Below are 144,179 nucleotides of genomic sequence, written 5' to 3'. Positions count from 1 at the left end.
TAAGGGGTTTTGTTTTGTCACTTATTACCTTCATCTTCCATGGCTCTTTTAAACATTTTTTATACATAGAATACAATTATAATAACTGCTTTAATTCCCTGTCTGCTCATTCTAATATCTGTGTGCATCTTGATTGATTATTCATTATGTACCTTGTTTTCATGCTTCTTTGTATGTCTGGTACTCTTTGGATGCCAGACATTGTTAATTTTACCTTAGATGCTGGGCATTTTGTATTCTTATGAATATTCTTGAGTTTTGCTTTGGAATGTAATTAAATTACTTGAAAACATTCTGATCCTTTTAGGTAATTTATTATGATTTTTCAAAGTCAGATATGTAACAGCACTTAGCCTAGGGCTAATTATTTCCCACTGCTGAGGCACAACCTTCTTGATTATTCTACCTAGTGTCCCATAAATTATGAAACTTTCCTACCTAGTTGATGGGAACAGGCATTATTCTGGATATGTGTGAACCTTGGCACTGTTCCCTTTAAATCTGCTGGATGGTTCTTTTTCTGGCCTTGGGTGGATCCTTCATATGGAGGCTCTGGTATTGCTCTAGTATTTTCTGCAGGTCTCTGGGCATCTCTTTTTCCTGTAGATCTCTTTTCTCTGGCACTCTGCCTTGGGACATCTGCCTACCTTCATCTGCCCAGACCCTCAGATCTTTTCTCTTCAAGGAAAGACATGTCCTGAGCTCCCTTGTGTTTTCTCTCCTTGTACCACAACCTGAAATCTCTCTTAAAGCGGTTAACTGTGGCAGTAATAGAGCTTACCTAATTGATTCTCCATCTCTCAGGAGTCATTGTACTTTGTTGCTTGATTTCCATTGTCTTGAAAAACTTTTTTTTTTTTTTTTCATATTTTCTGTTTCTGATAATTTGGGTCTGGCAGGTAAACTGATCCCTGTTTTCTCATATTGACCAGAGGTAGACGTCATTTATTTGTTGTGTTTGTTTTTGTTTTGTTTTGTTTTCATCAGTGGAATAAAAGCAAAGTGATCAGCATAGAATGAGAAGGAGTGTAGGCATTTGAGTTTTAACGAGAACAGTAAAGGCATGAAATATTTCTCTTTTTTTAAAAAAAAAAGATTTTATTTATTTATTTTATTTATTTATTTGACAGACAGAGATCACAAGTAGGCAGAGAGGCAGGCAGAGAGAGAGGGAGAAGCAGGCTCCCCGCTGAGCAGAGAGCCTGATGCGGGGCTCCATCCCAGGACCCTGAGATCATGACCTGAGCAGAAGGCAGAGGCTTTAACCCACTGAGCTACCCAGGCGCCCCATGAAATAGTTCTCTTAAAGAATAGTAATGAGAATCTACTCTTGAAAATGTATTAAGATTACTAGGCACTATACGTAAAATTAGGTAGCTCTAAACTAAAGACGCTTCTGAAAAGAGTTGAGACATAAATGTGCATAAATTAAAACATCTTTAATTCCTCATGTTAAATCTGTATTTTTTTAACTGTCTTTATTTTTAATCTGAAGCCCAGTTACTAGGCCTTGCATGTCCGATTCTACTTATAGTTTAATAGCTTCAATTAACGGAAAAGGAAATGCTTTCTAATGCCAAGATTTAAAGAAAAAGTAGAGTGGGCTGACAGTTTTAACAAATATGTAATTACAAAAACATAATCTTAGCAATATAGGTTAGTAATGTAAAGAAAATATCAAACGTATAACTGGGTACCCTTAAATGACTGCCTGCTCAGTTGATTGAGGAAAACTGATGCATTGTTCTCTGTATGACTTATTTGCCTTTCTATAATATAGGCTGAATCCCATAAGAAACATATTAGCGCTACCTGTTGCATATAATGTTAATTTTTATCTTTCCCCTGCCCCCAAGATTTATCCCTCTTTTACATTTTTATATCTTTTCATAAATCTATTTTTCATTTCATCAAGAATGCTTACTTTTTTCCCCCCATTTTTCTACTTACTAAATATGTAACACATTGTTCAATGGTAGCTTTGATCTACATCTTCCTGGCTTTATGTCACTTGTAGTATTTGCAAACTATGTTTTCACTTTGAGTTATTTATTTTATGCCACTGGATCGAATGAAAACAAGGTGATGTTTTTGGATCATGGATGAACTTAATATAAAAACTTCAAGAATTGTTTGGATTTAGGAATTTAGCATTTGGGCTTTTCTTAATTTCACCGTGTATAATTCATAGTCACTAATTCTATATAGACGTTGATAGCTTCATATCTGCCCCAAATTTCCCAAATTGTTGAACAAATTAATTAATTTATTCAATAATTTAAAAAAATACTTGTGTGCACATAGCATTATAGCACACCCGTGGTAAAGAAAAAAAAAAAAAAGGCAAGTAATACATGATCCCTGTCTTCATAAGAACTCATTTTTATTATTAAAATGAGATTAACACAAATGAAATAAAAGGAGGAATACCAAAAATATCTAAACACCATCTAATAGCTGGATTAGTTCAACAGATGATAAAATTTTTAGATATTCAGAAGGGAAAGATACAGTTGTGGGATGGATAAGGAGATCACCATTGTGGACATACTACTGAAATAGACAGTGGAATACCAATTTTATTTAGAGCAGCACAGACAGTAGGAGGGCATTCTAGGCACTGAGGTAGAGAGACCTGTGGTTGCATGGGGGGTGGGGAGGGGAGTAGTGTTGGACGGTAAGTTTGTATTGGGAAAAGGTGAGAATAAAGGTGAATGTGGTACACTGTCAAAGGCCTTATATTCTGGGCTAATGTAAGTTCTGACTATTTCAGAGGCTCTTTAGCCTGCTAAGGGCTCTTCTAAGTATCAGTAGGTGGAAGAAAAAATCACTTCTCTTTCAAAATAATAGCAAGGCATTAATTTATGCCATTCACAGGTGGCTGAAAGTTCCAGTTTGGTCAGTCGTACCAATTAATTAATTAATTAATTAATACTTAATTATTTATTTTAGATGGGAAAGGGGTAGAGGGAGAGAGAATCTTAAGTGGATTTCCTGCTGAGCACAGAGCCTAGCCAGATGCGGGCTTGAACTCAAGACCCTGAGATCATGACCTGAGCCTAAATCAAGAGTCGGAAGCTTAACTGACTAAGTTAAGGCATGCCAGGCGCCTCAGTCATGCCAATTAAAAGTGTCAGTCCTTCCAAGTTCACCCTGCAAGATTTACTTTCCTGAATTCTACAAATTATCCAGTAACTATATTAACAGGCATCTTGATTTCATCTGGAACTAGATGGACCTCAGAAAGTAATTTTTATCTCTTCCTTCCCAAATGTTCACACTTATTTAAAAACTTTTTTGACCATTTTGCTTATTTTTTAAACATTCCTCTGTCCTAATTTTTTTTTCTTACATTGTGAAATGATCTGAGTCATAAATGACATTGAAGAAGAACAAAGCAACTCAGCAGTTGGGGAGAAAGCTCAGTATGTGTCATAATTTTCTGCTCTGAAGAGATAAACTGATCAATGATATGCTACAGTGATCTTACCAGAAAGCGTGTTTATTGTTTTGGCTTTAGCACATTAAAACTAGCAATGGTTCAATAAGAAGGGGTTGTGTTAAGAATTTTCTTGCCAGCTATAAAGTTCCTTGTTGGTTTCACAGAGAGTTTCCCCCCTAGGAAATATGTGCTCAAAAGGGAGAATTTTGAACTCTAGAGAACATGCTTTCATTTGAAAAACTATGAGGAAGCCCACAACACAGTGAATGAAACATCAAGAAAATGTAAACATCCTTATGGTGGTAGAATTCCCTCAATACGGTGCAAGGCTCTTCTGATACAAAACAGCTGTTTTTCATGTATATCTACAACCAGGCACAAGGAGAAATGCTGCTCAGACACCTTAAGTCATTTCAAATCAGCTTAAAGCATCTTTGGCACCCTTAAATATTAATGAAAGTCAACAAGCAGCAAAGTCTTTGCCCTACAGGGACTGTCACTGGTCAGCTCCTTGCTGTTTGTTTCTGAGTTAATCAAATTACTATATCATTGGTGCATTTGTACCCTCCACCATTAATGATGAGTGTCTTTGAAAACAAGAGGATGTTCTTGGCATAATGGGTCATTAATCCTGTGGGAGATGGGGGAGGGGTACTCTTTACCTAGACTGCCCTTGCATGTGAGGTAGAGGGATAGATGATGATCGTTGGCGGAAATCAACCTTTAATAAGTCAGTTTAAGAGCCACTTCACTTCACATTATCCCAGCCAGATAGGAAATACACATGCAAAAAAAGAAATATAAGCTATGAAAAGTAGCATTTAATGATGTTAATTTCTTAATTCGCTTCCTCTGATGTAGGATCTAGACATTTCCCCATTCTTAATACACGTGGAAGTCCCTTCAGAAAAATCATTCCTGCAGGAGAACTAATTGTTATCAAAATGAAAAATCTGTTCTGGATGATACTGATACTACTTATTTGTACTTTGCAAAACATACCTTTCCTTCCAGCATCGAAATGGTTAAAATGAAGAAGCTAGGTTATTACACATTTCAATTCCAGAGTCAAATATAAAAATTTCTATTATAGGGACAATTAATTACATCTGAAAATGGCAAATGTGCATCCTTGTCAGGTAGAGTGTACTCTGATGGCCTTTCCTCAAACACTGAATGTGGAGATTTGATCTCTTCTAATGGTGCTGAGAAAAGGGTAATTACGCTATGGTCAAAGCTAATTTGCTTTCTGCCAGATGAACTGTTGTATTTTATTGTACGCTGACATTTTAAAGTAATTACGGCACTGTTGACCTTAGACAATTCCAGTTGTATCGCTGTCTACAGCTGCAGCGCTCGGTCTACCTTTGGCGGGCAGACAGTGGCTGTAACGAGGTAATGACACGGACAAAGAGCACCATATGGGGCTCCTTTGAGATACACAAAGCCCAGTGAAAGGAAACAAGAAAATTTTAACATCATCATTACAGTCACACATCTTTACAGCTATAAAGGAGCCTGTCCACACATGCGTGCGCACATGCACATACACACACACGGACACGCAAATAATCTAAACACTTTGGCTGCTTGCAGCTTAGGTGTGTGCCTGGGTGTGTATGAGCATGTGTGAGTGCGTGCATGTGCGTGCGTGTGTGTGTGTGTGTGTGTGTGTGTGTGTGTGTTTCTTTTGTAAATGGCAGCATGCATCAAGAAGAAAAAGAGATCAGGTAGAACTGAATGTGACGGACTGGTCTTCCACTGACACGAGTTCAAAGGCTAAAGACTATTGATTGAGATAAAAGCCCAGGTTCTTATCTAATGTTAAAGACACTCCTTGTTGTCTGAAAACGGTGCACATAATTAGGCAGAAAGAAGAGCACTTCAGCCAGAAAATTACTATAAACTGAGCTTCATTAAACTTAGATATTAGTTAATTTAAAGGAAGAAGGTATTATTCATTGATATATTTTAATGAGCTATCTGGCTGTCTTTTCTATGGGAAGAAATAAAAACGTGTTCAGAGTCCGGCCTGGTTAATGTATCCTGCTAAGATAGCGAAATAGATTAATATCATTCAAAAAGAAGAAATGCTTCATCTTCTTCAGGCAAAAATACACAGGATACTGAGCTATGGAATTACTTCAAGAAGAAGTGAAAGAAAACTGAGCTTTACCATCATGTTAAATATTTTATTCTGTTTATTAGGGTCTGTGAAGCTGGACTATGGGAATATGAGCTCGCTTACAATAAGCCGTGGGTGTTGCCTAACATCAGAGCTTATGGCCTACTTATGTGACAGTTACGTGGAGCAAAGGAAAATCCGTTTATATTCTTTTGAATTACATTTATATCATTCAGGGGTTTTGTTATTGTATTTTTCCTAGCAATTGTTGGAAGGATGCATGTGTCATTATCTTACCAAGGGAAAAATACTAATTTACCAATTACACAGAAATGGTAAAGATGGCTTCAGTGTCTTCAATTTAGTTTTAACTGTGAGGTTTATTCTTTCCCTCAAGTATGTTTGCTTGTTTCTAATGTTTTTCACTTTCATTAGTATTTGGAGGTCTCTAAGCTAATAGAGGGTTTTTTATTTGTTTTTGTTTTAAGACAGACTTCATTTGACAGTTACTGAAGAATCCCCATTTCAAATTGGAATTATATGGAATTAGAATATTAAAATGGTCATTTTTGAGATGCTTACTTTTGGTGGCATGTGTTTGAAAATTTACATTGTTTGTAACCCCAGTAAAAAAGAAGTTCTAGAGTAGATGCAGTAATCCCTTTTTAAGTAGCATTTTTGTTTTACCTTTAAAACTTAGGCAAAACTGATTGACCTATATCATGTATTCATTGCAAAGGGCTGAGGGATGTATTAATGCTATTTTAAAAAATCTTGTAACTATTGAATTACATATGAAATTCCTGATACTGTTAGAATGACTTCAGTTTTTTGGCACTGTTATGTTGACATATTCACTTGAAATCATATATTAAAAAGAATACATGACCGACCCATTTCTGAACATGAAGGAATAGTAATATAAAAGCAACCTAAGCATATGAAATGACACACTAAAGAATGTAAAATCCCAGTACTTTGGTCTTTGCAGATTCAGATCGGAGTCCAACAATAAGGAACACAACTGGAAATATTCACGATCATCCATGTGTATCCTAATTGTTGTTTTTAGAGTTAATACCTCACACCTAAGAGTCAATTCTTTCATCTCCAAATATCCTTGATTTAAAACCTTCATTATATTTATTAATGAGAGCCTACCATTTTATACTTGTAAATTCTTTCAGAAAATATTTCTTTCTTCAGAAGCATACAGTGATGTGAACTTCATATTGTATTGTCTAATTTTGTTTACTCTCCAAATCCCATGGGGTAGAAAAGAAAAAAGAAGGAAAAAAAAGTTTCTGGAAGCTGCATTAAAAAAAAAAAAAAAAGAAGAGAGAAAGAATTTCGATCATAATTCTGGAAGAGGAATGGAGTAAGAGAGATAACAGGAGCCCAGAGTAGTCACAGAATCAGGAAATGAGTTCTGATAGATTGAGAGTGAGTGGTAGAAAGAAAGAGAGTGACAAGAAGTAAGAAATCACTTTCTTGAATTAAGAGTGAGCGATGCAGCCTGAGAAGCAGAGAGACAGAGAGACAGAGTCGGAAGCACGGAGAAGGAGAGAGCTACACCACAGAAGCAGGGACACTGCGAAAGACCATTGCATAGTAAAGGAGGTTCATTGCATGCAAACTGGAACATTGATGGTGATTTGCGTAACCAGACTCTAAAGAAATTCCACTCATTCTGGAGCTGACAGAATGCAAATAAAAATAACTGAATAAAAGAAACAAAGCACAGACAAAACAGGACAGAAGACACAATGGCTCTGAGTTCTAATCCTAACTGCTTGTTATTTTCTTTTGTTTTGTTTTGTTGTTTGTTGTTTACTGCTACTTACACTAATCTCTCAACATGGTATGCCAATATCAATTCTTCTGTTCTGTTCTCCGAAACGGGGTAGGTAAGGAAGATCTGAAAAGTTCCTAGACTAGGGCTTTCATGCAATATCTCAGTAATTCTGCTGATTATTTAAAAAATCCACATTTTTCAGGCCTTTACAATGTGACAGAAAAGTACTTCCTTCCCATGCAGTGAAGGTTGTAAAACAAAACCAAAATTAGCAAGGAGAAGGATGGTTTCCTGGGAGGTTAAAATTTTAAAGCAAGCACTTAAAAGTCCTCGGAAAAGTTTCAGAGATTCGTTGGAAACAAAATGATTCTCTCAACTCGACTTAAAATGAGCTAGTTTTCCATGCAAAGCTATTTTGAGCCATAAAAGGACAGTAACTCTAATCAAGTATATAGATTCATTAAGGACCATACTAGATCGAGGTCAAATATGTGACCTTCCAATCTGGGTGCACTTAACTGAGGCAATACTATCTCGTCATTACTATCTTGAATTTATTGTCCATGAAATAGGCTGTTGCCTGCTTTTCTATCAAAACAAATATAAAGACTAATCCAGCACGTAAAAGTGTAAGTCAGACTATTGAATCTTTTTAGCTGGTGTGGATACACTGCAGAGCAAGAGACGTCTGCATAACATTTAAAAAAAAAAAAATCTTCCATAAAGTAATGTATTTTCTCTCCTGAAGATCCACTGCATACAGTGACTTTCATTAATTTCAGGAAATGGAAACCAATCTTTTGAATCCGCCTCGCTTTAAATGCCTTCTGTGCAGGAAATTTTTAAGCAAGTGTCAATATTTTGCCTCTCCAGATCAAACCTAGCCTGGAAAACAGGGGCACAGGGTTCTGAGGAAAATATAAGAGATATAAACACCAATACGGTTGAGGGAACTGAGTGCAAAGGTAAATATTAAAGGTTTGTAGAAGATCTCAGCACACTTAAAAGGAAAAAAATACATATGTAGATATTAATTTTCACATATTTGCATATTTTTTATCCTTTTTTATAAAGCCTTAAGATGAACAATCCTGTTATTAAGAAGACTTCTTTCAACAAGTAAGAGCTGGAAATTAGTCTGGCACTGATTTAATTAAAATACTAGGTTTATGTATTATTTTAGCATTTTCATATTCAATGTCTTCAGTGGGCATTTATATAAGGATAAAAAAGAGAAGTAATTTAAGATTATTACAAAGTTAATTAAATTAAATCAAATCTTCAATTACTCTTAATTTCCTTTATTACATAGTTTGGCCTTTGGTAAAAACTTTTTCCCTTTTCTATCACAAGGTAAAATATTTCTTGCTATAATTCAGACCAGCTGCAATTTGCAATTGTGCCAGAAAACTGCTCTTGTGCTGGATGCTATTAGATAATGTATTTTACATAGATTAGCCTAAATTAAGAGTCAGGAGGAAAATCTTTCTTCCATTTCATTTTTTTTTCTCCCTTGTTCTGAATGATGAGGAACTGTCAGTGTGTGGCTGCCTCTTTTCAAAGCATGTGGGAAGCTGTCACCCCGTTACATCTGCAGGACAATCCAGATGTTACACAATATGAAATCCAGGTCTCAGCATTGTGATGATTGTCAAATGAGGACAACCTAACTGTAGGCCCGAGTCTCAGTAAAATGACAATTTGGGGAGGGTTGACGAAGGCCAATATCTTTCAATTATTTTAAGCCACTACCTTTTCTCTGTTAAGTTGGCACAATCTTCTCCTAGGACAGCATTACAGATACTTAAAAATCTATTTCGGAAGGTACCAAACGCTACCTCGTGGTCAGACTTCATTCGTATTTACAGAGATCAAAAAAAGGAAATAATCTCGTATGACAGAGGTTTTGTCTAATCATAGCTATCAAGGACGAGAAATTCTGATCTGAGGACAGTGTACGTGCCACGCTGGCATCAGAACCTGTTTATGCAGGTAATGGCTGGTTTAGGACACCTCTGAACTGTCACGTACCATGTGAATTAATGAGGCCATCCAGGTCTAAGGTCCCTAAAAAGGCCTCTCTAGATTAGGGTCTATTAAACCCGCCACAAGCTGCTTAGTGTTAGAAAAGTAACAACAGAGGCTTAGCATTCTGTTCTTTCCTTTTTTCCTTTTATTTTTAGATTATGGGGGAAAAAATAATTTCTCATTCTTCAGCTAACTTATATGGAAGAAAGTCCTATGGATTAATTAGACACTCAAAAAATTTAAAGAACACTAATCCTCAAAAAAATCAATAAATAAAACCAATATCAGAAATATAAATTAGGGGGAAAAGTAGGTTTAAGGAACTGCATGGTGAGTTAATAAATGAGGCAGTTCTATTTCCTTGTTTTGTTTTAAGATTATTAAATGCAGCTACGTTTCAGCAAAGTAAAAGAATAGGAATTAATTGCAAGAAAAAAAAGTGGTCAATATAATCAGGGATAGGTAGAAAACACTGCTTAGGCATAATCCAATATTTAGTTGAGGGAATAAAATACCATGATATGCTCATATAAAAAGCACAAACATCAACAAATAAAGAAACAATAATTAGCATTCTTTGAGGAACACATTTAATACCCTTCTCCCAACAACAATTTCATCCTTACAATATTGGCTTCACTTTTTGTTGTGTAGCCTTTGTTTGCTTCCTGTATTATTTCCAAACTCTGTCAAATGGCTACAGTTTTTCTGGACTGTGAATATTATCGCATTAATGGACTTTTGGTTTTGCTTAGAAAAATTTGAGTGCAAAATCCATTTACCGTCTTCAAATCTATTAGGTGCTTAGCCTTTAATTTTTTGCACATTAACATTAAACGGTGGAGCTATGAGGTTATTTTTGGAGTGATTATTATGATTGTAATAAGGCCTGACACTTGCGCCACTTCAAACACACAACCACCAACAGTTCCATTACAACAAAAGAGCTCCCAGGATAACACATTTTAATAGTCAGAAGAGTTGTGAATTCACAGCTTTGCACAGCAGGTGTGGCTGCACATCTTTGCACCCCTAAATACACTTGCTCATCTAATCTGACAGATTAGACAATGGCACAAAACCCTCATCACCCATGTCCAAACAAAGACTTCATTTCAGAAGAGACAAAGCTTCGAGCAGCCCGTGTTGCCACTAATAACTTTTCCGAGCGAAAAACAATGTATATTTTATTAATGAAAAACAAATTGCGGCCGGGAAGATGAATGTCTTGGCTTTTCTGACATTTTAAATAATTTGCTTTCCTTTCCCTTCTGTGCCTTTAATATTTACCTTCATATCAATCTTTATGCAATTTTGTTAATTAGCTATGGTGCTGGCAGCCAAACACGAAGGCATCGCAGTGCAGGACCTTAAAACCCATGTTGCAAGGGGAAAACCATTTTGCTCTTTTCTGGGAGTCAACTATATTGGAAAGTAACTCCTTAATTAGAGCCAGAGGTAAGCTGGGCTTTGGAGCACCCACATGTTCGTGGCAAGGCACTTGGCAAAGCGTTTCAAGCAGGAAAAGGCAACCTGATTTTCTATTCAACTTTGGCGCAGCTGAACGTTAGAAAGTGAGACCGGGGATGGGCGTATTTACCATAAGGGAATGGCCTGAGCATTAATGGGCTCGGGAGGCTTATTTGGAGGCAGCTGCACTTATCATGAATCAGGAAAGGGAAATAGCAGTCCTGGTGCGCTGTAGGTCAGTCACAAATGTCGACTGCAGAGAGCCATAAATCTCCAGCGTGACTTCAGCCGGTGACTCGCAGAACACCCTCCCAGCGTTTTCCTATAATTTAAAGATTATGTAAGGTATATCGTGAGTGTGTTCGATGAAAATATTAATTTAGAGATAAATCCTGTAAGCGCTCCCAGCCAGCGGCTTCTGCCGCAGCTACCCTCCAGACAGGACAGACTGCTAGTTTTGTCAACAGTAGGAGGTCATGGACAGCTGCCAAAGAAAACAAACCTTTTGCACGAAAATGCTTTCAGATCTAAGTAGTCACAGAATATCTCCTGTACTGTTTTATTACCCATATTTAAACTTTGATATACTGTCTTTTGCTTGAGTCAGAAATCTTCATCATAAAATGAAGGAGGACGAACACACCAGAAAGGTGATTAATCACACCCAACTCTTCCTGACGAGTTCAAATAATTTTCTGTTGTTTTTGTTGGGGGTGCGGTATGGGGGGAAGGGGCCGGGTGGCAGGAGGGGATGGTGGAAGTTGTAGTGTCAACTGTTTCACTTGTTTAATTTACTTGTTGTTTCCTGAAAGACATGGGACACATATTGGTAAGAAAAATCTTGAGCCTGGCAGAAAAATGACGGACGTTTCCCACCGAATGAAAAGTTTATTAATGATAATAATAAGGTACGATGTCATTTTCATTTATCAATAGGGTATAATTGATCCTAAAATAAAAGTATTCTACATCTCTTTGTGTAATTGGATCATGCTAAAATATGACATAAAATGCAGGTGGATATTCAGATTTGTCAGATACTTAGTAACCTAAATTAGAAATTTATGCAGTTGAAAATATCACCAAGGTAAGGAATGTGAAAGCTGACGTAATAGATTCCCTAAATTGCCTCTCACTTGTGAGGTAAGCATCGTGCTGGAGAACCGCGTGCTGCGACTTTCATTTGCATTTTGGAGGAGGCCTATTTAGAAGCTAGGAATCGTGAATGGCCTTCACTCCTGTGGTTGGAAAGGAAAACACTAGGTGACTCTAGTCGTAAGCACCAAATTCTATTAAATGGGTACAGGGTACTACCGAGTCCTAATTCCATCTCATCGCGGTGATTCTTAAGATTTTTCTGTTGGACTTTTTGAGTTTTTGCCTTTTGTAATTACTGAAGCCCTAAAGATGTACAGAATAAATGCAAACTGAAGGCAATATAAACGAAGATTTTGCATATTGTTAATGACCTCCTGGAGTTGCGGGACACAATTAACGTTACAATGTGCCTGGAGTACCCAGGCAGAAACAAAATGAGCTTATCAGTCTCAATGTTGGAAGTGTTGATGCAAAACTCACAGGGATCTCTCTGGCTCACTCCCCATTTTCTCAGAGTATGGTTCAAGCGTTTTAATACCTATCTTCGTATCCTGACTGGTTTTAAAAGTAACCTGTGCATGGAGAACTCTGACACCGTCGGCACAGGCATTACCAGCACAGTGCTATCTGTACGCTATGCATGGCCTCCTTTATTGTTTTACTGTTTTAAAAGCTATGTTCCACTTTGAAATCACATTAAGAATATAAATTTCAGCCTCAAAATTATGATTCTATACGACAGAGGCAGAATGTGTGCTTTGTAGCCCGAGATCCCTTTCATTTAATATTAAGCATTCATCCTCTCACATTTTTCTATTTTTGAAAACTATTTGAAATGAATAGACATACACCATAGGATTCTAGACCCTGTAGAATCCCAGGGCCTGTGGCAGACTGAAGCTAGCAGCCTCTTGTGCGGACACTGCCAGCAGAATATTTGAAGTCCATGCAGCTTAGGAAGAGGCTGATCTTCACAGAAAAGCCAGAATTTCTATAAAAAAAAAATTTTAAGCCATTTTACCCCTAATCATAGACAAGCATTAAAGGCCTTAAAACATGGCTATGATCAGGCAATTTTTTTGGCGTACTTTTTAAGTGAAGACCAGCGTCTGCACAATTTAGAATGAAGGACTGATATACATCCCAGATAGTCTCAATTTGAAAGCTATTAGCTATATGATCTTCTGTGTCCCGGCCTGTCCCCTTCTTTAGTATAGCTAAAATGAATTGAAAAGCACAGAGATTATTTTGAATTGATGTGAAATGTGCCTTGTCCCAGCTGTCCTATGACATGGCTGAGATTGGCCATCATGCATTCAAGTTGATTCCTTCCTGTGAGTCTATACAGAATACAAGCCCTGACTCCTCTTCTGTTCTATAATCATCATTGCTTACTTCTACTCAGACAGGGGGGAAAATATCATCATCAGGAGGCATTAAGGGAATAGAGACAATGAAAGACAGTATGTGTAATCATTCCATTAAACCAGTTGAGAGTTTTAATTCAAGTTTTAGTTGTGAATTAACTCTGTCTAGAGTTTTATGGGTCAGAGCAAATATGATGCTTTTCCATTTGGTTGGCATGAGATAGAGAGTTCTAATACTATTTATCATCTAGCACCAAAGATTGATTCTGTGAACTGAAACTGAATTTCTAATTGCCAATAATAAATAGTATATTGTTGTGATGAAAAATAGACTTTATAAAGGAGGATCAAGAAATAGGTTTATTATACAAGTAGGCTGTTCTCTTTCTTGGGTGATTTCCGAATTTAGCTAAGTTACCAAGAATCTCCACTGAAAAGGTTTTGCAGTTGCTCAATTTGATGGATGATTAGGAATCCATAATTATCATCACTTGACCAGGAAAAAAAGTTGGGCCACAAAGAGTTAGAAGGGAGAACTACTGCATGAGAGTTTGGGGCTATGACTGGCACAGTCCGATAACACAAAGCTTAGGTATCTGTTGATGTCCATGAATAAGAGTCAATAATTATTGTTGTCATTCTGTGACAAAGGTCAGCATTCTGCCATACAGGAAATAATTGTAGATAATTACAGGCATACTTGTTTGATTGTACTTTGCTTTACTGTACTTCACAGATATTGTATTGGGTTTTGGTTGTGTTTTTGTTCTTTAAGGTTTGTGGTAGTTCTGCATCAAGCAAGCCTATTGGCAGGTGCCTGGGTGGCTCAGTGGGTTAAGCCACTGCTTTCAGCTCAGGTCATGATCTCAGGGTCCTGGAATCAAGCCCCACATGGGGCTCTCTGCTCAGCAGGGAGCCTGCTTCCCCTCTCTCTTCCTACTTCTCTGTCTGTCAAATAAATAAATAAAATCTTTTAAATAAATAAATAAATAAATGCCTATTGGCAACATTTTTCCAACAGCATTTGTCCACTTCATATCTCTGAGACACATTTTGGTAATATTTGCAAGATTTCCAACTTTTTCATTATTGTTACGTTTTTCATTATTTTTCATTATTGTAATTGTTGTAGTGATCCATGATCAATGATTATGTCTTACTGAAAGCTCAGATGATGGTGAGCACTTTTTTAGCACTAAAATACCTTTTTTTTTAAAGATTTTATTTATTTATTTGTCAGGGGAGGAGACAGAGAGAGAGGGAAGGAGAGAGAGAGAGAGTAAGAGAGGAAGCTCGCACAAATAGGTGGAGCGGCAGGCAGAGGGAGAAGCAGTCTCCTTGCTGAGCTAGGAGCTGGATGTGGGACTAGGTCCCTGTACCCTGGGATTGTGCCCTGAGCTGAAGGTAGACACTTAACTGACTGAGCCACCCAAGGCATCCCTGAAGTACTTTTTAATTAAGTGGGTACACTGAGGTTTGGGTTTGTTTTTGTTTTTGTTTTTGTTTTTTTGTCATAATGCTGGTGTACACTTAATACATTACAGTGTAGGGCAAACATTACTTTTATATGCACTAGGAAGCCAAAAAATTCACTTTGCTCACTTTATTGTGCTATTTGCTTTATTGTGGTGGTCTGGAACCAACCAACCACGGTATCTTTGAGGTACATCTGTATGTAGAGTTCAGGAATTGTATTATCTGCTGAGGGTAGAAAGCTCAGATATGGTCCTTGTCTTCAGGAGTTTAACAGGACAATTCATAGCAGTTCCTGGATCTCCACTGAAATATTTGTGACTCTCTACAGTCATGGTCTGCAGCCCCAGTGAGGTCCATAGGGCTGCCCAGCTCAGTCAGCTCCCTCACCCATTCTTCAAAGCAACTATTTCAAACTCAGTCCCATCTTTCCAAAAAACATGTTCCATAAACCCAATCCACCCATACAGCAGGGCAAATAGAAATGATTGACAGTCAACTCTTTCAACTTGCTGACCTCCAACAGATATCTACCCTGAATTATTTCTCTTCTCTCTCCTGCTACCTGTGTCACTCCACCAAAATCATTGCCAAAAGTGTTGCACATGGGTAAGTTTCAGTCATTCTCTTATTTAACCTCAATATAAGTTGACACTAGAAAGAATTCATTGTTCTTAAAAAGTATTTCTCAACCCTGCCTTCTCCTTACCTTACCCCTTGACTTGTTTAAACACTACTCTTTTCTCAAACTTTGGTCATTCCTTCCTTGGAACTTTGGTTATTTTCTCTTGTTTATCCCTTAAATACAAATGTTTAATGTGGTTCTATCTTTAAAATATATGAAAACATTATTATAAAGTCTGGTATAGCAAGACTGATGAAGATTTTGTTTGTTATGGCTAAAGAGATAAAAAGGAAAATCTCATTATCTTGTCTCATCTTATTCTTCACTGTATTTCAATTTCTTTTGTAGTCAAGCACAATATTCAATTAATGTCCATTGTGTACAAAGTATCATACTATGTACTAAAGAAAGTTATGCAGGCTTTCTGCCATGTCTACAAGATTAACTCTCTTATGTTCATTATGTCAGGCTCACACAAGCCTTGGCAATCATCACTACCATGTGGGAGTCCCTACGTGCTTCATAGCACATCAACTTTTGATTTAGTATAGTTTTGGGGCAGAATTTGTTCTCTCTGTGTGAACTTTTTAATAAACTTTCCTGTGTCTTATGACATGGGTATACCTGTACCCATCAGTACTGAGGTTCCTAATTCAAGAATTTGTGTGGACTCTGAAAACTATTGAACCTCAAGGTTTTCTATAAAAAACTGAAATACATCTTCAGTGCTTCATGCTGGAGCCATACTACAGGACAGTTGGACCTGAGCTTGGACTCTTGTGGCACAGAAACTCTCATACAAGTTTTAATAAAAACGTTTCCATAATAGATTGTGAGGTGTCCTAGGATGTGTTTGTTCATTCGTTCTTTCTTTCTTTCTTTTTTTTTTTTTTAATTTCACTCATCAAGACAGGAATTTCTTTAATAAAACATATACACACATGGTCACCTGGCTAACTCAGTTGGTAGAACATGCAACTCTTAATCTCAGGGTGGTGAATTCAAACCCCATTTTGGACATGAAGCCCACTTAAAAACAAAACAAAACAAAATTAAAACACATACACACATAAACACACCTTATCTGTATTCAAATTTGAGGGCAAGAAAGTACAGAATCTGAGTAATTTACTAACTATATGCTCAAGACATGTGTGGCACCCACAAAGGTGTGCTAAATTAGCTAGGTTTTACTCTTGTACTCTGGAAGTTTTCCAATAGAATTGTCAACAGACTTATTTATGCTGCTCTGTGACAGCAAAATATTGAACCATCAGTATTAGTGGAAAGAACATATGTTGAAGAGACCATGGAAATGATGGCTAGCTCCTTTGTAGAACTGATGTTCCTTTGAATTATTTTCCCTAAGAAAAATAAAGGCAGGAGTTAGCTTTTGCTTTCCATGTTAAAGGATGAAACAATAAAAGAAAATTTAAAATAAATTTGGAATTTATCTTCCCCAAATCTTTAGAAATGGGATATTTACTTTCTTTTTCATGGTCTGCACTAATTAATGATAAAGGTCTTACAATCACATGTAATGATGATGAAGAGAAAAGAAGACTCAAAGATTGGGGCGCCTGGGTGGCTCAGTGGTTTAAGCCGCTGCCTTCGACTCAGGTCATGATCTCAGGGTCCTGGGATCGAGTCCCACATCGGGCTCTCTGCTTGGCAGGGAGCCTGCTTCCCTCTCTCACTCTCTCTGCCTGTCTCTCTGCCTGCTTGTGATCTCTCTCTCTCTGTCAAATAAAATAAATAAAATCTTAAAAAAAAAAAAAAAAAAAAAAGAAGACTCAAAGAAAATCCCTCTATTCAATACTCTACCTTTTCAGAGCCAGTACCTAAGTTTTATTCTCATCATTAACTAGGACCAAACAGCAAAAGATGGAGCTGGGAAGTGGGCTACAATGGATAAGTCAAGATACTTGACTCGAGGTATAGACAGTAGAGGATATGTTTTCTTGCCTGTAATGACACTGACAGAGAAACTACAGCAGACACCACCTTCATTTTTATCCTTCCTTTCAAATAATATTTTGTCAATCTACTTTCACAGGACAGAGGGACCAAATAAAGAAAATGTAGGATGGTAGTGATGGCAGTTGGACAGAGTTTTGCCAGGGGTCTAGATATAAGCTTCACAAATCTTGCTTCTTTGACCCCTTTTAGGATCTCTATTGTACAAGACTTGTCAGTATCCCCAATAACTACTAGGCTGACATTTAAAACATCTTATCATTTAAGAACTCTCTTCCTTCATCGCTGAATCATCACAGTGAGCAATAACAAAACATGGTATACACATAAGAAGGAAATACAGTAAATATGATGTTTAGAGGGAAGCTTTTACATAATAAGCAATTTTAATTGATCACCTGAATTAGAGATACAGACATGAAAAAAATGGGAATATGAGAACTCTTTTAGTAGCTACAGATTTATGTAGCTATTTATATATTAAAAATATATAGTAAGTATATATACATATATGAATATTTATAGATAGCCTTTCTAGAGTTAAAACATATAAGTGAAATGAAAAATTCACTAGAGAGGTTGAATAACAGATTCAAGCCAGCAGAAAAAGGAATCAGTGAACTTGAAGATAGGTCTGTTGAAATTATGCCATTTGAGGAACAACAAAGAATTTTTAAAAGTGAATTGAGTCGAAGAGACCCATGGGATATCATAAAGTGTAAAAATAAACACAATTCACATCCCAGAAAAGGAGGGACAAGGAAAATGGGTAAACAAAATATTTGGAAAAATAATGTCTGAAAACTTCCCAGATTTGATAGCATAGATAATAATTATATATCTGTCTTCTTGGACACAAAATATGCAAAGAGATAACATGTGACAATAAGAGCTTAAAAGTGGGGGGGAGAACAGAGACATAGAATAGCAAAGTATTTTTATACTACTGAAACTAAATTAGTATTAATCTGAACTAGATTATTGCAAATTAAAATATTTATCGAAATCACTAGTGCAACAAAAAGGAAATAACCAAAAATACATATTAAAAGATATTACAAAAGAATTAAAATGGTACAATAAAATAAGTTGAAAATAAAAGGATTTTTGGAAAAAGATATTCCATGAAAACTATAATCAAAAGAAAGCTGGAGTGTCTATATAAATAAAAGACAAAATAGATGTTAAGACCAAAATTTTTAATAGAGACAAGGAGGTAATTATATTTTGATATAAGGGTCAATCTATGAAGAAGATATAAGAATTATAAATATATATGCACCTAATACCAAAACTCCAAAATGCACAAAGCAAAAACTGACAGATTTGAAGGGAAAATAGGTTGATAACAGTGGGAGATGTCAACATCCTACTTTCAAAAAAAAAAAAAAATTAGAACTTGACAGAAGATCAATAAGCCAATAAAGGGCTTGAAGAGTGGTAAGACAAATAGATCTAACTGTATAGACAAGTAGACATCTATAGAACATTCTATCCAAAAAGATCAGAATTCACATTCTTCTCAATAGCACATGAGCATTCTCCAGAAATGACAATGTATTAGGTAAAAAAACAAATTTCAATAAATGTGATATGATTGAAATTATAAAAATATATTCTATAATCATGATGAAATGAAACTAAAAATCAGTAACAGAATGAAAAATGTAGAATTCACAAATATGTGGAAATTAAACAACATGCTCCTAAATAACAAATGAGTCAAAGAAATCACAAGTGAAATTAAAAATAGTTGAGAAAATACCAAAAATACCAAGACTTATGAGATGCAAAACTTATAAATGCAGTCTTTAAAGAAAAATAAGTAGCTATGCTTACTTTAATAACAGAGAAAGATTGCAAATCAATCTTCCATCTTAGGAAACTAGAAAAAGTGGAGAAAACTAAACCCAAAGCAAGGAGAAGGAAGGAATAATAAAGATTGGAAATAACTGAAATAAGAAATTAAAGAATAGAAAAACCAATGAAAACAAATAGACAGACTTATGAATATACTTATGAAGAACAAAGAAAGAAGACTATTAAAATCAGAAATGACAGTGGTGACATTACTTCTCACTTTACAGAAGTAAAAATGGTTATAAGAAACTACTATGAATAATTGTATTTCAACGAATCAGGTAACCTGGATAAAATGCAAAAATTCTTAGAAACATACAACCTATCAAAATTGATTTAAGGAGAAATCAAGAAGAAATAGAAAATCTGGATAGAACTATTATAAACAAAAAGATAAAGTTAGTAATCAAAAATCTACTAACCAAAAAATTAAAAACAAAAACAAAACAACCCAGAGCCAGATAACTTCACCAGTGTATTATACCCAAAATTTAAAAGAATTGACATCAACCCTTTTCAAACTCCTCCAAAAAGTTGAAGCGAAAAATATTTCTTAACTCACTCTATGGGGCCAGTGTTATCCTGATTCTAAAGTGAAAGATATCGCAAGAAAACTACAAATCAATATTTTTATGAATATAGATAAAATACTAACAAGTAGAATTCAGCAGTATGTAAAAAAGATGATATTAACATTACCAAGTGGGATGTATCCCAGGAATGCAAAATTTGTTAAAAACACTAAAATTAATAAATATTATATACCATACTAAAAGAATAAATACACATACACACACACACACATAATCATCTCCATAGACACAGAGAAAACATTTGACAAAACCCAGCACTCATTTAGAATAAGGAATGCAAAGAAACATCCTCAACCTGATAAAATGCATTTATGAAAAGCCCACAGCTAACATCATACTTAATGGTAAAGGACTGTAAACTTTCCCTCTAAGATGAGGACCCAGACAAGCATATCTATTTCTTCACTTCACTTTTTTCAAAACCATACAGGACTTCTGTCTAGGGCATTTAGGTAAGAGAAAGAAAGAAAATCACCCAGGTTAGAAAGAAATAATTAAAACTATCTACTTGCAGATGGCATAATCTCATATATAAAAAACACTAAGACGGATTAGTATCCAAAATAAATTAAAAATTTATACAACTCAACCCCAATGTATCCCACATAATCCAATTAAAAAGGAGCAGAAGACATGAAGAGACGTTTTCCAAAGAAGACATACAGATGACCAATAAACACATGAAAAGATGCTCAACATTATGTATCGTCAGGAAGTGAAAATCAAAACCACAGTGAGATATCACTTCATTTGTTGTAATGGCTAAAATAAAAAAAACATAAGAAATAAGTGTTGGCAGGGCCCCTGGGTGGCTTGCTGGTTAAGTGTCTGTCTTCAGCTCAGGTCATGATCCTGGGGTTCTGAGATTAAGCCCTATGTCAGGCTCCCTGCTCAGTGGGAGACCTGTTTCTCCCTCTCCCTCTGCCTGCCACTCCCCCTTATTGTGTTCTCTCTCTCACTCTCTCTCTGTGTCATATAAATAAATAAAATCTTAAAAAAAAAAAAAAAAGAGAGGAAGAAATAAATAAATAAATAAATAAATAAATAAATAAATGTTGGCAAGGCTATGGAGAAAAAGGAACCCTTGTGAACTATTGGTGGGAATGCAAACCGGTACAGCCACTGTGGAAGACAGCATTGAGAGTCCTCAAAAATTAAAAATAGGGGCACCTGGGTGGCTCAATGGGTTAAGCTTCTGCCCTCGGCTCAGGTCATGTTCTCAGGGTCCTGGGATCGAGCCCCACATCAGGCTCTCTGCTCAGTGGGGAGCCTGCTTCCTCCTTTCTCTCTCTGCCTACCTGTGACCTTTGTCTGTCAAATAAATAAATAAAATCTTTAAAAAAAAATTAAAAATAGAACTACCATATGGTCCAATAATTACACTACTGGGTATTAATCTAAAGAATACAAAGTGCTAATTTGAGAAGCTATATGCACCTCTATGTTCATTGCAGCATTAATTAAAATAGTCAAAATATGGAAGCAACCCAAGCGCACATCTATAGATAAATGGATAAAGAAGATGTGGATATATACACAATGGAATATTACTCAGCTCTTAAAAAAAAAGAATGAAATCTTGCCATGTACAACAACATGGATGGATCTAGAGAGTATAAAGCTAAAAGAAGTAATTCTGTCAGAGAAAGACAAATACCATATGATTTCACTCCTCTGTGGAATTTAAGAAACAAGATGAATGATCAAAGGAAAAAAGAGACAAGCAAAAAACCATACTCTTAAATATAGAAAACAAACTGATGGTTACCAGAGGGGAAATGAGTGGAAGGATGGGTAAATTGGGGGAAGGGAATTAATAGTACACTTATTGTGATGAGCACTGAGTCATAGAATTGTTGAATTACTATATTAAATACCTGAAACTAATATAACTCCATAAGTTAGTTACACTGGAATTAAAAAATAAAACATTTTTAAAAATTAAAAACACTGAAGAATACACACACACACACACACACACACACACACACATACACACAGAGCTGGCAAATAAGTTCAGCAAAGTTACAAGTTACAAAATGTGTACACAAAATTTAGACTGTATTTCTATATATTAGCCATCAACAATTTGAAAGTGAAATTAAGAAAATAATTCTATCTTTAATAGTATCAAAGGCAAAATATACTTAGAAGAAAAATTTGACCAAAGAAGGGTAAGACTTCTATGCTGAAAACTATGAAACATTTTTAAATGAGAAGATTTAAATAAATGGAAAGCTATCCCTTGTAAGTGGGTTAGAAAATTTAATATCATTAAGATGGCAATACTCCCCAAATTGATGTAGAGATTCAGTGTAATCCCTATCAAAATTCCAGGTTGACATTTTGTAGAACAGGACAAGCTGACTCTAAAATTTATAATGAAATGAGAGGGACTTCAGATAGCAAAAACAATCTTGAATAATAAATTCAGAGGATTCACATTCTTCTATTTTAAAACTTACTACAAAGCTGTAGCAATTAATACAATATGGTACTGGCACAAGGCTAAATATACAGATCAAGGGAATAATTTTGAGAGTTGAGAAATGAACCCATTCATCTATGGTCAATCAATTTTTTATGGTCAATTTTTGACAGAGGTACCAAGAGCATTCAGTGGATAAGTAGAATATTTTCAACAAATAGTTTCAGAAAAAGTGGATATTCACATATAAAAAAATGAATTTGAACTGCTCACACAATGTATACAAATGAACTCAGAAAGGATCACAAACATAAATGTAAGAGCCAATATGATAAAAACTTAGAAGGACTCATAGATATAAATCCATATGACCTTGATTTATCCAGTTCTTCTTAGATATAATCCCAAAAGCAAAAGCAACAAATAAAAAATAAGTTGAACTTTTATATGTAGACATATATGTAGGCATACAAAAATATTATACTTCAGAAGACACTATCAATAAAAAAAAAGGCAACCACAGAATTGATGAAAATACTTGCAAATCATATCTCTGATAAGGATCTGGTTATCTAGAATACAAAAAGAATTCTTATAACAAAAAGAGAAATACAAAACTGGAAAAAGACTTGAATAGACCATTACCCTACTGAAGGTATACAAATAGCCAAAAAACACATAAGATGCCCAACATTATTCATCACTTGGGACATGCACATCAAAACCACAGCGATATGCCACTTCATACCCATTGGATGTCTATTAAAAAAGAGAGAGAGAGAGAGAGCAAAATAACAAATATTGGTGTGGATGTGGAGAAACTGTAACCACACACATTGCTGGTAGAAATATAAAATGATGCAGCTGTGGAAAACAGCTTTGGCAATTCCTCAAAGACCTAAATATAGAGTGTTACCATATGTCACAGCTATTCTACTTGTACATCTGCACCTAAGATAATTGAAAACATGTTCACGCAAAAGCTTATAGACAAATGTTCATAGCAGGATTATTCATAATATCCAAAAAGTGGAAACAATCCAAAGGTCCACCAAATGACGAATGGATAAACAAATGGGTTATATCCTTACAGTGGAATATTATTTGGCAATAAAAAGGAAAGATACCCGCTTCATGCCACAAAATGGAAGAACCTTAAAAATATTATGCCAGCGAAAGGAGCCAGTCTCAAAAGACGAACGATGGTATGATTCTACTTAAATGAAATTTCCAGAATAAGCAAATCTATAAAGACAGAAAGTAGATTAATGTTTGCTCAGGGGTAAGAGAAACTATAGTTAGTTAGGAGTTGCTGTTAACAGATGTAGTACATGTGTTAGGGGTAGTTGTAATAAGATAGTGGTGATGGTTGTACAACACTGCACATATACTAAACTCCACTCATTTGCACACTTTACACAGTGAATTCCACATTGTGTGATTTTATCTCAAAAAGATTGAAAAAGAAAAAAATTTAAAAAAGGAAAATTCATGGCACCTCCTTGAACCTGGATTGTCAAGTGACCATGGAAAGCAAAACTTTCCTGCCAATCACATGAAACATAAGGGAGAAATGAGTTTTGTTGTTCTGAGCCACTGAAATTTGGGATTGGTTGTTACCACAGCATAAACTAGTCTATTTTACTGATACAGCCAATAAATAGGGAATCCCTGTATTCACCTACAAAATAAGTTAGAAAATCCATGCACTTTCAAAATGCCCAAAGTTCAATCATCCTACATTTATCAGATTACATTTTTCTGTAGCAAGACTATCTTGATTTAATATAAATCTCTATGTCACTGAACATTTATAACTATTTGAAAGTGCTGTGGAACGTAGTAATGACCTTAAAAGCTGAAAATACACAGCAATAGTCTAGAAAATAAATCTGATCTGCAAATATTTGTTAAATATTTTCAGATGTTTAGCTTTTTTCTGTGATTTTACTTTTATCATTATCTTAGCAGAAATGGAAATATTAGATGCTGGGTAATTATGTTCTCATATGTCAAAAAATTTCCTTTTGCTATTTTGAAAATTAAACCTTTCAAGGAATTCTAATATCCTTAATATTGATGTGTAAATATCACTGTATCACATTTAAAGTGAATAAAAATTGATCCAAATTGAAATTGCACAGGGGTGATGAAGACGTATTGTATATGCATCTGCCAGACTTCAGTTTTGGAAAGCACTTTAAGATTTCTAAATACAACCATTTTTTTTCTATTTTCAAAAATCTTTACTAATCAAAAAGAATTCTATCATCACAATAATTTTCATTCCAATTAATGGAATGAATTACATAATTATCATAGATGTAAGTGTGTTTATGTTAATTATATGAGGTTTAATGTAGATCATCCCATGTCTTAATTTTCCCCTTAAAACTCTAAGAAGATTTGGGGGGGTTTTGGGGGGCTCAGTCAGTTTGAGCATCTGATGCTTGGTTTCAGCTCAGGTCATGATCTCAGCCTTGTGAGGTCAAGTCCTATTTAGGTCTCAGTGCAGAATCTCCTTGGGATTCTTTCCCTCTCCATCTCCTTCCCCCACTGCTCCTTGCCCTGCTTGCACTCTCTCTCTCTCTAAAATACCTAAATAAATAAATAAATAAAATCTTAAAAAGAATTTTATATGTTGATAGACAAGGACTCTATGCCTAAAGAAATTATAACCCAGAAAATCAAAATTATGTCCCAGAATTTTAACATGTTGAAATGTTCCTGCCAGTGTCACAACTTTCATTCCCATCAAATAGTAGAATTTTTTATACTTTACTATCCTAAATAATTATCATTGTCATCATTTACTGGGTATATCAGTTGTAATGGTATAAATGTTTAAATAAAACAACTTGCTTCACTCTTTTGCTCAAAACACTCCACTGTGGTTAGAGTAATAGTCACAAAATTTACGATGGTCTATCCAAACCTGCATGATCTGGTATGTACGTGCAATCCCACCTCTTTCCAAAACCATCAGATTGTCCAAGCCTTAGGTCTCCTCTTGTCTAGTAAATTCTTACTTCTACTCCCAATTTCACATGGATGGCTCCTTCTTGCCGTTGTGGTCTCAGGTCAAATATCACGTCTAGACAGAGAGGACTTTCTCTAACTATCCTACTAAAAATATTTCCATCATTCTCAATAATATTATCCTGTTTTATCACCTTAGTTGGACTTACATAAATTTCTTGGTTTATTTATGTGTTTACTTGTTCATTGTCCGTATGACATCCCACCGAATGGGAACTCAATGAGAGCAGACAACGTCTATTCAGTGCTCCGAAGAGCGCTGACTTGTGGAATGAGTGAAGTAAGTGAATAATGCCTTGGATATACCTGGCATGCCACACCCCAAACAATGTTGGACGTTCCCTATCTCCCTACCCAATGAACATCCTCAACTTTAATTTTCCCAGGTCTTTCAATAACTCCTTTGTCAAACAGCTAATCTCAGACATTCTCAGAACAAAAGCACTTCTGCAATCAAAGTCACTTCTAAAATGTATTGATAACCATTCATTTGCACTATTCATTGTTGTGCAAATAGCAACAGAAGTCTGGTTTGTACCCCATAGGTTGTTGCATGAAGCGTGCTTGCTTTTCTCGACCCCAGTGAGCATTCTCCACATTCATCTAAGGGCAGAATTTGGCCACGTGTGGTTAGTTGATTACAATAAACATATGGGGAAAATGGCTGAGAATGCTCAAATATTGAAACCATATGTTACTGCATGGGAAACTATGCCTTATTAAAAAACAAAACAAAAACTGAGACTCTAGCTAGAAACATACAGCTCAGAGCTTTTGCTTTCTGAGTTTAACTACTACTCAATTTATTCAACTGAAGACTCTTTTACAATGAACTCAACCTTTCTATCTCAGATCAGCTTAGTATTTTAACTCAGTTGAAATATTTTTTGACTATAGAAGATTACAAAAATCACACAGCTTGCAAAATAGGAAAACTCCTCAGTAAGTAAAAGTATCCTCAATCCTATAAGATTTTTAAAATTCTATTTTAAATGCCATGAAGACTTCATAGCTGTTCTATATTCTGCTTATAAAAATGGAGCTTTAACTCCTTTTCCCAATTAACATCACACCATCTTCATAGAGCAATGAAGCAGACTAGAAACTTCAATGGCACACTTACGAGATATTATTCTTATTATTAAAGACTGAGAAAATTCAGAGAATAGAACTACCACCAGAAGTGATACTGAGTGTGACTAGAGGATAACAGAACAGACTCATACACATTTTCTTCTAAATTTCAGATGAACCCCACTTACTTCTCTCATCAAATCTAAGGTGCCATCACTTGTAAGATACACCACTACTAAGAAATAAAAATGCTGCCAATTTAACAATGATCTAATACCCTCTAATCAGATAAAATGTAATGTACACCTTGATTTCAAAGAGTTTAAAATGCAAAAACATATACATGTTCAAATCAGAGAAGTATGCTAATTATACCAACTTGAATTTTAATGTCATGTCCTACTATTAAGCACCAAATCCAAGGCACAGTAAGAAATGTGCGTTTGGTGGACTCACACTTCCTTTCCCATTTTGGTGCCGGTTCCCTTAGTTAATAGAAGCTCAATGCTCCTTCTTCCCCCTTCCCAAACACATATACACACATACACACATACACACACACACAGACACACACACACACAGCCCTGTTAGCAGTGAGTCCTTTCTGAGCCTTGCTTTCCAGAGAGAGCCAGTCCTCCATACTTTTCCTTCCAACTCCCTCCCTCCTTCTTGTCACTACTGGATATTGATCTCATAGATTATTTTGAGCTAGGAACTTTGATAGTCAAAGATAAGTACATGATACCATTTTAATAATATTTGCATTTTAATGATAGACTCCTAGATTTACAAATTTTAGCCCAAATAAGCCAGTTACTTATAGTGGATTGTGAAGTATAATGCAGATTATATTTTGAGATATAAAGACAATTAATCCATGTAAATTATATCCTCATTTTGATTCACATGTAGAGGAGGCAATATACTGTGATAGAGCATGATCTTTGGGATTCACTAAGACATTGTTTTAATACCTCTTACATAATCTGGAAGTTGCTTAATATTTCTTACTCCCATTTCCTCACTGATGAAGTAAAAATAATGATAAACATATTCATAAATTTCATGAAAATTAAAAATAAATTGTATAAGAAAATTTCTAGCATATAGTTGTACTCCAACAATATGATATAATATGGAGCTATATAATTATATGTTATATAATAGAAACAGATTATATATAATACCTTACTTTTGACACCTCAATCAAATTATCAAATCGAGTCTAAGCAACATTAAGTACTCAAGCTCTCCTAACTCTATGAAAAAGTATTAGCTATTCTTGATGATTTTCTTTCTAACTTTGTATGTGTTGTTTAGATATTCTTGTGTACATATTAAAATCACTTACCTAAAAGTCTAGGCAGTTAAGTAACTACTATTTCACACCATGGTGATTATTTGAAATTCTCTTATTTACACACGACTGAAATGAGTATTGTATGTCACCATTATAGTTTCAAAGATTTGGTCATGGTGTCTTTCTAAGAAATTAAAAGCTGTGTTGCTTTGGGAATAGTACACTCCTACAATGAAATTGACACACCTTTTGTGTTGATAGATTTATATATTTCTCTGACTATTCTTGTCTTTTCTAAATCATTATTTTCCCTTTCCTCGTTATTCTCTCTATCTTGTCTTTAGTTTTGCCTTTTTATCAAATTAGAACAGTCTTCTTACCTTTTCATTATCCATCTGCAAACTCCCAAGTTTTCCCTTGTCCTAATAAGACTATAAATTCAACAGATATTCATTTATATCTAACCTTATTTTATGTAAATGGCTAAGAAATAAAGTGTATGTATTGATTAAAAGATTATGTCCATATCCATGCTTACCTTTGTCACTGTTGATTCTTTATGAAGTTCTGTATATAAATTCCTTTTCGGTATATTTACATTCTCTCAAATTCAAAAATTTGTAAGCAAGTACAAACTCTAAACATTTGTAAAGGGACTGAGTGTCAATTCTAGCAAAATTCTGTTGCATGGCAATCCTGCTACCCATGGAGCAGGTTGTAAAGAGAGGGCTCACTAGAAATGAGGGAGAGTAGTTTTGCCCAGAGATCATAGCCAGAGTTCTCCCCACAGAGCTGGCTGCTTAATCACCTCTTTGGAGGTGGGCTGAATCAGAAGAAAGCATAGAACACAGGTTCAGAGCAGGACTTGATGGCTATATCTGGCATAAATGAAGATGATATGAAGTTGAGTATGATTAAAGGCACCAAAAAATGTGACCATGAACATAAATGTGTATGTATCCACAATTTTCCCATCCTGCTTTCCTAAATACTTTAAGCCCCAAACTGGTAAGAGTAAGCTGACTAATAAAAGAAAGAAAGAAAGAAAGAAAGAAAGAAAGAAAGAAAGAAAGAAAGAAAAGAAAAGAAAAGAAAAGACAAGACAAGACAAGACAAGACTTGGTATGTATTTATGTATGCTCCTGAAGCTTTTCAGTTTCCTTTTCATCTAAAATAGTATTTGTTCAATTATCAGATATATAAAGACAATTTTTGGAAAGAAATATATGTCAGAACTCATTCTGCTAAGTAAGATAAAAATTCTTTTGGGAGGACATGACATATCAATTGTTAAGTTACGCTGTAACATGTTAAGATGTATTTATCTTTAGTACATTAAAATGAATACACACAACCAACAAATTGTGATATAATACTGGACTTGGAAGAGTGAGAAACCAGGCAGGTTATGTAGACTAGGGAGGCATATACCTGTATTGCAGTTCAAAGACATAGGCTATAAATAGCTTCCATAGGCAAGAGACTATAAAAAGAGCAAAAGAGAGTTGATAACAGAATGTTGAGGATTATTTGCATTTGAGGACAAAAACAGAGAGAAAAAGATAAATGAATTATTCAGAGAAGAATCAAGGTTATAAAGGGGGAAGGGGGAAAAAAAGGCTTTGTTGAGTAGTACTGGAGAACCCAAAGTAAGGAAAAAATATATATAAATGTGTGTGTGTGTGTGTGTGTGTGTGTGTGTGTGTGCACATGTGCGTGCATGCATGTGTGTATGAATGTTTATTTGTTTATTTGTGGCCAGTGGTCTCAGATTGACCTGAGAAGTCCAGAAGAAAGAACTTCAGAAAAACAGAAAAGTATTCGGGATTGCTGACCTTGGAGAATTCAGTTTCAATTCAATGGTTGAAGTGAGATAATGAGGAAGTAGAGAAATGAAGGAAGTAGGTATAGGATGGAACAAGGCTGGAGAGTAAAGTGAGATCATTTTGAAAATAGAAAATCCTGGAGAACTGGATAGGCAGTGGCGAATGTGCCAACAGACAGGGAGGACTTCAACGTTTTAAAAGGAAGAAGGTAATTGATGGAAGAGAGAGGACAAAATTATGGACTTGACAGTCAGTTTAAATGTTAATGGAGAGTTCTCAAGTACGTGGGAAGAGCTGCTGACAGGAACTCAGGATACGTCAGTTTTAACTATCACCCCTAGGCAGATGAGTCCCAAATACTGTCTCTCGACTTAACCTTTCCCCTGAACTCCAGTTGGGTGGGTGGGCTTGTCACTCAGGGATACAAGTGCAGCAACCATGCTCCCATCCAACTTATCCTGCTATTATCAGTCTACAGACACATATCTATTTCTGTCTGTCAATTGGTCTCTGTTAGCTTCACCACACCCTTCCTTCTCTTTTTCCACTTGCCTACTAAAAATACATTACTTGATACATGGACAGGATCATTACATGTGATTTGAAACCTAGAACCTAGAAAAGGAAAAGGTTTGAATGAATGAATAGATCTATCAATGGAGGGACGGATGAATGGATGGTGATTGAATTTACTGATCACTTATTATCTGCCAAATATTATTCTAGTCCTCTTATGTACCAAAGTGACAAGAGGCAAATTTTCTGCCTCTGCTTCATTGTTAGAGATAGACAAAACAAATGTTTTACATGCCCACTTGTGAAAAATGCTAAGAAGATAGGGAAAGCTGCAGGAGAGAAATGAGAATGGCACACGGCAAGAGCAGTTGTTGACTGGTGGACCAGGAAACGCTACTATGCAAATCTGGCATTTGACCAGGAAGGTAAATGAAATGACAAAACAAACCAGGCAGGTATTTGGAGGAAAAGATTTCTGGATACGGGGAAGAGTAAAAACTCAAAGGCACTATGGCTAGAATAGTCTTAGTTGTTTCAAAGTGGTGAAAAGGCCTCAGTGGTTAGAGCAGAAAGAATGAGGAGGAAGGTTAGATAGAGAGTGAGAGCCCAGATCATAGAGCACTTTAGGATGGAGGGTTGCTAGATTTAGCAAATGAAGATACAGAATGTTCAGTTAAGCTTGAATTTTAGATAAACAACTAATGGTTCTAAAATATATATGTTCCAAATATTTTAGAGGACATATGTTATATATATATGTGTGTGTGTGTGTGTGTGTGTATATGTGTGTGTATATATACGTGTGTGTGTGTATATATATATATATATACACACACACACGTATATATACACACACATATACACACACACGTATATATACACATACACGTATATATATATACACACACACACATATATACACACACACATATATACACACACACATATATATAACATATATATATGTTTTATATATATATATATATATATATATATATATATATATATGTCATTCATTTGAAATTCTACATCCACAATGATGACTTCTCTGGATTTTACTCTGAGTGAGAAGGAAAGATACTGAAGTGTTTTCAACAAATACGTAGAATAATTTATTGTATGGAAACCAAATCATAGGGATAAACACATGGAGACTGGTGGGGGCTGTTGTAGTCAACGCAACAGAGGATGGTGTCGTGCTAGTGTGGGAATATGGAGGGAGATCAGTGGTGGTAGAGGTGACAGATTAGGTTTGCGATGGAAGAGAAAGGAGTCAAAAATGCCAAGGTTTCTTGCTCGAGGAACTGGTGAAACAGAGCTGATATGTCCTGAAATGAGAAAGAAAGAAGAAAATTTAAGGCTGAAGATCAAAATTAGGGTCATTTTTAACAACATTTTTGAGGTATAGGTCCCATACCATAAATTTCACCCATAAGTGTTTATAATTTAATGATTTTTAGTAAACTTAGAGTTGTGCAACCATCAATCTGAGTAGATGGGACCCAGGTTATAAATGTCCCCATCATCTGTCCTTTGGTGAGATAATTCTGAGTTTCAGAATAACAAAAAAAGCTGACTGGTGTTGAGTCAACAGAAAATCAAAGCAAAGCAAAGGGCAGAAATTGAGATGTATAGAAGATCTATTTCTAAGAGTGTTGCTGCGAGGCAGAGCAGAGAAGTGCGGTGGTGGTAAGTAGACAGAGATAAGCAGTGAGAGAGCTTATTCCTCCTCAAGGGAGGAATTTGTTTTAAAGATGGAGAGTATTACGTTGTGTTTGTCTAGTGGAAACACTGAAGATACAGGAGACAGAGGGAGAATTGCGGGAGTGACGTCTTTGAGGAAACGAGGAGGGATTTGATTAGGAACAGGTACAGGGTTTTCCCTTAGAAGCACAGACTTTGTAACAATTTAACAGGGGAATACAGAGATTCTGACAGGAGCACATTGGCACATTTAATAGTGTGGATATAGGATCGATCCCTGATTTGAAGAATAAATTCAGTCCTGAATATCTACAAAGCAGACAGTCCATCTTCTACTTGAACCCACCAACAACACTGAATATTTATATTTTAGAACAACCCATTCCATTTAAGACAGTCCTAGAGTATCATTTCTTCCCATGATACAGAACCAATGCGTATAGAGTGGAACCTGTGTATGGGTCCTGGGTATGGGTAGAAGAGACATACTTGCTGCAAAATAAGAAGCAGCCAAAAGTACGCATGCAATGAAAAGATTGTTTTGGCAGTCAAAAGTGTTAACAGACAAATTAAGTCACCAAAAAATAAAAAGGGGGAGAGGGGATGCCTGGGTGGTTCAGTGAGTTTAGCATCTGCCTTCTGCTCAGGTTCTGGGATCGAGCCCTGTATCAGGCTCTATCTCAGTAGGGAGCATACTTCTCCCTCTGCCTGCTGCTCCCCCTGCTTGTGCTCTGTCTGTCTCTCTCTATGACAAATAAATAAATAAAACCCTTTAAAAAATACAATATAATTTCTCTAGCATAGTTATATCAGTAGTATTTTATCCTATATCTGAAATTCTCACATTTTTTATTTGTTTGGAGTTGAGTGCTGAGATAAAGGTCTTAATACACAGTCTTATTAAAAAAGAATCTAAAGCAAAACCACAGAGAAGATAAAGCATTGCAATAAAGATTGGAGGACTGGTTGTTTTAGGTTTTGCTTTGTTTTCCCTACCAGTATCAGCCTGTACGTAAGTCCTGTCAACTCTAAAGACAATACTGATGTATGTTAACATTTAATGAGTACCTGCTGTGGTCAGACACTGGTAGATGCTAGAGATAAAAATGAGTTAGACCATCTCTATCCCCATAAAGTACACAAACAATTGCAGCAGAGTATTATTTAAAAACTGTAAGGAAAAGCAGGTGACACCAACTGAGTACATAATGACTTTATCTAGGAGAAGTCAGTTAGGTCATGATGGAACAGGAATCCTATAAAAAGGGCTTTTAAAAATGAAGACATAGACTAAGAAGAAGCATTTCAGACAAGAAGCCAAAGTCACTTCACTTCTTTTGGACTTAGTTATCTCTCTGAATAGTTGGGTTACAGAAAGCTTTTCAAACTCTGTTCAAGGAGTCTCTCATAAGGCACAGTAGCTAAAGAGAACTCAAAGAAACAGAAATCAGGAGGAGCAATGAAGGCTCTTGTCTTCTCCCTTCTACTTCAAACAGAGATATCTTTAGAAACGTAAAAGGAATGCCATTAATTTAAAAAATATATTCATGAAAAATCACTGGGTTCAGTGATCTATAAGGTTTTAGACCTAACATCCCATGGAAAAATCTGTGAATGCTTCTGTATTCATTGGTACTATTTTGTTCACCTCCAGAAAAGAAATCATGATCTGGGGACCACAACATTGCTGCTAATTTTGAGGGGGAACAGGAAGAAAAGGAAGTGTTGGACTTTGTGGGGGGGTGGTGTGCAAAAAGGACAAAGAAAGGTGCTGGATGTAGAAGAAATAATCCACTGAAAAGCAAAGGCAGAAAAGGAACTGAAAATATACTATAAACTTTGCTTAAGACTAGATTTTGTCTCTGGAATATCAATTTGAATGTTAAAATAAAAATGATAAGGTTATAATTATAAAATGTATACACATATATACAAACATATTCATATATTTATGTGCATATTTTATGCGGGCACTAATGATTTATAAAATGCTAATAGGAGAGAATGTGTAATATCTAAAACCGTGACCCATGCCCTCTAAAAGTAGTCCAGAAAACAAGATAAGAAAATAATTGCCTGATATAGTTTATAAAACACACAAAGAAGAAACATGAGGATGGGGTATTTCTAGAATTCATTTTATCTATCGCTGAATCCAATTTCAAAATGCAAACTGGTTAAATGAACACCTCACATCCCCTCACACAAAGAATTCGGCTCATTCGAAGCTGGTTTTGCAGTGATCATAAATTCTCATTTGGACAAGTTAGAATTTTATCTAAAGCAATTTTTGAAACTGCAGATAATATTTCCAACAAAGCAATGTTATGAAAACTTTGTAATTTCTTTAAAAATATATAGGTAAACTACTTTTTAGATAAGCTTGGGGGTACAATGTAGATTTTTACATTAAGTACATGTCTTTGTGCTCTCTGGTCTCCTCGCTCAGTTCCTCTCTCTCTCTCTTTTTTTTTTTTCATTCCAGAGACCGCACGATCTATTTGACACTGAAGATTCAAGAAAACACAGTTGAGAAACTTGACACTTAGGAACTCCAGTTTTCCTAAAGGTTTTGCTTAAGAAATGTCTTAATATTCACAGTATGTCAACATTCTTATGTCATTCTATCATGTAGAGTTAGTTATACGCCTTTCTTTTATATGGCTTGCCTTATAAGTTTACCAATTACTATGTTAACTTATTTGAAGATTTTGGTCTTCAGACCTTACTTTGTGTCATGAGATCATAAATTAAAAATGCCTTTTTTTAATAAAGAAACTGCACTGTATAAATTTATTTTGTGTACTTTATTTACACCATTTTTCATGACAACGTAATAAAATAACTATTGCTTACAAAAATATTCCAATAGATTTTTATAATAAATATTAACTAACCTTGTTTTCTCCCATATGTGTAAAATAAGTATATACCTTTGGAACTGGAATCAAAAGTAAAAATTTTTTATGTATTTTTAAAAGCCATTTACCCAATGTTGTCTACTGTGTCTAAATCCAACTGACACTACTGTATTTTGCAGCTAGACTAACTTTGTGACTTTGAAATGTGTTCTTCACATTGCTTTTTATATGACATCAATTTCACTGTGCACCAGAGGTGACTGAGAAACATATTTTGTTGGTTAAAAATATTGCAGTAAGCGACTGTCCTCCCTGCAATTTTCAAATAAGAATCAATCAAATCTTGTGTGGTGATGTGCAAATTTTCAGTCAATTTTAACTGGTTTGGCTCTTCCGAAGGTTAAGGTAGTTTAATGGTTGAAAGCACATTGCAGTGAAGCTGGCTGCGGAAGTCAAAGGGTAGAGGATTAGGATTTCATTTCCTTTTAGCTGCCGCCATGTCTGTTTTCTGTCCAGGCTGCCTCTTGCTGCCGTTTAACCCATGCTTTTAAAGACAAGAGGGGTTGAGAACTTGAGGGCCTCTGGCTTCATTTTAACAAGGCGTCACTAGCACTTTGGTACATAATTTGTCATAAATGTCAGAGGTCACTGAATGCTCGAAACCTACAGCCGGCAGATGGTCATTATGACAGCAGTTATGTTTCAAAGGCAAAGGATGTTTTGTGGTATTTACTTTAGTGTGTTAGTGTTACACCTCAGAGTATATCTGAGAAGATTCGAGGTTAAAACAAAACATCTTTGTGATTGACTGTTTCGGCAGCAGTAACAAAAGATGGACCAGTTTTCAAAAGATATTCTATTTGGTTATTCTGACCTAAAATTTACACTTAATTTTTTTGTCGCCTCAAGTTCAAACACTTACGGATTTCCCAGTTCTCACTTCTGAGAATTAGTAAAAACAAAATTAAGTAAAAAAGCAAATTATTCAAATGTGTTAACGTGAATTTCTATATCCAGCCGGATTATTGAAATTGTAGAAAATAAGATCTGTAGATAAATTTCTATACCACGGCTAAATATTATCTAAAAGCAGCATCAGATAAACAAATAGAAAATATTAGATTTCAACTATACTTCTAAATTGGTTATTTTTTAAACTTTTATTTAAAAAATTTTTTTTGAAACAGAGAGTATGAGGAGGGTCAAGGGAGGGGAAGAGGGAGAGAGAAAGAGAGAAACCCAAGCAGATCCACACTCAACACAGAGCCTGACTCAGGGCTTGATCTCATGACCTTGAGATCATGTCCTGAGCTGAAATCAAGAGTTAGAAGCGAAACACCCTGAGCACCCAGGCACCCCTAAATCTGTTAGTTTAAATGTTAATAATTTGCTTATCATTTTGCCCTGCTCTTTAACTAATGACATTTTATACCAAAAACTTTAATAGTTCCTAAGAGCCAAAATTGAAAGCAAGTCTCAAATCCTACTGTATTTTCATTAGACACTCCCAGCAGAAACGATGAAGTGTTTGTGTTAAACAGAGAGGTCCACCATTTCACAATACCTTATTGTTCTTTTTTTTAAAAAAATATTTTATTTATTTGTTTGAGAGAGAGACAGTGAGAGAGAGCATGAGCGAGGAGAAGGTCAGAGGGAGGCACAGACTCCCCGTGGAGCTGGGAGCCCGATGCAGGACTCGATCCCGGGATTCCAGGATCATGACCTGAGCTGAAGGCAGTCGCTTAACCAACTGAGCCACCCAGGCGCCCTACCTTGTTGTTCTTAAAATCATGAATTTAGCTACCAGAAGAAGTCTTGGACATAGACTAGTCAGATACATATTTCTACTAAACTTCACGACAATGAAAACAGAAGTCGGGTGAAAATTAAAAAAAAAAGAGAGAAAGTGTACTATTGAATGCCCAAGTATGTGGAGGATATGAACGGTGATCTCCTAATACAGGCAATAAATGATACAGACCTGGGAGAAGATGCTGACAGAGCTGTGTGGCCTACATCTATCCACATATCTGAGAACATCAATTCCATTAAAACCTGAACTTCCTGGGGGTGCCTGGGTGGCTCAGTGGGTTAAGGCCTCTGCCTTTGGCTCAGTACATGATCCCAGGGTCCTGGGATCAAGCCCCACATCGGGCTCTCTGCTCAGCAGGGAGCCTGCTTCCTCCTATCTCTCTGCTACTTGTGATCTCTGTCTGTCAAATAAATAAATAAAATCTTAAAAAAAAAAAAAGAGTTTAAAAAAAATTGAACTTCCTGTTTAAAATGTTTCACTAATATGGCTGATAATTTTACCTCACAGAAGATACAAGGGGAACAAGAATTGTTACTCTGTACTTTACTCTGATCTAGAAGAAAGAATTGGGTAATGATCTGAAAGTGGCAACGACCTTGGGAGAAATTAAGATAGGATACAGTTGGAATTAAGTTTAGCTGCATGCAAGAGAAAATCCAAATTAACTGACATAGTGTGTAAGATTTGAATCTTTGGGGGCGCCTGGGTGGCTCAGTGGGTTAAAGCCTCTGCCTTCGGCTCAGGTCATGATCCCAGGGTTCTGGGATTGAGCCCCGCGTCGGGCTCTCTGCTCACTGGAGAGCCTGCTTCCTCCTCTCTCTCTGCCTGCCTCTCTGCCTACTTGTAATCTCTGTCTGTCGAGTAAATAAATAAAATCTTAAAAAAAAAAAAAAAAAGATTTGAATCTTTGCCGAAAAAGTCCAAAGGTTATAAGTTCTCCAGGGCTAGGGTAGCAACCTCACATTAATGCAGATTCCAGGCTCTCTCATCCCTTCATTCAAAACGGAATTAAGAACAAGGACATAGAATCTAACTTCACCACTTTCTAGTTGTTCAGTCTTTGGCAAGTCACTTCACTTCTCTGTGCGTCCATATCTACATCTGTAAATAGATTTATAATGACTAATTATAAATTACTTTAATGGAAATTGTTAATTGGACCTGTGCTTAGTAATTTGTAATAAGTCCTCAAAAGTAACAGTAGCTAACATTTAATGAGTGTTTCTCATGCCTAGGTGCTGTTCTTTTTAACTCTTTACTTGCTAAGTCAGGTTCAGATGATGAGGCAACATCTATGTGGCTATGTGGCTCTGTGAACCTTGCTCGTGAGTACTGTGTAAAGAAATGGAGATCTCCATTTCATATGATTACTATTTGCATATGAGTTAACATACGCAAAGCATATAGAGTAATTCCTGGCACATGGCAAATGCTACATATTTGGCTGACCATGATTATTGCTGCTGCTTTTCTGATGGGGCCCTCTTAATCAGTCCGAGATGACAGCTAGAGTCCCAAAATTTCAACTTCATTAAAAGGAAAGTTTATATCACCTTCCCTGAAGGACACTTCCTTTATACACACAACATAATCTCTACTTACATCCAATTGGCCATAATTTAGGCCCATGAACGTGAGAAATGTGGTCTTTATTCTATACCTCAGCAAAACGTGTGAAATTTATCACTGAGGAAATAAAGAAAAATTAAACATTGGGAGGAACAACCAACAGTTAGCTGTTACATGTCATCTATGAGTTCCTAGAAGTGTGAAAATTGCACATTGGAGATTTTTTTTTTTTTAAGATTTTATTTATTTGACAGAGATCACAATTAGGCAGAGAGGCAGGCAGAGAGAGAGAGGAAGGGAAGCAGGCTCCCTGCTGAGCAGAGAGGCCGATGCGGGGCTCCATCCCAGGACTCTGAGATCATGACCTGAGCTGAAGGCAAAGGCTTTAACCCACTGAGCCACCCAGGTGCCCCACCCATTGGAGATTCTTAAACATGTACCTTAGGCTTTAAGAAAGCCATTGATAAAATAAAGCAACATTGTAGGCATGACTGGTGTCTAGAACTCCCTCTCTCAGCTCCCAAAGAAGATTCTTACATGCAGAACAATTGAGCAAAACAAAAATAAAAACAAAATCTATGAAGAAATAAAGAAGACTGGTCTCAGAAATCATAGAGGTTTTGTGAGCTGAGATTTATAAATAGAAAATGTCATGGACCTTTGTGACCATCACCAAGGAGAGAAAGTCAATCACAACAGAAAGTTTTAAGGGTAAGACTGGAAACAGGGAAGTCTACTTCAGCTATGCTTGGGATGCAAAAATGGACAAAAAGGGAAAACCACATGTTCTGAGAAGACGAAAGTAAAACACAGAATTGTGAATCTCTTAGTCTTCATCTTCAACCTTCAATAAAGACTCTTTATACTGAGAAAAGTGTAACAAATATCATTGAGACAATTAATTTAGTTGGCGGTGCCTTCCTTGTACTGTGCTTTGCATATACTGTTTCTACTATCTGGAATATCTTTCTTCTCATATTCACTCATGAAACTCTCCCTCCGACTACAAAAGCTAGTTCAAACAATAATCCTAGAAAGCCCAGAGAGAGCCGTAAAGTTTTAAGAAGACATACCTGGCAAAGAATATCCAAGTTCCTTTCCTCACAGTGAGGGCACAAGGCCAGCTAAGGGTAGCCAGGTGGATCAGACTCAGAATTTTTTCCAGGTGCTAGAGCTCCTCTTCAGCAAGAAGGTCAGGAACAGATAGATTCAGCCAGTGAGTAAATGCCAAAATGGTGACAAAATGGGAAAGAAAGTCCATTGAGATGAACGCAGCTTAACTAATGGTTTACATTAGGCAGAAATATTACAAAAAGATAGCAGTTTCATTTACTATGAGCTTTAATAATGAATTCAATATGAGCTTTAGCGATTTCCGCAAATGCCTTTGGATGTCTTAAAAAATGTCTCTGGTTATCTTAAGTTGTCTTTTCTAGTTGCCAGCTTCAATTTCCTCAACTGCAAATGGACTTCCAAGGCAAGTTAAGGCAATTAGGTAAGAGGATGTATATCAAACTCTGCTTTGTTGCTGGCACAAAGTGTTTGCTCAGTACTGTGTAGCTGTAAAACTTATGAATAGGTTTAATACCTTGCCTAAAATAAATGAGATGAATCCACAGGGTCCCAATTTTCAAAAAGAAAATGGTTCTATGTCCACTTGAATGAGTTGCATACCCAGAGCTGAAATCCCTGTGCTTCTTCTCATTCTACTCCCCACCGGGGCCCCTTTTCTGACCTCTCTGTCTCTGCCAATGTCTTCACCTTTTCCGGGTTACCCAGGCTCAAATATTTAAAGTCCCATTTGAATCTTTCTTCCTCATCCTTGCATCCTTTCACTTGTCAGGGTATAGAGATTCTAAATGCACCGTGTCACTCGCATCCATTCCTGTTAACAGAGTTCAAGTCCTCATTTCTTCTCTCCGGGACGGTTTAAAACCATCCTAACGGCTCTTTCACCTTTCGAGCCCCCCCCACCGCTAATGCATCCTCCAGAATTCTTCCTGGATCTCAGCTCATTCTCTTCAACCCATCATTTCAACCTGTCAGTATCAATCAAAATCCTAATTCTGTCCTCTACAACCTATTATCCTGGCATCCCCCACCCTTGCTTTCTATATCATCATCCATATCATATCATTAAAATAACAGGCAAAAAGACAAAGCGGCAAGCTCTACTAACACAACTGAAAACAATTTCCAAGGTCAATAGCAATTCGAACCAATTTATTTAAATAAATATTTCTTGGTGTCCTTCCATCTATAATGTGGTACAATGTAGAAAAGCATTTCAGTCTTGAAGGGCACACAGCCCTGGTTTGAAGCTCTGGTTTTCCATATAAGGGTAATGTAGGAAGGAATTTTTGGTCGACTGAAGAGGCAAAATGGAAATATTTTATCTACCTTACAAGCTTCAATGTTAATTAATAGCATTATCAGGAAAGTCAATCTAGTTCAATTTTCAGAATATGGGGTTTAATACTTTTTTTTCTAAAAATTAAGCATCATGCTAAATCTGCAGAGATACAAAGAGTGAGACTCAGCTCCTGTTCCTAGAAAACTTAGAGTTCAATTGAAGGGGATTACAGATGTGATAAGAACAGTACACAAATATGAATGAAAAGGCTAAGTGTGGCAAGTCCCAGTGCAATGCAATGGGACTCAAAGCCACGGTCACACCTGTCCTGAGGGTTGGGCCTCCTTGATTATTCCTGATCATGAATCAAGGGCCATGAGGGATCATTGAAAGTTTTTAAAGAGGAAGTTAAATGATTAGAGCCAATTTTAGGAAGGTTCCACCAAGAGCAACATGTAGGTTGTATTAAAAGATTAGGAAGAAAAAGCCAGATTAAAAGATAATAACATTTGGGGCACCTGGGTGGCTCAGTGGGTTAGGCCTCTGCCTTCGGCTCAGGTCATGATCTCAGGGTCCTGGGATCGAGCCCCACATCGGGCTCTCTGCTCAGCAGGGAGCCTGCTTCCCTTCCTCTCTCTCTGCCTGCCTCTCTGCCTATTTGTCATCTCTCTCTGTCAAATAAATAAATAAAATATTAAAAAAAAAGACATTAACATTATTTCTTTTATCTCACTTGGCTCCTATGCTGAGTCCACTGCTGCTGCTTTCCTGATTTCTCTCCTCCATTGTCCTCGAATTACCTCTCTCTCACGATCTTGTCCAAATCTTTCGTTATGTCTCAATCTCATTTCCGACTCCTTTTTCTCTACTTCTGTAGTAACTATTGATGTTTCCTAAATTCTGTTATAACTCCCATTTCATATCATTCCATTACACTTTCCTTAAATGATTTTATTTGGACTCAAGAGCTCAAACCCTGCCTGTATCTTGGTAACTCCCTAAACTTAAGTTTCTTGACAGAATTGCTCTTAAGCTGGAGATTTATATCCACTTGCCTCCTCAGTTTCCACAAGTGAATTCTCAATTACTCCTAACTCAAGTCAAATTAGGTGCCACCTTCACAATGAACTCTCATTCACTCCTTTGTTCATTTGTTCGGCTAAAAGTGTTTGAGCCTATGCTAAGGACCAGGTACTATTATAGGCATGGGGGCCTTGCCAGCGAACAAAGTTATCAGTCCTTGCAGAACTTACATCAAGTTCACCCTGGCAATGGATTTCCAGTATTGTGATTCTCATTTTGACAACCCCCTCCACCCTAACCAACTATTTCTAATCTTTAGGTTCCTCTCTGACGTCTTCAAGATAGAATTCAAGCTTCTTAGAACAACATTTAAAAAACAAAACAAAACAAAAGACAGATTTATGATCTAGCCCATGCTGACAGATTACGGTCACGTTTTTTTCCCCATAAGTTGCAATTTACATAATTTGTGATTCATCATTTGAGCAATGCTCTAGCTCACTCTCAGCCTTTGCCTTTGCTGTTTCCTATCTGGAGACTTTCCTCTTCTTCACCCATCCCCCATCCAACTAGTGCTTGCTCAGTCTTTGAAACTCACCCAAAACGTCAGCTCTTCCATGATCATTCTCCCATTTCCCAGGATGGATTAAGTCAACTTCTCTATATTCCTATGAATATTTTATATATCCCAATCATATAACATATCCAAATCTATTATAAGTACTTATTTCTGTATCATGGGCCAAGTAGTTTCTGAGTTAATAGAATATGGGGACTTCGGTGTTACTCTCTGATTCTCTATGCTTTTGGCATTTGCTAATTCTCTAGCCTTAGAGGTTTTTGGGTTTTTTTTAATTTTTTTTTGCTAATTAATTCTTTATACTGAATTTTCCTGATTCAAATTACTATGTGGTTTGTCTCCTCGCTGGACTCTGACTAATATACTCCCTAGCACAATGCTTGGCACATATTGAGAACAAAATAAATTGTGGTTGAATTGCTAAGATAATGGTCAAGGAAAGAGGCCAAAGGTCTGAACTACTATATTGATGAAGAAGGGCTAGGTGGAAAAATCACTGAGGATTCCAACTTTACTAAAGATGGCAACCACTTATGTATGAGGAACAAGACAGAGCTGATGATAAGACCACAATTTTGAGACTGAGAGTCTGGGAAAAAGATGGTACTATTAGGAGAAACAGACAACTAAAAAGGAGAAAAAGATGGTAATTTTAAGTAATTTTTTTTTTAAATTCACTTATATCTTGAGAGAATGGTATCTTCTGCAGTGTCTCAAGTAGTTAATCAAGTTACTCCAATAACTAAACATTAAATCCAAAGATCTCAATGACTGGCTTAATGGGCAAATTGTCTCTTTCTTTCTTGTACAGCAGCTCAACCCCACGGTTTGATTTGAGAGCTCTCACATGGTGATTTAGGGAACCAGGCTTCCTGAATCTATTGTTGTACCTCTCCCCCAGAATCCCCTGCAGGAGCTTCTGCAGATGGGGGATGACACATCTAGATGCAGATGGGAGAAGACATGAGAAAGAAAACTGGTTTAGGATTAATGGCTACATGCTTACACCTGTGACATGTTGGAGTCAGAGGGAAAGAGGAGAAAGTAGAGTCCAAACCTCCTTAGTCTTATTAGATTACATTAACTATCCAAGTTTGGGTGAAGTAATCCTAAATGGCCTCACTGTATTGTGAGGTATATGAGAAAAGAGCAAAATCTTCTTTTTTAAGCAATCAAACTTTTGTCTGGGCTTATTTATAAAATTAGTTAACTCACTTGCCCTCAAAACAATGGCTCTATTCTGTGACAGCTTGGTATATTGCCCATAAGTTATAACAGAAAAGCTAGCCACTCTAAATAAAGACTACTGACAAGAAATACTCAGCTTGTGAATGTTAACCTCACAAGTACACTTTACATCATTTAGGGGGAAAAGTGACCTCACCATAATTATACATCAACTGTAACAACAATAACTAACACTTACTAAAACACCACTGTGTGGCACATCATGTCATGAGCGAAATATATGGATTATTTTATGTAAACCTCACAACTGCCATGGGAAATGCCATTTGGGCCTTCACTATGACCATCGGGAATATGTATTTTTTTTTCAGTGTTGACAACAGATGGACCTCAATTCTCCCTTTCTCTGGAGCCCTTTTTCTTTCTCCACTTAACTCCTGTGCCATGGTAGCTTCCAGAGGCTGCCTAGGAGTTACCATGTGGGGACAAATTATAGGAAGAAATGGCATTATTCTTTCTCCTGGGAATGTGCTTTTGTTTAAGAATTCAAATTTCTACCAAAAAAGTCTTGAAAGTTCATGCTATATTAGTATTGTAAATATAACGTTTCATTAGGAAGAGAGCTGGCAAATATTTTGCAACATAAGTAGAAATAATAATATATAACACCTATAAGGAATTTACATGACCTCCCATTGAATTTGGGATTAAATCCAAGTTCTTCAAAAGGAGCTTTCCTCTATAAAATGGCTCTTGAGCTACATTTCTATGCTCTCTTATTTGCTTTTAATATTTCAGTTATAGTGGCTATTTCTTTTTCCTTCAGTTTCTAGAATATTTTGTTCTCTTTTCTATTTTATAGACTTGCCACATAGCTGTTCTTTCTTATTCAAAAGTTCATTTTTTAAATTTCCTCCCACTTACTCTTTCCCAACCTTCATCTCACTTCTGAAGAGTAATTTTCTCTGAGCACCCAATGTGGACTAGATTCTCCTTATAGTTATTCTTCAACACACCATCTTAAGTTACTTCAGAGCATTTATCACAATTTATTATATTTATTTTGTGGGTTTAGTTAGTGTGAAAGCCCTGATTCTTAATTCTATCTTTTCTTCATTCATTCAACAATTCTAATGAAGGAAAGAAAGAGATAAGAGTGTAGTTAGAGGGATCTGAAACTCAAATAATTTTGATATATGGAAGATAATTTTGAACATGTCTGTCTAGTCTGTCTAGTTTGTTACAGCCATGTAGAGTTGTTTAATGAAATTTTTCATAATTTAGTGGCTTTAAATAACAACCACTTTATTATATGTTATGAATTTGTGGGTCAGGAATTTGGATGGTGCCTGGTTGGAAGACTCTTCTTTTTTCCCATGTACCATGGATAGAGGTAACTTGGTAACATTCAACTTGTCATTAAAATCCAAGATGGCTCAACTCATAATTCTAGCACCCTAGTGGGGATGGATGGAGGGAAGGCAAGGTTCAGCTGGGAATTTTGACTGGATCATCTTTACTGTGATGTCCTCTAGTTAATCAGACTTCTTTTCTTTTTTTTTTTTTTCATTTATTTGTCATGTCTCTCACTTTATTAATTCTCCAAATATATGATTCTGAAACAGACCTTTTAAATGAAGCTCACAGCTCCAAGAGCAAGTGTTCTGTTCTAGCAAACAAGACAAGCACCATGGCCTTTAATGAATTAGTCTCAGCCATAGTGCCATTCCCAGCACCCTCTATTGTTCATAGCAATCTCATAGCCTCCCAAATTGAAAGGGAGGAAAAACTGACCCCACCTTTTCAATGAGAAGTGTTAAAGAATTTTCAACCTTGTATTAAAATCTCAACAATAATTAGACTCTCCAAAACTGTGTTAATTGAGTTCTAGACAAACAAGGATCAAAAATCATAATTCTACCATTAAGGGGCATAAAAGAATGAGAAATAGTTCTGTAACAGTATATATGTAATTACCCAAATCCACTAGTCAGGACAGATCTACCTTCAATTGTATTCCTAGAACACTATGAAAGTATTTTTACTATAGGACTTATCACAGTGCATTCAATAATTCCATGTTTCTTCTATGAGAATATAGGGGCCTAATAATCAGTGTGATGTTTTGTTGTAGCGCAGAGTATATACTCAATAAGTATACTCAATAAGTATACTTCATGAGACACAAAATGCAGCAAATTGATCTGTAAGTTTAGCACAGAAAAACCTAACAGGAGCTAAACAGATATTTGTAAATTGGGGGATATATTTGTAATAATATTTCTATGTGTAAATCCATTTCAATGTCTAAATTAATAAGTTAGAGAATACACAGTTTGAAATCTGTCATTGTCTAATTCATACTGAATATGCATTTCATCTGAAGAAGTTAAGAACTCTACATTTGCTTGCTCCCTCTTGGAGACCTATAGGGGACCTAAGAAATATTTTAGTCTCCAAAACTAGAGAAGAACATAGAGTCCAGATTCAGACTGCTTTCACTCAAACCCATTCTTCAATACTTACTAACTCTATGTTTTTTGATGATTTTAAAGTCTTAGTTTCTCCATCTGTAAAGTGGAAATAATAGTAACTATTTCATAGGGCTGTTGGGAAAAATAACTATTATTCAGGTAAAGCCTTTGGAGAAATAACATTGTAAGCATTTATCAAAGATACTCCATAATTCTTTGTATTTCAAGCAGAACTGGCACACTTACTTATGAATATGTCTAACTTTGTCCTTTCTCCATTTTGAGTTCTTGGAGGTAAACAAACTTGTCTTGTGCAACTCACTATCCCTTAGAAAATTTAACAATCCTTTGTAATTACAATTTGTATCTTGGTTTTCAGAGCTCTGTCATGTTTATTGTTTATGCCCTTTTTAAGGATGCCATAAAGGGGGAGGAATCAAGATGGCGGACGAGTAGCAGGCTGATATGACATCAAGTCACAGGAGTTCAGTTAGATAGTTATCAAAACATTCCAAACACCTACAAATCCAACTGGAGATTGAAGAGAAGAACAGCAATAATTCTAGAAACAGAAAATCGACCACTTTCTGAAAGGTAGGACCTGCAGAGAAGTGAATCCGAAGTGACAGGAAGATAGACCGCAGGGCAGGGGCCGGCTCCCGGCAAGCGGTGGAGCAATGGAGCACAAAATCCAAACATTTAAAAGTCTGCTCCACAGAGGGACATCACTCCAGAGGTTAAGTGGGGGTGGAGCCCTCATGGGGAGAGTGTGGTCTCAGGTCCTGTGGGGTCAGAAGGATTGGGGGTATCTGAATGTAGCAGAGCTTGCAGGTATTAGAGCAGGGAAGCCAGCTACAGAGACAGAGCTGAAGAGTGAGCTCTCAGCTCTGGATTACCTTAAACTGTAATCCATGGTACAATCAGGCCACTACTCTTTGAGTAGGGACCCCACAAGTGGCAGATCTGGGGAGACTCACCATCCTTCTCTGCAGGCAGAAATCTGCTGGGTTTGGAGACTCCAAATGGGACTGTGTGCCAGAGACAGAAACGCTCAGTCACAGGCTGGGTGAGCTCGAAGCGTGGCCAAAGAGTAGGCGACAGGAGTGAATGACCCTTTTTCTCTGAGGGTACACTGAAGAGTGGGGCCCTGAGCTCTTGGCTCCTCTGGGCCAGAGAGTAGGAGGCCACCATTTTCATTCCTATCCTCCAGACCTCTATGGAAAGAGTTCAGGGACAAAAGCTCCCGAAGGCGAACCTGAGCAGATTACTTAGCTCAGGCCCTGGCAAGGGCAGAGCAATTCTACCTCAGGCAAAGACACTTGAGAATCACTACAACAGGCCCCTCCTGCAGAAGATCAGCAAGAACATCCAGCCAAGACCAAGCTCACTGATCAAGGACAACAGCAGAATTCCAGAGGAGGGGAAAGCAAAGCATGGAATTCATGGCTTTTGCCCCATGATTCTTTAGTCTTGCAAAGTTAATTAAATTTTTTTATTTTATTTTTTATCTTATTTTACTTTTTTAACTTTTACTCTTTCCTCTTACACTGTTTTTTAACCAGTTTATCTTAATAATACCTTTCTTTAAAAAAAAAACTTTGTAAACCTTCATTATTATAGTAATATTTTATCTTTCATTGTATCTAACTTTATTTTTTGTATATACATAGGGATTTTTCTTCTAAAAAATTTTGGGATTAAACTTCTTCTAATGAATCAAAATATACCCTAAATCTAGCAAAGGGCTTTGTTCTAGTCTCCAGCCTGAGCAAATCTCTCCATATTCTTTTTCTTTCTTATCCAAACCAACCTATCTTATCAACTCCTTTTTTAGAATTTTTTAAAAATTTTCATCTTTACAGTCCTATTCCATCCCTTCATCATGTTTGCCCTTATTTTGGTTTGTGTATATGTATATATATTTTTCTTTCTTTAAAATTTTGGGAGGTAGTTTATTCTAAGAGACCGAAATACAAGATCAAGTGGGTGGCTGTGTTCCATTCACCAGTCTAATATATATATATATACACACACACACACACACACACACACATATATATATATATATATATATTTACTTATTGAACTTCTTTGTACTCCTTTTCTTCTCACCACAATTTCGGGTCTCTTCTGATTTGGTTAATGCACATTTTTCTGGGGTCTTTGCTACCTTTTTAGTATTTTATTCTCTCATTCATATATTCTTATCTGAAAAAAATGACAAGGCAGAAAAATTCACTACAAAAAAAGAAAAGAGACAGTACCTAAGGCTAGGGACCTAATCAATACAGACATTGGTAACATGTCAGATCTAGAGTTCAGAATGATGATTCTCAAGGTGCTGGTTGGGCTCAAAAAAGGTATGGAAGGTATTAGAGAAATGCTGTCTGGAGAAATGAAAGCCCTTTCTGAAGAAATAAAAGAATTAAAATCTAACCAAGATGAAATCAAAAAGCTATTAATGAGGTGCAATAAAAAATGGAGGCTTTTACTGCTAGGATAAATGAGGCAGAAGAGAGAATTAGTGATATAGAAGACCAAATGACAGAGAATAAAGAAGCTGAGCAAAAGAGAGATAAACAACTACTGGACCATGAGGGGAGAATTCGAGAGATAAGTGATACCATAAGACAAAACAATATTAGAATAATTGGGATTCCAGAAGAAGAAGAAAGAGAGGGGGGGCAGAAGGTATATTGGAGCAAATTATTATAGAGAATTTCCCTAATATGGCAAAGGGAACAAACATCAAAATCCAGGAGGCGCAAATACTAAAACTTACAAGTCTTAGTGACAAAGAGAAAATCCTGAAAGCAACCCAGCACAAAAAGTCTGTAATATACGATGGTAAAAATATTAGATTGGCAACAGACTTATCCACAGAGACCTGGCAGGCCAGAAAGAACTGACTGGCATGATATATTTAGAGCACTAAATGAGAAAAACATGCAGCCAAGAATACTATATCCAGGTAGGCTATCATTGAAAATAGAAGGAGAGATAAAAAGCTTCCAGGACAAACAAAAACTAAAAGAACTTGTAAACACCAAACCAGCTTTACAGGAAGTATTGAAAGGGGTCCTCTAAGCAAAGAGAGAGCCTAAAAGTAGTAGACCAGAAAGGAACAGAAACAATATAGAGTACAGTCACCTTACAGGCAACACAATGGCACGAAATTCATATCTTTCAAAAGTTACTCTGAATGTAAATAGGCTAAATGCCCCAATCAAAAGAAACAGGGTATCAGAATGGATAAAAAAACAAAACCCATCAATATGCTGTCTAGAAGAAACTCATTTTAGACCCAAAGACACCTCCAGATTTAAAGTGAGGGTGTGGAAAACAATTTACCATGCTAATGGACATCAGAAGAAAGCTGGGGTGGCAACACTTATATCAGATCAATTGGATTTTAAGCCAAAGACTATAATAAGAAGGACACTATATCATACTCAAAGGGTCTGTCCAACAAGAAAATCTAACAATTTTAAATATCTATGTCCCTAACATGGGAGAAGCAAACTATATAAAATAATTAATAACAAAATCAAAGAAACACATAGACAATAATACAATAATAGTAGTAGACTTTAACACCCTCCTCACTGAAATGGACAGATCATCCAAGCAAAAGATCAAGGAAATAAAGGTTTTTTTTTTTTTTTTAAAGACTTTATTTATTCACCTGACAGACAGATCACAAGTAGGCAGAGAGGCAGGCAGAGAGAGAAGGGAGGAAGCAGGGTCTCCGCAGAGCGAGAGCCCGATACGGGGCTCGATCCCAGGACGCTGGGATCATGACCTGAGCCGAAGGCAGCAGCTTTAACCCACTGAGCCACCCAGGCGCCCCGGAAATAAAGGTTTTAAATGACACAATGGACCAGATGGACATCACAGATATATTAAGAACATTCCATCCCAAAGCAACAGAATACACATTCTTCTCTAGTGCACATGGAACATTCACCAGAATAGATCACATCCTGGCTGACAAATCAGGTGTCAACTGTTACCAAAAGACTGGGATCATTCCCTAAATATTTTCAGGCCACAATGCTCTGAAGCTAGAAGGAACCCAAATACATGGAGGCTAAAGAGCATCCTACTAAAGAATGAATGGGTCAACCAGGAAATTAAAGAAGAATTGAAAAAAGTCATGGAAACAAATGATAATGAAAACACAATGGTTCAAAATCTGTGGAACACAACAAAGGCAGTCCTGAGAGGAAAATACATAGTGATACAAGCCTTTCTTAAGAAACAAGAAAGGTCTCAAGTATACAACCTAACCCTACACCTAAAGGAGCTGGACAAAGAACAGCAAAGAAAGCCTAAACCTTGCAGAAGAAGAGAAATCATAAAGATCAGAGCAGAAATCAATGAAATAGAAACCAAAAGAACAGTAGAACAAATCAACGAAGCCAGGAGCTTGTTCTTTGAAAGAATTAATAAGATTGATAAACCTCTGGCCAGACTTATCAAAAAGGAAAGAGAAAGGATCCAAATTAATAAAATCATGAATGAAAGAGGAGAGATCACAACCAACACCAAAGAAATACAATTACAAGAACATATTATGAGCAACTATATGCCAGCAAATTTGACAATCTGAAAGAAATGGATGCATTCCTAAAGACATATAAACTACCACAACTGAACAGGAAGAAATAGAAAACCTGAACAGACCCATAACCAGTAAGGAGATGGAAGCAGGCATCAAAAATTTCCCAATAAAGAAGAGCCCAGGGCCAGATGGCTTCCCAGGGGAATTCTACCAAACTTTTAAAGAAGAATTAATTCCTATTCTCCTGAAACTGTTCCAAAAAGTAGACATGTAAGGAAAACTTCCAAATTCATTTTATGAGGCCAGCATGACCTCAATCCCAAAACCAGAAAAAGACCCCATCCAAAAAGAGAATTACAGATGAATATCCTTGATGAACACAGATGTGAAAATTCTCACCAAAATACTAGTCCATAGGATCCAACAGTACATTAAAAGGATTATTCACCACGACAAAGTGGGATTTATTCCAGGGCTGCAAGGTTGGTTCAACATCCACAAATCAATCAATGTGATACAATACATTAATAAAAGAAAGAACAAGAACCATATGATACTCTCAATAGATGCAAAAAAGCATTTGAAAAAGTACAGCATTCTTTCTTGATCAAAACTCTTCAAAGTGTAGGGATAGAGGGTACATACCTCAATATCATCAAAGCCATCTATGAAAAACCCATAGCGAATATCATTCTCAATGAAGAAAAACTAAGAGCTTTTCCGCTAAGATCAGGAACATGGCAGGGATGTCCATTATCACCACTGCTATTCAACATAGAACGAGAAGTCCTAGCCTCAGCAATCAGACAACAAAAAGAAATTAAAGGCATCCAAATATGCAAAGAAGTCAAACTCCCACTCAGATGATATGATACTTTATGTGAAAAACCCAAAAGACTCCACTCTAAATCTGCTAGGACTTGTACAGGAATTCAGTAAAGTGTCAGGATATAAAATCAATGCACAGAAATCAGTTGCATTTCTATACACCAACAGCAAGACAGAACAAAGAGAAATTAAGGAGTCGATCCCATTTACAATTGCACCCAAAACCATAAGATACCTAGGAATAAACCTAACCACAGAGGCAAAGAATCTGTACTCAGAAAACTATAAAGTACTCATGAAAGAAATTGAGGAAGACAAAAAGAAATGGAAAAGAGTCCCATGCTCATGGATTGGAAGATAAAAATATTGTGAAAATGTCTATTCTACCTAAAGCAATGTACTCATTTAATGAAATCCCTATCAAAATACCATCAATTTTTTTCAAAGAAATGGAACAAAGAATCCTAAAATTTATAGGGAACCAAAAAAGATCTTGAATAGCCAGAGGAATATTGAAAAAGAAAGCCAAAGTTGGTGACATCAGAATTCCAGACTTCAAGCTCTATTACAAAGCTGTAATCATCAAGACAGTATGGTACTGGCACAAAAACAGAGACATAGATCAGTGGAACAGAATAGAGAGCCCAGAAATAGACCCTCAACTGTATGCAACTAATCTTTGACAAAGCAGGAAAGAATGTCCAATGGAAAAAAGAGAGTCTCTTCAACAAATCGTGTTGGGAAAATTGGACAGCCACTTGCAGAAGAACGAAACTGGACCATTTCCTTACACCACACACAAAAACAGATTCAACATGGATGAAGGACCTCAATGTGAGAAAGGAATCCATCAAAATCCTTGAGGAGAACACAGGCGGCAACCTCTTCGACCTCCGTCACAGCATCTTCTTCCTAGAAACATTGTCAAAGGCAAGGGAAGCAAGGGCAAAAATGAACTATTGGGATGTCATCAAGATCATCAGCTTTTGCACAGCAAAGGAAACAGTCAACAAAACCGAAAGACAACTGACAGAATGGGAGAAGATATTTGCAAACGACATATCAGATAAAGGGCTAGTATCCAAAATCTCTAAAGAACTTATCAAACTCAACACCCAAAGAACAAATAATCCAATCGAGAAATGGGCAGAGGACATGAATAGACATTTCTGCAAAGAAGACATCCAGATGTTCAACAGACACATGAAAAAGTGCACAATATCACTCGGCATCAGGGAAATACAAATCAAAACCACAATGAGATACCAACTCACGCCAGTCAGAAAGGCTAAAATTAATCACTCAGGAAATGACAGATGTTGGCAAGGATGCGGAGAAAGGGGAACCCTCCTACACTGTTGGTAGGAATGCAAGCTGGTGCAGCCACTCTGGAAAACAGCGTGGAGGCTCCTTGAAATGTTGAAAATAGAGCTACCCTATGACCCAGCAATCACACTACTGGGTATTTACCCTAAAGATACAAATGTAGTGATCCAAAGAGGCACGTTCACCTGTATCTTTATAGCAGCGATGTCCACAATAGCCAAACTATGGAAAGAACCTAGATGTCCATCAAGAGATGAATGGATCAAGAAGATGTGGTATATACATACAATGGAATACTATGCAGCCATCAAAAGAAATGAAATCTTGCCACTTGCAATGACATGGATAGAACTAGAGGGTATTATGCTGAGTAAAATAAGTCAATCAGAGAAAGATGATTGTCATATGATCTCCTTGATATGAGGAATTTGAGAGTTAGAGTGGGGGGCTTGGGGGGTAGGGAAGGATAAAATGAAGCAAGATGGGGTTGGGAGGGAGACAAACCATAAGAGACTCTTAATCTCACAAAACAAACTGAGGGTTGCTGGGGGGAGGAGGGTAGGGAGAGGGTGGTTTGGTTATGGACATTGGGTAGGGTATATGCTATGGTGAGCGCTGTGAAGTGTGTAAACCTGGCAATTCACAGACCTGTACCCCTGGGGCTAATAATACATTATATGTTAATAAAAAATAAAAAATTAATTAAAAAAAAAAAAGACACCATAAGTGGGTTGTCCAGGGCTTCCACATTGCCAAAACAGTCTGGGTATAAAACTGTCCATTCAAAAAGGAAAGACCTGTGGACAAATTGTCTATATTAGATAATTTGCAAGGCAACTCCTGAAGTTCTATGATTCTGGAAATTATTTAAAATTTTAAATAGTGTATATTTGGAAATAAAACATACATGCTGAGAAGAAACAAATAATAAACACCAGCTTAATTAATTTTCACAATTTGAACACAGCTGTGTAACCAGAACCCATATTTAAGTACTGACAAAGTTATAATTATTTATAATTAAAATATTTGTTTATATTATCACATCTTCTCAAATATAACATTATCTTTGTTTTGGCATTTATATTTCAAAGTCAAAGACAAATGTTCTCCAAAGATAAAAGGAATTATGTTACCAAAATGCAAAGTATGACGACACTTTCAAATTTTTTGCATTATACGGAAATGGTGAAGGTATTTTGAATTTTTGCTTCAAAGGTCAGTGATTAAAACCCCTTCTAGTTTTATCACATGTTACCTCAGAATAAAAATGTACCCTTTACATAAGGCCTTATCAAATAAGCTATCAGCTATACAATACATATATGTACATATGTAAATAACAGTAAAGTACACATAGCTCCTATACTTGGGTTTTCAGTAATTAATTTAAGTCATTTTATTAATGGTGTTTCCCTAGGAGGCTAATCACCAGTCACAATACTGAAAAAGTTAATAATGGTATTTAAATGACACTTGGAAATTATGGTTGAGTCCCTCATGGACCTTCAAGTTTTATTTCCTATCAAGACACCTACCTAGAGAATCTTCAGAATTATAAGACACAAATACCTTGATATTTCGTGAAAGGAAAAAAATGTTCCCTTTTTATTTTCTTTTTACAGCCTATACTCAGTCAGCTCTGTGGTGTGTAGATTCTGAAAGATAACTCTTCAGACATGGGTTTTTTTTTCCTACCTAAGAGCACATAAATGAAAATTGTGCTCAAATAGTCTTTCTGTCCAGAAATTAAAACTTGAAAATAGAAATAAACTGTGTTTGAGTTTGCATCTCATTTGACGTGCCGTCTCTCTAAATAGCATATAAATGTTACAAAAATTAAACAATTTTTCTTCAGACTTAATTTAATAGCGCCAAGTCCCAGGCATAACTTCCAGTCAGGGATTTCAGCATATGTCTTATGGAAAGTATCAGGGAAAGAGTGTACAGAAAATTGACGCATGGTAGGTAGGAAGCCACTAATTAATGAAAAAGGAGCCCCAAATAACTCTAAATATTTAGGTTACATAGTTTAAATGTGCTTACAAGGGTGACTATTAGCCCCTTCGGGAGATGGTCAGCTCATTCATGGCACAATGCAGGTCCGTCAGAGGCACCACTGTGAAGGGAAACAAAGGGTTGGGGCAGCCCCACCCTCACCCATTCTCCTCCACTGCAACACCCCTTGTTCACAAAGCCCCTTTCAACTGCTCCTTTATTCTGGATGTTTACTTTTACTCACTCAGATCTCTTTTTGCTATCTCATGCATAGCATACTCTACCCTCCAGCAAGCTGCACCCCGAACACAACCAAACCACAAGCCTGCCAGGGAAGAAACCGAATCTCAGGCTAAAGATTCGATCATTTGTATAAATGCTTTGTGAGTTTTCACCTTTTACAAAACAGGAACTAAAGGTATCTTTGTGCAAGCTAAAATAAATTTCTGGGGAGAAATATTCTGCAGTAACAAAGGGAAGTTATAGTATAAGCATATTGGAGGCTTTCTTTCCTTGATATTTCAAATAACAAAGCATAGGAAAATATCACCTGAGTCATATAAAAATAAAATACCTGCTGTATTCTAGAGTTCATATGCTTAGTTTTGAGTTTACTTTTATTTTCTAAGGTTTGGTTTTTTTTTGTAATTCAGAACTTTTTAAATCCTGGAGTATGAGATAAAAAAATGTGTATATGATATTACCATAGAAATTATATATATATAAAACATATATATATATATATATATATAAAATAGCTTCCTAGGATATGAGATTATATATAAATAGCTTTGCAAGAAGTTATACCTGTAGAGGGGTGGGAGAAACTTTCAATTAAGGCCTCTCATAAGTTATTAATCAAGAAAATGAACATTTTTTCACCAAATATCTAAATTTTTGAAAATATCATAATCAGATAAGAGAGTATTAATAATGATATCACAATTTACAGTTGGACATGTCAACACCTGTGAAAGTTTATTCTTTAAGTCATTTGTGCAAAACTGAATAAAGTCTTATTCAATCTCATCTTTTGAGTAAGAACTACAGTATAATTTAAAAGGTATTTTAAATAAAAAAATAAATATGGTAAAATCTATGAAAAAACTTTATTTTTAATTTGAATAAAATTAATCAAGCTCATCATTAAATCTAATGAAAAATAATTACTCCATATTTTTTATTTTGTAAAAAAATTATTTTAAGTCAGCTTTGATTTCTTTCAAATGAAATGCATATTTCAAGATATCTATGAAACCACAAAATAATAACCAAGATTTATACTAGCATTACACGACTATAATATTGTGGGCTTTTTTTCAGTATCTTTAAGGTAAAAGTTAAAATAGTTTTTCATATCAAAGAAAAAAATGTTACTATTTCCCATTACCTCTACTTTTACTTTGAAAATAAATTATTTATGTATTTATGTATTATTTAAGGCTTGATTTTTAAACTTAAAAATTATGAAGTGTCTATCTCCTTAATCACTAGTAAAAGAGTCGCATACACAGATTTGAATATTTCATTCGTTCCTCTAAACATGTAGCTCATGTATGTGTTTTAATTGGGACAATCCCGCTCTCCTAAACTCTCAACTACTTTCATTAAAGCACATGAGCATGCAAGCAATGATGACCCTTTAGAGCAGTCATAAATTTAGTCGCTGGGAAATGAGAAGGCTTCACAGATGACTTAATTTGCTGTGGGAACCTGCGCTTCCTCCGTGTGTAACCTCTGCATTTGGCTGCCTGTGACCTTCAGCACCATCCACCTGCTGGAAGCCATGTTTGATTCTCTGACCAGGGAAACGCCTGCTTGACAACAGAATGGTATCATAGGACAGTGTGATGGAATTTTTCTTTCTCTGTCATCATTAAGGGGGTTCCCCCTATGGTGAGGGGAATGAAAAGTACGATTTAATGTTCTCTGGAGAGTGGCAGGGGGAAAAAAGGCTCAAAGCTTCACATGCTGCTTTCGGAGTGGGTCATTTCAGTCCTTGTGGCGAATGGGATGTCCCAGTGGAATTTGCCATAGACTGGTCTGAAAAGAAAGGGATTAAGACCCTTTTCAGGATGGAAATGTAACAAAAGGACCACTTTTATGATGTAGCAGCATAAAATAGGGGGCTCTATTGTGCAACTGATTGCTAAAGATCTTTGAATTGGGTAGCCGAGCCTGGTAGGCCCTGCTCCCGGCGGGTTTAGAGGCTTGTACAGAATATGTCTACACTAGACGCAGAGGTCTGCTCTCATTTAGGCGCGAGTAAGAGATCATCAGTTTGTTCCTACATGATTTTTTTTCCACACCTACCGAAAAGTGGCCTGTAGGGAGATTATACTCTAGTGAAAGTTGCTGCTAATTAAAACAAGTAATTAGTGTTCCTCCAGGCTTTGCGGTTTCACTCACTTTTGCCCGCCAGACAGCATTAGTTTAAAAGCAATCCAATTTCTAGCAATAACAGACTGTAAAAAAGTCATTTAACAAGTATATAAGTGTAAGGTTACAGTTCAGGCGTTGATTTATCTGTTCTCGGCTATTTAGAAACACTGTAGCAAAGTTGAAGAGAAAGAAAGTTAAACAGCTTTAAAAAAAAATTAAAAATTAACATTAAGAAAAAAGGCCACAGGCCTCAGTCCATTTGCCAAAAAAAAAAAAAAAAGACAAGCAAAAACTGGGAGAATATGAGATTTCCTAAATTGCATTAGGAAACAAAAATTGGATTTAATACTGTTTTCTCATAGAACCCTCACTTAGCATTTTGTAAACAGATCATTTCATTAAGTCCTTTTGTTTCTCCTCCCGCCTTTGCTGAAACAGAGACTTTTTATTGACTGATTCTCATTGAAATGAATCGGAACAGTAGAGTTTAACACAACACGTTATTACCCCCTTTTTTTTCCACAATTCCAAAATGACTAGCCTGGCTCTAGTTTGCATATCTGGTAGGAGGATTTTGTTAAACTAGAGAGATCTTGAGAGAGATTAAAATATTTTATTATGAAGAGATGTAACCGGAATATATATACATATACATATGTATATATGTGTGTGTGTGTATATATATATTTTAAAAACCATACCTACACTGAATCATCCCCTGATAAAATTCTTGTGTAACTGCTGAATTTCTGTAATCTGACAACCTCCTATAATTGCTGCCTTGGCTGTTTAAAATGATCTATTTCTGAGGTTGATATCATCAAAGGCATGCATGCGATTGTGCAAGAAATTCAATATAGCTCATCATTAAAATCAACCAGAAGTCTGCTTTCCCCTTAACAAATTAATTCATAATAGTTCAATTAAGGCACAATTCTCAGATTTGTGAGTTTTGCAATGTTATATATATAATTTTTTTTTAAAAGAAGGCCAGCTATTTCTCTGTAAGACACATAACTTTCCTTTGCTATTCATTTTGTATGGTGCTAATCATATCAATAATATTCCATATGTGAAAAGACAATTATAAACTGTTAATACCACAAAATGTCAGCTATTATCACATATTCAACTAGTGGATTCTGAATGTAGTCATCTTCTTTAATGGATTACAGTTAATGAAGTATTAAGTAGCCTGATTTTGATCATTTCAGGTTAAAATAAGACTATAGACCTATCACATTTTAAATGCCAATTTAGAATATGAACATGTCTTTCATAAAGTCTGGCAGCTTGTTTAAATTAATGAAATAAATTTTCATTATGTGATTTATGAACTCTAAACCAGATTTTAGCATTTCAGTACATGCTTTTCCTTTCCTAGAATTTACTTCCTATGTTTATTTAAAGTGTAAGAGTTTTGGCACCAAGCTTAAAAGAGGAAATTTTACAAGTAGCATACGATCAGTAAGTAAATGTACTTGAATCTCTGCTTAATTTTTTAAAATAACTAAGGGAAGAAAAAGTACAACTTTTTCTGGCTATAATTTGTTTTTTTTTTTCCTCTAAAAAGGAATCTATGAAATAATGAAGACTGAACTCATTACTAAGCATATTACTGTACAGATCATTTTCCTAATAGAAACACTCGGCTTTAGAAATTCTACAATTAATAACCCTTACAGAGAGTTAAATGTGGTATATGGAAAGTTGCTGCCATAGCCTATCTTTTCTTCTTGATAATGGGCACTATGCTCAATTGGCATTTTAAGATACATTATTTTTTGTTTTGATTTTTAATGGTGGGAAGATTTCTTTCAAAATCAGCTTTTGATAGTATTTTATTTTCTTAATTTGAATTTAGGCTACATCTAGGGAGTCTCCTTTCTTTGGAGCTCAGAATTGGCTTTTTTTTTTTTTTCCAGAGCTGGAGGATGGGACTGTGGCAGCACAGTCCAAGGGCAGCAGAGGGCAGACTGCACAGAGACCTGGGAGGACTCTTTATGGATCATGATGGAACCATAAGGGAGACCATAATAGCCCTCATTTTGTGTATTAAGCTATATTTGCACAACAATTCCATTATAATACAAAGATAATCTTTAGAAGTAATTTTAAAACAGCAAATGTATAAACGCTGAGTCTCAACTAAAAGAAACAATTTTCCTAAGCCAAATGCCTTTTGTAAGAGATTTCAATGGTCATTTGATTCTGTTTTAAAGATAATTTGACCTTATGATTCACCCATTTCTTAAATGCATGTCTCCAATATAATTGTTTTCATTTGGAGTTGAAGTTAAAAAAAAAATTGCAAAATAATCCTTTGTGATTTGTTTTACTGCTTTGCAGTGCTTTTGTCTAATCAAAGGAAACTCTAAGTACACGATTATTAGTATTAAAATTGATGTCTCCAAGAGTTCAATACCAGCTTGTTAAGAAAAAGTCATCTGTTAAAAATAATGGTGATTCTAGTTCCTCCTTACATTTTCAAAAATATATTCCTTGCAATATAGCTTTTTAATCGAAGTCCATCCAGCTGGGCCATATATACAGTCTTTGAAGACAAAAACTGTATTATCTTTATATAATGTAATAAAAATCAATAAGTGTTTACTGAACTTAACATAAATGAATTTCTTTGATATTTTATCAATATTTTACTACAGATACAGTGTAAACAACAACTTTCATTGTAAAATAATTTAGGAGTTTCTAGCAAAGATAAAATATGTAAAAGATTATGTAGTTTGTGAGGCGTAGTATTTAAAGAAGAACAGTCTTGTGTCCCTCCATACCACAGAGTGCCTCTACAAACCATAGGATTTATCCACTGCATAGCAGCCGTAGGCAGGATGAATAAAATTAGCATTTATGAGAAACTGCAATGTGCTAGGCATCACGCCAAGCACTTTACGTATATTATCTCATTTATTATAACAGTTTTGCAGATAAAGGCTCAGGAGCTTAGACAAGTTAAGTAACTTTCCCCACAAAGGTAAGGTGAAATCAGTACTTTGAAAAATATTTCAGGAGGGCCTCCTATGTGCCGCTCACTATGCTAAGCACATCGTGGGCTTCTGTGGACAAGATGCATGAGCTCTGTGCTATCTGGAAACATACATTCTAGTAAGAACACATTGTAGATGAATATGTAAAAACAAATGCACAGTATTAGTGGTAAGTAGCATATTAAAGATAATTTTCAATCACCAATAAACAAATTTGTCTCCAAGGTAATGCCAATCTTCCCACATTATTTTGACCTTTCAACCTCAGTGCAGACCTTTATATTTATTTCTGTTATATTTAATCTTATAAACTGTAGTCGCTTTTCCCCAGATTTTAACTTCTTTGTGATTCTTGATATTTTTATTCTCTGAAAAGCCGATGACCAGTCAGACCATACCCTCGTGCCACCCAGAGCCACAGCAGACCGTATTCAACTTTTCCAGATTCACTTTATTCTTCAGAAATTTAGACTGCTATTGCAACCTTCTCTCTAAAGAGAATTGACTTTTCATTCCCAATTGGTTCCACTGACCTTTGTCCCCTACTGTCCTGACTTACTCCCTTCTCTCTGCTGCCACTTGTTTGATCCCGTGTCTTTTATCATAAAACCATTTGGATACCTGAATGTCTCCATCTTCAGTGTAATAGCTAACATTCATTAAATGTCCTCTATGTGCCAATCACTTATTCGAAATTTTCTTTATATTTACATCTCGTGCAATTGCCCAATTTCTTTTGAAGGAAAAGTATGGCTGTTACCACTATTTTGTAAATGAGGAAAATGAGGTGCAGAGAAGCCCTGTCCCCAGAATTATATAGTCGTAAGTGACAGAGCCAGGATTTAGAAGAATGCAGCTCAGTGATTTTACTGGTAACTTCGTGTTTCAGAGTCTTTTCTAACACTAGAGCTACCCTCCATTTCAAAATGGATGACCACAGAATCAAGTTTCTTTTCTCTCAACATTTTTGGAATGTGTCTCCTTAAAGTCTAGGGTAGATGTTAAATTACATTCAGTGTTCTTTTCCATGTTTTTATAAATTCTAAGTTAATAATATCACATCCTCCTAGGTTCTTAAACACCACTTTCTCCAAATCATGTTATAGTAGAAGGGAGAATGGAAGAAGAGGAAGGCATTGGGATTTGGCTGTGTAGTCAGCCAGGTGCACTCAAATCTAGCTCTGCTGTTTGCAAGCTGTGTGACTTTGGGTAATGTACTTAAGTTCTCTTAGACTTTGGTTTCTTTTTCTTCTCACGGTGGGTAGAATATGTCTCAAGGGGTTGTGGGGTAAATCGATTTAATACAAGCACGGCGGTTTGGCATATGCTTCACACTCACTAATACTGATTTTACTTTTATTAGAATTAAGGATGAAGAGGCAATTATTTTCATTATTTCTTAAAAGTGTGAGAGAAATTTTTCCAAAATAAGTCAAGTTCTGGGGCATCTGGGTAGCTCCGTGGGTTAAACGTCTTCCTTCAGCTCAGGTCATGATCTCAGGGTCCTAGGACTGAGCCCCACTTCAGGCTCTTTGCTCAACGGGGGTCTGCTTCTCCCTCTCACGCTCCCTCCACGCTCTCTCTTTCTCTCAAATAAATAAATACAATCTTTAAATTTTTTTTTTCCAAAATAAGTCAGGTTTTGTCAGATCCTCTGTTGTTGGCTTTCTGTCTTATCATAGTCTGCAGAGAGTCAGCCATCTATCCACTCATCATTCATTCACTTGTTTATTCAGCAAGCAATGCAGTAACCAAGTATTTATAAGAACTTTATGAGGATTTATAGAACTATCATACCAGGTCCTGTGCTAAACATCAGGATTTCAGTGGTACGTGAGAGATAGCTCCTATAATCAAGAAGTTTGCATTCATATGATGATATAAGAGATATGAGAGAATTAAGCAAAGGAGCTAAGATTATGTTAACATGTATATCATGACAGTATTATCCACATCTTCTCTTTTGCAAGGTGGTCTGTACTCAACAGTTCCCCTAAATTTAGCTTCATCTATAAAGTTAAAAATTTTATCTAAATCTCCCTCTAAGATCTATTTTATCTCTTAAATGTTATACCTCTACAATCATGTCATGGCTGTTCTGTTTCTTTTAATTCCTCCTTAAATTCCATCAGCCACATCTCCAGTCTAAGGTTTATGGAATTTATTAAGAGTAGAATGATTGACTTGCAACCCTTATCACTTTTTACTCCTTCTATTACATCAACTTCGTACAAATGTGTCCAGAATACTGTTTTAAATCCCGATCAGTTTACCTGATATCTTGTTGAAATTGTAAGTTTTGTAAGAGATCATCTGCCTTGTTTCTCCTCATGATTGCTAGGTATTACTATTGCCCCTTTTCTTCTTTCTGCATTATTTCCATTGTTTAAAAAAAAAATTTTGTTGTTGTTGTTGTTGTTGTTTTTCCTGGACATTTCCCCCATCTCTCTCAGACGTTATAAAAGTAATAATTTCTGCTACAAATTACACTGGCCTGAATATGTCTGGAGAATAACCAACAGCAGAATACTCAACCCAGCGCAATGTGGGGGGCATTCAATACACTTGAAAACCCACTGCAGCCTCAACCATGATATTCTTGGATTGAATCTCTAGAAAAAAATAGGGAAGAGCAATTGGACACACCGTTGTCTGTATAGAATAATATTTGTGTGAACATAGGCAGACTCTTGGTGATCTGCCACCACAATACAACATACATATGACATACAGCAACATGACCTTTTTCCAGCGTACTGTAACTCCCGTATTCGGCTACTCTTTTCATCCGTTGCATTTTTGTCGTGTTTATTTGTCATCTGCCTCTTGTCCTACTGTGTAACTTCATGAGGAAAAGAAAATTTAATTGCTACCATGCTTCCAGGACATTGCTTAAATACTCACTGAATGAATGTCGTGAAATAGTTAATATATCACTGAAAATATAATGAGATCAAAATGCCTGTGTTGGTATTATATAGCATATAAAGAGATACTTGTTAAAGAAGACATGATTGTGACATTCTAAAGCAAACCAGTTTTACAATTATTGCATAAATCTAGAGTTAAAATCATAGTTTGTATGTCTATGTATGACTAGTATGGCTCCAATTTTGAACACATCATTTCGCCTTGAAAAAAAAAATGTTGAGTCTCATGGGAACATTGTTGCCGTATCTACAAAATAATGAGTAATTATAGAACAAGTACTGGAAAACCAAAGTTTTCTTTCCTTCTAGTCATGATTTCATTCATGACACAATTTTCTCGTGTGCATGGGTGGCTCAGTCTATTATCTCAGGTCATGATCTCAGGGTCCTGGGATCAAACCCCACTTTGGGCTCTCTGCTCAGCAGGGAGCTTTCTTTTCCCTCTCCCTCAGCTTGCCACTCCCCCCTGTTTGTGCTTGCACTCTTTCTCTCTCTGTCAAATAAATAAATAACATCTGAAAGAAAGAAAGAAAGAAAGAAAGAAAGGGAGAGAGAAAGAGAAAGAGAGAATTTTCTATTGAGTGCTTACTATTTGCCAGACACTGAGAAGAGGACAGTATAGATGCAGAAATACATGCTCCCTTGGGCAGCTCACATATTGACACTGGAAAGATACAGAGATGAGCGTGACCCACGTGCAAGGATGACACATAAATTCATGCAGATGCAGAAAAGAAAGCTATAATCACTTTTGACTATTTTCTGACTGAATAGAATGAGGAAATCTATAGATGAGGTGTGCAAAAGGCTAGTATCTAAATAAATCAAAGAATTAGGCTCCTAATAGAGCAAGGAGGAAAGGAGCAAAGGAAGATAGGGGTAACAAAGCGGGCCTCCAAAGGGAGGCAATTAATGGTGGGAGTTCTTATAAATGAATAGACGTTACATAGGATGATGAAAATAATCACATTTCAACATGCTCACAATAACCTATTTACCATGTGGACTAGCAATTTCCACTAATTAAAATTGATTCTAAGCAATACAATTCATGTTTAACGTATGTGTTCTTTGCACTTACACTAAAGAACAATCTGCAGTTCGCACGTTCTGCCTTAAATGTAAATGCCGACACTACTCTTGTTTCTTAGTTCAGGAACTTCAGCAGCACAATGAAAACAGCGAACTACATTTTGAAGCTACCTGTCCTTGCAAGTAAAAGTCTCTCCTTATTTCCTTGCTCATTTCCAACTCTGCAAGGTGTCATCTATACTCCCTTTTTAAACTAAATATTGACTTTTTCCTACTTAACTACTTTCAAAACCAGCACCTTTCCTTTCTTTCTTGTGTCCAAAAGTCCTGTAACAGTTTTCTCTCATCACTACTGGAATGGCTGCTGATGAATCAATGAATGCACACTTTCTTCTAAAAATAAATGAGCCCACTTGACCAAAGTTGTCATTGTAAACTCCTAAGAACCACATTTAGGCCTTTGCCAGGGCCCAGGACTGTGAATTTATTACAGAAACCTAATGAGTAAGTGCATGGTTGATAAAAATTTCTAATATATTTGTTTTTTTGGGTTTTTTGTTTTGTTTTGTTTTTCTTATTTGACAGAGAGAGATCACAAGCAGGCGGAGAGGCAGGCAGAGAGAGAGAGAGGGAAGCAGGCTCCCTGCTGAGCAGAGAGCCTGATGCTGGGCTCGATCCCAGGACCCTGGGATCATGACCCGAGCCAAAGGCAGAGGCTTTAACCCACTGAGCCACCCAGGTGCCCCTCTAACATACTTGTTACGAAGTATATGGTTCAGTCAACCATCATTTATTCTTTTATTCCCAGTATCAATAACAAATTGTATCTTACTAGTTGTTATCTTAGTGAAGGTAAATTCTATGACTATGAGTTTTAAGAGTGTAACTAGTACCTCACTCCCACCAGACATTTAACGTGTGCCCTCTCTTAAATATTTCCCAGCTCTATGACTAACTTCCATCTATTCCAAACTTTCCAAAAATGGCTTTCTTCCTGTGTATGTAAAACACCCCTGTGTCCCTTCAGAGCATAACCAAAACTCCCTTGGTAAAAAAGAGCACCGTAACTGAAGCCCCAAGACCAGGATCTAATGCTTTGTTCTCCATTTTGTAACCACATAATATTAAGTAAGCAAATTATTTTTCTAAGTTTTCCTGGGTCTGAGATTTGGCAAATAAGTAAAGTACATGAGATCATCTATAAGGTCCCTTATGGTTCTTATATTTCATAAGCTTATTATAAGTCACTCCAAACTACCAGTACCCTCAGGTTCTGTGTAGTTAACTTTATATCATGCTTTTATTTTTGTTGTTTTCTGTATATTTCTGTGTGTGTTTTTCTATAACCACGTTAATAAACAGGAGTACCTTCATCATTCTTTGCAATGCTATATAATCTTCAACAATTAAAACTTAGTCAAGCTAACTCATCACTTCCTTCATACTAGAAATTTTGATGTGAATTTTGTACAACTAAACTTAAGCTACAGAAATATCATGGAATTCAGTTTTCCTGTACTATGTGACATTCTATTTACCTTGGAATTTTATTGATGGTTTGAAGTTTACCTAAACCAGTGGCTTAGAGCACCATCTAAAACAACAACAACAACAAAACCAAAGGTGGTAATCTATTTATGCTGGCCTCTGATTACTTCTCTGTGTCTTATAATACCATCTAGTATGAGACATGCAATTGATAGATATTCCTGTGGAACAACTGTGCAGAGAGAAATGTGTGTGATCTCAGTCCAGTTCAGAGCAGAGTGTCCACCTGAAAAACCCTCAGCTCAGTGGAAATGATCATCCTCTCTGTTTTCAGTCTCATCCAAGAAGTTCAAAACTAAATGGACCCATGGACCATACTAGGACTTTAAACCTTCAAAGGGGCTCCTGTGGATCAAAGATAGGCCCTACTCACCTGACCCTATCAGTTCACAAAGGGTGATCTTTTTAAGAAGACCCTTAAGTCAACTTTAAAGGAGAGCACTAAAATGGAATTTAATAAAACACACAACGAGCAAAATTGGAAATAGGAAAAACTTAAGATGGTCTAACACCGCAGGGCTTGACGGCACTATTCTTCCGCTGCTATGTTAAGCGATCTAGTCAAAATGACCCAGTAAAGAGAAAAACAACAACAGCAAAGGAAGAAATATTTTTAAGGAATGCTTTGCTTTACCTTAGAAAATATCTTAACGTATTTCTTAGACCAAAACACCATAAAAAATTTAAGTTGGGCTCTCACAGGATGTATGTCTTATATAATTTGTAGGTACTTGATACATGCTGAGTGATAATGAGGGTAATAGTGATTATTTGATCATGAATATGAAAACAGAACACTTTAAAGGAATTTTCTATCTTGAATTTAAGAGGTCATCTTTATTTATCATCAGTTTTAAAATTCTTAGTACTGTCAATAAGAAATATATGTTAACTTGTAACACAAGAATGATATTAACCAACCATGTTTTTAGAATCACTGATATGAAGAAAAATGTTGCTTGAGGGCTTCCATTATTCCTCAAAATTCAGATGATAAACACCAAAGCTAATTTAATATTGTCATGTTATTTCCAACCTGAATTTTCAATTAATTATATGATCTATTCTATGGCATATCCTATCCTTTGAAACAAGCTTTGAAGCAAAGTTACTTAAATAGGATTCTCTGGGCCTTCTTCAAAAATTTTGATGGATGTTTTCTGGCTTGTTTTTGTTTTTTAATTTAATGTTACCTATCATGATTAAAAATAAATAAACCTTCTAGATATTAGTTTGGTAACCAACGGTGGAGTTTTTCAGGACTATTTTAGATTTTCATTTTATTTTTTTCTTTCTTCAGTTTGATCTTTCTTTTCTTTCTCTTACTTTCAACTTCATGATAAATTCTAGATTATGTCTCACTGAAGTTTCAACACTAGATTTAATGAAGTGGCTGAACTTTTAACCTCTGAGACCAACACACTTTAAAACTATCGTCAGTATCCATTGCACTTTTTTTCAGTGGTTCTGCTCCAGAGAAAGTAAGAATGAGCGTTACAGTGTACGGAACCTTATTTACCCAAGCTCTTTGGAATAGCAAATGGAAAGGCTTTAATTCTTTTTCTGGTCTTTCTCAAAATTCTTGGGGGGAAAAAAAGTTTCATCCTCCAAGCCCTCTGCAGTCCTCAATCCTGCTCCTCTCTTGGTAGTTGGTCTGCAAATAAAGAGCCCCTGGGTTGTCAGCGTTCAATAAAAAAATCACTTATTTGTAACGAGGCTTCAAATTTCTCAACAGAAAGGATCACTATTACCAGGTCATCTTATAGCTTCCCAAATCGTCCTATTTATTCAGCCCACATTCTGCCTGCAAGGCCCACGAAACAGCGTTTCCTAGAGTTCCAGAGCCAAATAGTTGGGATGCTTTCAAAAGGAAAGAACATATTTTAGAATGTAAAATTCATACTTACCTTTTCTTCTTTGTGCCATAAAACACTTACAAATGTCACTCCAAGCTATGTCTGTTTGTGGGGAGCCCAAAACCAGGCAGTTCCCTTATTTGTTGGAGGAATAATCTGATGAGCAGTGAACACTAGAGGGGGAGCTTACCCGTTCAGGAGAGAGAAAGCTTCAGACCCTTTGGGAGAGGATCTAAGAGATACTAGAGCTACACACTTAAACAAGTCAGCAAAGATTTGGTCAGCCATGGTTCAAAAGTTAAAGGGTCGAGAAGGGTAGGTAGCCAATTTACTGTCATTTTCCAAAAAGGCAGGGAATCGTAAGTGGAATCGAGAAGTTTAGCTGCTCCACGTGCTATGATATGGAATATTTTTAAAACCTCTCTGGAGGCAGTTTTAACATGAGGAGTAGGATTACAGAGGCTTCCCCCCGCCCCTTACCACGACTGTCTGTCATTTAAATGTCTAAGGAATGATGGGATGGATTATCATAAAATTTTGACAAATTTGATAGCTCAAGTAAAAGGGGGAAATAGGCATTCTGATTATTAGGTTCTAATAAGACATGACATTTAAAATGAGTTTACATGGCAGTTAGACCTTTGCTTTTTTTTCCTCTTGGGTTAAAAACATTGAGATTCTTTTCTTTGGAAGAGAAATGACTTACTGCAGTTTTGCTTCTCTGTACTTTAATGATTATAGTCCTATTTTACCTCATATATTCTTATCTCCTGTAATCATATCTAATTGCTTTCCACAACTTGCCTGAAACTGAGAAAACTTAAAATGTATCTCAAAAAAACAAAACAGAATAGTTAAGGAGAAATATTTATAATTTTAGTAAGAAATAAATGTAAACAAACCTTTGATTTATTATTAGCTTACTTTTTTCTGTTTCATCTTAAACACTTGAGATAAGGCATAATGCTTTAAAGAACAAATTGTGTTTAACAGAAAGAAAGCACTAAGAAGAGATTAACCAAAGTCCTGAAAAACAAAATGATTTTCTCTGATACCAATATCTACGACTTTAACAGCCAAATATCAAGTTCCGTTTGTAATAAACTATCTCATCTCAATCAGCAGGCTATGTCAATAAACAAACATCTCATAATGATTGCTGAAGACCTATTAGGATGATTTACTGCAGAGCGCTGTTTTTTATAAAAGGGTGGGGGAATGATTCAATCACAATTAGTCTGACCTTTGGAAACATCTTGAACTTTTAGTTTAAAACTAAACCAGTTTGGGACATTTTTAAACTACATATCTATTCATGCTATTAGAAAACTGGTATTTCTTTATAAAAATACAAAGAAACATAGGGCACTTTTAAAAACATTAAGTAGAAATGAGCTTCATTTTGTCAAATTTCCAAAAGTAAAAGTGAACGGAAAAGAAGCACTTGATCATAGTAAGTAAACTCTGTGTAAGTAATGGAGTAACTGATCAACCCTGAGTTTTCCAAAATTATTTCACTTACACAAACAAAAGCAATATTTAAACATTTTTTATTTACGTAATTCAATAATAAAGCAGAGGGAGCTTGAATTAAATATATCAACTCTAAGTTTCCACATTGCCTATGATGGAAACCAACTATTTGGCTACTCAGTAAAATCTATCTTAAGGTGGTTGGTCTGGTCCTCGAATGTATCTTTTATGCTCTACCGGCAGGTAACAGTACAAATTGTGTTAAGTGCCAATGCAGTGGGCACACTCATCTGGAGCTCAGAGTGTGCAGCTTTAGGTTTATGCAACTTGGAGGGGAATATGAGCTGCTCAAGTAAATGTAGCTTCCCTCTTGTACTGTCAGAACCAGAGCCATTTCGCTCCCTCAAGAGAAATGTGTAGCTTATCATTTGTGGTCCCCTCACAGAAAAAAGATGTCATATGTTAGAAAATGCTAAGTCACCTGTCAATATTAATTAAACTTTACTGAAACATTCCAAATCATGAAATCGGGTCAAAAATTGAGAAGCAAAGAGAAAGGCAACTGGGCTTATGAGTAAACATAAAACACTTGGAAATTACAGTCAACCCTTGAACAACACATGTTTGAACTGTGCAGGTGCACTTGTAAGTGGATTTTTTTCAATAAGCAAATGTATTTTCTATTCTTGCAATTTTCCTAACATTTTCTTTTCTCTAGCTTGCTTTACTGTAAGAAATAGAATGTGTATAATGGGCAAAATGTGTGTGAACCAATTGCATATGTTATCGGTAAGCCTTCTAGTCAATAGCAGACCATTAGTGTTAAGTTTTAGGGAGTCAAAATGTATATGTGGATTTTGACTACATGTGGTGTTGGTGCCCCACCTCCTGTGTTTTTTAAGGGTCAACTGCATATCCAACACGAAGTAGGCTAGTCTCAAGTCTCTTGACATGTTTGGTACTAGATCTTCCCCATCAAATGCATTGTATTTATTTATTTATATTTCAATTGAGTTATTAATTTATTTTTTTAAGATTTTATTTATTTATTTGACAGACAGAGATCACAAGTAGGCAGAGAGGCAGGCAGAGAGAGAGAGAGAAGCAGGCTCTCTGCTGAGCAGAGAGCCCCATGTGGGGCTTGATTCCAGGACCCTGGGATCATGACCTGAGCCAAGGACAGAGGCTTTAACCCACTGAGCCACCCAGGCACCCCAATGGAGTTATTTAATCCTTAGAATTTTTTCTCTTCATGTTTAAAGTTAAATTGACCTGAATTTAGATATTTTTTTGCTTCTAACTTTATGCTTTGAAGATAACTAGATTTGCTATTCCTCTTTCATTTCTTCCATGTCCATTTTCTTTAGGAATTTGAAAACAATTAGAATAAAAAGGAAGAACTCTAGGATACTTATTTTTATGAGTTTCATTTATTTATTATATATTAAATATGTTCCTCATAAACTTTCTTGTGTCACAGTTGCAGGTAGGAAAATATTACAATCAATTCATTAGTTAAATGTATTTCCCTAATACATTTAATTAATTAAGCTAATTTATGCATCCCTACGCATCATTCAGACACATAAAAAAAGATTCAGACCTAGAAGTTGAGAGGGAGAAGATAAGTATGCTGCCTGATCTTAAAATTGGTTTAGTAGAAAATTAATACCTAAGAGAGTGTACATTCACTTCATAGTGAAGTAACGATAAATTGACATAAAGTATGTTTTTTTCTTTATACAGAACTATGAATTAATGCAAATGTCTCTGTTAATGACTGAGAATCTGTGTCAACATTCTTCCTTCCAAGATTTGGAATTCATTCAGAACATTTCATGGAAAAGGCCTATTCTTTGACCTACTGATGATGTATTTCACTTTGAAATATAACCTGGACCAGGGATAGAGACAGAGATAGAAAAAGTGAGAGAGGTGAGAATATATTTATAAAGAAGAAAAATAATAATAGATGGCTAAACATTCAAAATCAAATGATGAATTTGTTTGTAAATTGCTACACGTAACTGAAGCCAGAACACTATATAGAATTGTGTAAGGAAATACGGTTAACAAGTTGGAAAAGTATATGTCTTTCGTATCAACTTGTTCTTATAGAGGTTGTCATTTCATTAAGTAAATTAAAAGAAAAAACATGGAACACTACCATGGACTGGATACTACATTTACATCTGGGTTATCATTGTGAATAAGAAAAAGAAAGGTGAAGAATATTATGAAACTTACAGTACAGCGGGAGTTCAGGTAACTAAATGGACAAGTATCACAAAGCGAGGGTAGGTTACTCTCGGCACACATAGAAGGAACACCTAACACAGACTTCAGAAATCATGGAATGTTTTCAGGGGGTGTGGCAAAACAGGCCTGAATGATGGAATGACTTAAATTACTGTAGAAGAAAACAGGGAAGGATTCTAAAGAAAGAATGTTTGAGAAAATGGGTGGGAGCATGCACTGGAAGAAAGGTGTGAGTTGTAGGTCAGCAAGGACCATGACAGGGAGGAAGCTGTTAGTAATGTTAGGAGTTCAGCTTTATCTGCAAAGTAATGGAGGGCTTCCAAAGAGCTATAAGCAGGGGAATGATCAAAAATTTGCATTTTAGAAAACTTATCCTCACAACTTGGAGAATGGATTGAAAAATGACAAAACTGGAGACAAACAGTTCGTGTAGAAAACTATGAACTAAATCAGGGACAGGTGTGCAGAGAAGCAGCTCTGTCTGACAGCTATTTAGAAGACAGAGTGGACAGATTCATCTTGGACTGGATGTGGTAGAAAAGAGAAAAGGCATATGTAAGGATATAAACAATATTATAATATTTTACCAAGTAATAATCACACCAGATTATTGCATGCAACATTTAAAGTATTTCTATGTGGCACCTGACAACAATCCCAAATATACTGAAATTTTACTGTAAAGAAGCACATGGCATAAATAAATCTATCCATCTATATACTCTTTAAAATCTTAAACACCATGATATTTTAACATGTAATCCATTTTTCTCATTTTAGTGAGAGCATGATTCTTTTGTAACCATTTTAGTTTTACTAATTCTTTCCAAGTTAAAAGAAAATTACATATATTTTACATAAAATTACATAAAAGTCCAAAAATAAGAACAACAGTGGCATACGTAGAATTATAAATACTTGCCAGCTGGTGAACTGCAGTGAGTATACTTAATAACTTATAATCTTTTTTTTTCATTTTTAATATAAATGAAAATTAGAACCAAAAAACACTTTAGGAAGAAATATTAAAATATTTACAAATTTGTGTTTGTATAATTATTCATTTCAGTCTATAAAGAAATGTTTGCATTAATCTTTTACTGTAGTTCTATTTATTTACTCACTCAACAAACTATTTTATGATATACATGCAAACGTTTATGCAAATTATGCAATATAAAAGCCAAAGAGATTAGATGGTTTACAAGATTTCCTCATTTCAGGTTTACTATTTTTAAACATTGTTGCAGAGAACGAGAAAGAGAGAGAGAGGGAAAGTGTGCAATTTAAGTCAGAGAATTCACTTGCATCCCGAAAAACAGACCCAGGGAGTAAGTGAGAATATCTAGGCAATAGTCAAAGCAGAGATTTACTTAGAATATTTGATATCAGAATTTACAATTTTGACAGCAGTACATCCCTGACTCCTTTATGGGGCAGAACACTTTGCTCTGGCGGTTTCTTTGGGTTCATAATAAATGCCCCTGGGGATTAAGGGAAAAGGTAGAATGAGGTTAGAACCTAAGTTAGGATATAGACTATGGAATTCTGTTTGTTTCCCACTCTTCATTTGGATGTCCAATGCCCACTTTTATGATGAAGATGGTATTTCCAGTGCCCAAAAGTCAGAGAAAAAGTAGTATTCCTTTAACCATTCATATCACTTTGGTCCTTCCAGGAGTCAGGCTGAATATTAATTTTTTTAAAAGTACAGCATGTATTTTCCACTTGCTAACATTTCCTTAGGATTTTCAAACAAGATTACATCTGAAATTTTAATTGCCAAGAAATCTACAAAATGCATGCCAAGCATCTTTAGAGTGCTGTTGGAAACAAAGTTGACTCAAGACTATTACGTATGTGAAAAATGAGAAGTAAAATTTTCATTATGGAAAAATGATCCTTCTAAAATTTCCCATTAAGTCTGCAACATCAGAAGGACATACAGAAACTTTCCAGTATGTAGGAAGTTTCCTGTGGGTAGGAAGTTTCCTGTAGGTAGGATACCATATGTCCTGGTTTCCCAGTACAATCCATAATATATCTGATATCTTGGCCTCATTAGTAATAGTGCTGTTTCACTCTAAAAGCAACTAACTTTGGGTAATAAAATACGTGACTACCTTACTAATAGAACTTTAGCACCATAGATGTTTGGGCAACATTGATCCATAGTGCTCATATAGTGCTGTGAGAAGGATCTCATATATCAAACATGATGACAAAGGGGTATGAGGTTCAGTGTTAAACACTGATATCAAAAGTTCTGATATTTCACTGCTTCCAAGAGATGACATTAATAAAGATAAGAAAATCACAAAACAACACGAACTTATAGCAAAACTGTGTAAATCAGGCACAGGGCATATATGCTTCCAGGTTATTTGCATGATTGCATTATTTTTAACATTTCTAAGAAAGTTCTATAACTGAGTTCCAAAAGCATCTCTGACTCAGGTGTCTTTGAATGGTGATTGTCGGGAACTTCTAGCATTTCTCACGAAGCCTGAGGATAATGTTTACTCATCCAAATGAACTCAGTTGATTAAGAGGGGCCAATTAGGAAACAAGTTTTATGAAATTTGAAAATCTTAGGTGAAACTGATAAACAATTGATTTAAAAAAAGAAGAAGAAGAAGAATTGAAAGTGCCCGGCTAAGGACCCAGTGGTATCAGTGGCTCGCAATGTGTTAAATGTGTTTATTTGTACTTTCAAAGTTCAGATTTCCTCATACATTTTCATACTGATGGAGATAAAATGCTAAAGTCTTAAATCCCTCTATGCCATGCTGAGTTGCTAAGGGCTGTTGAGTTTTTGTTATTTCTCCTCTCGAGTTAGCTCTGATTACGCCTGCTGAGTGAAAAATTTGTATTTGCCGACAGAAATAGGAACCACCCCACGTGCGCTTGCACTCAGCAAATGCTCCAATACATCACAAAGATTTGCTCAACCCACCTTCAGAGGCCAAATCGAGCATGTTATTTTCTGTTTAGATCTGATTCTGGAGCCTATCAGTCAGGAGTGTTTTCCAATCTCTGATTAAAGCAAGGCCTACAAAGCTGGAAGTGTTCACACACAGTCTCATTAGAGGGCTGGATGGAGTGACCCAGGCCTTCTAGCACAAAGCTCTGAGTGAACTTCAAATATGAGAGTGCATCAATCAAATCCAAGCAAGGCTTTTATGTCATTTTTCTACTTTGCCTTTAAAGTCCTATAGGAATGCCCTTTCCAGCTGTACAGCCGAAAACCATTCAATAGAAACAAAAAAGCAAAGACCCCACAACCCCCTGCCCCTTCCAAATGGGTATGGTTTTACCTCCCCCACCAAGCATTAGAGAGTCTTCTGTGCGTTTTAAATTATTTAGCATGTTCAACAATGCAACGGAGAATATATTCGCATCACTCAATGGCTCCGTATTAATTATTACTACCCATGCGAAAGAGAAACCAATAAGGTCAAAGGCAATGAGATTGCATATTGTATGTTGTATAATAGAGGTAGCAGAGAGATTGGGGAAAAAATAAAGCAAGGCTCATAGAGGCTTTCATGCCCTCCCCACAACCTTAACCCAAAACTTCACTTCTTGCATTTGATGTGTTGGCTTATAAAATTAAGAAAACAAAAAGCAAAAAAAATAAAATCATAAAGGGCTATCAAGAATCTCTGCAGAAAAAGAGAAGGCGTAAGTCAGAGAAAGAAGAGTCAGGCATTTAGTTTATGTTTTTTCTACACACTGCTTAGGGCACTAGAGTCATTTTCAAAAATACATTCTTAAAAGATAAGCATAAAGCAAAACATATAAATTTGCCCACTAATATCATTAGAGGAAAATACATGGGTGCACTTAGCAGTGATTATTAAATTTAGGTGCTTTTGCTTTGAACGTCAGTCCAAAAAACATTACAACACAAGCAACATCAGTATGAATTAAATAAAATGAGCTTTTGAAGCCTGAAAAACACAATCATTTAAAAGGAGAAAATAAATCTCTCCTCCAGTGTAGATAAAGTTTCCTGAATTTTACACCTCTCTTCAAACAAGTGAATGGTTCAACTACTCAAGATATCCTATATTGATTCAATCAGGTAGAGCAATACACTGAAAATACAATGTATTTTCACTGTAATGCCGCAATATCGGGCAGATATATTGCTTATTCAAGGGAATTCCCTGTATGTGTACATTTGTTTCCATCTCCAAACTTTACTGAATGCGAAGCAAATACTACCCACAAATAGCACTTCACCCACTCAAATATATTGCAGTATGTAAAAGAGCGTTTGAATTTAGAGCAATATATATTTTTTTAAATTTAGCATGTGTTTCTTTACAGGGCTTCAGATGTTTGGAGGAATTATGCAGATTTTATAAATGAGTACTAGAGCATTATGCTACTTGATAGTGTCCCATCTGTGCTTCCCCTGTAGTGTTTGACGGGGCATCTGTGTAAATTGCTTTTTTTTTAGTTAATTAGTTTATTGCATAAAACTTAATGCACTACCTGATAAAAACTTCTGTTTATTTCAGCACTTTTCCCCTCCAGAGCTGATGTTCATCTTGAGTCCTCATCAGGCCCAACTTCTTCCTTTGTAGATTTCTCAACTGAAATAATGCAATAATGCTTTTTCCCTCTTGATCATGTAGGGTGTAATACGTTATTCTCTTGTGACAATGAATATTAAGAGTGTAAGTAGTAATTAATTTGATGACCCCAATATTTCATATGTTTTAACATAGCTTCTCAACTAAAATATCTTATAATTTTTTTTTAAGAGGGATCTTAAGATTTTGGATTTTTTTGTTTCTTTACATCAACTTCTTAGAGAACAAATAGATGCAGTCATGAAGTGTGTACAATAAACCTTCCTATCCTCTCCAGAGCATGCTTGCCTCCATTAAGTTAAGCTATGTCAACATAGGAGCAAAAATTTTGATGAAATGAAATAAACTGCAAAAAAAAAAACCCCAAAAAATTATGACATCAGTTTGTCATTCTTCCTTAACTTGTAAAGGAAAAAATTACAGAAATCCCAAATGATAAACTAAATTTTTCACTTTCATCTCAATATCCACCCACTGGAGAAGCAACACAAACTAAAGGACATAGAGATCAGGATAGAGAGGAGAAATCCTGCAAATATTTTATAGGTAATATAGATCATTGATTAAGGGCATTGGTTTTGAATCCAACTTATGTGAGCTGTAGAACCTTGAGAATTTTCTCTACGACTTTATACTCCAGTTTCCTTATGTTCATAATGATCTCGTGATGGTCTTTACCACATAACTGTTGTATTAAATAAGTTTATACTTGTCAATGCATAAGGTAGTGTCTGACATGTAATAATTTCTCAAAAAATATTAGCTATTACCATGCTAATTTTAATAAGAACACTTATTTTCCTAGAAATATCAGCTCACATTAGTTCACTCAACATATCTGAAAACAGTAAAAATTACTTTTCCAAAACTTAAAAAACACATTTAATGTAAAATATTTAAGAAGTCTATCTTATAAACCATGTAAGCATATTCCCTCTTAGAATAACCAAGAGGACAATACTATAGGAATACATTTTATTTTATGAATCTTTCAAATTGAAAACTTAGCAAACAGTCAGCCAGTTAGGTATTATGTAACTTTTAAGTTCTATCTTCTAACCTTATGGTCATCCTAAAGGTAAGTTCTTTAAGATTTTTTTTTAAGATTTTACTTATTTATTTTACAGAGAGAGCAGGGAGGAAGGGCAGAGGGAGGGGGACAAATAGAATCTCAAGTAGACCCCACATGTGCACAGAGCCTGATGTGGAACTCAATCTCATAACCCTGAGATCATGATCTGAGCAGAAATCAAGAGCAGGACACTTAACTGACTGAGCCATCTAGGCACTCTCATCCATAAGTTTCAAATAGCATACTAGATAAATTTTTTTACATTTATAAGCCTTACAGATTATTTGTCCATAGATACTAACCATTTATTTAGTGAGTACCAATATTGTAATTGGTCTATAACATGATAAAATGATATTTTTGCTCCATTATGCTCTCTGTCAAATAGATTTTTTAAAAATTAAGAATATAGATTTAAGTTTGATCTTGAATTTACCTTATCTCCAAATGTGGAAAACCTTTTAATGATGTGCACTCTTGTTCATCTAAAAAAAGTCAATGCAAATGAACAAACTAGAAAGTGGAATTTCTAACAACACTTCAATATGTGAAAATCGAAATCAAAATGTCAAATGCTCTGACTTGGAGCAAATTGAATTATAAACTAAACCCTCACACTATATAAATGTATAAGAACTTAGTAAGCTCTAAAAGTGTTCTTATATTCACATATAGTATTTATTCCATCCAAAAGTATAAAAAGTTTAAAAGTGACTCTGTAGGATATAAATACTTATATGCATTTTGCCTCAAGGTTTAGGATATAAAGAGTTTTGGCAGTTGCTTAAAACCCAGGAGGAACAAAAGAAATATCAATTACAAAAAGAAATATCAATTTGATGCCAGTAACAAAAATTATTGGAAAAAGAATATTTTGTAGTAAAGTTTGTTTTTATCACATGGAAGATGATCTTAAAATTTTAGTTGAGAGGCAATAATACTTTGCAGTGGTTTTTCACATTAACTGTACCAGTTACTTCTAAACGTGGTTTCTAGATTTCCTCCTCTTTGTATGCCTAGTTCACAAAGACCAGAAAATGAAGATCACACATATAAATGTACACGTACACACACAATTTGGAAAAGTTAAAATCAAATAAGTATCCCTAAAATTCTCACACCTAGTTTGGGAAATTTAAATCATAAGAAATATTTTATGGAAATCAAGTCTATATGTGACTTCTCAGCCCTTGATGATTCTTTTTTTCTTATTCAAGCATTCAACAAATATTTACTGAGCACCTATAATGTCACAGGCATAATTCTAAACATCTAGGTATATAGTTTCATATATATGTCATGGATCCCACATGACAACACAAATCAAACATCTGCTTTCCTATTATTCATTTACAAAAACAAATGTTTTCTCACATTCTATGCATTTTGATCTGAATTGGGGTATCAACTGAGTTTATGTAGACCTAATAACTGATGGGTTTCTGAAATTGAAAAATAAGCCCAAGAAAATAGAAGACAGTTGCAGTCTTCGAAAATGTTCTAATATCATTCACTGGGTAGATCAAGAATTCACCTAACGCTTAATTTGGAGTCAGTCCCTGTGTCTACCATAGCATCCTCAGACAACAGCAATCGAAGTGCAGAGAAAAGTAATGTGAAGCCTGCTTCTATCCAATTTGGCACAGCAAAATTTTTCCCCAGTTTTATTGAGATATAATTGACATACATTATTGTTTGAGTTTCAGGTATATACCATAAATATTTGACTTACATATACTGTGAAATGATTAACGCAGTGTGTTAATATCCATCATCTCATGTAGATACAAGAAATGGGGGGGGGGAATGTTCTCCTTATAATAAAAACTCCTAGGATTTACTCTTTTACCAACTTTCATGTATATCATTCAACAGTGGTAACTATGGTCATCATGTTGCTCATTCCATCCCTAATATAAATTTATCTTATTAGAAGTGGAAATTTGTACCTTTTGATGACTTTCTTCCACTTCCTCCTCCTTCCACTCTCTGCTTCTGGTAGCTGCAAACGTGATCTTTTTCTTTGAGGTGTTTGGGTTTTTTTGTTTGTTTGGTTTAGATTCCATGTATAAATGGGTAATTCTTACTGGTATGTGAGACTGAGAATTATTCGGTTTTCCCATGACATAATAAAAATGATTATTAACCACATATCATTTTTTGGTATTTCATGCTGTGCTATAAGAGCTACTTAAAGCTATACAGATTCCACTTCTACAATATAAACATTATATAAAAACTATTTTGGAAAGGTTGAACCAGCTTAACTTTTCTGAGCTCTGTTCTATCTGTTTGGCAAGATGCTCAAGCTTCTTTGTAAATATGTTCAAGTTAATATCCTCTGCTCTGAGAACAGAGTAAGTCGTGATTACAAATATTAGATCATTTCATGTACAGGCCAAGCTGATTAACCTGACTCCCTCTCTTCAATAAAATCTCACCATCATGTAATGTTTAGTTTCCCCAACATTTTTAAATATGGCATAACTTCTCTAAATTAATGCTTCTAATTTTATACTTATGAAAACTCAGAATTCTGTGTCTACCTCTAGTATTATCATGACTTCTTTTAACCAAGCGGAGGGGAAAAAAAAAAGAAACCAGATTTTCAAAAACAGAAACTCTTATAAAGTAATTGGAACTGGTCAAATCAAAAGTGAAATATACACACTGACAGTTCTGACAAAGCAAAAAGTATCCAGCCAAACTTAAAGAATTTCCTAAATTTGCTAATCATTATTTTTTAGACCAAGTTTCCACCCACTAACCCCCCCCATTATATCAGGTTGAAGTGTCTAAAAGAAGATAGACCCCAAAGAGCAGTTTAAAATGCTTTAAAATTTTTTTAATGTGATACTGTTCTTTTTAAGGGTTCTTTCATAGGTGATCAGTCAGAGATACTGACTTTTGTGAGTTAACACAAAAGTGAAATAGCACTTTTAAGTGCTGTCTCTCTTTGGAGATTTAATGTGCTTTGTAATATCTCTGAGATCAGTCAGGGAGAGACGAGAAAAAAGAAATTTGATTTTGAGTCTGGACCAAAGCTCGGTGACTTGAGAGGCTCCTAAACATAATGAAAAGGAAGAAGTTTCAAAGAGAAAGTTGGCAGCTATGACCAGAATCCACAGGGCTAGCAGGACTGACATCAACCAGACGCAGATTTAGAGGGGTATCCTATGATCTCTCTTGATACCATTGACACTTCAAGACCCAGTTTCATTGGGGAGCAGTCCAGTAAAAGAACATCTCCAAAGGACACAGCATGGTTGCGGTATTGAGAAAGACATGAAAATGCCAGCACCAAGAGCCTAAAGCTGTCCTTTTCTCCTCCAAAGATCACATATATCAGGGGAAAGCAAAAGTCAACATCTGAAACCTGCTTTTTCAAGCTTGACTTGAATGATATAAAGTTGGCTGTATAATAGCTAGATGCTTACCTTTCTGACCTAGGTTCAGTCTAATGTAAGAACAAGTTATTAGCTGATTCCTGGTAGTCTTCACTTACCTCCTGGTGAATAACTTTCTACTCTAGGTTTTTTCTGTTTTTGTTTTTGTTTTAATTAAAATATCTGTGAGCTAAATTTGTGTCCAATACTGAAAAATCAGCACGTCGATCCTTCCAGTGTTTTCAAAGACATGTATTTCTGCTAATAGTTGTAAAGGTTGAAATTGATGCCCAAGTAGCTATGTCTGGAATATTAATTCTAAATTTGATTAAAATGGTATCTAAACAATAATGATCAGTGAGTTAAAGAAATCATAGAGGTATTTTAAGTTAGAATGTGTGGTTGACAAAAAGGGTGGGTGCTTGAGTCCCATAGACTTCCAGTTCACGTATAAAGGGCAAGAAAAAAAAATCTAGAACAAGTATGTTAACCATGTGGAGGCTTTAAAAATTATGAATAAAATGGATGCAACAGGAGGTTGTCTGTTCTAAAATAGCATCTCTCCAATAAATTACCTTTGAAATACGACTACAAAAAGTTTTACAAATTTGCTTAGATAAGAATTATGTTCAAAATGAATAAGAATTGAGTTATTTGTCAAAATAACTATGGTAAAAATATCACTTTTAATCTAGATGCTCAGACAATTGAAGGAAAAAGCTAATAATTACCACTTCAATTTTTTAATGCTTAACTTCATTATAAAACACAGAATTCTAGGTCTACCTCCAGTATTATCATTACCTCCAGTGTATAATTTTGGAAATATTTCATGACATAAAAATATCTGATTAATTCAGCAAAAAGAATTAGGTGAACTTAGTGAAAAAATAGTCAGAAGTCTTTTTTCAAAGAACATTAATTGAAACTATGTTTTAGAAGACTGTTACATTTGGGGGATACTTTCAGTGTTCTCACCTGGAGCACAATTATAAGAAACTGAAACTTCTCATACAATAAAAATCATTATTACACATTTACTTTTAATGAAGTTATCTATTTTGTGGAAATAATTCTTAAGGAATTCTTAAGGAACCTGTATTTTATGAGGTGCAAAGTTTTTCTTTTAATTATTAAATGAAGTGAAATCAGAATATGTGATTTCAGTCTCAGCCATAAACTGAATTTACAAGGTTTCATTACCTTTTATCAAAGTCCAGACAAGATTATCTAATGGCATCTGAAATGCTAGCAAATAATATACGATCATACCAAAAAGTGTAAGAAATTAATCTAATGGAAAGATATTTATGAGTATGTAGTCTTTCATTAATTACAAATAAGTGTTAAATAGCAATGATAGAGTTAAAGGGCTAAAATTTTGGAAGAGGATTTTGCATATTATAAGTATTAAATCAGAATAAGCTTTATCACCTAGTGTTCCAAACCAGTCTATCTCTTTAAGCATTTCTCTTTCCTTCTCAAATCTAAAGAATTTTTTTTTTCTCCATTGGAATACCTGGACTGAAGGTAATCCTTGGCTGTACTTTGAAAAGAAAGTTACCCTGCTACTCTTTATAGAACCACCACACACAAGAAACACATACCCTAGAGATAAGTGTAATTTTTTGCATAATTATTATCAGCCAACTAAAATTCTATTGAAAAGAAAATACATTCTTTTTAGTTTGGGTTGTCTTTTCTTGTCCCCTACTTTAGTCTTTAAATAGCTAGTTATAAATTTCATGTTCTATGTATCTCCTGAAAATAGGATCTATGTTTTCTTTGAAAAAATATCTATGAACTCACCCACATGTACTAATAAGTATAAAATAACAAAAGGAAACATAAGAGAGAAAATACCATGGCAAGCACTGGAAGTAATATATGTCACTATCTTTTCTACTTATGTAAGAGTACAGATGTTTTCATAAATGCATCTATATAAATTTTTATGTCAATTATTTCATCCCACAAATATTTATTCAAATCCTACTACATACCAGGTTCTGATGATCTGGAAGTGAACATACAAGATGAAGTTCTTATTCCCAGGGAGTACACAACCTAATGAGAGGAGAGAGAATAAGTTAAGTAGTAATAGATGCTACAAATAAAATGAACTCAGAGCATAAAACAACAAGGGACTGAGATGTACCCACATGTGCCCTTTATTTTATGATCCAGTTGATATTAATAGTATGATCTTTCTACTATTGTCACCTTCCCCAGCTCGGTAAGCTTTGTTTTTGACAAAATATAAAGAAGGAAATAACAAAGGAAATTTTAACTAAAAATCTCACTGATGCCCAATCAGTTTTATCAGAATTAAAGTAGTCTAAAACATTCCCTAATGTTAAAACATAGAAATCCAAGTCAACTAACATGCAGTATGCAGAATTATGCTAAGTGATTTAATTCACATATACATACACTTTTATTTAAGATTTGTTTAGTCATTTTGATGTTTATTATTATATAAGTAATTCTAGATTATACTCTGCAAAACATGGGATCTAACCCTTGAATGTCTTCTATTGCTACATTGTGAAATGTATCATTAAAAGGCAACACAATTATTAGACTGGTATTTATCCATGTCCTCTCTTTAGTTTAGTAATATCTAAACTTTTGAACAATAGATGATTCTTCTGCTTTTAAAAATGCCTAGTCAGGAATTTGTTTCTGACTTCTAATTATTTAAATATTATTAATTTTATCTCACATTTCTATCTTTAAAATGATTTATTGTTTTAAGTTAAACGTGATTCTCAAAATATCACCTTCTGTGATTTCAGAAAATAATAGGTTTTTTAAAAGTTTTTCTTTAAATTCCAGTTAGTTAACACAGTATAATATTCCAAATGGATTAAACATCTAACTGTGAGACATGAAACCATAAAGATCCTAGAAGCAAACACGGGCAGTAACCTCTTTGATATCGGCATAGCAACATCTTACTAAATATGCCTCCTGAGAAAAGAGAAACAAAAGCAAAAATAAACTATTGGGACTTCATCAAAACAAAACAAAAAAAAATTCTGCACATCAAAGGAAACAATCAAGAAAACTAAAAGGCAATCTATCAAATGGGAGAAGATATTTGCAAATGACATATCTGGTAAAGGGTTAGTATCCAAAATATATAAAGAACTTCTACAACTTATCACCAAAAAACCAAACAGTGAAATTTTAAAATGGACAAAGACATGAATAGACATTTTTTCCAAAGAAGACATTCACATGGCCAACACATGAAAAGATGCTCAACATCACTGAACATTAGGGAAACACAAATCAAAACTACAATGAGCTATCACTTCACACATATCAAAGTGGCAAAAACCAACACAAGAATAAACAGGTGTTAGTGAGAATGTAGAGAAGGGGGAACCTTCCTGCTCTGTTGGTGGGAATGCAAACTGGTGCAGCCACTCTGGAAAATAGTATGAAAGTTCTTCAGAAAGTTAAAAATAATTTTTTAAGTAATATATAAAGATGATAAAAATTCTAAGAACTTAATTATTTTAAATTGTTCCCAATATTATCCACCAATTTAATAAACAGGGAATCACTATTACCAGTTTCTTTTAAATTCATACTTGTTAAGTAGTCTACATAGTTAAATAAAAAGTGAAAAATATGACTTTCATGATAAGTGGTTGTCTTTGGAATACACAAATATGTTTTATGACCTAAGTTAGTAAGTTCCTAACTTCTCATAAAGCTCTTAAAACAATTCATTGAGGACTGCTGAAAGAATTAAAAATGGCAAGAATAACTGCTCCATAGGAGTGTGGTGCATAAATAATGAATTCTGGAACACTGAAATGAAATAAGATGAAATAAAATGAAAAAATATGAGGGCCAGCTTTTCGAGATTAATATTTAAGTTAAAGTGGAGACATTTCTTAAAATCTTTATCTCCATCCAATAACGGTATTTGTAAGTGATGGCTGTTATGAAACTTGTTTGAAATTTTAACAATTATTTTTAGTAGAGGATCTCATGAATGCATGGAGAAAATTCCATATGTATCATCTCATCAATTCTCTCTGTAATCTTAAACCATTTAAAATATATTTTTTGAAGAGTTTAATTCAACTCTATATCTTTAGCTACTTCAGAGGACATTTAAAAAAGCGTAGTAGGAGCTTTATTTCAACTTGTTACTCAGCAATATTCCTTTTGTGCCATATAGGAAAGAAATAGATATGATTTCTCAAATGATAGTTCTAAAAATATGAGCTATTGGCCCAACTTAATTCTAATTTTATTGATAGCTTAAACACCAGCTTTTATTATGAGAAAACATGTTTATAATTTTGTTCCAACTGATGTCTTTCTGTGTTTTGCACTGTCCCAGAGGAAAAAAAAAGCATAACCCACAACCTCAGCTAAAGAAAGATATGAACCAAGGGTCACGTATCAGAAATGATGCATATCTCAACCACATTGATGTAAGAATTTCTAAACTATTTTTGTTTTCCAAAAATATTTACATTGACTAAAATGAGCCATAGATGGTGACAGATTTTATGTCACCCTTCAGAGATGTATCATCTACTGCTTGAGGCCAAGAAATGAGTAGTTTCCATAATTAGTAAGCAAAATTGAATAATTGGACTGTGGTTTATAAGGGGTTTTTCCTCTAAAAATAAAATCATGTAATCTTTAAGTCCTAGTCAAGTAGGCTTACTTGATTTAATCATTTAACATAACTACAAATAAAAATAATCAAGCATAGATTTTTTTCATTCTTTTACTACAATATCCACACAATAGTTTTCTATTCGCTTAAAGTTTTTCTGAATAAAAATGTACTATTTAATTTCAATATAAATTGAAAGCAAGATTAAGAAAAATAAAAAGAATGTATGTCCCCTTAATAAATGAAACACTTGAGAGTCAATATCTGAATTATACCATTGTGAAAAGATAAGACCAATTTGACTTGTATTTGCCTCTGAGGCAAAGATTTATTTTGAATGAGTACCTCTCACAAATATTGCATTTAATATTACATTTCCCCATTCTATTCTTACATTATGTTCTATAATAGAATGTGCTTTGCTAGGCAAAACTGTAAAGTACTTATAACTTGATAACAAACTGAAAAAGTATTTCAACTGCTTTTTTTCAATCTTTCACTCATTTAATCACTCATCAACTCAGCTGATATGAATTGAATGTCTGTATCCAGGATGCCAGTGATGTAACCATTAAGAAGATAAAACATCTGCTATAAAGGAACATGTAGTCTAAATTCATGATGGACAGTTATTGTCTCTTAAGCCTGAAAGATTTGTTATAATCCAAATTTTTAAATGAAATTTCAAGTAATGTTGGGTCCTTTATTATTCAGTAAATTGACATTGGTTTCTTCTGTCTATGGAATGATACTCTGAAGAATCACCTAAGCAGATATTGTATTTGCTACTTTTTTCAATTTTTTGATCAAGGCTCATTATGGAAAATGTTGATGAACATTCTTCACCAGGTTCTCTCTACGTGACTCACCAACTTTTAAGATATTTTTTCAATCATTCAGTTTATCCATGAGCTTTAAGAAAGAATTCAAAAACGCTTGTGGTGCCTTTTCAGAAATCAGGCACTAAAAAAAATTACAGTGTGGATATCCTGTAACACCAACATTGGTGGATCTTTGGTTTTAAATCTTCAGAGAAACTTCTGGGTTCTGAGTACCTTGAGGCACATAAAATGGATAGAGAACTCCTTACATAGGAATCATTCAGCGAGTTGTACTATCATTTATATAATATAGACTTAACCTCTGGAAGTTAATTTTCTTGGAGTCATGTATGTGACTGTGTATATATTTATGGAGGAGTTAAACTACAGAGCCTCTAAATTTTAACATTTTTTATAGTTTTGCCTAGTCCCCCTAATAAAGTCCTAGACCTGTCTCTACCTGTCTCTACTATTATCAAAGTTGGCAGCAGTATTTCTGATAGTATTATAAGGACATTCCCAGAAATACCATCTCAGAGAAACAATAGCTTTGAGGACACTGTTTGATCATGGTAGAACACAAGATTATAAGTGTAAAAGTGGAGAAAGACAAAGCTGGGTGTTAAGTATAACAGCACTTCTAGAAATACCCTAGTGGTTGTATGTCACAACTATAAAGTTGTTTAAGATCAGTTTTTTAAAAAGTTGATTTTTAAAAGAAAGTGTATTTTCATTAATTTCACTAAGCTTTTATGTAACATTACATCAAAATATATTACAATGTTATAAGTTATATCATTATTGTTACATTAAAAAGCATTGATATATTGAAATCATCATCTAGATTTGCTTTGCATTGCAAAATAATTTCCATTTGAGTCGAGTTTTAACAATCACATAAGTAAAGAAAGGGGTACTTTGTTCAATGCCTATATTTTTCATGGCCACAATTAATGATCTAATAACTATTATTTTGTTAATTTAGTATGTTGATTTATATGTACACTTCCCTACAATACCATAATTCAGATATTTATCTTTGTAGGATGAGCATTTAAGTTTTAAGTAGTTGATGGTAGCCATTGTGTAACCTCTAATTGGGAAGGTAAAAATTGGGAGCAACAAAATTAAGGAATAATCGAATACTTCCTTTGATGTCACTAGACCCTATATTTATTTATTTATTTATTTGACAGAGAGAGACACAATGAGAGAGGGAATACAAGCAGGGGGAGTGGGAGAGGGAGAAGCAGGCTTCCTGCCCAGCAGGAAGCCTGATGTGGGGCTTGATCCCAGGACTCTGGGATCATGACCAGAGCAGAAGGCAGACACTTAATGACTGAGCCACCCAGGTGCTCCCAATCCTGCATTTTTAAAAAAATTTTTCATCTCTGCAGCACCACCTTCATCCTCAGGTATGTAGTAGCTTCATGGTCTCATTGCACACGTTCTTATACCTATTCATGTAACATTCAAAAAAGCTAATGTATAGCTAGTTATATTACTTCTCTGCTGGCTATTTGCAGATTATCACATAATTTTGTTTATTATATTAATTATCATGTTTAAACCAATAAACTATAGTGGTATGGTATGTCCTTAAAATCCTTCAGAAAGAAATAATTTGTGGGCAGTTATGGGTATAAGGAGAGATGGTTTCCTAAAGTGATTCAGAAAGCATTTATTTCACACTTACTTTGTACAAAGTACTAAAAAAGTCTAAAAGGTTGGTGTATTCAATCCACACCACACACAAGAAGAGTTCTTTGGCAACATGATCTCATTATAGATACCTGGAATACAGGACTACCCTGGTTGTCCCTTCCACAGAGATGGATTTAATTTAAATGTGAACATAAAATTTAATAATTTGATATTCCTACACACCCCAACTTTAATTTTGAAAAAGACATTTCAGCTTTTCACCCCTTCAGGTCCCCTTACATAACTTATCTGGTTGAATAGGATCACTCAGTTTAAATTCACTACGAAGATGTTGTAACAATATAACTGAATCTTTTGCTTAGAGAAGGTCACTAAACAACAAAACAAAACAAAACAAAAAACCCTCTTCATTTCCTCTTTTCACTTGTAACTTTTAAAGGAAAGTACTAAAATAGCCCCCCAGCACTATATTCATATATTTTGGGTTTCGGGAGTAAAAATTATAAAAGTAAATAACTAGGACATGTGTTCACTAATTCCTTTCTTTCCCTGCAGAATGAGGATGAAATTAGGAGAATGTAAACATTCATGTTTCCAAAGAAGGTATCTGCCTGTTGAATCGCAGTCTGGCTATCATTAGTAGTGGTGGCTTGAAGAAAACAAGGAATTAAGGAAACTACTTTCCACAAGACTAACCTATTTTTCACTAGGGATACCTGGCTCCTCATCAGGTTACAACTCAGAGCCATTCTGTGTTGATTTTCTCACTTTAAAATCAACTACCCCTACTCTGCTCCTCAAGAGTATGCCGAGATACGTTACGGAGAAGTCTGCTTTTCCCCTGCTCTCATTATTTCCTACAGAAAGAGAATGTGCTTGTTCTCCACTACTCCAAACTGAAGTAAGTGTCCCAATACTACATATCCCATTGTGGGGTAACAACTTGTCAATAATAATGTACCTTAACTGGGATACGTATACATGTCTATAACATAACAGTCTTTTCTAAAAATTTTGATGGCATCATGAAGGATAACTATAAGTACTCTAAGTAATTCCACCCTAAAGTTCTGTTTTACAATCAGGATCCACTGCCCTACTCTTAAACGGGTTCATAAGAGAAGAGGAAAACAGGGGTGAACTATGGGAGGACGACGTTCAAATGAGTTTGGGAAAACCAAACGACAAAGAGGGTTGGTGCTTACTGCTCACATATAATGTAGTGATCAGAAAAGCTCTATCAGCCTAGTGTTATCCTCTCACCAGCATGGATGTCAGGAGATGGGGAGGAAAGGTGGCTCAGTGGGGTGTCTAGCCATATGTTCTGACACAAAGCATGATCCAGTAATTCAGAGGGAAAGCTACAAGTTTCCTGTGGCCCCAGAGAGAGGCAAGCAAATTGCAGTTTTATGCATGAAGGAGGTTTTTAAGGAGCTCAGAGAGAAAGAGAGGCCGTGTAGATTCAGAAGAGAAGACTACAGGAGGGATGTGCTTGGTCCAAAAGTCAAATTCTTTAGGTAAAGAGATGTCTGTGCAGATACCAGTGTAGGTGACAGCAGTGGTGGTGTGGAAGACACCCATCATCACCCCCAAAGCCTTGCTACTGCACAACCCCCAGCTGTGTAGATTTCTACACAGAAATGGATAAAGAACACCCAGGATGGCTAATATTGTCTTCCAAATTTAGACCTAAAATAAAACCTAAGTTCAGTTACAGAAAATTAAAATGTTATGCTTCTTACACAACTATAATTAAGTACTGAGATTCATTCCTGCTACAAAATGTCATTCTTCGCTACATGATAAGCACTTCTGCTCAATGCACAAAGGACTGGGTTACCAGAAAGTGTATGTCTCAAAAGATATATTCAAACAACATACAACCTGTTATTTAAAAAAAAAAAAAAATGCTGTGATTTACCTATGTGTTGGGTCCTTGCTTTCAAAATCCCACATAAATATGGTGAGTAACAGTTTAATCAGACCCTATAGCTTCAACAGTGGTTTGTTCGTAAAAACTCAGTTACAAAAGAGTCCATATGTTGTTTTTATGAAATGTGATTTCCTAATCACTATTTTACACCAATACCATCGATGCCAAAATGATATGGTAAAATTTATGACTCAGTCCTACAAAAAGAGACAACACTGGGGGTAGATGGCCTGAGTTTTTGAGATCAAGTTCTTTCTTTGATTTTCTTCACAACTACAAATGTCATCTCCAAAGTAAAATCTAAATAAATACAGATATTCAATAAATTCAAAGAACTCTTTGGACTTTAGAGGAAAAAGTGTTGGCTTTTTTTTTTTTTAAGATTTTATTTATTTGTTTGACAGAGAGAGAGAGATCACAAGTAGTCAGAGAGGCAGGCAGAGGGGGAGGGGAAAGCAGGCTCCCCGCGGAGCAGAGAGCCCGATGCGGGGCTCGATCCCAGGACCCTGGGATCATGACCTGAGCCAAAGGCAGAGGCTTCACCCACTGAGCCGCCCAGGCGCCCCAAGTGTTGGTTTTTTAAAAAGAAAATATAATTTGTTACAAAGAATTTAAAACACAAAGAATTAGTTACTTGCCTCCTATGAAAAAGTGTGCATGTGTGCACAAAAGAGTGAGCACCTGTTTGCCACACCCCAGCCTCTGGTACTAAGGCTATTTCCAGTGAATTTAAATGACCCATAGGCAGGATTGTCCTTATATATGGGTGAAAAGAACAGAAATTTATATAACATGAATTGAAGCTCTAAAATCAAAAGTCCAATAAACCAAAAGAAAAAAAAGGTACTACATCTAACTTAATTGCTTCTGTTTGCAGAGGCAATTTTTGTTTGTTTCATAGAAAACAAATCCTTTAACTGTATAATACAAGGCTTAAAATGCAAACGCATTTTGTGGAACAAATTAACAGTGTGCCATGTAATTTGTCAATGAAAGATAACAGACTTTAGTGAAAGCAAGTTTTAATGTCTCTAAAAGCAGTTGCAGGGAGAGTCCAAAAGCAATGGATGCCTAAAGGTGAGGTTTTGTGCAAGGTACAGGGGATGCCACAGAAAGAGAAGGCAGTGTCGTCTTAGATTCATACCATGATTTGCGCCATTAGTCGCCCGTATTGGGACTACAGTGATTCTCAAATAGTTCTTGACAACTAAAATGTACCACCATGTTTCATTTCTTTAGCATATTTATTGAGCTCCTACTGTCTCCCGGGCATTCAGGATACTGCAGTGATCAAAATCCACAAAACTTCCTATCCTCACAAATTTTCCAATCTAGACAATAAGTCTATAAAAGAACCCACTGTCTATTATGTCTGAGCCACAAGAGTTTCAGAGATAAAGGAAGGAAAGAAAACTGAGAGAGATCACGGAATTGGTGGGTTCATAATTTTAAATTGGGTACTTATGGAAGGTATAGAGAGATAATTAAAGACCTTGGAGAGATAGAGGAGTAAGCCATGCAACTATGCTGAGGGAGGACATGTGGAAATCTCTGAAAAGTGTGGTGCACACACAATTTTGTTAACTTCACTCCAGCCAAGTCTGTTGGCACCCCTTCCTATGATGTATAGTTGAGTTAAATGCAGAGATCTAGAATACTGTTTATATCCATTTCTATGCATATATGTACAACACATATGCATGTGTGCTTATATTTATGTATATCCTTAAAAGTAAGTATTTGTATTTATTTTAAAAATTTTATCATTAAAATTTATGATAAACATTTTAATTTATCTTATCTAATAAACAGGAATGGGACACAATTAATTAGACTAGAAAGAAATCTTTCTTTAATCTCTATTTTATTCAAAATAAGAGTTCTAAAGCTAATTGGAGTATTTTTAATTGGAAGTTTAATTTAGAGACAAAAGTGAGAATACCCATTGTTATATCTAGGTTTTTTTTTAAAAAATAAACTCCCTAAGTTAAATGTTATAATTTAATAAATTTTATAATTAGGAGTTATCATACCTCTTTTTTTAACTTTATTTTCACTCTAGATGAAAATTATGACAATTCTGCAGTATCTTTTTAGCTAAAAAAAAAAAGTTAAAATGCATATTTATGAAATTAAAAGGACATTGCCAAGCACAGTGGAGTCAGATTGGCCCAGATTTGCAACCCCATTTATCTTTACAAAAACAGCCTGACAGATAGACCTCACCTTACATTCTACAGAAAGGCTACATGTGATATTAAGCGGTTTTTACAGAGTAACATACAGCTTAAAAACAAAACAAAACAAAACAACCTTTCTGTAACAAATCAATATATTCCAATACATCCACTCAGTAGCTGTGGCTTAACTACGGTTTGGGAGATTTCGTGAGAGAACGAAATGAAGGCAAGAGGAGTGGGAAGGAAAATTAAAAAAATGATACTGCCTAGCTACAAGCTGCAGAGGGAAATTAATATTCAAAAGGTTAAGGTGTCTGTGAAATGTATGTAATGAGTAACACTCATAGTTTGTTACTATAGGTTCATTGCCTCTAATGTTGAGGACGGCACATGGATAATTTACGATTCCCATTGTCCCCTCTGCAGGGATTAATTCTGAATTATTTATGTACCTATATACGCAGAGAACTGAAACATTTTAGTTAAAGTCAGCCACTCACTCATAGTCTTGAAATTATGCAGCCCTTGTTGCTAAAAATGATGTTAGCCTCTTGTGATTTAAGTCATAACATTTTATTTTCAGTCCCACTGAGAGAGAAGGCATACAGGAGGGGGAAAAAGATATATTTTTCTAGAATAAATCTCAGAATGCATTTTTTTAAAGATGTAAATAGATAATGGTAATTTTGTTGAGTCAAATTATTGTTGTAGAGAGCATGTAAATAAACCTTTATTTTATTCATGATTTGTGATTTTGCATTGGAAAACTGAAAAACTTGTTTTCATATTGGTATCTTTAAATACAAAGCCCCTGTGTTTCAATAAAGGGAATTCCACCTACGTATTAATTAATCAAAGAACGAAATTTCATCTTTGGAAAATTGTTCTAATCCATTCAGATTTCACACCAAACCATTTCATTTAGTCAACTGAATTCAGAAAAAGTACCGTCTCCACTTCAACTCCGTGATTACTCACTGCTTTTAAAGGCTCCTGTGACTACATCAGAATTAGGGGGAAAAATGCAGGTATTACACATTTCTCTGAAAAAATATTATATTCTAGACTGACAATGTGTTTGATAGGTGCTAACCTTGTCAGTATAAGAGTCTCTTCCCATTATTATTATATCATATTATTATTCTATATTATATTATATATTATAATAATATATTATATTATGTTGTTATAGTATCCATATTCTCTTCTTCATTATTGATTTTTAAGAAAATGAATTTTGAAACACCATGTACATTTAACATGCATTTTTTGCATATTTTGGTGGAAATTATAAGATCCTATATATTTAATCTTTTTTTGGGGGGGTAGGAAAAAAAATCAAAACATCTTATATACAATTCATTTAAGGAAAAAGTCATCTGAATAAAAACAGTCTCCAAACAACTGACCCTGGGCTTTTGGAATTCAGATTACCCAGTCTCTTATGATCTTAGGAATTCTGTTTCCCTAATAATTAGGGTGCATCTCAAGTAGACACAAAGCTGCACAGAGTACTGAGTAGTCAAATAGACAAGGAGTTAGAAGTATTCAAAAAGCAAAATGTCTATGTCTATCTAGATATAGACATATACATATCATCTACAAGACATCAATTTCTCTTTTAGCCCCTACCCCACACAATTCAACAATTGCTAATAAATTAAGAGGAGGGGCATATTGATGTACTGCTTGACTATAACACAAAGAAGTGTAGTTAGCAAAAAGCTGCAGTGGGTAATGAACAGTATTTTAACTCGGCAGTTTAACCTCCGTGTCTGTCAGCTGTGACCTTTTACCAACCCCAATGAGAGTCTGATTTCTCACTTTTGCTACTCACTGCTGGATGAGTGAATGTAGAATTTGACAGCGAGAGGTTTTACATGAAAAGGAAAGGTACTTAAAAAGCATGTTTTGTGATGATAGGCTACATTTATTCACTGTTCATTACGCTGGGTGCAGCAGCAGCGTTGGTGAATTGATTGGGTGTGAGCGCTTGTCTGCTGGGGAAGTGAAGAGGTGTTATTGACCTGCATGGGAGCTGAAGTGACCTTTAGATGACCCCCCTTTCACCTGAAATTGACCTTGAAAACAACCTAGGGTTCATTCCCATTTAAATAGAGGGAAAATTCTTCTAACAGCAAGTGAATTATTAGAATTGATATATGGAGCACTTCCTTTTCTCCCTCCTTCCCCCACCCCTCGCTTTTTTTTTTTTTTTTTTTACTTTTACAGAAGTAAATGCATGTAGGGGGTAAGGCTAGCGTTGGCTTTTAAATTTCCAGACCCTGCAGCTGCTCTGCTTAGTGTTTGTACAGATTTATGGAGGGGGCCAACCAGACTTTGGACTGCTTGATGTAAAATTTTACCATTCATCATTATTGATTAGAGTCCACACTCTGTGACAGAGCCCAAACCTTACTATGACAATTGCTATTTCAGTTGTTATGGGCCATAATGGGCCATAGGGATGATTTAAAGGAGCACAATAGCTATCTGTAATTACACATGAATAATCCATGAATTCTACACCACAACGCTTATGATCAGACCCTAACAACCAAGGCTCGAGACATTTATTCTTGTTCTCTCTTTGGCATCTGTGCCAAAAGTTGCCAATTTATGAAAATTTAAGCACAACAAGCTTACCCTCTCCCAATGTTCAAAGTTTTTTCCTTCTTAGTTAAAAATGAATCACACACTTGGAAAGTGATAGAATATTGCCTGTTTACAGATGGTGGGATCAATAATTGAACTTGTTTCTTAATAGAAAAGAATGCCCATTATTATTGCATCAATTAGCAATAAGTAAATATACTAGAAACTTGGTATAATTGCTGCTTGAACCAGAGTAGAAAAAATAGAATGCTTATTATTATTGTTTTCACTTTTTAAGCAAATGTTTTACTTGCAGGCTTTAGTGTCATATTTGGCCAAAAAGTTAGGGGGGGATAAATCAAGACCATAAATTAGGTACCATGGTACAAGGGAAACATGACTGGTCTTATGCAAGCTTTAATAAGTGTTGAAACTAATACACTAACCTAGGGAATCATATGTTAGACTTCAATAGCAAATTATTCTCTAATTTTATGTGAGATGGAGAGATGGAGAAAATGTTTGCCCACTAAGCTTATGCCTGTGTGCAGCCCCTAAGGTCCAGGGGGCTGACATACACACGTCTAATAAAAAAAAAAAAATCACATTTGTTAGTGGCTCCTCAAAATATTCCCATGTCCAGATTATACCTTGGAGGGGAGACCACTCTATGGATATGGTAACTTTAAGGATATCTTTAGGAGTGGCCTTTTTTTTCCCCCTGGGTATTTTGCAAAGACTCCAACACTCTAGATCCAAGAATGGAAAATCTATACAAAGTTTGTAAGCCTGTCTCTTCTAGCTCTTAGAACTTGTGTTACCAACTACTAGACCTACTCATTTTGAGATTTTGATTTCCTGACAACTTAGGAAGCCACTTTAGGCAGTGTTTTTGATCTATCTACCCCACATTCCAGAAAAGTCTCCCTTCTGCCTGGTTTAGGACATTTCAGTTGTTCAACCTATTTGGGGCATACTAGTGTTGTTTAACTCAGATGCATTTTTCATACTGTTCAAATATTTACATGCTGGGCTACAGGCTTATTAGCAATCTGGTGAAGTATTTGTAAATCTGGATCAAAATTCTGACAGGATATTTATTGCATTGACTTGACCTATTTACTATCTAAAGCCCTACTCCATAATTCTTGTTTCATTTGATGTTAATCCCATGCACAAAAGGCAGTAACCACAACATTTGTATACAATAACACTCGAGCATCCACGCAGGAGGATTCTACTAATCTGATGATCTTCTCTCCCCACCTCCCTTGGTGTGTGAGGTGTTTACACCCATGACTGTTTTCAAGCGCCAGGAGGCCCTAAATTAACCAATGCATGTTACCTAGGGCATTCTGCTTTCCATGTCTCTCTTTGCAGCGATGATCCTCTCCAAGAGTCCTCAGCAGGAAGAGGACCTGCAAACAGCAATTATTCTAATTCAAGACTATATCACACTTACTAATCTTTGGGAACATCTTTGCCTCTACAAACTGTTGTAAGGTTGAAATGTGTGTTGGCTATTCCGCCAAAGGGGTTGCACTGAAAAACGGAAAAGCAACGCTTAAGTTTTACAAAGCAACTAATGTAAAATGACACAAAAGACAGATTTTTTGCCAAGTCACGTAAATGATTTTTTTCACATGTTATTTTGTTCTTACTGTTCTCATTTGTCTGTACAACAAGGAAACCCAAAGCTGGGACATGTTTTCTTGAACAGCAGATTCTTTACAAAATACAACAAAAATGAAGGCTGGTAATTGGTATCACATTAAAACTCCATGTAGTTATCTAGTCAGCCTCTATCTCATCTTTGTTCCTACCTCTCTATAAAGGATAAGGCAGTTTTGCCCAAAGGAAGAAATAAAAGGGAATCCTCGTTAAAAGGTACATTAACGAAAAAAAGAAAAGCTTTATTGAGGACATGTGCAGAAAGGGATGTTTGAGTAGTAAATGATAATTTACTTTTGAGGTATATTAAAAAGGTTTAATCTTACTGATCATGAGTTAAATTGGATGTTTTAATCAGTTAGCGAGTGCCAAAAATAATTATGCCAGAGCGCTTAGTCTGCAGAACGTGTACACAAAGCATATAAATCCTCTGCTTCCCCAGGGATTTCTCAGAATAACACATAACTAAAAGACAAAAGCGATATCAAACTCATATAAATTAACATTGCAAATGATCTGAAAAATATAATAAACATGATCCCATCACTTTGAATATGCAGCACAGGGAAGGGTGTCCAACACAAATACATGCATTAATCTCCCGTATCCTTACTCAACTTTTTCAGTAAACTTTTCTTCCATGTACTTTCTACAGTTCAATTCAAGGTCATTCCTTTCACTGAGAGAACTGGGCTGGATGACAGAGCATAGAAATCTGTGCTCCTTTTAGAAATGAATGTGAAAAATAGGATTATTTTCCTAATGAGTTTTTATTGAGGAAGTAAAATAAAGGAGTTGGACCCAAGGACCTTGAGAAGCCTTTGAAGTCCTGAAAATTCTGTAATTTTAAGATGAATATTTACCACAATTTTGATACTATCCAAACAAAAGGAAATAAGTAATAGATTATAAAGATGAACTAAGAAGCTGTAGGTAAAATCATGTCAACTCTCGCACAGTGAGTTTTGAGATAAACCATTTCAAAATACTAATAGCTACAAAGGCTGAGGTAGGCCATATACTTTACTCCATTCATGTGAAAAATATAAATGTGTACAGTTTTGTGTGTGAAATCTGCCACACCCTTAAAACTCTAATTGAGATTTCTTGTTGATGTATCTTAAGTACACAAAGTACATCCTGACAGTTTGATTCAATCACGATAGACTAATTCAAAAATAATAATACCTCCACCATCTCTTCCACAGATAATCAACAACTTTGTGAGTGCAAACAGTATTTCTTAACATAAATAATAAAATCTCTTGGACCACGGATTCCCTCCCATCACTGATTTATTTTTTTTTCAGTGTTAAAAAAATAATTAAAGTTCAAATAGGCACAAAAAATTTTAGATTTCTAAAATATGTTTCTCTTTAAATAGTAGAATTTACTCTGGAACATTTATTCAAGTTTGATGTAAAAATTTATCATTTTTCTGGAGGTTGAGGATTATTGAAATCTAAAAGAAGAGGAAGCTGAGGTTAAGTGAAGCTTTCAGTTACACATCTGATGCTTTTCCCATTGTGTAACTTAATTGGTTTACACTGATTTTGTACTGGAGTATTTAGGGACAACATGGGGGCTTTTCTGCAGATCTGAACAGCTGCTTGATTTGTTAATGAACAAGGTTATCAGTAGCCAATTGCTCACAGCTGAAAAACTCCATGCTCCTGGTTAGTCCATTGGAGAGAGAATTTTTTTTAATGTGGCTTTTGTGTTTGACACTGTTGCCTTTTGGGTGATTTGGGTATATCCATTTGTCCCTTTAACAATGCAATTTCATTACGTGTGAATTAAAACTACTACATACAAATTTTTACTCTGTGTCATAGACGTAAGGATGCAAAAGAATTACTCCTCTTGAGAACATAGGAAAAAACCTGTCCCTTTACTATGGACTTGTCAGTTCTCACCACTATTTTGGAGGGGGTCAAAGATCCCTTTGAGAAGTTCATGAAAGGGAAGAATCTCTACCGAGAAGTTGTGTTTAAGTACACACACATACACACACACACACACATTTTTGCCAACAATATTACATACAAACAACAATGCATATATATTAAGAGCCCTTTCAATAGAACTATTCTTTAAATAGACTTCTTTTAGTGTCAAAGAGAATGATAACTTAGAGGGGAAAGTTCCTAACGAATCATATAGGAAAGAAGCAATTAAGTACCATGTTATAAAGATAATTACATGTTTTCTGTCAAATAATTGGTCATGCTGCACAGACAACAAAAACCATACAGTGGCAAAAAGAATGTACATATTCATTTGCGTTGCCTCTTCTAGAACCAGGATCATTTAAAGAGTATTTTGTACTTGTTAAAAAGATGTCTTACTTCAGTGCATATGTGGTTTTCATATCTTTTCTAGATTTTCAGCATAATTTCAATAGTCAGCTAAATAACGGATACACAGTTGACCCTTGAATAATGCAAGGGTTCGGGGTGCTGATACTGAGAAAATCATAAGGTAGCAAAAATACATTTACAGTACGGCACTATATTTATTGAAAAAAAATCCACATAAGTGGACTCATGCAGTTCAAACTCATGTTGTTTGAGGGTCAACTGTATAGATATATAGTTCTAATAACAATTCTGAAAATGAGATTTGGAAGTAAATTCAATGCTTTTCTGTGTGTTACCCATTATTCTCTCCTATTCCAGTGGTTTCCTTAATTATCTGCTCCAGAAGAGATGCTTCAAATGACTGGACAGTCACAGACCTTGTTTTTAAACATCATTGCTTTACTGCCATGGTAGTTAATAATCCTTCCGGTTAGAGAATAACACAAAATAATCAATTGCTGAAATATCAGTAGTGATATCTCATTGAAGTTCTAAAAAAGAGATGAAGAAATTTCAAAGATGTGTTTAAACTTTAAATATTCAGGGACACCTGGGTGGCCCAGTCATTAAGCTTCTGCTTTAGGCTCAGGTCTTGATCCCAGGGTCCTGGGATTGAGCCCCACACTGGGCAACCTGCTCAGCGGGAAGCCTGCTTCCCCCTCTCCTACTCCCCCTGCTTTGTTCCCTCTCTCACTGTGTCTCTCTCTGTCAAATAAATAAAATAAAATAAAATATTTTTTTAAAAAATAAAATAAATTCAAATATTCAAATCAGGTTTTTCTTTGGTATATTTTGATTATTAATTTTTAAAGATTTTATTTATTTATTTTGGAGAGACAGCACAAGCAGGGGGAGGGGCTGGGGGAGAAGGAAAAGCACACTCCCCATTGAGCAGGGAGCCCAATGTGGGGCTCAGTCCCAGTATCCTGAGTTCATGACGTGAGCCAAAGGCAAACCAACTGAGCCACTCAGGTGCCCCTTTGGTATGTTATTATTAATGAACCCATTATTATTGTCATTCCATTTCCAGGAAATACTATCTTGGTTTACAAAAATAAGAATTCTGCTTGATTTCTTTAAATTTAAGTTGAAATTAAAACAAGAAAAAAATCTCCATAGTCAAATATTATAAGCATTTCCTTATATATATCTTTAATTCTTTCGCCCCTCTCATGATTTTGGCTAAATCCCACAGCTATACAGCGAAATTTAGCTAGAGAATAACACTGCATCATGCTGACTGGTCTCATATTCCTGTTTACTATCATGTAATCATTAAATTTACTGTCATGTAATCATTAAATATGTCTCCAGTACATTTACGTTTCTATTCTCCTGCACAAATATTTCATGTCTTCTCTTTCTTCGAACCTCAACACCCTCTCCCTTGTCCGTACTCTCAGGTAATAATTTTTTTTTTCTTTCACTGAAAAACTTGAAGCAATCAGAAAAGAACCTCCCAGAACTCCACTCTCCACATTACCAGCACATGTGCTCACATACTCTGCCTTTCTGCCTGGTGTGACTTGTGCCATTTTCAGGCTCTTTCCTCAATTAAAGTTTGACTCACACCAGTTCCCATCCTTCCCCCCTTTTCATGGGCATAGCCCCAGGAAAGGTGCCTCTCACTTTCTCCTATAATATCATTTGTTCACTCTTTGCTGGACCTTTCCCATCATTATATGGGAAATAATATGCTGATTATTATTTCTCACATGTTTAGACAATTTTTTTTTCTCACTTTTGTGTTCCCTTTTCAGCAAAGCCCCTCAACAGACTTTTTTAGGTCTAATTCCTCTCCTCCCATTCTCTATTAACTTCACCCTCGTCTAGATCACCACCACACCATGGCCACTACCACCAAATTCTGCTCTTCGATCATGACTCCTTAGTTGTGAATCCACTGATCAAATCCAATTTCCTGCCATGTTTGACTTAACAGCAATCAACAGATTTGACTACTCCCTCTTCCCTGAGAAACTTCTTTACCAGGTTCCTAGGTCATGGTCTTGGTTTTCCTCCTACCTGATGAATGCCTCCTTTTCTGTTTCCTTTTCTGTGCTTCTTCTCCCAGGCCTATTCATTTGAATATTCCCCAGAACACATTCCCCAATCTTCTCTTTTCTATCATTGCCCCCATCCTTGTTGATCTTGTTTAGTCTTACGGCTTTAAATAGCATCTGTATGCTTAAACTCTCAAATGTATGTTTCCAGTTTAAATATATCTCCTGATTTGACGACCTGACATAGCCATGGAAATGTCCAATAAACAAATCCAGTATATGTCAAAATCTGATCTTCTGCCCCCGGAACTGTCCTACCTGTTGTCCTTGCCTTTCATCCCCCAGTTGATGACAGATTTGTTCTTCAGTTATTCAGGCTAAAAGCCATGTTTAATCAATCTGCAAATCTCATCAGTTCTACCTTCAAGTATCTACAATCTAACCACTGTTCACTTACCCTGCTACCATCCTGGTCAGAACCACTGTCTTCTCTCATCACATTGCTGTACCTCTCTATCAGACCTCCCTGTGTCCACTCTTCCTTTCTACAGTCCATTCTTACTATAACACACAGAGCAATGCCACAAGACATAGTTGTGATCATGTCACATCATTGTCAGAATTCATCAATGACTCACCATTTCACCCAAAGTAAAAGCCAAGATTCTTACGATGGCCTGAAAATCCCAACATGAGCTGGGGTCTGCTCCTCTGTACTACATCTTCCATACTCTCCCCCTTTCCTACTTCACTCCAGCCACACTGAACTCTTCTCCTTTGGGGCCATTGCTCTAGTTATTTTCTTTATCTGGACCAGTCTTCCTGTAGATATTCACTCAGCTCATACTTTTCTTCCAAGTCTTTGCTCTAATCTCATCAACATTGCCTAAGAAACAACTTTAATACCACAAACTGAAGTTCTTCCAACACTCCCAGTCCTCCTCAGCCTGCTCTAATTTGTCTTTATTACCATGGCACTTACCAACTTCTAATTCATTATATACCTTACATATTCTTTACATTTGTTTTTAATTTCTTTTTTTCTCTCACCACTAGACTCTAAGTTTCAGAAGGCACTGGTCATTTTCTTTTTTGTTGACTTATATATCACCGCTCCTTAAAAACATGCATGACACATACTCATAAACATTTGCTGAAGAAGTTTTTTTTTTTTAAATCAAGAATCAAATAAATCTATATAATAAATGATATAATATAAACATAAATAAATGCATATATACACATTTATATATATGTGTGTGTGTGTATATATATATATCTCCACTCAAAATGTACTATGGTAGTTGTTACAGAGTTATGCACAGGGAATTATGGGAACATGAAAAACCTACTGAGGACTTCACCAACTAGCAAGGTCTGTTAGTTGCCTCTCCTTCACCTGACAGAGCCTGGAGATTTATTTGTTCAAACAGCCTGTGGATTTAGGGACATTAGAAACAGCAAAGGGAAAAGAGAAAGTTTGACTTCTTTGGCAATTTGAATGTCTTTTATTTCTTTTTGTTGTCTGATTGCTGAGGCTAGGACTTCTAGCACTATGTTGAACATAATTTAAAAAAATAAAATTAAAATTAAAAAAAAAAGAAACAGCAAAGGGTGAGGCTGACTTACAATATGAAATAGACATATTAAATCAAAGGTTATGTACTCAACGGTGAACTCACCCCCATCCCCAGCACACACACATACACACACACGGAAACAGAGAGAGAGAAAATCATTCCCAGACATATTCAATCAAGTCTGCAGGTCTATTGCTCCCAGAAAAAAAGCCCAAGGACTCTTTTCTGATGAAACTGAATGACCTGTGAAGAAAGGCTGATATTTGAGGGTTCCTCCAATATAACTGAGAGGTCTCTTCCCCAAAATCCAGTTATAAAATCAATCACTCAATAAGCCTGTGCAAGAGATACTGAGCTTCCAGTTAGTATTTGTGTGTGTGTGCTTTAGTCTTAATAGATATAGAAAGACAAGTAGTTTTAGATATTTTAGAATACCTCTTATGGAAAAAAAACAGAAATTAGAAGAATCAAACAAAATAAGGAGAGATATTTTCTTTTTAAATGAGTAATAGAAAGTGATATGTGGAACCTGGGATAATTACAAGAGGTGGTTGGTTTTCTTGGGTTCACCATGGTAAGGAACAAAGAAGATTCTTGATTGGAGATGGGTGGGGGATGTCATTCAATCAATCAGTCAATATATAGTATGTGCTTGCCAAATGTCAGGAACAGTGGGAGTCATGGGGTATAAATAAAGTTTCAGCAAGCTTAGTCTGACATATCCATGTGACATTTAAGTCACAATAACTTGGTGACTTTTCTATATACAAATTTGGAGCCCAAAAGGGTTGTCTGGGCTGGAAATCATCTTTACTGTATCACTGGTACTTGAATTAATAGGCATAGATGAGATGTCTCAAAGAGAAAAAGCTGTAGATAGAAATTAGAAAATTTAGATCTATCAATTTCCAAGAATCGACTTTATTATATAAGTGTAAAGTTTCTATGTTAATCAGATAAACTTTAAAAAAAATAAGTTAACATTAGATATTGGGGGGGAATAAAGCACACAAAAAATTCTGCCAGATAAACACTTAAAATATTTTGGAAAATTCTTCTGAATGCATAAATATGGTGTTTAAATTGAAGTGTTCATTTTTAAAGATCTCATATAATACACAGATTTAACAAAGTTTAAGAATTTTGAAAACATTTTATTAAGATTATATATTTGGTGACATAATCTTTTTTATATGCTTTCATTTGTGAAGTAACATACCTCCCTATATATAAATATACATTCAGACCATTGATATTTAGTCCATCATTAACAGATTACAAAGGTAGAAAGTTGTCGATATGGTATACTATTTAAAATAAAGTGAGCAAATAGTTTTAAAAAAAATTAATAAATAAATCTATCAGATGAAACTGAGCCATTTTTGGCAGTCCCAAACTCTCACAGAGGACAATTGGGAGAAAACATGATAAAACATGCAAATCATCTGTTCGAAGACACTGGAGAACTAATGAAGCACCAAGGACTGGAGGGTCTAAAACTGCAGAGAGGGGAGCATCTCCAGAGCGCAAGCTGACTTTGGCTGCTACTTTTACCCTGAGGCATTTGCCCATCCTAGGCTTGAGCAGGAGCCTGAGAATTGGAGGCTCTATGAGGAAGACTCATAGAGTGTTCCTCCCAGGGAAAAGAATTACCAAAAGACCTTGTGATACATATTCGGAGAGGAAGTTCAAGTGCATGAATGGGTTTTATCTCAAAGGAATGGCCACATTCAGGGACTGTGCAAAGTCTAAGGTTAAAAGCTAAAGTGTACAGCATCTGAAAAGTAGATGGGGTGTACACCAACTTCAGCAAATAAAAATTGGGGTATGAGACCTGTCAAGAGAATGGGGCCCCTAAATCTTCCCCATCCACTCAGCTGGAGACTCTAGAGGTCCAAGGTGAACCTGGGATAGGCCAAGCCATATCACTGTTGCCACACAGCATCAAAGCTGCACTTTCCATTTATTTGGGTGATCAGCTTTCATTCTTTTTTTCTACCAAAGAAAGCAGTGAACTCTCTTTAATCTCTGAAGATAACATCATCGGCAGCCCCCATGATTTTTATGTACAATATTTGACATTTAATCAAAAGCTACTTGGCTTAAGAAAGACAGATCTACCGCCTAAAAACCAAAAGGAGGTGGGGACAAAAAACCAACCACCACAACAAAAAAAGTTCCTCAGATCACCTAATTATTAGACTGAACAGGTTATAAAATAATTATGATAAATATATTTTTGAGAATGAGGGAAATAAACAAAAAATTTAACACTAAACCCTTAAAGAGAATCAAATTGAAATTTCCTAACTGAAAAATAAAATACTTGAAATTAGGGACAAACAAAATGGTATCAATGGCATTTTAGACACAGCAGAAGACTGTGGGGAACATTTGGTTTAAAAAAAGAAAAACAACAATTTAAACCTCCTGAAATTCTAATTTCAGAATATTGACAATGCTTTTACTAAAGGGAGTATAGAACAAATTTTTGAGTAGGTGCCAATTTTAAGATTTAATGTTCTAAGAAACCAAAAGGAAGCAAAGAAAATAATCATCTCTTCCGTTTAAAGTAATACACATATACAGTTTTATCATTTTTACAGTGCTGCCAACTGGATAATTTTCTAGTTGATTTCTTTCTTTTCAGTCTTTCTTGAGTGTTTGACAATTTTTAAATAATGGTATTAGAATTTAAGTGAAAATAGAAGACAAAATATGAAATGCACAAGTCAGTGGGGGTGTACATGAATTAAGACGTATATTTGTATAAAAGGATGGCATTCTAGCTTACTTATAAGGATTATAGATATGCGACATGATAAGGGATGTGACAGAAAAGCTGGTTCAGTAGCAATAATAGTCGGTGACATATTAGCAATATAACTAAGTGCCAACCAAAGTCTTTCACAGCTACTATGCCAAGACTAAAATAGAAATCAGACACATGTTTCTATCAGATGGGGGTTCATTGGTAAGATGCAGCTGTTGCCTTCAGCACAGAAATTGAAGATAAATAGATTCATACTTGAAGAGGTTACAGTCTCTTCTGGTAATCTAAATTCAGGTTATACTTTAAATGACATGAAGCACCAAATAATACGAAGTTAGGTGATTTCCAAAACCTTGTCAAGTAGTGATTCTGAAATCACATATCAGAAATCTCTATGATTTCTATTCTATTCGATTCAATTAATTCTTACTAAGTACTGCGGAATAAACTGATGGTTGCTTCTCAATAACCATCCTCTTCTTCTTTGTTAACAATAAATCCTAATTATCGGTGGGTTGCCATGCACCCAGCTAAAAGACTACATTCCCCAGCTTCCTTGGCAGGTATATATAGGTGAGTAAGATTGATTCAGTAAGATTAAAGTAAAATATTACATACTTAAAGAGGGAGTCATCTTTTATCCCTTCTTCCCTTCTCCTGTTTTCACCACCTGGATTCCATAGGCTCACCTTAGGAATGACAGAAAGATGATCTAAAAGGAACTTGTTACCTGAAGTAGTTCTGGGGAATGCCAGATCAGCCCTGTTCTGCTTACCTTATTGTAAGCACAAGAGAAAAATTAACATTTTAGCCTACCGTTATTTAGGAGAAATGGAATAAGCAGTCAAACCGAAATGTGATATAAGTGTATGCTAAATATGGGAAGTAGTGTGCACTTGCTCTTCCAAGAAATGCAAAAAAGAAATAAAGTTCACCTTTGCACAGTGGAGGGAAACTTAGAATTTAACATGAGTGGAAATACAGGCATCGTTCATGCTGTTTCTTAAGTGAAAAATGATACTGTGGTCGGAAGTGCAATTTAATCATATCTTTCTCATCTAATTTAAAGAAGGTGATTTAGATCTATTATCTGCCATGATTAGAAAGTCAAATGAAGATTAAAACTAAAAGAAGTCAAGATCTCATTGGGCTAAATACCTAGACCACTCTATGAGTACGCTAGACATTCGAAGAGTGAATTCAGATTATCACTTGCATTTGTTAAATACATTCAGGGCTCTGTGTAACTGGGGATACTGGATCATTCGATCATAATCTAATGATTAATATATGGATAAACCTAATAGGTTGTGGACAACACAAAATACCAAACCAGGCATTCCTCAGTGCGCGTTGGTTATTATACACAGCTGTCCTTAAAACAAGCTTACAATGATAAAGGCTTAGCACTAAGATTCTTTTATTGACATCACCATCTGAACAATATTGGGTCCTCTGCTTTCTGTACCATTGAGAAGCAACTAGAAAAGAGAAGTCACATAACCATCAACTCCAAGAGAGAAGAAAAAATTCCCTGAAATTCTGAGAGCTGTAAATAAATGTCTTCTTCTGACCTTGAGAAAATAACCCTTCTGTATTTTTCCTCTTAAAAAAAAATTATTTGAGGGGCACCTGGATGGCTCAGTGGGTTAAAGCCTCTGCCTTTGGCTCAGGTCATGATACCAGGGTCCTGGGATCGAGCCCCGCATCAGGCGCTCTGCTCAGCAGAGAGCCTGCTTCCCCTTCTCTCTCTGCCTGCCTCTCTGCCTACTTGTGATCTCTGCCTGTCAAATAAATAAATAAAATCTTTAAAAAAATTATTTGAGTAGTGTTGGCACATAACGTTACATTAGTTTCAGGTGCACAACATAGTGATTCAGCTTCTCTACATGTGATGCTATGTTCACCACAAGCATTGCTACCATCCGTCACCATAGAATGCTTTAACAGTATCATCTTTCAAAGGAAAGTGTGTAACAGTGTATGGTAGGAAACACCACAATTCAAATACCTTTAGGATATAAAACCCAGTATGAATGAAAAGTTATTCTGTAGCCAAAACACTGAAAACTTTGTTATACTGTTATAATGAAAGACATGAAGATGACATAATTGTCCCAACCAAATGCATAAATATATAATTAAGTTACTATGCTACTGCAGAAATATCCCTGCTTAAGCCACATTCTGTAGGTGTTCACTCCTTCTAAGTGTCTTTAAACATACCCAAAACACTAGTAAGCAAGTACAGGAGTAACACTTCAACATTTACTATGGGAACTCTCATTTTGCCTTGAAAATTGCTCTAGACTTCCTCATTGTCTAACTCATAGAAATTTTCGTGGGTCCCTGGGTTTCAAGTCCACTATTGGTTCAATGCCTCTATTCCATGTCCAGATCCCTTTCAACCCCTCCCATAAGGAAATAAAGCCTATTTCCCCACCCACTGAATCTGAGACATTCTTAGGACTTGCATAAGTAAATAAATGTGACTGAACTAAAGTGGTACAAATACTGGACTCTAGGCCTCAAGACGCTTTGCCCCCTCAACCTTCAAACTCTGTCAGTGTTGCTCTGAGACTGCCGGTTAAGGAGTTAATTTAGACACCTGGAGACTAACAGTCCATGAAGAACTGAGTTTCCCTAGCCAACACTGTGTGACACCTGCCATCTTGGATAATCCAGCCCAGCAGATTCTCCAGTAAAACATAATCACATGAGAAACCAAGAGGCAAAATCTGCCAAGGACTTGCCCAAACTCATGATGGATAGTAAATTATTATGATTTCAAGCCACAAAATTTGGGGCTGTCTCGCTGTGCAGCAACAGATAATGGATGTAGCGCTTAATCTTCCTCTATCCCAGTAGACCTTAGATTGATGGCCTGGCGTTGGACCTCCTAACTTTGTTCAGAAGTTTTTCAAATATCAACTATTAAAATACAACTTGAGGAACAGTTTTCCATCTTGATCTTTCATCATCTTGATCTGTGGCCATGGCAAAGACAACCAGTCTCTGAACCACTATTCTTTCTGTCCCACCCAGGCCCTGGAATTCTACCTAGTCAGTCCTATTTTTTGTCTACCTCCTTATCTGGGATGCCAGTGACCTGATTGGTTAGGTCTTTGCACCACAATACGGCCTTTAGACACCAGACGGATTCACCCAGGAAAGTTTCTCTTTGAGTCTTTCCCCAAAAATCAGTTAATTCTGTACATCAAAACAGCCATAAGATGAATAAACAGAAACAAAATTCGCACCTTAAGCTGTAGAGAATTTATGAAACAGATAATTTAAGAATAAACATATAATATATATTGCCTGACACCACAAAGTATAAAATCTTTTAACGATAAATGTCCTGCTAATTGGGGACTAATGACCAAGCTTTCTTCATTCGGGTATCGATGATGTCTTTAATCAGCAGTCCCCAAACACTTTCTCACTCATTCTGCTTTGATTCATCTTCTTTTATTACACACATTGACTTAATTCTCTAAACACATTTGAATCTCTAGTTCTCAAACTGATTTGCTGCTTGCAGAATAGGCTTGGCCTACCTTACATTTCTCAATGCCTTGTCTTGCTTCATAAATACCATCAATGAAAATTCCATAGTATAAACCGTTTCTAAGGCTGAGGACCTGGGGATACCTCCATGCAACTGTAAGTTTTTCTATAATGCATTACAGTCACCACAACTGTCTCCTCAGAAATGGCATTCATGAAATAGCTGACACAATTGTGATTCTAAGGCTCTTTCAGCTTCTGATTTTCCAAGGAGACGATGCTGATAGACAGATTGTGGCATTAGAGATTCTCTCCTCTACTGAGAGGTCCTTTCTTCCTTAATTATCACTTTTTACATGTAATCAAGTGCCCTTGGATTCAGGTTTAAAGCATTCCACTAACTGCTCTACTAAGATTTTGTCACATAACCACTTACGCTCACTTGCAGACTATTCACGGTCGCCCAGCTATCAGCTTTTTCCCTTAATTGCCCACCATTTCAAATTAAACTATCTAACCACTGTTGAGTTTTGTGAGATTCCAGTGTCTAGCTAAGTGAAGTTAGAGACATTTTTAATAGCCTTCTCCCCTCCTATTTAGTAAATCCTTAAATAGTTTTGCCTTTCATGGAATTCAGAGAATATGTTCTGATACATGTTTACAAGAGAATAACATTGTACTTACATTTCTTTATAATTCTTTCACCAAAATGAAGATCAGGTAACATACAAAGGTGAAGAAATTCAATGATAATTTTGCCAAAATAGTGCACATTTTGCAAGTTCAGTAGTGGAAAGACAAAATTAGAGCCTTCTGCAAACCTCAGTTCTGCACATCTGGGCCAAGTTAACAATCAATGATGCTCCACTTACTAATTTAATTCCTATTTCTTATCAAGGGGAGGATAGAGTGTCTACTCTAGGATAATGGCATGGTAATTGTACATGGTCAGAGTTACTGGTTTGTCTATTTAATAGGGTTCTGGAACCCAATTTCCATGGTGGTGAAGGGGTGGGGGGACGGTTAAGGATTTCCCACACCATCAAACAATTCTCAACACCAGTTGAGAGTCTTACAGTTCAAAATCCAGACAGTATCTACTCAGTGACAGCATCATAGCCATAGGGTGAGGGCTTAGCCCCACAAAACTGCCCTCCCCCACAACCGTCCAAGGTTCCCCCCAGCTCTACCTCACGTCCGCCCATTTCATATGGCAGTCCAAGCCCACATTGTTACCTGTGTTTCTGACCAATTGGTTATAAATCACAGGTTCCCACAACCCCTTCCTTCAGTTTGATTAATTTGCTACAGAGGCCCACAGAACCCAGGAAATCCGATTACTTACTTGATCACAGTCTGTTGTAAAAGGCTGTAACTCAGCAACAGCCAGATAGAAGAGAAGTAGAGGGTGAAGTATAAGGAAAGCACAGGGAGCTTCCGTGCCCTCTCCAGGACCTCTGCCAACTTGGAAGCACTCAGAACCCTCTCTCCTTATGGGTTGTTATGGAAACTTCATTACAGGAGCATGATTGATTAAATCATTGTCCACTGGTGATGGTTCAAACTTTCACTCTTTCCCTTTTCTGTAAATGAGGGGGTGGGACAGAAACTCCCCTCCCTCTTTTGGTGGTTAGTTCCACTGGCAATCAGCCCAGGTGCTTTCCAAAATTTACTCCATTAACACAAACCCTACTGTGGTGGAATGACAGCCTACCCTTTTCACCCTTGTGGCTGTAAAGCATTTTCAGGAACTAAATACTATAACAAAAGATGTTTCCATTGCTCTTATTCCTCAGGATACTCTAAGGGTTTGGGGAGCTGTGAGCCAGGGGCTGTGGACAAAGACCAAACATATAAGAAGTATCTTTTGGTCACCTGAATGAACAAATATATATTTTTATGAACCATGTTAAAAACAAGCCTGGTGGTGGGTATTAAGGAGGGCACATATTGCATGGAGCACTGGGTGTTATATGTAAACAATGAATCTTGGAACACTACATCAAAAACTAATGATGTATGGTGACCAGCACAACACAATTTAAAAAAAAAAAAAAAAAAACAGACCCAAAATGGAGTGATTAATGTTAAGCCCCACATCACCGACCTGAGACTTAACTTAATTATACTTTCAGCTCTCCCAGAAATAGAATGTTAAACTAGTCAATCAGGAATTACCTGATCATCATTATTGAAGTCATCTGCCTGATAGACCCCTGCAGTCCCTTAATGGTAAGTGACCTTGCCACAGCTAAGTTTACTAGTACAACTTCCTTGTTCCCACTCCCTTCTGCCTGTAAGTCTTTCCTTATGTACAGCTCCTTGGAGCACCTTTCTATCTGCTAGATTGGATGCTGCCCAATTCAGGAATTGTTGAATAAAGCCAATAAGATCTTTATAATGTACTCAGTTCAATTTAGGGTTTTCTTAATAACATAGTATCGCAATATTGTAATCTGTAACCCAGATTTAATCATTGATCTCTGAACATCTTTCTGAGCCTATTATCTCACCTAATTCTCAAGTCCTAGAAATGATACCTCCCTGGAGTCATACATCCTCTGAGAAATAAGCTCTGTCTTGCTTCTTTTCAGTTTTTCCAAGGACAAGGGAAGGGGGTTTTAAAGTTCCACAGAGACCATCAAGAAATATGAGTGAGACTGGCAAGATTCAAGATAACAGAGAGTGCTGGGGCTTGCTTGTCCCATATAAAAAGGACAGCTGCTTAGCTGTGACAGATTGTTGCCATATAGGAAAACTAAATCTGTTATTTTCTTATCTTCCAATTATTTCAAGAAAACCCAATATCCATATTTTTCTGAGAAATTTCCCAAAGCTTTAAATATTGGCAAATAATGTAATAATAATAACTTTGGTCCAACACACACACACACGCACCACAAGCACACACGTGTGCACACACACACGTGCACATACACACATACCTCTGGGCAAATCTAGCTCACATTCTCCATTTTGCAAATTTAGGATTAGCGTTTTGTCTCAAAAATCTCAGCTATCTAATAAATGGAAAACTTTATATTAATAAAAATATTGAGAACATCAAATCTTTTCTTTGCATAAATGTAGAGGTATTTTCAAGTTAGAAAAGAAACGTACTCTCTTAAAAAATGATCCAGAATATTCTGGAGTGTGGCCAAGAGCTGAGAGTGCCTGCTCTGGAACTATACCACCTAGGTCTAAATCTTGCTTCTGCTATTTATTAGTTGTGGATTTTAGGCAAGTCATTTAAACCTTCTGTGCCACAGTTTCTTTGTTTTTTGAGGTTGAGGTTATTATAAAAATAGTGCCAACCTCATAGCATGTGAGAGTTGAATTAGCTAATTTTTTGACTCTCATAGTGCAGTGACTAACATATAACAAATCATATATTTTTTTCTTCAAATGAATACATTTCACAGAAATGTATTGTCTTGGAAATATTTTTGTACAGAAAAGGTAAACTAAACCAGCTTATCTTTGATTAAGCTGCCTGAGAAGTCCCACAGGGACCAGTAAGAAATGTAAGTCTATCATCCCATATCACTGGGTGAAAATTTACAGTGTGAGGAGAACACCACTGTCACAAGGAAGTTCTGCAAGAGTAGAATTACTCTGCTTTTTTTCCCCTTGCTAAAATAGTGGCTAGGATTGTTCAGAGGAAATCAGCCCATCAGCCAATAATTCCTTACTACCAATCCAAGAAAAGTCTCTACAGTGTCAAAGTAAATGGAATTATTTTGTTAAGGCGACCTTTAAAAGACACTAGAACTTTATTTAAATTAAGAACAGAAATATATTCATAAACAAACTTTTAACTTATTATCATAGAAATAGTCGATCTTTGGATAAAGTAGTTGTGTCCATGAGTTAGGAGGAATGGAAATTATCTCCTTCCAGATGTCTGTTCATATTGTCAATATAGTCACAGTGAAAAATAAGCTATGTCAGAGATTAGAATCCATAAAAGACAGGGAGGCCAGTCATCACTGTTAACATCACCATGAGAAGTTGTTACATGGAAATGACTAATTCTTATTGTCAGTTCTCATTTCCCAGACTCATTCTTGATAGTATCAAGATGTGACATTTCCTAGGTAGACTGAGGATAGAGATAATATCTGACTTCTACTGAATAAGTGGTCTAGATTATTGAAAAGCATTTATTAAAAATTCATTTTACCATATGCAGTTGTTAGGATTTGGCTAGGATTCAATGGTTCTCAACTGGGAGTGATTTCACTCCCCAGAGGACATTTTTGTTGTTACAACTGAGTGGGGAGGTGCTACTAGCATCGAGTGGGAAGAAACCAGGGACGTGCCATACATCCTATAATGCACAGGATAGCCTCCAAAACAAAGTACTATTTGACCCCAAAGTGTCAAGAGCACAGAAAATGAGAAACCCTGAAGTAGAGTGGAGTGGTGTTTAATAATCTAGCTTGGCCTAAAGTAAGAAGCTAAAAATGGTAATTTTTTTGTCTTAGTAAAATTTCCAAATCAGTAATCTTAGTTTCCATTTATCTTTCCCCTCAAATATTAGTCTTATTTTTTTATTCTCAATTTTGTTTATTAAACAGTTCTTAAACATAAATGCATATCTCTAGAGGGGACTGCTCTTTTTATGGAATTTATGTACCCATGGATAAATACTACCTCATGTTAAAATGAGACTGAGTTTAGTCGAAATTAATAATAAAAAGAAAAGATATTAGGTCATTAGTATGAGGTTTACAAAAATTATTGATAAATTTTTCCCCAGTAACTGCTTTATTTTTTCCTTTTTTACTTAAATTCAATAATTAACATACAGTGTATTATTAGATTCAGGAGTAGAGTTCAGTGATTTATCAGTCTTCTGTAACACCCAATGCTCATTACATCACGTACCCTCATTAATGTCCATCTCCCAGTTACCCCCTCCCCCACCCCCTCCCCTCTAGCAACCCTCAGTTTGTTTCCTATGATTAAGAATCCCTGGGGTGCCTGGGTGACTCAGTGAGTTAAAGGCTCTGCCTTCAGCTCAGGTCATGATCCCGGGGTCCTGGGATCGAGCCCCACATCGGGTTCTCCGCTCAGCGGGGAGCCTGCTTCCTCCTCTCTCTCTGCCAGACTCTCTGCCTACTTGTAATCTCTCTCTCTGTGTCAAATAAATAAATAAAATCTTTAAAAAAAAAAAAAAAAAGAATCCCTTATGATTTGTCTCCCTCTCTGATTTCATCTTGTTTTATCTTTCAGTATTTTAATAGAGTTCCACCACATAGTACTGATAGTTTGGATTTTGCACTGTGGTGTGAAGCAAAGACCATGATTTTCCATTTCAGGCAAAACAGATGTAAATCCGGTGCCTGGGTGGCTCAGTGGGTTAAGCCTCTGCCTTCAGCTCAGGTCATGATCCCAGGGTCCTGGGATCGAGCCCCGCATCGGCCTTTCTGCTCAGCAGGGAGCCTGCTTCCCCCTCTCTCTCTCTGCCTGCCTCTCTGCCTACTTGTGATCTCTCTCCCTCTGTCAAATAGATAAATAAAATCTTTAAAAAGAAAAAAAAAAACCAGATGTAAATCCTACTTCCTCCACTCATTAACTGTAGGAGCTTACATGCCCCCTGTGCCTCAGTTCTCTCACCTGTAAAAGGGATATACTGATAGTACCTACGTCACAGAGTGATTGTGGGAAGTAATAAGTTCTTATATATGAACTGCCTAGAACACTTCCTGGCCCTTAGGAAACAATATATAAACATTAGCTGAAAATAAGTGATTGATGAATAAATAAAATAACTATCCTCCTAGAGGCAACCCCCCTTTTTTTATCCTTAGTAGTGAAATAGGAAATGAGACGTTGATTTTAGTCTTAGCAAGACTTGCAGTACTGATCTGTTCTTCAGTTCTTTTCACTGCATTTCAGTCAGGCTCTTCAGTCTATACCCGTGTGTGTTGATCAAGTGCACACTGTATACACAGCACTAGGCAATGCAAAGACGTGTAGTATGTTCCTATGTCTTCTCCTAGATTCAGAAATTCATAATTATTGAAACTTAAAATCTCATTTATATGGAACATTTCAAGCATTTTTGTCTTCCAACTACAGTTAAAATTCAAGAAAGAGTCAGGCTGGGGCGTCTGGATGGCTCAGTCAGTTGAGCGTCCGACTCTTGACTTCAGCTCAGGTCATGATCTCAGAGATGTGAGATCGAGCCCCACATTGGGCTCATGCTTGAGGTTCTCTCCCTCTATCCCTCCCCCACTAGCACACACTCTCTCTCTCTCTCCTTAAAAAAATGGGTCAGACAAAATAATTACAATTTTCCAGTGTATTTGCAAAACTGTTGTTTTTATTGGAAAGACTGAACTCTACAATGTATAGAAAGATGTATATATTCTCCAGATTGTTTTTTTTTTAATGCTCATTGTATTTTTTTTTAATTTCTACCTTTCTCTGTCTTTCACCTCATCCAGTGCTCTTCTCAACAAAGCTCTGTCAGATATCTCAGAATATTGTCCCTTTTCTGAAGACTAAAATAAGAATCAAAGAGCACAGTGAAACACACAGCCATCATGATATTTTGGTAGAGTTGTGTTCCCTCTAATTGGGGGCTTTACATTCATTGGGAATAAAAAATCTGTTTACTCTGCTGGAGAAATTAGGCTCTGAAGAGATTGTTTTAGTTCTCTTTGTTTATGATGATTTGTTAGCTCTCGACTGCAGAAATAATTTTGTTGTTTACATTAATCTATGGTGGCAGTATTAACTTCACATCATACATAAATATAATTATTGATCATTACCAGCTGTAATTCAGTGTTAGAATTACAGATTTACATAATTGTGCTATTAAGTATAAACTTGAACTTCATATCTGGGGTCACAAATAACTGGAGGCAGTAGAAACAGAAAATTCTGATTATATGTCATTCATATTTTAATATACGCTGTTGCAATTTTGATCAGTGTTAATGTAAATATTTTTATGTACTTTACAGCAATGAGATGCTAATGGGTGGAAATTACAGCAATATTGATCTAGCTAATAAAATGTAATACATTAGCAAGAAAGGATATTTATTATATGCTTCAACTATTACTATACATTATCTGCCTAAAAAACATGAGCTCCATGACGGGCAAAGAATGATTTTTGAGCCAAACACTCTAAGCTTCTTCCCAATTCACAATCATGGTTTTTCTGCTCTGCATCTTTTAAAATGATGTGGATCCAAAAAGGGCAAGTCTACTTCTATAACATTCAAATTATCTCTCTTGATATATTTAGCACATGGAAAACACTCTATGATAATCAACAAAGTTGACTTGCCTAGAAATATTCTTTAAGATGCTACATATGTCTGTATTGTTTAAGTCTCAATAAATGTGCTGTAAATAAACTATGCAGTAAGGCCTAAATTCTAATCTTAGAAATTCGATGAGCTAAAACGCTCCACAAAAACCAATACTTGCAACCAGAATTGCAAATGAAGCAATTTGGGCTATAATATCAAAAACTGAATAGACTTCTAACTTTTTAACAGTAAATTGAGACATATTTTGAAGATATCTTTTTTGGATTCATAAAATCAAAACTGGATAGGATTTTAAATATTAACTAAGCCACTTCTGTTTTCCTTTGCTAATTTCCATATTTTATTGAATTGTATGAGATTGCCTTTTTTGTGGGTCAGAATTGATCAAATAGCAATTTCATATGGTCCCTCCCAATTATATATGCATCTATTTCTCTATCTGATGTCAGTCCATCTGTTTACCTACCCACCTTTATCAATCTTTATTTCTTAGTATTTTTACCAAAGTAGAGATAATATATACTCATGGACAAAATTCCAAAATACACCACAGGTGAAAACAAAACACAAAATTAATCATTCCATTTTTCTCTCATTTTCAGTTCTCCTGCCCTAATTCATTTTTTTGAAGTAGGTTCCACACCCAGCATGAGCCCATGGGCTCAAACTCATGACCATGAGATCAAGACGTGAGCCTAGATCAAGAGTCTGATGCTCAACCGACTGAGCCAACCAGGTGTACCCTGCCCTAATTCAATTTTTAAATTATAGTTAATATATTTGTATAAATGGTATATGCAAATAGCTGTTATTCTGCTCTTGCCTTTTTTTTTTCACCTTTTAAATGCTTTTTTAGATGTGGTTGAATCACATAATGTAAAATTTACCATCTTAAACATTTTTAACTATAAAGTTTAGTAGCATTGAGTACATTCATACTGTTGTGCTATCTCCAGAACTCTTTTCATCTTGAAAAACTGAAACTCTCTAATTATTAAACAGTTTCCTATTGCTCCCTTCTCCAGACCCTGGCAACCACCATTTTACTTTCTATCTATATGAATTTGACTAGGTAACCCATATATGGGGAGTCATATAGCATTTGTCTTTCTGTGCCTGACTCATTTCACTTAGAATAATGTCCTCAGGATTCATGGGTACTGCAGCATATGTCAGAATTTCCTTCCTTTTTATGGCTGAATAATATTCTATTATATGTATATACCAGATTTTGTTTGTCCACTTATCCATCAATGGACATTTGGGCTGCTTCCATTTTTGGCTATTTGGAATAATGCTGCTATGAACAGTACAAATATCTCTTTAACATCCTGCTTTCAATTCCTTTGGGTACATACCTAGAAGAGGAATTGCCAGATCCTATGATAAATTCTATTTTTAACTTTTTGAGGAACAGCCATATTGTTTTCCACAGTGGCTGTACCATTTTATATTCACACCAACAGTGCACAATCATTCCAAATTCTCCACATCCTCACCAAAACTTGTTACTTTCTTTTTTGTTTTGTTTTGTTTTGTCTTTTGATAGCAGCTATCCTACTGGGTATGAGGTAGAATCTCATTGTAATTTTGGTTTCATTTCTGTAATGATTAGTAATATTGAATATCTTTTCATGTGCTTTTTATCTATTTGCATATCTTCTTTGGAGAAATATCTATTCAAGTCCTTTGCCCATTTATTTTTTTAAAATTTTTTAAAGATTTTATTTATTTATTTGACAGACAGAGATCACAAGTAGGCAGAGAGGTAGGCAGAGAGAGAGAGGGCTCCATCCCAGGACCCCGGGACCACGACCCAAGCCGAAGGCAGAGGCCTTAACCCACTGAGCCACCCAGGTGCCCCCTTTGCCCATTTTTTAATTGAGTTTTCTTATTGTTGAGTTTTATTAGTTCTCTATATATTGTGATATTAATTCCTTTTCATGTATATGATTTGCAAATTTTTTTTCCATCACGTAGGCTGCCTTTCACTTTATTGGTTATATCTTTCAATATTTTTTTTAATTTTAATGTCCAATTTATCTATTTTTACTCTTGTAACTTATGCTTTTGGTATAATGTCCAAGAAATCCAATATCATGAATCTTTTCCCCAAGTTTCATTCTGAGTTTTAGGGTTTTAGAGTTTTACTTCTTACATTTAAGTCTCTGATTCATTTTGACTTAATTTTTGCACATAGTGTAAGGTAAAAATCCAACTACATTCTTGGGTATGTGGATATCCAGTTTTCCTGATGTCATTTGTTAAAAAGATTTTCCTCTTCCCATTGAATGGTCTTGGAAACCTTGTAAAAAGTCATTTGACCATATGTGCAAAAGTTTATTTCTGGGCTTGAAATTTTATTCCACTGCCTTTTATGTCTATCTTTTTGCCCATACTATACTGTTTTTGATTATGGTAGCTTAGTAGTAAGTTTCATATTCAGGAAGTTTGAGACCTCCGACTTTGTTCAAGATTATTTTAGCTATTCAGGATCCTTTGAAATTCTATATAAATACTAGAATGGATTATTCTATTTCTGCAAAAAATGCAGTTGAGATTTTTACAGAGGTTACATTAAATCTGTAGATCATTTTGGGTAATGTTGACATTTTAATGGTATTAAATCTTGTGAACCATGAACATGGAATATCTTCCCATTTATATGTGTGTTTATTTATTTCAGCAGCATAATTATTTCAGCAGTATATATACAAGCCTTTAGTCTCCTTGGTTAAGTTTATTCCTAAATATTTTATTATTTTTGATGCTATTAAAGGTAAATTTTTTTCTTAATTTCCTTTTCTAATTGTTTATCATTAGTGTATAGAAATGCAACTGATTTTTATGTGTTGATTTGTATCCTGCAACTTAACTGAATTTGTGTCTTCTAACAGTTTTGTGTGTGTGTGTGTGTGATCTTTAGTGTTTTCTAATATTAGACAATTTTACTTCTTTTCCAATTTGGCTGACTTTTATTTTTTTTCTTACCTAACTTCTCTGGCTCAGATTTCTAGTATTATGTTAACTGAAGTGGTGAAAGTGAGCATGCTTGTCTTGTGTTCCTGACCTTAGCAGGAAAATTTTGTCTTTTACTCTTGGCTCTAATGGTAGTTGTGGACTTTTCATATATGACTTTTACTAAATTGATGTCATTTCCTTCTATTTCTTTTTTTTTTAAAGATTTTATTCATTTATTTGATAGACAGAGGTCACAAGTAGGCAGAGAGTGAGGCACAGAGAGAGAGGGGGGAGGAAGCAGGCTTCCTGCTGAGCAGAGAGCCCGATGCGGGGCTCGATCCCAGGACCCCGAGATCACAACCTGAGCCGAAGGCAGAGGCTTAACCCACTGAGCCACCCAGGTGCCCCCTTCTACTTCTTTTTTGTTGAGTGTTTTATCATAAAAGGACATTGTATTTTGTCAAATGTTTTTTCTGCATCAATAAAGATTATCATATTATGTTTTTGTCTTCATTCTGTCAATGTGGTGTATTACATTGGTTGATTTCTATATGTTGAACCATTTTTCACTGTAGGAATAGATTCTACTTGGTCATTGTGAATAATACTCTCAATATATTGCTGAGTATCAGTTGATAAGATTTTGTTCAGGTTTTTGCATATTCATCAAAGATATTGGTCTTTAATTTTCCTTTCCAGAGTTTATCTGGCTTTGTATCAAAGTAACATTGACCTCATAGAATGACTTTGTCTTTCCTTCTCTTCAATTTTTTGGATGAGTCTAAGGAGGATTGATGTTAACTCTTCTTTAAATGTTTGAGAGAATCATCAGTGAAACCATCTAGTCCCAGACTTTTTTGTGGGGAATTTTATGATGCCTGATTTAGTCTTTTACTAGTTTTTAGGTGTCTTCAGATTTCTATTTCTTCGTAATACACTCTTGGTATGCACCTTGTTTTTCATTAACTTAATGATATACTTAATTCTTCAATAATGTATACACAAATTACTTTGTTCTTTTTGATAGCTGAATGCCACGTTATTTTTAACTATAATTTACTGTTGTAAACCAGCTCCTTATGTCCCCTTTCATCTATCTTTAAATTCATTTTTTTAAAATTTATTTATTTATTTGACAGATAAATTTATTTATTTATAGGCAGAGAGGCAGGCAGAGAGAGGGGGGAAGCAGGCTCCCTGCTGAGCAGAGATCCCAATGTGGGGCTCAATTCTAGGACCCTGAGATCATGACCTGAGCCGAAGGCAGAGGCTTAACCCACTGAGCCACCCAGGCACCCTTTAAATTCATTTTTTAAGTCAAGTTGATTGAGATACAATTTACATGCAATAAAATTCACTCTTCTTAAGCATAAGTTTAATATATAATATATATACAGATAAATAAAATGGTGTCATCATGTCCACAATCAAGATATAAAACATTTCCAACACCCCAAAAATTCCCTGGTACCCCTTTTTAGCTGTTTCTTTCCCTTAGGGAACCATGATATGTTTTTGTTCCTATAGCATTGCCTTTTCTGGAAAGCCACATAAATAGATCCCAGCAGTATATAGACTTTTATGTCTGGTTCTTTACATTTAGCAAAATTTTTTTTAAAGATTCTGTTATGATGTTGTCTGCATTTCATTCTTTTCATTGATGAGTTATTCCATGGCATGAATATGTCACAGTTTATTTATCCTGATAAGCATTTAGCTTGTTTGCAGTTTTGGTCAATTATAAATAAAAGTCCTAAGAACATTCACATACAGCTTCTTGTGTGGACAAGAGTTAGTTTTAATTTTTCTCTGGGACAGGGTTTCAGGATCATAGTTAACTGAATGTTTAGTTCTAGCTCTCCAAGCTGCTGGCGTCCTCTTCAGCAAGATGTAAGATATCCTATCCCTCTACATCTTCACCCAGTTTTTGGCATGCCTTAAAAAAAAATTTTTCTGAGTCGTTCTAGAGGGCATGAGTGTTACATTACTGTGGTTTTAGTTTGCATTTCCCTATTTTCCATCGGTATATCTTTTGTTATAAAATTATCTGTTCAAATTTTTGCCCACTTTTAAATACGGCTTTTATTTTCTTATTATTGAGTTGTAAAGATTTTCTCCATTAAACATGTTAATGGGGCACCTGGGTGGCTCAGTGGGTTAGGCCTTTGCCTTCGGCTCAGGTCATGGTCCTGGCGTCCTAGGATCGAGTCCTGCATCGGGCTCTCTGCTCGTCAGGGAGCCTGCTTCCTCCTCTCTCTCTCTCTCTCTGCCTGCCTCTCTGCCTGCTTGTGATCTCTGTCAAATAAATAAATAAAATCTTAAAAAAAAAAAAAACATGCTAATAATCCTTGCTCAGAAATATGTTGTAGAAGCATATTCATCATGTCTGTGACCTGCCTTGTATTTTCTTTTGGTGGCTTTCAAAAAGTAAAATATTTTTGTTTTGATGAAGTCTAACTTACAATTTTTTTCTTTTATGGTTTATGGTTTTTTTGCCTTATACAGGAGATCTTTGCCTAATTCAAGTCACAACAATTTTATTGCATGTTTTCTTCCGTAAATTTTATAGTCTTGTCTCTTATATTTAAGTCTACAATTAATTTTTAGTTAATTTTATAGGTATGAGGTAAGAATTAGGGAAGAAGCAATAAAAGGCATCCAAACTGCAAAAGAAGCAGCAAAATTGTCTCTGTCTGCAGATGACATGATCTTACATATTAAAAAAAAAAAAACAAAAACCTAAAAACTCCATGTACAAAAAAAAACTTATTAGAATTAATAAATGAATTCATTAAATTTGCAGGGTTCAAAATCAACTTACAAAAATCAGTTGCATTTCTATGAGATGAAAACAAACTCTCCAAAAAAGAAATTTGGAAAGCAACTCAGACTCAAGGATCAATGAAAGTTTATTTTGGGATACAAAGTGCAATGAAATGAAAGAACTCCTTCTCTTCTATTCTTAGTCTTCTAGCTTTCTGAAAATGTATATTTGGGATGCAACATTTACCTCTTGAGGAAAGAGAGTATGACATCAAAATAAATTATCCTTAGTAAAATGTAGCTTCAGACATGCACTAGGCGTGCAAAAGGTTTTCAGTCTTAACCTTATTTACTTGCTATGTGAATTACTGTGTCCTTTGCATTTAAAGTTTCCTCATTTGTGAAAGGGGATAATGATGCAGACCTCTTCACAAGATCACTGTGTCACTTAACTAATTAATACTGTAATTATAAAGTACTTAGAAAATATAATGCACTACACAAATGCCAAGTGTTGTTATTGGAATCATTTGAGTGCTCAGCTCATCTAGATTTACTACTTTAGCAAGGCAAATAATTCTAAACAGTAAGAAAGCCTCAACCATACATACTAATTAATCTAATTTAAACATTTATTATGTACTGTAAATATGCCTTGTTAAAATATGCATTTTAGTGAAGGCCACCATTAAAATCATCCTTTAGAAATTGAGTTGCTTGAGGTCTGCATAAAATGAATTCAGCATTGGCCTTTCTTGGTGACAGTTTAGATCACATTTATCTTATAAATAATTACATTGTTGATTTATTTGTTTATTTGACTGAGTGCTGATTGTCAGGGATTCAGTTAATATTAATTTTTTAAGTGAGAATAGAAGGAGGGAAATTAGCATATTCTCTTTGTCTCTGTAATGCAAGATTTGAAAAGAGACCCTATGTTTTGGACTCCCATGCTATTATTTTGGTCTAATATCCATCAGGGGACCTGTTCTGAAAAGGAAATGCCCAAGAGTGGAAGATGGGAACATGCTGTATGCTTTGAAGGAAAACTTGATTTTGACAACGAGAAGTCACATTACCTCTGTGGGTTTCATCAGTAGGTCCCAGAGTTGACAAAACTTTTGCAAAGCTGAATAGAATCTATGCATGGGTCCTTAGTGCCTCAGTTCCTCAAAAGGAGAAACACAATGACTCATTCTACATGGAGACTTAAAAGACTTTGTGAGGGTTGTTTTTTACTTAAATGAATCCACTATTAAAAAGCAATAATAATAACTTGTTCCAAGTAATGACATTTTACCCTCTACAGTCACAAGTTGAATTCTCTTTTACTCTTCTGAAAAATACAAGCTAGCTGGTCAGTTGGATCAATACCTAAACATTTTTCTACACAGAACTCGAAGTAGAATTGTTATTGCTGAGTGTAAAATACATTCCCCGGGATACTATCTTTCGATCCTTGTAAGGGTCCTCTTTCTGTCAGCAATCTAAAGATACATATTAACAGTTGTAAAATAATAATACAGATAAATATAAAAAGATGTAACTTGAGGCTTTCCTGACTTCCTTCATACTCACAATTATCATCAATGAAAATTTTATTAAACCTCTAATGACTCTACATTTCCTAGTGCAGATTAAACAGCTGCCCATACAATTTTTTCCACTCAACATGCTACACAGACCAATGTGTGAAGCTATCTCTCCACCTACTGACTCTTTTCTAGCAAGTCCTGTCCTGTCACAAAACGATGTACTTTCACAAATGACCACCCACGGGAAATGGCCACGTCTCCACAGCCATAAAGTAGACTTACAACTAGGACAATAAGAATACACATCAGGAAAGCAAACTTCCAAAAATGAAGCTTTGATCATATTTACCTCTTTGTGTCTTTGTTGGCAGACCCCTCAGGTAATTTCCACGTTCTGAGCTATCACAACAAAAAAAAGCAAACTCTGTCACCATTCTGATTTACAAATAAAATGTACTTTTGAGATTAAAAGGCAATGTACTGGAAAATGTATTACAAAGAAAAATTACATTTTAGGGAAATTAATTGTTGTTCCTAAGTAATAGAATAAACATATTGATGTAATTCCTTTTGAAATATTACATAGTCATAGTGAAAATAAAATATTCCCAAACAAATTTACATTTGTCTTTCTCTTTCCAGCTCCTCCCTATCACATTTATCTTCACATTTAAAAAACTGAGTATATGTTAAAAGAGATTGCTCTCGAAACATTGAGATATGTATAAACTATGGTCACATAGGCATTTTTAAATAAATTTTAAACCTTCATTGCAAGAGTAAGAACATTAGTTATGAACGTAGTTTAGCCCTGAGATCAATAGATTTAATTTTATATTTTATGCACTTTTTAAACACAAACTTACACACCAGCTTCCCAAACAGCTTCATCTTGTTCAAAGAGTCCCTTAGACAAATATTTAGTTTGATACAAAGATATATTAAACCACTTGCATTTCTCAGCAACCTGACTGATCTCTCCTGATGGCCTTGTAACTTTAATAATAAGTAACATCTGAGTCATCTAAGGGAGCATTTATCATCAAATTCAACTTCTAATTTGATATATATTTTTAAATAAAAGGCAGAAATTAGCATATAATAATAAAAACAGCTTGATTTAAAAATTACCTATGAGCTGAAAAGAAGCATAAGAAATCCACACATACAATGAATCATGGAACACTACATCAAAAACTAATGACATACTCTATGGTGACATAACATAAGACACCAACAGTGTCAAAAAAAAAAAAAAGGCCAAAAAAAAAATCATGTAAAATGCTGCTGTTTACAATGTTAACTGTTTGACAAAACACACCTCTGAGTATAGATTGATTACAATATACAGGTGGGACCTGAGGAAGTCATGAGGTCTCATGGTTTGTCTCCGAAGCATAGTATCCTTTACCTGAAGCTTTTACTCACCTAGGGATGACTTTTATTTTCTTCTATGTCTAATCCTATTTCTTAATTAAGGGAGGACCAACTGAATTATTTTTCAAGGAATGTGTCATTCGGGCTCTTTGTGTGGTGACTAACACAACACAACAACAACAACAAAAAAAAAATAGGGAAAAAATTTTTTTAAAAATGTCCTTTCTAGAATAACTCAGTTGAGACCTGTTGGTACATGGCTTCCAAACACCACAGAGTGATTAGAGCTAAGACTTAACCTGCAATGACAGTCAGAGGACCATCAAGCAGAGGGCAGAAATGCTTCTGCGTGGTCGCTTAAGTTGCTTGATAGGGATTCCAGGGGTATTTGGAAGGGAGCCTTAGAGGCAAGTGTGTTAAAGCTTTTCAGTGTCCCTAACTGGAGTGGAGAAGTGATTCTCGTCTTTCACAGACTTCTCCCATTTACTCTTTTTCTCAAGCAATGTATACCACGCCCTCCCAACCCCACCCCCTCTCCCTATGCCAACTGCCCTCCCAGTGCCTGCAGCCGAGACCCCTGTGCCCTTTCTGGCACTGAGAGCAAAGCATCTTTCCCTCCTCTCTTCAGGAGCTCTGATACCTTGGCAGGCACACTCAGGTTTTGATTTCTGTAAGCTTTCCTCCCCTCAAAATGTTATCATTATTGAGTCTTACTTACTAGCTTTCTACTTTCTTACTCACCCTCCCATGACAAATATATTGTAAAACTTTGTAGGAGTAAGATTTTATTTTAAATACTGAAATGAGGAGCAAATTAATTAGAGAAGGCCAAACCTATGGGCAGATGGGTACTCAAAACATCTGAATGAAAAAGAACATCCTATAACGAGAGTTTGGACACTAGGATCTCGTCCTGATTTTGATTTCTGGCACACGGAGAGGGCAGCCCAAAAGCCGCTGATGCTGGAGGTTGATGCTTGATGTCTCTAGGCCATTTCTAGAGCAGGTCCAAATTACTCTTAATTACTGCGAGCTCTAAAAATTTCAGAAAGGAGCATGGCAGATGCTGTTGCAAAAATAAAGGCAACAAGTGGAAGGCGGCTGAAAGTGAGGAAGGCTGAAGATGAAAGCGGTCTCAAGCTTCTGGAAGTTCATTTACAGAAATTAAGGCAATAGTATACCTTGTATAGTATCACCACTCTTCAGAAGAGAATGTTGTAAAATCATAAGGAAGGGGAATCGGTCTAATGGTTTCCATTTATCTTTTACAGAGTCAACTACAAACATTAAGTACTGAACATAACTTTGATTTCTCAAGAGTACTTAGAAGCCTGTGAAAATCCTAGGAGGAATGCCGAAATGTCCTTGGGCAAACTACCTGTTAGACTACTAACACAGTCTGATACTACTTAAGATGCAACCAACTCTTAAATTTCAAGGATGTGCTTTTCCTTCAGGCACGTATTTTGTAAAGGGAAGATAATGCTGCCTTTTGTAGTGCTTTAGCTTTGACTGTGTAGCCCTCCCTTTCTGGATGAAAACTTTTAAGATTTTAAAATCCCTTTTTTCTTCCTCCTTGCATGTGTTCCTGTAAAACCTACCAGATCCGGTTTGTTACTCTTTCTCCATAAATCAGTAGAAATGAGTACAGCTACCCAATTACGTAAGTCAAGAGCTATAAGCTTTATAAGATCAGTCATTTCCATGGCTATAACAAGTGAAATAAGTTGTTTTCAGAGATTTTCTACAACTTTCTACTAACTTGCCTTCTAGTCTATACAAAGTATCATGAGACTTTGTGCAAATGATTTATACTGTTCAAATATGGTTCTTCCAGAGTCATAGAAAATATAAAAGTAATAATAATAGTAATAACAAATGTCATTTTGCAGTTCTTACAATATGCTAATTCAGTTTCATTCTTCAGTTAAAGTCTTGTTTCATCCTCCAAAATCCCTGTTTTTTATTATTATCCTAATTTTGTTTCCAGCTTTATTGAGATATAATTGTCATATAACATTATATAACTTTAAGGTGTACAACATAATGATTTATGTTTTACAAAATAAGTTTGCAATAAGTTGCAATAAGTTTGTTCAACACATTCAACACTTCACATAGTTACGATTTTTTCTTGTGATGAAACCAATTTAAAATCTATTCTAATCTTAGCAACTTTAAAATATATGATATAGTAGTATTAACTATAGTTACTCTGCTATACATTATATCTCCAGAACTTACTGATGTCTTGACTGGAAATTTGTACCTTTTGACCATCTTCACCCATTTCCAACCTCCTCCCCCAACACCTGGAAACTAACAATCTGTTTTCTGTTCCTATGAGTTGCTGTTGTTGTTGTTTTAGATTTCATATATAAATGAGATCATATGGTATTTGTCTCTGACTTATTTCACTTAGCATAATGCCCTCATGTTTCGTCCATTTTGTTGCAAATGGCATGATCTCCTCCTTTTATGGCTGAATAATATTCCATTGCACGTGTAATGCCGCATTTTCTCTCTCCATTCCATCAGCGGGCACTTAGGTTATTTCCTTGGCTTGTCCGTTATAAATAATGCTGCAATGAACATGAGGATACAGACATGTCTCTGAGAGAGTGACTTAATATCCTTTGGCTATATACCCAGAAGTGGGATTTCTGGATCATATAGTAGTTCTAATTTCAATTTTTTGAAGAACTTCCTACTGTTTTTCATAACTGCTCTACCAATTTACGTTCCTGCCAACAAAATTACAAGATATTTCTTTTCTCCACATTCTTGTTAACAGTGTTATCTCTTGTCTTCTTGAAAAGGACATTCTTAAAGGTGTAAGGTGATAGCTCATTGTGTTTTCAATTTGCATTTCCCTGATTAATGGGGATGAACACATCTCCATGTACCTGTTAGCAAATAATCTTCTTTGAAAAAATATCTATATCCTTTTACTTGGCCTGTTTTTGTTTTTCTTTTACTACTGAGTTGTATACCTTCTTCGTATAGTTTGGATATCAATCCTTTGTGAGATAAAAGGTTTGCATTTAGGTTTTAGACAAGTCTAGTCATGTGTGAAATACATGACTTGTTATAAGATTATAAAAGAGACTCATTATAAATTATTAGATGAAACAAAAAACACAGCAGACAAACTTCTCCACATAGTCCTGCCTCAAAAACTATCCCAAAAGCTCACATCAATAGACATGTGCTCAAATGTTGGTGATGCAAGAAAGGAGCACTATGTCTAAAGAAGTTTTGTTTTGTGTTTTTTTTTTTTTCATTTTAGAAAGTATAGCTAAGGGACTTATGTGTGAAACATATTAAGAAATATGAAGTAAAATCTTATTGAACTGAAGAAACAAAGTAAAAGTATACAGATTTTCTCAGAACTAATCTGGGTAAAATAGACTGAGTAATAATGGGATGAACATCCACGAATCCTGGAATGTTTAGCTGAACTGTAATGTACTAAGAATCTAGTCACCTTTTTTTTTTTTTTAAGTCATAAGCATGAACATTTTAAAAGCCTGTCCTATAAATATCCCCAGTTGTTAGTGGGCTATGCTTCAGGAATGCTTTCCTTAATGTTAGAAAATCCACATACAAGAATGGTGGATGTATATAAGAAAGGACTGCCTATTAGAATGATTATTTAATAGGGGAAAAATAAGAAAAAGAACTTTTAAATTGGATTAAATAGATCATAATAAAGATTTTTTCGCACCTCTAACTCTGTGTGGTAGGTATAAAAAGGCTACTGATTTTTCTTTTCCCAAATACTTGAGGTCTGAAAGGAGAACATGGCTAAATGGAACGTTGATCCCTTCTGTCCAGATTTAGACCATGGGTGCCTGTGTCTCACCCTCAAACTAACAAGAAAAATTAAGTTTTGTCTACTCGAGCCATTCTCACCTAATATTTTGATAAAAATAAACAAATACTAACTTTCTTTCTCTGGATATCCACTGAAGAGACAGCTCTAAAACTCCCCCTCCACCATCCCTTTGTCCTCCCCAGATTAAAGAGCTCTTTGTGCTAGTCTCAAAGCAAAATGACTCAGAGACTGCGAACATCATTCAAGATCAGTTCCTGCCACTGCGTTTCCTTAATGCTGCCTTAAGCTTGCTTCTTTGCGTAAGTCACACCAGAATACTTTTTCCACTCTTTCAATTTAAACTAACTAGTCGAAAAATGATCTGAGCCAGGAAAAAAAAAAAAAAAACCACCTGATTTTAAAAAGTAAACCAATACTTGAGCATATAATGTGCAGAGATTGAAATAAACAAAACTATAATAAGAGACAACTCACACTGGTATATTCCAGGTCCTCATGGTGGAGTGTTTTCCAGTAACATGAAGTTATGGTCTCTACTCTCTTTATTCTTACTTTTGTTGCCTTGGCACACTTTGAGGGTAGCACTTACAAACTTTTTCTTTTTTAATTAAAGCAAAAGAAAGTGCCATACTTTTGTTCTCAATGGTAATTCTAACAGTAAGTCAGTATATAACACAGCCATTCATATTCCATAAAACAGTTTTCCTTCTGATAGGAAAGTGCATTTTAAGCTTATGTTTGCTAGAGATTAAGATGTGTAACTCAGAACTCAAAAGATTAAAAGATATGAAAGCAAAAACAATAGCTCATAGTGAAAGATAAAGTCACAAAAAACTTCAATCTTATAAAGATAGCATTAAACTTTCTATTTAAGTGTTTAGAAATGAAACATCTAGATATCTGTATTAGGAGAAATATAATTAACAAAGTATTATTTTCAAGTCTTCATTGTTGGCCACTTAAAAGAATTTGAGCTTACAAATTAAAAGAAAGAAATTGACAGATTCTAAGTAGATGCTTCATAAGTGAGGCTATGTTCATCCTTATAAAATATGAATATAATATTATTTATTCCTTCAGCAGTAATTTCCATATAGAATTATACATTGCTAAATTCAGTAATCAGAGGGTTTTGTTTTGTTTTGTTTTGCATTAAGCACAAAACATAGGATTATGTAGAATTAAAAACATCTGGATACACATCATTATTACTTATAGAAATTTAAATTAATATTTTATACTAATATAAACAAAGTAATACCCAACATCTTTCATTATTAGTGCACCCGATATTTATAATTTTGTGGGGAAAACAAAATCCATTTATAAGATTCAGAAAGTCTATTTTCTGTAAGTTTATCACAAAAGCACTGAAACAGTAGATTTAGGGCTTAAAATTTAGAATCAGAACTTATTGCCTAGATCATTCATATCACACAGCTACAGAACAGAAATTCTTTCTTCCCTCTTTATAGTCTTCATATTGCGTATTGTTTTATGAAAACTTAGCTTAAAAATATTTGTGAAATTAAACAGTTCTCTATCAATATCACATCTCATATTTAGTGTGGTGTAGTTTCTTATCCAATGGCTAAAAGGTTTTTAAATTGCACTCAGGTGTTTTAATTGGGTTGGTTCTTTTCCACAAAGAACATAGCTACCATTCAATTTTTTAAAAGAAAACAATTTTAAAAACAACAAAGCACATGACACGTATATTACAAAATGTTTTTATGAAACAATTAAGAATATAAACATCTAACCTAATTTTTCTACCTATTCCAGATAAAAATAGCTTTGAAGAATATCCATGTAAACTATTTTTACAGGATAAGGTTATAATGAAGAAAACTGTTGAGATTTTTTTAAAGAGATTTCCATGCCACGTACAAATAGTGAAACAAATAGTGAATACTTAATGAGAGCAACAAATAAAATTTAATAAAAATTCTAGAAACTCACAACCTTGAAACTGTTTGGTCTAACTTATTGTCTTGGCTCCTTGTAATGAACGTATACTCAAGGGACACTGCTATATGGTGTATTTCTCAAATAGACCTTTTGCTCACTTTAACCAGGTGTCCACCCAAAACCTAACTTTCATTACCGAACACAGTAATAGTTATTATCTCCCCCCTTGGACTCTGTTCTGTTCTCAGCAGCAGTAATACTCCTCCACATCACATACCATTTGCAATACGTCATTCCCTGTGTAAGGAATATATCCCCTTTGTATATCCATAATATTATTAGGAAGGTCCTCAAAGTTCTGAAGGAAAGGACTTTGAGATACATAAAGTTATACATATTCTGGTGTCAACTGCATTAATTTGCTCATCCAATATTAATTGAGCGCCTATTATGTGCCGGGCACAGCGAGAGCTGCTATGAAAGCTACCAGCAACAAAGAAATGATGGGGAAAACCCAGGTGTTTTCCCTCCTGTAGCTTATACCTTCATGGAGGGGACAGAGAACAGTCCTGATAGTAGTTAACTCAGCCGAAGGGCACCAGGAATACCTTCATTTGAACAGGTTGTACCTATGACTTCTTGCGATGAGAAAGAACACACCCATAGGAACTGTGGTACATCTCAACAGGGGCAATAGAAAAAGCTTATTATAGCATTTGAGCTCGTATGGATAAGGTTGGGGATAGTTGAGGGGTAGATTGGGTGTTGTCATAGAGAAGGGGCAATTCTAGCACTGGAGATCTCAATAACCTTATCTAGAGAGAAGACAGATTAAGGCAAAGGTAAAGCTGTAACTGGCTTTATAAAGTAGTCATTCATTTAGGGAGGGGGGGATTATGGTTATTTTGTGGGTCACTCAGTGACCTCGATGATGCGAATGTTCTGTGAGAGACATTACATCCCGCAGAAGAACAACAGCGCTTAGCTGTACCAGTAGGATCAATTTGCAAGAACATTGATAGGCCCAGGTCTGAGTGATGTATCAGTTCCCAGACATCAGAGGTTACTTCTTTTTTCCCCCATAAATTATTCAAAAAATATACAGGATAGAATAATAAATATCACTAGGACTAATATACATAATGTGGCCCAAAAGAGCCCTCTTTGTGAAGATGACGTTAAGCTCAGAACCAAGGCATAAAGACATGAAGAGCTGAAGAAGAAGAAGAAGAAAGAAGAAAGAAGAAGAGGAGGAGGAGGAGGAGAAGGAGGAAAGAAAAGAAAAGAAAAAAGAAAAAGAAAGAAAAAACTTACCAACAGGTGCAAAGAACCAAGGATAGAAGGGGCAGAGCATCTTCAAAACCAGAAAGAGGAATGATGTGTCTGGAAAAAAGTAGAGGGCGGGGAGAACAGCATGAGATACAGGGCCATACAGATCATAGTAACAGGTTTACATGTTATCTGAAGAGCAATGGGAAGCATTAATAGTGTGGGTGTGTGGAATGACTTATCAGGGACTTTATGCCAGGCCCACATCCAGGCATCTGAGTATTACAGGCTGAATCGTGTCCACCCAAATTGTATGTTAAACTGCCAGCCCCCAGCACTTAGGGATGTTACTGTGTAACCAATACACCATCCTCAGTGTCCAAAGCTATGAAGTCAATGATAAATGTTCACTGAATCACTGTTTATTTTGGCTTGAAAAAATAAAAGGTGCTATACAATAGTATCCCAAAAGTGTTCATCTCCCTGGGGTTCAAATCTATAGAGTGAGGACAAGAAGACAACCATATTGCTTCTCATTCTAAAGTTATAAGAGTTATCACATAGGCCATTGGAATCATACTTCTGAAAATACAACTCTGTATTTATATCATATCTTTCTTCTAAGGAGTTCAAAACACTTCAAAGACATTTTCATATCAATTCTCAAAGCATCCTGTGAAGGCAGGTAGGTGGGAAATATTATCATTCCTATTTGACATTTCTATACACCTACTCATTTGATTATAAGATCATTTTAACTGAATATATAATTTTTTCTGGGAAAAGCATACATGCCCAGAGAAAAAATGATGTTCCTAAGAAAAATAGTGTAATTTTTTATTAAGATCACACTCATATGCTAAATGGCCTAACCATTTGTAATTTACACAATGACCCTTGAGATTTTAATTTAGATATAATTTCTTCTCCTTTCTCTTAAAAAACATGAGTATTAACAAAATGACAACCATAGTTTTCTAGGTAACACCAGACTGAGGATAATTGGTCTCTTTTGCTTATATATGCATAATACAGTGTCTGTTACACATTTAAGGAGAGCACTGAAACATTCTGAAGTCCAAAAAGCTAAAAATTTGGTTATTTTTTTTCCTTTAAGTAAAATATCACTCTAGATGATGATTTGTAATGAGAAATAGATTGTTTATCAGAGAGGTCAACTTTAAACAAAAATGCAAATTAAAACTTTCTAATTTTGAAAAAAAGAATGACTATACCCCAACTCCTACCTCCCCTGCCTCTGAGAGGATAAAGACAAATATCCCTAACTCATAGTCTTTCCTTCCTTCAACAGCTTTATCTCCTATCCCTTCCCTCATGCTGCTTCTGCTTCAGATTCACTGTTTCAAGCATTCATTTATTTATTCATTCAATAAATGTTGACTCAATATGATAAGACACGGAGGTAAAATCAGTGAATTAGTACTTATTTTGGCTTGAAAAAATAAAAGAGGTTATGTAGTAGTGTCACCAAGAAAAAGACTAACTAAGGAACCCTCCTTCATGGAGTATACTTCCAGCAGGGAAGTAAGTAAAAAGATAAAATAGTTCTTCATGGTCATAAATGCTTCAGTAATAATCCAGTGACATGGATAGAGGAAACTGGACAAAGAGGATTTCTATAAAAATAGTGGTAGAGCAAATGCTCTATGAGAAAGTGAATTTTTGCTAACATCTTAAGAAAATGGACCAGTTGTTTGAAGGGTTGAATTAACAGCTTTAAGCAGAAGTGACTATTTATCTCAAAGCTATAATGCTGCAATGGCAGAAGTGGGTTCTTGGGACTGGTGACAGAATTAGAAGGTCCCAGACCAAAATGAAAATGCAAGACCCTTGTTTAAAAATTACTAAGAATTTCAAGATGGTGACAGTAGAGCATTAAAATAAGTGCTAGTCCTGTCTGAATAGGGGCCCTCTGCAACTGCAGAGTTGTATATCCAGGAAGCCGGGCCTGAAAAGGAGGTCCTCTATGGACTGAAGGTCTTTATGAGGTCAGAGCATGCAGGACTGGGAAGCACTACACTGGGGCATGAGTACAACATGGTAGGTCTGCTTGTTCTGGTAACAAATGACCTAGAAGACAGCCTTTCACAAAAAGGTGTGATAAACAGGGATGGACAGTCCAAGGAGAAGTGTTTCTTACTGGGAACAGGGATATAGGTCAGCCTTAAGTGATGCTCTCTCCTGACACTACAACTGTGTCTATCCATGGCCTGGGAGTCGCATAAAGGAGCCATTTTCATTCTTGGTTCTGGGCTTTGCAAGTCTAGAATAAACTCCGTCCTCCCCCCTGGATTTCAACATGACTATGAACTCCATCCAGGCGGGTGATGACCACATGTGACTTATTTGCCCCAGCAAATAAGATTTGCATTCATATACTGAATTCATCAGTCAGTGACTGAGTACTAAGTCCATCATGTGGCAAGTGACATTATTGAAATTTTTGGAAGAAAAAATAGTCAACGTTAGAAAATTTTACATTATGTTATGTTTAGGAAATAGCTTATCAAAAGAGGAAATTCCACCTTGCCACTTTTTTTTTCATCTATTTCCTTTATGAGTGTATGTAAAGAAATGTATTTGGCATCCTAAGGGTACATAGCACCAAATACCAGACTTGGTTCCTGATTCTCATTCTTAGTTCTTTTCTTCCAAGAATAGGGCAGCTAGTAATTAACAGAAGATTATAAAAATATTCCATAAGTATAGTAAGAGCTATTAAAATATGATGACAGATCATCAACCTAATTTAACATTTTTCATGTAATTTGGTTAACCAGGGAAATGCGAGTCACTTGGAACATCTGCTAAAAATTACATGGTGAGTTCAAAGAATGCCCAAATTATTCTTCTTGTGATTTGTGCAAATAATTCAGATTATTCAGAATTTGTGACATAAACTATGTTCTGACATAAACTATTAACACATAGTTACTATTCACCTAGAAGGAATATGCCCTCAATGTTGCCTTCAATATGAGAAAACTACAGAAAAGTAAATAGGGTTTATTCAACATGTGACATTGACTCTTCACAGATATTATAAAAAGGGCACAGGTTTATATAATAATCAACATATAAGGGATGGGGGCCAGGGAATATATTTTTAAAAACTAATTTAAATTACAGTTTATGTTTGGGCAATTTGGGGAAAAACTAAGTTAGACTTTTCAAAACCAACAAATCTGAACACATGTTGAAAGACGAATGATATGAATGTACATCTGTTCTCTAATCTGCATCTGATTTTTCAAATATTTTTTGAAACACCCATTGGAAAAAAAAAAAAAAACCTCGAAAAAAAATTTCTGTTTCTTGGAGAGGATGACTTTACCAATAAACAACAATTAGTTTGTGTTTAGCAATGTCTTATTTGTTTACACATTTGTTTTCCCTACCTTTGGTTGAGGGTTAACTGGGTTCGAATTTCTATGAATGTACGTCTTTCCTGGGTGAATGTTGCTAAGATTCGAACTTCTCTTTCTGTTCTGGACCATTAATTTTTTCTGGGCATGGAGACCTGGGATGTTTACGGGTGTACCTTCCAAGCCATATGAGAAATCAACTTGCCATTTCTTGGAAATAACCAGCTAACTCCATGAATTTCCACACAAATTTTTTTTTTAAAGATTTTATTTATTTGACAGACCGAGATCACAGGTAGGCAGAGAGGTAGGCAGAGAGCGAGAGAGAGAGGGTTGGGGGGGGGGCAGGCTCCCTGCTGAGCAGAAAGCCCGATGTGGGATGTGGGGCTCGATCCCAGGACCCTGAGATCATGACCCGAGCCAAAGGCAGAGGCTTTAAGCCACAGAGCCACCCAGGCGCCCTCCATACAAATATTTTTGAACTACCAAAAATGTATGGAAGAGCATTAGAAAAGTGAACCATACCTGTTTTTGTTCTTCCCTTTTTGCTCTCGCTGTCTACTTCCCCTGTCACTGTGATCAACAGGGATCGCACATATGTGTTCTGATTCACTCAATACAAAGTTGGCACGATGTGGAGGCATAAATGACATTCATCTTCCTTGCATAAACACATTCCAACAACAATGTTTGTCTTCAAGGCCTTTTTACCAATCAGGCCATATCACCAAGTGAAGAAAAATCTGGTTCCTTATGTGCCTTACACGTATATGTGAAAACTTCCAACAGAATCATATTCTAAAACATTCCCCTGAAACTCCTCCCATCCTGGCCACCCATGTTGGGCAAGACTTGGACAAGCTACACAGTGAGAGTAATTAGTGTTCAATTTATAGACATCCATGACCTTTGGGAAAGGAGCCAGGGTGAACCCCCAAACTCTAAGCTTCCTTCCTATAATATCCTCTCTATTCCAGGTCAGGCACTAATCACAAGAACTTCATTAGCTAGATTCAAGCCTCGTGTAATATTTTAGAGAAAATGCTGACTGAAATTAAGTGGTTTGTCATGCAACAATTACTAGGGAATCTAATATTTATGACAGAGTTTCCAGCAACTATACCCTTCTTTTTCTTTTTGTGCAAATCCGAGGCACACCAGTGGTGTTGCGACTGAACTTCTGTGACAAATCAATGCACCTGACCTTGAAACACTGACAGTCTGATCCTGCTCCCCTCCCAGACTTTACTTTTGAAAACGTACTGTTGGATTCCCCCTCATCTTCGTTCCCCTCCTCTATAGAAGTTCCATTTCCTGCCAGTCTACTTCTTGGGAATATTAATGGCATAACATTATTATAGTCACGGCTTTTTTTTTTTTTTTTGGAGGGGGGAATGCAGATTGCCAGGTTTAGCAATTGCAGATTAGATTTGAAAGAGAAGAGATTCAAATGCAGTAATGCTGCCAGAAGACAGCTCCTTCACTGATTTAGAATCAGTGAAATGTGTGACAGGAAAGACTATGTGTTGGCAATAGGGCTTGATACATGTTTCAAGAGCAAAATTGAAACTATCTTCCCATGGTTTACAGCTATAGATCACCAGAAAGATCTTATACGCAAAAGGCTGCAGACCCTGCCTTCTCCTCCATCCTCTCTCAGGGTGGAGATATAGATTTCAAAATTAGATGTGTCAAAGCTTTCACAATTCATTGCTGAAGCACATGCCTAAAACTGTCTCTTATTGAAAAAATATATTAATTATATTTCTGCCTTTTTATCATGTAAATTTAGAGCTCATGAAAGGAACCAGATGGACAGCTTTTGGAAATGAATTCTTCCTTTGATTAAAAGAAAAGAAAGTTTCTACATGCTCCGTCTCTGAAAAGCTTCCTCTTAAAACTTTCAGCAGCACTGAAATGGTTCTGAATGCGACGTTTCCACTATGTATGTGTGAGTAATTAACAGTGCTGACAACAACCTAAGTTTTCTAGCAAATATTGCATTTATTGGATTCTGGGACCTTTAAAGATGAAGGCAGTTTAACTCATTCAATGCCATTCCATATACTGTATGAGTTCAAAAGTTTACAAAAATTGAGAGTAAAACTCTAACAAAATTGATTCTTCCTGTTCTGAAACCTCTTAATCATCAGATTGAATTTAATTTTCAATAATTTTGGTTACTAAGTAACTCACCTGACTCCTCAAAATGTGTAGTTGTTGTTTCTTTATAAGAAAAATATTTACTGAACAACCATTCTCTATCAGCCCCACTGTAAGATGTCCATACAATGGTAAATAAGAAGACACTGTTCATACTCTGAGGACATTGACATCTGAGTAGAAAACGCCCAAAGCTAACACCAGGGAAAGTGCAAAATGCTAAGATATCAAACTGAGGAAATAACTTACCCAGATTGGGGGTCAGCGACTATGAAAAGGGTTAGTAGAAGAATTTGGCATTTTGCAAGTGGCTGACTCAGCTAATCTGATTCAGATAATGGCTGATGGTGAAATATGGAGGTAGTTTGGGTGAGTGGGTACCATGTGTCTCAATTAAAACTTAGAAGTTCATAGCTTAACTTTGTTCATGCGATGTTACTGCTAGATATCTGGGCAGATAAATAAATGAATAAATACGTCCATAAATAAATGCATTATAAATAAACTGTGATAAGGAAGCCCATCAATGGTTGGGAGGAAAGACTCATCACCATGCAGGATATTTCTTAATAATACATTAATACTTAAAAGGTTGCTCACATCTTGCATTTCATCCTGGAGGATGATTTCTATTTCTGTCTCCTTCCTTTTCTGGTCACATTGGCTTTGGGGCCCATTCCAACCCAGAAGACAAGTGCAAAAATAAAACCAAAGACTAGCCTTAAGTTAACGTTCTGGCTTATTGATCTCATGATAAAATGCAACTACTGGCATTACAAATCCTATTGGTTTATCTGATCTGGTTCTGATGATTTTCCTGGCTAATTATTAATATCAGCTGAATCTAGGATTTTATTCTCAAATATTGACAAGATGCTCAATTATCCATTTGGTGACGTCTATTGTGTGCTCCCACCAGAGACTGGAAACCCGAAGTATTCACTCAGTTACTGCTATCCTGGGTGTGCAGCAAGGTTCAAAACCTTAATTCTCAAGTGTTACCTTTCAAAAGCCCAGACCTAAAATAAAATGAATTATATACTTCCTGTTACACAGTACTCAGTCTGAGTTTTATTCTTTTTGTGTGTGTGTGAAGATTTTATTTATTTATTTGACAGACAGAGACCACAAGTAGGCAGAGAGGTAGGCAGAGAGAGAGAGAAGGAAGCAGGCTCCCCATGGAGCAGAGAGCCCGACGCGGGGCTCGATCCCCGAGGCCCCAAGATCATGACCTGAGCCGAAGGCAGAGGCTTTAACCCACTGAGCCACCCAGGTGCCCCCGAGTTTTATTCTTAAGATTTACTTTTTCTAGTTTGATGTAACCTCCATCAATGGTGACTTGAGATGTAACAGCACTAGAATAATAATTGATCTCACATGTTAAAGAATTACTCTGCCTTCTAACATGATGTGGTTTTAATTTTGAAGAGGATTTGATGAAATGTTTCTTCAGCTGAATTGATTTTCATGGTGTTAAGTATAGAAAATTATACTTCCTTTGGACTAATTTCATTAGCATCATCCCAGAACTCTGCGTCTCCTAAAATGTTGTTTGTTTTCTACAGTCCTCCTCCCCTATCCCAAACCTTCTGGAAGTTCTGTGAGAGCAGAAGTCCTTGCTGTCGTGTTCACCACCATGCTCCCAACCTTTACAAAGATGGGGTCATAACAAGGGCTCATTATATATTTATTATTTGAAGGAATGCTGGGTGAATGAACACACAAATTGTATGTAACCATGGAGCCTAGAGTTATTACTCTGTTCTTTCATTAGGAAATACCATAACAATGAACAGGAAATGTTTTTGTAATGATGATAAAAACTCCTATTTTTCACTGTGCTTTGATATGTTAACAGTATGTCCAACATTTTCATTTGATCCTGTAAGAGTGGGTTAGCCTAAGTACAGCCATCTTAGCTTGGGCAGCCATCTCAGGCCCAAGGGCTGAACTTTCCCCTACTTTACTTTAGTTCCAGGGACCCCCTTCCTGCTTTAGTTCCAGGGACCCCCTCCCTGTTTTAGTTCCAAGAAAGTATCCCACCCTGCAACACCCCGGCTGCCGCTAATCAGCTTAAACCACCAGGATGGCTAGGCGGTTGCGGCACGGGGTCCAGATGTTGCAGAGAGCTTATCTTGCTAAACCACCAGGGGGGCGCAAGCCAAAAGTATGTATGGTCCCTGAAGTGATGGAAAGTTACTGTGAGTTGGATGTTTAAAAAACAAAAACAAAAAAAAAATGCTATATAAACCCTTGGCTTTGAGTGCTCGGGGTCCTTGTTGAAACCCACTGCGCCAGGCAGATACTTGGACCCCAGCTAGCTGGAAATAAACCTCGCTGTGTGACTTGCATTATCGAGAGTTCTCTGTCTGATTGAGGGGTGGTCCACTCCGTACCCTAACAATCCTCATAGTCGTTCTGTGAAGAAAGCCGTCTATATTTCACCCTTCTATATAAAAGCTGAAACTTCCATCTGTGCAGGTGACCGTATGAGAGCACGAGACTACAGAAGAAGCAGAGTTGGAAATCACTGGAGTTTTGAGAGAGCCGGTGTAGCGGTTAATAGCTGGACTCCAGGGCTGACCGCTCGGAGTGAATGTTAGCTCTGCTGTTTATAAGGGTGAGCCCTTCTGTGAGCTGCCCAAGCTCTTGTGCTGCAGTGGTCTCATCATGGCGTCAGTGTGAGAATCACAAACTCTGTAAATGGCTTAGGACGGTGCCTAGCAAATAGAAAACATTCAACAGTTCTCAGGATTTATTATTTCAAGCCGAGGGTCCTTCCTGCCCTGCGCTAGAAAGAAAGTCCTTTCTTTAAAAATCTTTAAAATTTACCTTGAAATACGCTTCCGTATTTTACGATCCATTTTAAATAATGGCAACATGCGCATACTCTACATGCTATATTTAAGTGCTGTGATTCTAATCTTTTATTTAATATTTATAGTTTTATTATACCTATCATAATTCATAGGGATGTCTAAGTTACATTTAATTTAAAATACCCTATCCAGGAAGAAGTAGCAAAATGGAGAGAATTCAAGGCACATCGATGATGACACAGAACTTTCTCGGAAGTACCAAAAGAAAGATGGACATTACATCTCTCCTCTCAGCTAGGTCACTGTACAAGGTCAATCTGCACCTGAAGAGAAGATGTTCCTACTTCAGCTCTCAAACAGGAAACAGTCCTTGTCTTAATTTTTACTCGATTTCGATGATATGTAAAAACTCAGGACTGCAAAACTGTCTTTTAGGAATGAGAATACCGTGCCAAGGTTTTATGATAAATGTATGTGTTGTTTAAATTTATCTGAAATCCGGGGCGCCTGGGTGGCTCAGTGGGTTAAAGCCTCTGCCTTCGGCTCAGGTCACGATCTCAGGGTCCTGGGATCGAGCCTCGCATCGGTCTCTCTGCTCAGCGGGGAGCCTGCTTACCCCCCTCTCTCTGCCTGCCTGCTTGTGATCTCTCTCTCTGTCAAATAAATAAATAAAATCTTAAAAAAAAAGAATAACATGGGATTTGCAATCAAGGAGGCCTCAGTTTGAATCAGGTTCATCCATTTGTCGCTGGTGACCTTAAGACAAATTATTAAAAAAAAAAAAAATCTATCTGAAATCCATTTGTTACTCCTGAGTGGTATATGCTAACCTCAAACTAGTTCAGTGAAGGAAGAGGTTATTCAGTCACTATTGCATACACAACCAAGGAGTCATAAAAATAAGAAGGGAAGTTGCATATTTGCCACACTACTAATACCAGACAAAATCACAAGTGATTTAAGTATTTAAAACTAAAATTAAGGGATGCCTGGATGTCTCAGTCATTGACCACGTGCCTTCGGCTCCAGTCATGGTCTTGGGGTCCTGGGATCGAGGCCCACATCAGGCTCCCTCCTCGGTGGGGGGCCTGGTTCTCCCTCAGCCCCTGCTTGTGTTCCCTCTCTCTCTGTGTCTCTCTCTGTCAAATAAATAAATAAAATCTTAAAAAAAAAAACAAACTAAAACTAAAATTGAAAAAGTACTGAAAAAAATTTTAAGTGAATATTTTTATAATCCCTTGGGAAGGGAAGTATTTCATACACATAGCACCGAAAGAAAAAACAATAAAGAGAATTTGAGAGATTGACTACATAAAAATGTAAAGCTTTTATATGATAATCTTCAAGTCAAAGTAAAATTTTAAAAAATACTGCAAAATATATAAAAGGCAAATGATAATGTAGTAAGTAAAGAATTCTTAACTTACAAATTAAAATCAAACATCTCAATTTAAAACATGAGCAATGTAAACAAGCAGGCACTTCTCAAAAAATATATAAAATGAACGTATAATATATGAAGAGCTGTTAACTTCTCCATGTAGGTACTACACATTACAGTAACACTGTAAAGATTTTTTTTAAATATTGGCTTGAGCTAATAAGGTTGATAATGTCCATGGCTGCTAAGTAAGGGTGAGAGTAAATGAGTAATCCCATTACATAGAGATGAAAACATAAATTGGTAATATGTTACTGAGAATGATCTGTTAATAGAAAAAATAGATATACATAGATAAAACACACAGATACTTATATATTTGGATATATGTAATTTTCTAAAAAAACAAACCAATGTGTTAAGGTTTATATACACATATATTAAAGTTAAAAAATTAGAAAAATAATAAATCAATTATGGTACAACTGTATAATAAAATACTACAGTCTGCCAAAAACAGTGATATAGTACTAGGCTGAAATAAAAATTATCATAGGTGCTCAATCAAAAAAAAAATTATAAGCCAGCATAGAGATTACAACCCTTTTCAATATATGCATTAGAAAAAGTTAGGAAAGTTTTATGCCAACACTTTTGCTAACAACTTTAGCATTTGGGGGATATTTTTAAAAATATCTTAAGGTTCTCCAATTTCAGGTAGACAATTTGATGGTTTCATTAGCTTTACCAGATAGTGCAACCATAACCATAAAATCTAATAAAACCCCTCGTGCCATTTACTGTTAATTCCTTAAAAATGTGGCACTGTTTTTTGTTGCTAAATAATATTCCATTATCTAGATCTACCACATTTTGTCTATTCATTCACTAGTTAGTGGACATTTAGTTCATTTCTACTTTGGGGCCATTATATTTATGCTGACACATTAATAGCAATTATCTCAGGTATTAGGATTATGTGTGCTTCTCACTTTCTTCCATATACATATCTGTATGTGCTTATACTTTCTTAGTAATTGGGGTAGGGCTAAATAGGGTAGTAGCACTGTTTTTAATGAGACTTAATATAAAATGAGAGATTTGTTTAGAAATGTAGATCTCAATTGAATACATTTTGCATGGCAATTATTTTCTGTATCCCTAGCCCCTTCATGCTAATTTTATATAGAAGGTTATAAAACTAAGAAATTTGGAAATTTCCCAAACTCCTCTTAAAAATAAGTACATAAAATAGTGTTTTTAGACAAAATGACTATGGAAGGGGGTTGACCCAAACACTATTTTTTTAAACTAGCTATTGCTTTAATTTTTAATTATGATTATTTTATTTAAAATGGGAGTATTTTTATGAGAATAAGTTGAATGCACATCCACATGTATACATAAACATACCTATAATTTAGAGACAACATCCCACATAACACGATATACCACATAGAAACACGTAATAGAAATGTGAATAAAGAATTTTCTTAACATCTGTGGCAATCTGAAGTGATACAGTGATTCAGTTTTATCTGAACGGTTTTGACGTATTACAGTGTTTGTTGGTTTGCTTTAAATCAGTTACACTTCTTGTCTCCAAACATCAGTCCCTCACATACTGCATGCCTCCTATGCTGGGAACTTATTGTGTGATTACAAATCACACAGGTCTTGCTCTCAGGGAACTTTAAAGCATCCAACTTAGGAGCGCTTAACTTTTGAAAACATGAATTAAGGTTACACAAAATAAAAAATAGCACCTTTAATTAGATGCCACATGTTCTGTGCTGTGCTTTCAAATCAACTACAAAAACCTAATTCATACAAAATCTGTAAGTGATTCAGTAAATCCCCCACCCAAAGTAAATCGATCCTTTGTGGGTCATGGTCCCCACCACCACGTGATCATCATCCTTTTATAATTTTGAGAATCCGTATATTCGAAGTTTGGGATGAGGGTTTGTTTCTTTTGTGTTTAAAACCTGACCATGCAACACGGAACTGGGCTATCACTAAATTTCTGAAGCCTCCAGGAATAAATCGCTTTTTAAATATAAATTAGGGTAATTATACTGATCCCATAAGTCTCTTGAAACAAAAACAGAAACTTCAACTAGAAGATGGCAGCACCCCTGCTCTGGGAGTGGACAATGTCAACGGCCCTTCCTTTTGAGAATGTGAACTGCAAACTGGACTCATGGGTTATGTTCATGGATGACAAGGAAGAACCTGATGAGGAGAGTTTTGTGCTGAGACTAGAGAACTGTGAACCCTTACCGGTTGTCTGGAGCCTGAGGCCATGAAGCTGTTTCAGAAGCAACCAGGGGGACCTAGGATCAAAGTCCACACTTCAGGAGATACATGTCAATGGTAAACACGTAAAATTTCAAACCAGTTCCCAGCAGGATCGGGTTCAGAAGGAAAGCCGGTGGCATAGTTAGGCCAGTGTTGTAAAACTGCACTGATAAGGACTGACTTCATTGGGTGAAGGTGGACAGATTAGATAATTTATAAAGCTTTTAACACTGTTCATGTTAATGTAACAGGTACTCAATCAATGTTACCTATTTATCGTCATAGAGCACATAGAAGAGGCACCAGTGTACTTTGACAATAATTATTCACCATTAGTTATGTACACCATGATACACCAAGGCGGTGCTGAAGCAGCCGGCCAGGCAGCCTTTTGAAAAAGGGTCGCATGGAGCCTAGGCATTCTACTTTCTTTAGGAAAAATGGTGTCACATCTGAAGTGGTCTCACACATCTAAACCAATAGATTCGTGCATGGGAAATGTTATTTTCTGTCATAACATAATACCAAAACAACAAATACAAATTTTTATGCAATTATAATAGGATATTAATATCAAAATATGGGAAATCAATGTTTAAAATATTTAAACCTAATTCCTTTTTTCATGTATTTCTTTCTACTCCATACCTAAGTTCATTTTCATCTTACTGTGTGTTATGTGACTGTTTATTGAAAACAAAATCAATAAACAGTGCCCCGCGTTCAGCTAATTGGATTACTTTGTAAAAAAGCTTTTTCTTTTGAAAGAATTTAAGCTCACATGAAGTGGCAAACAGAGAAGTCCTGCGTACCCATCACCCAGGTTTTCCCAGTGGTGACACTTTACACAACCACGGGGTCTTACGAAAACCAAAACCTGATTGGCACAATTCAGGTAACTGGGTCATAGATCTTATCCAGATTTTGCCAGTTTTTACATTTATTCCTTTTTGTATGTTTTTAGAAACAATTCTGTAACATGGGTATATATCTTAGAACCACCCCCACAATCAAAATACAGAATTGTTTCATCACAGCAAAAAGACTCCTCATGCTTTCCCTTTATAATCATGCACTCCCTGCCTTCTCTAACCCCTGGCAACCCATTTTCTCTTCTACATTTCTTTGATTTTGGCCATTCTTTTTTAAGGAAATAATTTTAAGACACAACTAGGAAAGATTTAGTAACAATTCTTATTTACGTTTTGTTTTGTTTTGTTTTGTTTTAACACATGCAAAACAAGAGAGATTACAGATGCCTCATCAGGGGTGTTTTGGAAATGAGTCACATAGGTACGAGAGTTCCTAACATTAAATTTTCAGTTCTGGCAAGAATTCACAGGAATCTAACTTTAGTTATTAAATAGTGAGGTATTGATCGTCACTGACTGTTTGGTTTTTGGGGGTGTGAGTTCACTTTTATGGGCTGCCATCTTACACCTGTTACTATCTTAGATGTTGTCATTTTTGAATCACATGGGAAAAGAAAAGCAAAGGCAAAATTTTCCATTTCTGAATGGGGAAAAAGAGACCTACTGCTTTGAAAAGCAAATAGAAATCTTTCTCGA

The sequence above is a fragment of the Martes martes genome (assembly GCF_963455335.1).
Source record: "Martes martes genome assembly, chromosome: 5".
Taxonomy (NCBI): Eukaryota; Metazoa; Chordata; class Mammalia; order Carnivora; family Mustelidae; genus Martes; species Martes martes.
The sequence above is the reverse complement of the archived record's forward strand: the minus strand, read 5'-3'. Positions refer to the sequence as shown.